The sequence below is a fragment of the Hemitrygon akajei genome, chromosome 3 (genome assembly GCF_048418815.1).
Source record: "Hemitrygon akajei chromosome 3, sHemAka1.3, whole genome shotgun sequence".
In the NCBI taxonomy this organism is placed as follows: Eukaryota; Metazoa; Chordata; class Chondrichthyes; order Myliobatiformes; family Dasyatidae; genus Hemitrygon; species Hemitrygon akajei.
The window spans coordinates 139,031,856-139,176,034 of NC_133126.1; the positions used below are offsets into that span (position 1 = coordinate 139,031,856).

General features: G+C 40.1%; 1 protein-coding gene across 1 annotated transcript; it reads right to left on the bottom strand.

The window, feature by feature from the left end:
• Positions 1–21,453: 21,453 nt before the first annotated feature.
• slc25a36a (solute carrier family 25 member 36a) lies at positions 21,454–91,826 on the bottom strand. The gene is made up of 7 exons (XM_073040929.1): positions 91,610–91,826; positions 62,899–63,069; positions 48,903–48,980; positions 41,298–41,398; positions 28,924–28,990; positions 27,480–27,769; positions 21,454–25,903 (listed from the first exon to the last, which is right to left on the bottom strand). Exons 1-7 carry the CDS (start codon positions 91,648–91,650, stop codon positions 25,710–25,712), a joined length of 942 nt encoding a protein of 313 aa, XP_072897030.1. The 5' UTR covers positions 91,651–91,826; the 3' UTR covers positions 21,454–25,709.
• Between the last annotated feature and the right edge of the window lie 52,353 nt (positions 91,827–144,179).

The window sequence follows — 144,179 nt, forward strand, 5'->3', positions numbered from 1 at the left end:
CAATCAGACAAAAGCAAAATATTGCAGTTGTTGGAAATCTGAAACAGAAGTATATGATGCTGAAAATACTCAACACGAGTAACAGCATCTGAGAAGCAAAGTAAATGGGCTGGACTGAGCTGAGAGCTAACTAGAATTGTTGAATGCTGATTGTCAAGTAACTCTGGATTTTCAGACCTAAATGCTGCCCCAAGCAATTACAAAAGTCATCACATTCTGTTCCAGACTTATCACTGAGTCCAGGAGGATATCTGGATGATGAGAGGAAAGAGTTACGCTGTATATTTGTATTTTCAAATTTCTAAATACTGTTACACATATTTTACTACTTACAAAGTTTTAAAAATGTTTTTCTATAGTTTCATGTTGTCTTGGATCATCAGAATGATTACATGATGGAACAACTGAGCTGACAAGGACATGAGATCAATAGGGCCCGGGAGGCAAAAGTCAGATCCATCAAGACATGGCTGGATATTTCAGGTCAACTGTCCCTCATCAACATAACTGATCTGAATCATCCTTACCTCTGCTAAACAGAAAATGTCAACCATGTTTTCTTTACGTCAGGCTGTCGCTGACTTCATGTCTATGCATTGAAACACAGAAGTCAGAAATGGTAGCCTTGGTGATGACCTTAGTCAGGGGCAAGATTTGCGCTCAGCTTTACAGCACCATATTAAGTTTAGTTCTATTCATTCAGATGAAGTCATCAATCTACATTAATAAGGCAAGTTTAGAACAGCATTTCCTGGATTTACACATAATAATTTTTTTAATTAATTTACAGCTGTCTGGTCATGGAGTGTTGAAATGCACTTCATGTCTTGCTCTCAGCTTTAAGCTAAGCATTGTTGAAGTGAGTAGTCTAACCCTGTCTCTGCGTGTGTTGCTGATCCAGGGTGGAGGGGAGTGCAAGTACAGATATCGTGCATTTCTCTTACTTGTATTGTTTTCAATTAGTTTCTGCTACTCCAAGTCTTATTATTTAAATCTGCTTGACTATTTTGAGCATCTTTGATTATCAGGCACCAGCGAATAGCCCAAGGGTCATTGTGCATTGCTGTGATTGTTCCTCAAGATTCAGAACCTGGTCAACCTCCAGGGAAGGACTCTCAGGTGTGAAGGGTCAACTCATCAGTCCTTATATGGATAGTACCAGTGGGGCAGGCAGGTAGTACAGACAATGAGGACAGATGCTTTTGCCTCTTCACAGAGGACAGTGTTCTAAGTCTATACTTCCTAACAGACTGGATGCTTTTTCAGTTTGAAGCTTTAAGTTTATCCACATTAAAGATTCAGAGCTCGGGTGAAGGATCCATTCACCAGGCACTTCAAACGGAGCTTGTACAGCTTGCAGCATTTTGCTCGGTGTATCTTCCACTTTCAGTTCACCTTTCTATCAGAATCGACGCTCATATATTAAAGTTGTAACATGCAAGAGGTTACAGCTGTGTCCCCAGATGAATGACAGAACTGGGACTGATTTAAAAAGACACAACTCAAGGAGTGGAAGACATTTTATTTTTAAGTCCTCATAAGGGTCATTTATATGTTTTATGTAATTCTGGTTTTATATGCTCTATGTTTTAATGCAAAGGATATTAAAGACATTTTTGGGAGATTGCAGTATTTCCACCTTGGTAACTAACAAAACCTTGATATGTTGTAGTGTCTTTCCTGACCTTGGGATGTATCAGAGCCAATGAATTAATTTCAAAGTTTGGTTACGGTTGCAGCGCAGGAAAATTGGCTGCCATTTTATGCAGGGAATGGTCTCTCAGGCTGCCATGTTAATAAAGCCAGGTGATCTGTTTTTAGGTTTTGATTAAGGGTTAGATATTTGTAGCCAGAGCTCTGGAGACAAGCTCCCTCTTCTTTGAAGTAGTGATGTTGAATGTTTATGTCCACTTGACGGCAGATTATTTTTGCTGTTCAAAAGATGCATCTCCAACAAGACAACACTACACAGTACTACGCTAGATATTTTGTTGCTTAGGATCTGGGAATATAACCCGAACTTCATGATTCAAGTGAGAGTCTCCAAGGAAGCCATAGTATTCTCTCATGCCATGCGCAACAATTAAATCCTTCATTAAAAGTGGAACAAAATGGTAAAGTTTCCTTTTCTTTATTTTTCTGCAAAGTAAAATTTTATTTTAGACCTCACCTCCATTTGTTCCCAAAAACAATTTAATAAAAGGTCTCTCTTTACTCAACTAATCCATAATAACATCATTCATATAAACTGTTTTCAGTCTTAATCATCAAAAAGATTTTACAACTCAAGTAGAGTTCTCTGGATTTCAAAATATATTTCCTTTAAGGCTATTTCCTCTAATCATAGCTAGCTACTGTGCTATATCAATCACTGTGGTGTAGGAGAGTGCATGCACTACTCCATGACGACTAATACAGCACAGTAGATAACTATGATCATTACATTATGACAGCAGTTTATTGAATACAGTCCATGAAGAAATAAAAATACTGGATGTCAGTCCTATCTCTAAAGCAGTGCATTATTGGAATTTGTTCTGTCACTGAATTAGTACTTTCTGAGGCTAGTAAATTATTTAAAAGATTTCTTCTGTGCATCTGCACTTGGCTTATTGAAGAACTAGAAGACTTCACCATTGAATTCCGTGGCATATCAGTATGCGTGTGTGAATGCTAGAGCATACATTTCTGTATGTTTTTAGGGAAGTTATTAGTCATGCTTTCAGTGTGTTTATGAAACTGGAACACAATTAAAGTCATATAAATACTGACAAATAAGAAATGGTTCTACTTTCCCTTGAGCCCTGCTCACTCTAAAAAATGGCTTTTGGTGCATGCTGACTTTCCTAATATTGGGGAGGTGAGACAGAGGAACAGAATGATTAGCCTCAGTGCTTGAGTTAGGCAGAGCTTCTTCCTATCTAATGGCATCTGCTTGAATAGGAAGAATCCTGAGATGTGCTTATTTGGAGCAATATGCAGGTATTCAAGAGTACAAGCTTGAAGCTGATGGTCCTCTATTGCTAATTAGGCTGGCAATACCCATGGTTTTTCTTCCTGAGGGAGAAGGGTGCTCCTTATCCCTGCCTACACCCCAACACACACCCACAATCTGGATAACACTTAATGTGCTGCTTCCTTCCAAAACTGGGAGCTCTAGGACTTCCCGTCTGCCTCTCACTAACACAACCCAGTGATACTCATGCTTAGCTCTAGCATTAGGAGTTGGAAGTTTAAGTGAACTTGTGTGCAATTAGTGATGAGAGAATTGGGCTTTCTATATCAGTTTTCTTTGGATGATAACAGTATTCTGAAAGGCTCAATCATCTTCAGTGATTGTAGTCAGATGGTGTGTAGTTGATGATAGGATGGGGAATGTGCTGATATGAGCGGAAGGTGTTATAATAATTACCATTTCCAATACTTCTTTATTCACCCCTCCAGTGGCCTTTCAGTTTGCTAAGGACCAGATCCATAGAAAGAGGTGTCACAGGATCAGAAGGTGTAGAATCCTTGTGGGTTGAGTTAAACTGCAAGGTTAAGAATACCTTGATGGGAGTTATATACAAACCTCTGACCAGTAGTCAGGATGAAGGGTTCAAATTATAACAGGAGGATAGAAAATGCTTGTCAAACGTGCAATGTTATGAGAGTCATTGGGGATTACTAAATGCAGGTACATTGAGAAAATCAGGTTGGCTCCTGGATCCCCAGAGATCGAATTTATAGAAGGCCTGCAAATGGCCTTTTTACAAACCTGTAAGAGTGAATTAAATTAATGGAAAATGCTATGGAAAAATTTAGCTCATTACCTTTCTGTTCTTTATTCACATACTGTCTGACTGCTAGCACCCTCTTGTGTCTGGTCAATGAATGACTTTTCCCAGCCAGTTCATATAACCATATAACCATATAACAATCACAGCACGGAAACGGGCCATTCCGGCCCTCCTAGTCCGTGCCGAACTCTTAATCTCACCTAGTCCCACCTACCCGCACTCAGCCCATAACGCTCCACTCCTTTCCTGTCCATATACCTATCCAATTTTACCTTAAATGACACAACTGAACTGGCCTCTACTACTTCTACAGGAAGCTCATTCCACACAGCTATCACTCTCTGAGTAAAGAAATACCCCCTCATGTTTCCCTTAAACTTTTGCCCCCTAACTCTCAAATCATGTCCTCTCATTTGAATCTCCCCTACTCTCAATGGAAACAGCCTATCCACGTCAACTCTATCTATCCCTCTCAAAATTTTAAATACCTTGATCAAATCCCCCCTCAACCTTCTGTGCTCCAATGAATAGAGACCTAACTTGTTCAACCTTTCTCTGTAACTTAAGTGCTGAAACCCAGGTAACATCCTAGTAAATCGTCTCTGCACTCTCTCTAATTTATTGATATCTTTCCTATAATTCGGTGACCAGATAATTCATCACGTGGTAATTTGTAGATGGTATTGATCATTTACTGTTCGGTGCCTATCTTTATCTATATTTATTTATTGAGATACAGTATAGAATACGCACCTCTGGCTCTTTGAGCGCAGACCAGCAATCCCCCAATTTAATCTTCATCTAATCATAGGACAATTTAGAATGACCAATTAACCTATCAACCTGTCCGTCTTCGGACTGTGGGAGGAAACCTGAGCACCTGGAGGAAACCCACATGGTGAAGGGGGTACCTGTGTGAATGTGCTTCTTCTGCATAGATGTTGCACGTACCAACCTGCTGCAGTGCCAGATTTTAAAGAGCAAACATGAGGAAATCTGCAGATGCTGGAAATTCAAACAACACACACAAAATGCTGGTGGAATGCAGCAGGCCAGGCAGCATCTATAGGGAGCAGTCCTGACGCAGGGTCTCGGCCCGAAACGTCGACAGTGCTTCTCCTTAGAGATGCTGCCTGGCCTGCTGTGTTCCACCAGCATTTTGTGTGTGCAATGCCAGATTTAGTTCAATTACATCTCTCTGCCATGTGTGGAGATATTTTATCACGTTAATGGTGCCAAACAAGTGTAAGCTGTTGCTGCATTAATGATCATTTTGAGAGATGGATGATGATGCCTTTTTGCAATCTGCTTCCAGTGGGTTTGAGCCACTGGGGTAAGACTTAAAACCCTAGTCTCAAAGGTGAATAAAATAAGCACAGTATTTGTCAATTGGACTGCTTCCTTTGCTGGCATGCCGATGGCTCACACCAGTCTACTGTGTAACAATGTGTTCAAGTGATGGATCACTTCCTTGGTGTTGAATTAGTTCATCACCTTTTCTATTGGTGCCAATGAACAATAAAGGATATAACAGCTTTTATTGACTTGTAAAAATGGGATGATTTCAGGACATAATTTCTGGGATTTGCCAAGGCTTATTGTATTTTTATTAGGATCTGGTCATTGATGGCAAGGTTATCAAATATTACCTACCCTATACCTAACTGTCCTTGATCAGGTGAAGAACTACCTTCTTGAACCGCGGCAGTCTTTCTGGTGTTGATGGGGATAGTATTTCAGGATTTAGAGAAGTGATGATGATGGAATGGGAATGCATTTCCAGTACAGGTTTCTGTGCAGGAGGATCTGTACATCTGCTCAGGACTATTGGTGGGAGATAATCTCAAGAGATTCTGGAAATCCACAGTAACACACACAAAATAGGTCAGGTAGCATCTATGGAAAGGAATAGAGAGTTGATGTTTCGGGCTGAGAACCTTCATCAGGGCTTGAAAGAAAGGAGGAACAACCAGAATAGGAAGGTGAGGGGAGGGGAAGGAGCACAAGCTGGAAGGCAAGAGGTGAAGCCAGGTGAGAGGGACGGTAGGTAGGTTGAAGTGAGAAGTTGGGAGGTGATAGATGGAAAAGGCAAAGGGCTGAAGAAGAAGGAATCCAATAAGAGAGGAGAGTTGACCATGGGAGAAAAGGAAGGAAGAGCGGCACCAGAGGGAAGTGATTTGCAGGTAAGGTGAAGAGAAGAGGTGAGATGGGAGCCAGAATGGTGAATGGAAGAAGAGAGATGGGTGGGGGGGGGGGGGGGGGGAGAAATGGCCGTAAGTTAGCGAAATCGATGTTCCTGGCTACCCAGGTGGAATATGAGGTGTTGCTGATAAATCATTATTGGACACTCAACTATATCCTGATGTATTTTGCCTTTAGTGAATAGTTAACAGGAAATTAGGTGCAATGGGAAAATTAATATATGATAATGAAGACAGTGATTTGCTGCTTTCTGTGAAAAACTGAGAGAAACAGGGAACTCTATCCCCAAAACACTGTTGAATATCTTAAAATACACTGTAATAAATTGCATCTTCACTTATTCTGTTACCTTGCATCAGTAATTCTGAGAGTGTTACATTGTGCATCACGTGGTATAATCTTCCTGCTGTTTCATTCTTTATGGTGAATTCTTGAGAGAAGGGTCATTTCAGATGTCAGATCCTTTTATTTTTTGATTTTTAATCAAGCAGCAAGAAATAACAGGCATTTAAAACTGTTTGGCCTTTCAAAATCCATATAAAATCCTACAGAATTAAAATAAAATTAAGAACACAAATCCTGATAAAATATCACTCTTCAGAAAAGCAGAGCGCTCTTCAAAATCCATTTTTGTGGATTGGTGATGCATATTATGAATGGATAATAATGGCATTATACTCTATGTATAAATGAATGCAATAAATTTCAGAATCAGAGTCAGGCTTAATATTGCTGACATTAGTATATCATGTAAGTTGTTGTTACAATGCAATTCATAAGAAAATTACTATAAATTACAACAAGAAATATATATTAAAATTGCATTAAATAAGTACTGCAAAAAGAGAGCAAAAATAATGAGTTAGTGCTCATGGGTTGGTGGATTGTTGGTTCAAAAATCTGATGGCGGAGGTGTAGAAGCTGTTCCCGAAACTTTGGCTGTGTGTCTTCAGGCCCTTGCACTTTCTCCCCAATGGTAGTAATAAGAAGAGAGCATGTTCTGGGGTTCCTGAGGACCTCCTCAAAAAGGCAATGTCTCAAGAGGGAGATGCTTACAGATTTATTTGTAAGACTAGATCTGAGAGATGCTCTTCTCTGATTTTGGAGAAATGTTGTTGGAGAGAATGCTAGAGTTATTGAATTATTTGACAATAGCAGGCACTAATCAAAATGAGAACCAGTCTTCAGAAATAAAGATTGTTCACAATTCAACTTCCATTGATACTTTAAGGTGACGGAAACCAATCACTGGGTGTGGGATATTCTGATTCTGTATCACAGTAACTAAGCAGGTGAAAGACAATAAATGAATGTTCATGTTCATTGGTGCTCTTTGTAACCTTTATGATGTGATCAGAGAAGCAACTGAATGGTCATCTTGTGTATCAATACATTGTTAAAGGCGTATCCCTGCTATTTAATCCACAGTTCAGGATACATCAGTTTGTCACTTAATATTTAGGCTGTTTGTATATTCAGGGAGCCATCCCTCAACAGTGTAACAAAAGTATATTTTGCATGTATAGAGCTTCTCAGACCAGAAGCTACACCACCATCAAGAATGCCTGCCGTGCTATTCCACACCCTCACTTTTTGAAATCTGATCACCTGACTGTACTTCTACTCCCTGAGTATAGGCAGAGACTGAAGACTGCATCATCAGCAGTGAGGACCAAGAAGGTATGGACAAGGGAAGCACAAGAGTGCCTACAGGACTGCTTTGAATCAGTGGACTGGATTGTATTCAGGGATTCGTCTTTGAATCTGGATGAGTATGCTGCAGTTGTTACCGACTTCATTAAAACCTGTGTGGATGAGTGTGTGCCCACAAAGACTTACTGCACATTTCCAAACCAAAAGCCATGGATGAACCAGCAGGTACGTCATCTGCTGAAGGCCAGATCTGTGGTGTTCAAGTCTGGCAACCCAGGCCTGTACCAGAAAACCAGGTGTGATTTGGACACTACCTCACTTTTTTACTAATATATAGTATTTCTGTTTTTACATGTTTTAAAAAATATATTCAATATACACAATTGATTAACTTGTTAATTTATTATTATTATGTATTATTTTGTTAATTATTATTATAATTTTATTTTTCTCTGCTTGATTATATATTGCATTGAACTGCTGCTGCTAAGTTAACAAATTTCATGTCACATGCCGGTGATAATAAACCTGATTCTGATTCTGATTCTGAAAGGAGTCCTGCCAGTTGAAATGTGCTCCCATTGTAAATATGTTATTCTGCAAAAGTTACCTGTCTACATTTAAAATGTTAAATATGATAAATTATAGGCAGTAAAATGAGAGTTAATCATTTATTGTTATTTTTGTCTTTAAGGAGTATTAAATCATCACTGATATACTAAGCTGTACTGATGAGATTCATCAGCAAGTTACCAGAAGATCTGCCAGCAAGTCTCTATGTGCCTCATTTCTGCAGCCACAATTGCCACCCTACTTTTCATAAATAGCAATTATTATAAAAAGCAACCATTTCTATGCTTTAAACCCATTTCTATGAAAGGCATAGAAAAAAATCAATCTAGCCATTATTCTGTTCATTCCTTACATAGAACGGCAATGATGTAAACATACCTCCATCAAAAGACCATTCAATCTGCCTTTTGCCTTCATAGTATCACTATGTGCTTATCTATTTTTGTGTATCCAGGAAATTTTATCTAGGTGTTAGATACACATCAGGTGAGTGGTAAGAAATCTGGAACACAGTTGAGAGGACCTTTTGGATTCTCTTGAGCATGGTTAACCATGATGGCACAGTTATTGTTTGAACAGTAAACTCCAATATTGGAGGACCAAAGAAGGAGAAGGATCATTGAGGAGAGTAGGTTGCTGTCCCATGTAGTTGGTCAGCCAGCATTGTGATTCAATGGACAACTGGCTGTAGGATAGTTAAAGCACTGCAATGTCATCCTCCTGAGCTTCCACTGTACTACATTTTCATTCCATGATAGGTGGACACATTGCAGCAGGAGTTTTTGGACTTCTACTACAGCAGTTCAGAATCAGAATTGAATTTATTGGCACTGAGATATATGTGAAATTTATTGTTTTACTGCTGCAATAAGGCGTGAAGATTTAAAATGACTATTAGAAAATAAAAAAAATAGTGCAAAAGAGAATAATGTGGAAGTTCTTGTAGGGTCATGGACCATTCAGAAATCTGATGGAGGTGGGGAAGAGCTGTTTCTGAAGAGAGAAGGGATGTGCTCAGACCGAAGGATTGAGATGTGTCTATTTGAAAGAAAGGAGTGTTGTGAACAAAGCGGATGAGCTTAGAGCGTGGATCAGTATTTGGAGATATGATGTGGTGGTCATTACAGAGACTTGGATGGCTCAGGGCTGGGTTTTAGATGTTTCAGAAAGGACAGGGAGGGAGGCAAAAGAGGTGGGGGCGTGGCACTGTTGATCAGAGATAGTGTCACAGCTGCGGAAAAGGCGGACATCATGGACGGATTGTCTACAGAGTCTCTGTGGGTGTAGGTTAGGAACAGGAAGGGGTCAATAACTTTACTGGGTGTTTTTTATAGGCCGCCCAATAGTAACAGGGATCTCGAGGAGCAGATAGGGATACAGATCCGGGAAAGGTGTAATAATAACAGAGTTGTCATGCTGGGAGATATTAATTTCCCAAATATTGACTGGCAGCTCTCTAGAGAAAGGGGATTAGATGGGGTGGAATTTGTTAGGTGTGTTCAGGAAGGCTTCTTGACACAGTATGTAGGTAAGCCTACAAGAGGAGAGGCGGTACTTCATTTGGTATTGGGAAATGAACCTGGTCAGATGTCATATCTCTCAGTGGGAGAGCATTTTGGAGATAGTGATCATAATTCTATCTCCTTTACAATTGCATTGGACAGAGATAGGAACAGACAAGTTAGAAAAGCGTTTAATTGGAGTAAGGGGAATTATGAGGCTATCAGGCAGGAAATTGGAAGCTTAAATTGGAAACAGATGTTCTCAGCGAAAAGTATGGAAAAAATGTGGCAAATATTCAAGGGATATTTGTGTAGAGTTCTGCATAGGTATGTTCCAATGAGATAGGGAAGTTATAGTAGGATACAGGAACTGTAGTGTACAAAGGCTGTAATAAATCTAGTCAAGAAGAAAAGAAAAGCTTACAAAAGGTTCAGAGAGCTAGGTAATGTTAGAGATCTAGAAGATTATAAGGCTACTAGGAAGGAGCTTAAGAAGGAAATTAGGAGAGCCAGAAGGGGCCTTGAGAAGGCCTTGGTGGACAGGATTAAGGAAAACCCCAAGGCATTCTACAATTATGTGAAGAGCAAGTGAATAAGACATGAAAGAATAGGACCTATCAAGTGTGACAGTGGGGAAGTGTGTACGGAACCTGAGGAAATAGCAGTGATACTTAATGAATACTTTATTTCAGTATTCACTATGGAAAAGGATCTTAGTGATTGTAGTGATGACTTGCAGCAGACTGAAAAGCTTCAGCATGTAGATATTAAGAAAGAGTATGTCGAAGGTGAATTTTTTTCCTACTAAGATGGCGGTTTCTTCTCTAAAATATTTTTGGCTTTTTTTTTGATTTCGCCTTTTTTTTTCTCTCGTCTTCTTCCTATAATGCATTTCTTATCACAGTTTAAATTTTTTTTTGGTTTGTTTGGGATTTAACCCGATTTATAAGTTACTAGTGATTATATTCTTTTTGTTTTTTTTACTACCAATTATATTAAGAAGTTTGGTTTTAGTATAGTGATTATTATTTCTTTAGAGTTTGGGTGGATCTGTTTTTATCCTTTATATATGGAGTTGTCTTCTGCTGATATGGGGGTAGATTTAGTTTCATCTTTCCTTTTTCCCAGCCTATCCCTGGCTGGGGTGGTCTTTTTTTTCCTCTTGGGTGGGGGGTGGGAGGTCTTTTTCTAATTCTTATGTTTCTTATATCAGTTTTTTTTAGTTTTTTCATTTGGGCTGATTTTAAACTACAAAAATGTCCGCAATGTCGTAACTTCCGGGTCGACCCCTTATTTTTGTTCCTCTTCCGGGTGCATGAGTTCATAATTTGGTTAACCCTTTATATACCAAAGGGTTGATTTCAGAAATATGGCTCAGACCATTAATTTTGTCTCTTGGAATACTAATGGCTTAAACCATCCGATTAAATGGAAAAAGATTTTCAAAGTATTCCAAAGACTTAATGCTCATATTATTTTTGTACAAGAAACTCATGTGAGGAAAGAGGACAATTATCGCTTCTTTAGGTTTTGGAGGGGTCAACAGTATCATTCGAATTCGAATGCCGAAGTAAAGGGAGTTTCAATTTTTATTGACTCCTCTATTGCATTTGTTCAACATGATATCCTTTCGGATCCGAATGGTAGATTTTTGTTAATTACGGGTTTACTTTGTAATAAAAAGGTTGCTATGGTTAATGTTTATGCTCCAAATGTGGATTGTCCCGATATTTAAGTCCTTATTTACTTCTCTACCTAATCTAAATGAATATAAGTTAATAATGGGTGGTGACTTTAATTGTTGTTTAAATCCTTTGATGGACAAATCTATATCTACTCAGACTTTACCTAATAAGTCGGCCACTTGTATTAACTCTTTTTTGACTGATAATGGAATTTTTGATATTTGGAGATTTCGGCATTCTAAGGACAAAGAGTTTTCATTTTTCTCACATGTTTATCATTCCTACTCGAGAATTGATTATTTTTTTATTGACTCTTGTTTTATTCCATCGGTAATTGGTTGTAATTATGATATTATAGCCATCTCTGACCATGCTCCATTAAAACTTTCTATTAAGTTTATGGATACAGCTTCTAGTGCTAGACAATGGTGATTTGATTCTACCTTACTGCAAGATCCGGATTTTATTAAATTTATGAAGGAACAGATCAATTTCTTCTTTTCAACTAATTCCACGGATGAAATTTCTTGCGGAACATTTTGGGACACTTTTAAAGCATATATACGTGGACAGATTATCTCCTACTCTGTTGGTCTGAGAAAACGCATTAAGAAGGAAACTCTTTTATTGGTTGATAAAATTAAAGAGATTGACAAGAAATATTCGATTACTCCTAGTAAGGAGCTTTACAAAGAAAGGGTTGAACTTCAAACGGAACATAGTTTATTACTTACATCTTTGATTGAAAATCAATTAATGAAAACCAGATCTGATTTTTATATACATAGTGATAAATCAGGTAAACTGTTAGCTAGTCAATTGAAGAATGCTTTGGTTAAATGTCAAATTACTAAGATCTGTCAGCAGAATGGGGATCTGACAGTTAACCATGATGAGATAAATAAATCATTTCAAGACTTTTATACCTCCCTGTATCATTCCGAATTCCCTCATGATCGTAATACCATGTGTGATTTTCTTGGGAAATTGAATTTTCCAAAATTATCATCAGATGAACTTTCAATATTAGAAACTCCTATTACGGATGCAGAAATTAAAGGGGTTATTTCCTCTATGAATTCTGGGAAAGCACCAGGTCCAGATGGGTATACAGTAGAATTTTTAAAATGTTTTTCTGCTACTCTTTCTCCTTGGTTATGCAGGGTTTTTGAAGAAGCAATTAGATTGGGCAATTTGCCACAATCTTTTTATAGAGCTTCCATTTCTTTAATATTGAAGAAAGATAAAGACCCTACTGACTGTGCATCCTATAGACCAATATCTTTATTGAATGTAGATTCCAAGATCTTTTCCAAGTTACTGGCATCCAGGCTGGAGAAGATATTACCCCAAATTATTTCGGAAGATCAAACCGGTTTTATTAAAAACCGCTATTCTTTTTTCAATGATAGGACATTATTGAATATTGTTTATACTCCTTCACATAGCACTTCAGAATGTGTTATTTCATTAGATGCGGAGAAAGCATTTGATAGAGTTGAATGGCCATACTTATTTAATGTGCTTGAGAAGTTTAATTTTAGTCCGACATTCATTTCCTGAATTAAACTGACATATCATACTCCAGTAGCCTTGGTGCTTACTAACAATCAAAGATCTCCCTTTTTTCGTTTATTTCGGGGTACTAGACAAGGCTGTCCTCTTAGTCCATTATTATTTGATATTGCTTTAGAACCCTTGGCAATTGCTATTAGAGAATCACAGAACATTTTTGGCATTAATCGTGGGACAGATATACATAAGTTATCATTATATGCAGATGATTTATTATTATTTATTTCTGATCCTGAGAAATCCATTCCTGCAGTTTTATCATTGTTGGCTCAATTTAGTGATTTTTCCGGGTATAAATTAAATCTTAATAAGAGTGAATTGTTTCCTTTAAATAGACAGGTTCCAATTTATGGAAATTTACCTTTTAAATTAGTTAATGACTCTTTTATTTACTTAGGGATTAAAATCACAAAAAACTATAAAGACTTATTTAAGGTTAATTTTTTACCCTTAATCGACCAGATTAAACCACTATCTTTATCTCTGATAGGTTGGATTAATGCTATTAAGATGGTTATTTTACCCAAGTTTTTATATATATTTCAAGCGGTACCAATTTTTATTCCCAAATCTTTTTTTGCTAATGTTGATTCAAAAATTTCCTCATATATATGGCAGAATAAAAATCCTAGGTAAGGTAAAATATATTTACAGAAGGCAAGGAAGGAAGATGGATTGGCATTGTCTAATTTTAGATTTTATTATTGGGCAGTTAATATCCGTTATTTGATATGTTGGTTAAAGGATTGGGATATATCTTTTAGCCCTCATTGGGTGAACCTGGAAATTAAATCTGTACAAGGATTTGCATTGGGTTCAATTTTAGGGACTTCTCTTCCCTTTGCTCTTTCTAAATTGCCGAAACGAATTGACAACCCGATAGTTAAACATACTTTACGTATATGGTTTCAATTTCGGAAATTTTTTGGGTTGACTCAGTTTGTTTTAAATATTCCTATTGTATCCAATTGCTTTTTTTTATCCTTCTATTATAGACCAAGCTTATTCAGCTTGGAAGACTAAAGGATTACTACGATTTTCCGATTTATTTTTGGATAATTGTTTTATGTCTTTTGAGCAATTATCTAATAAATATAATTTGCCTAGATTTTATTTTTTTAGATATTTACAGATTAGGAATTTCTTAAATACTGTACTTCCTACTTTCTCAAATTTTGTGTCTTCAGGTATTTTGGAGAATTTGTTTGAACTAAATCCTTTTCAGAAAGGGCTAATATCAAAACTTTACAATATAATTATGGAGATACGTTCAGACCCCTTTTATAAGACTAAAAATGATTGGGAAAGAGAACTTAACCTTACTATCCCTATTGAGAATTGGGATAAAATTCTTCAATTAGTTAATACATCATCTATATGTGCTAAACATTCATTAATACAGTTTAAAGTTGTGCACAGGGCTCATATGTCCAAGGATAAATTGGCTCGTTTTTATTCCTATATAAATCCTATTTGTGACAGATGTCATTCTGAGATAGCGTGTTTAACTCATATGGTTGTGGTTGTGTCCGCTTTTGAAAAATTATTGGAAAGATATTTTTGATACTATTTCTGCGGTATTGAACATTGATTTACAACCTCATCCTATTACTGCAATTTTTGGTTTACCAATAATGGACTCACTCCATTTATCCTCTTCTGCTTGTCGAATGATTGCATTTCTTACATTAATGGCTAGAAGATCTATTTTGTTGAATTGGAAAGAAATTAATCCTCCTACTGTATTTCATTGGTTTTCTCAAACTATGTTATGTCTAAACTTAGAAAAAATTAGAAGTGATGTATTTGATACTTCTATTAAATTTGAAAAGATATGGAGACCATTTATTCAATATTTTCATATGATGTAATATGACCCTGTTCCAAGCCTATTTGATTCTCCAGTTTCGATTTTATATATGTTGAGAGGATCGGAGTTGACGGCACTGATGATTTTGTATTTTTGTGAGATATTATAAACAGCCCTTTTTTTCCCCATTTTTTCTTTTTTTGTTTTTTTTTCTTATTAGTTATTAGATTATTAGATTAGTTTTTTTGCATAATTTTTTTTCTTTTTCTTTTTTCTGTTTTTTTATTATATATTATGATATACCTAGGTTTGCCTTGTTTATTTGTATATTGTATTGTCCATGATTTGGGAATACTCATTTATACTGTAATCATTGCTTTTGTATTCTTTCATGTTCAGTTGAAATGTGTATGTTTGTAATCCCATTATCTATGTATCAATTTTATTTTGTTGATATTAATAATAATAATAAAAAGATTGAAAAAGAAAAAAGAAAGAAAGAAAGAGTATGTGCTGGAGCCTTTGGAAAGCATCAAGTTGGATAAGTCACCGGGATGGGACAAAATATGCCCCAGGCTACTGTGGGAGGCAAGGGAGGAGATTGCTGAGCCTCTGGTGATGATCTTTGCATCATCAATAGGGACGGGAGAGGTTCCGGAGGATTGGAGGGTTGCGGATGTTGTTCCATTATTCAAGAAAGGGGGTAGAGATAGCCCAAGAAATTATAGACCAGTGAGTCTTACCTCAGTGGATGGTAAGTTGATGGAGAGGATCCTGAGAGGCAGGATTTATGTGCACTTGGAGAGATATAATATGATTAGGAGTAGTCCGCATGGCTTTGTCAAGGGCAGGTCATGCCTTAAGAGCCTGATTGAATATTTTGAGGATGTGACTAAACACGTTGATGAAGGTAGAGCAGTAAATGTAGAGTATATGGATTTCAGCAAGGCATTTTGATAAGGTACCCCATGCAAGGCTTATTGAGAAAGTAAGGAGGCATGGGATCCAGGGGGACATTGCTTTGTGGATCCAGAACTGGCTTGCCGACAGAAAGCAAAGAGTGGTTGTAGACAGGTCATATTCTGCATGGAGGTCAGTCACCAGTGGAGTGCCTCAGGGATCTGTTCTGGGTCCCTTACTCTTCATGATTTTTATAAATGACCTGGATGAGGAGGTGGAGGGATGGGTTAGTACGTTTGCTGATGACACAAAGGTTGGAGGTGTTGTGGATAGTGTGGAGGGCTGTCAGAGGTTACAGTGGGACATTGATAGGATGCAAAACTGGGCTGAGAAGTGGCAAATGGAGTTCAATGCAGATAAGTGTGAAGTAGTTCATTTTGGTAGGTCAAATATTGATGCACCGTCAATAACTCTCTCTGAGACGTGAAGTCGAGATATCGGCTTTTATTGACTGGAAGAAAGAACAAGCAGTAGTTGACCACCATACTACATCCTGGAGAATGAGGCCGGGCTCAGGCCTCAATCACCTTTATACCGGGGTCTGTGGGAGGAGCCACAGGAGCAGTCAGCAGGGGGCGTGTCCAGACAGGTATATGTAGTTCACCACAAATATGATGGCAGAATGTGGTATTAATGGTAAGACTCTTGGCAGTGTGGAGGATCAGAGGGATCTTGGGGTCCGACTCCATAGGACACTCAAAGCTGCTGTGCAGGTTGTCTCTGTAGTGAGGAAGGTGTACGGTGTATTGGCCTTCATCAATCGTGGAATTGAATTTAGGAGCCGAGAGGTAATGTTGCAGCTATATAGGACCCTAGTCAGACCCCACTTGGACTACTGTGCTCAGTTCTGGTTGCCTCACTACAGGAAGGATGTGGAAGCCATAGAAAGGGTGTAGAGGAGATTTACAAGGATGTTGCCTGGACTGGGGAGCATGCCTTATGAGAATAGGTTGAGTGAACTCGGCCTTTTCTCCTTGGAGCGAAGGAGGATGAGAGGTGACCTGATAGAGGTGTACAAGATGATGAGAGGCATTGATCATGTGGATATTCAGAGGCTTTTTCCCAGGGCTGAAATGGTTGCCACAAGAGGACACAGGTTTAATGTGCTGGGGAGTAGGTACAGAGGAGATGTTAGGGGTAAGTTTTTTACTCAGAGAGTGGTGAGTACATGGAATTGGCTGCTAGCAATGGTGGTGGAGGCGGACACGATAGGGTCTTTTAAGAGGCTTTTAGATAGGTACATGGAGCTTAGTAAAATAGAGGGCTATAGTAAGCCTGGTAACTTCTGAGGTAGGGACATTATCAGCACATCTTTGTGGGCTGAAGGGCCTGTATTGTGCTGTAGGTTTTCTATGTTTCTATGAATTGTTGAGTGTGGTTCTTCAGGCTTCTGTACCTCCTCTCTGATGATAGTAATGAGAAGGGGACATGCCTTTGATGGTAAGGGTACTTAGTATAGACCATAAGACCATAAGACACAGGAGCAGAATTAGGCCATTTGTCGCATCAAGTCTGCTCCACCATTCAATCCTGGCTGATTAGTGACGGATGCCACCTCCTTCAGACACTGCCTCTTAAAGATGTCCACAACGGTTGTGCCTGTGATGGAGCTAGGTGAGTCTACAAACCTCTGCAGCAACTTGCATTTCTGTGCATTGGAGCCTCCATAGCGGAGTGTGATGCAAGCATTCAGAATGCCCTCCACCATACACCTGTAGAAATTCGTAAGAGTCTTTTTTGACAGACAGAACTTAGGGTGAAGTCGAACCACTGGGATGCTTTCATTGTGATTACATGAATGAGCTGGGCTGGGATAGGTTCTCTGACATGTAGACACCCAGAGCTTAAAGGTGCTCATCCTTTCCACCGCTGAGCCCTCAATGATGACTTGAGTGTGTTTTCCTGATTTCCTCTTCCTGAAGTCCACAATCAGTTCCTTTGACTTGCTGACACTGAATTCAAAGTTGTTGTGATAACACTCAATCTCCTGTATGCATCCTTTTTGCTCTCTGAGATACTAATAACAGTGGCATTATCAGTTACATTATAAAAGGTATTTTCACTGTGCCTAGCCACACAGTCATGAGCGCAGAAAGAATGGGGTAAGCACTGATCCTTGATGTGCACCTTTGTCAATTGTCAGGGAAGAGGAGATGCTATTACCAATTTGCACTGATTGTGGCAAATAGTTGTCAGTTTATAGATACAGTCAAGCTGCAAGCTTGTTCATCTGACAGTGAGTAATTAGGCTCCCCAGGTCCCTCACTGGAATTGATCTCTGTTCCAAGCAGAGATTGGTTCTAAGATCTGCTTCAATTCACAAACTGGAGACTGAATCTCCATCATTTATAGTAATTCTCATTGTAATTCACATTAACTTTTATGTCTTTACACTCTAGGGCTGTTGGCAAAATAATAAATTTCACAACATACAAATGTCAATGAAAATAAACTTGTTTCTGATTCTAATCCACAGCTATAAACTTCCAGGCTATCCAGTGTACTAGGCCTTCTTCTAAAGTTTTGTCTTTGTATTATCTTCATCCAGCTTTCTCTATTGTAGAATTAATGTGTGGTCTTGCCTTGGTAAGATAGCCCCTATGATCCCATTTCACCTGATGTCCCAACTGCCCAGCAACATTGCTTCTTTATCAGCCATTGATAGCATTACATCTGTTCTTTGCTACCATTAGTGTGGGTTCAAGTATGCACAAGTCTGAATGAGCAGATAGAGGAGAAAATGCGACTGCAAAAAGGAGAGGTTAAAAAGGAGTACACTGTTCCCATACACCCAGTATCTTTGCCCTTCCAGCCTGAGTTGTTCAGGAGCTGTTGCTGGAGAAAACTTGGTGCTTCCTTTTGTGCTTCTTGTCAATGCAGCACCATGGTGGAATTTGAAGGAAGTATTACTTAACTTAGTGGAGAGGATGCAAGCAAGCTTATTCAGTCTCGAGTAAGTTCGAGTGCTGACTTACAAAGACAACTATTGTTTTACTTTATACAAGTTCCCCCTATCATTGATGGTAACAAGAAGGCCTATCAATATGGAATAACTTTGCTATTATGTTATTCCTCCGACACTCCAAAGACGTATGCTTAGGTTAATGGGTTGTGGGCATGCTATATTTGCACTGGAAGTATGGTGACACACTTGCGGTTGCCCGTATTGGATTTGATGCAAATGATGCATTTCATGGTAGGGTTTCAATATACACATGACAAATAAAGCTAATCTCTTTTTTTTCTTCTTTAAAATGGTTAAATTTGGTATGGTCCTATTCTTTTACTGACCACAATGGAAAGGACTATGAGAATTTCTAACAATTTAAGTTTCTGCTCCTCCTTTAAACTACTTCCAATGCATACATGCAGTATAGCTTCATGTTGAACACTGCGTCCTTTCCCTGCAGCACCACCCTGTGGCTAGAGTACTATATGTAACAATTTTTATAAAGTGTTTTTTGTCCTTTTTGGTCTATGATTTAGATGCAGTAAGGTGTAAGAGCAATGATATATTTTCTAGTTAGGTGTTGTGACTTGAAGGGGATTATACAGATTGTAATGGTCTTGTGCACCTGGTGCTTTTTCCTTTTTGTTGAAATGGATTATTAGTTTGCAATATGCTGTTGGAATGGCTCGTGTGAGTAGAGTAGGGGAGTGCATTTTGTAGTTGGTACACCATCTAATCACTGTGTTGAGTTTCTTGAATGTTGTTGTATCTGCCCTAATTCAGGTGTAGAGGGTTCCATAATGTTTCTGATTTGTAGATGATGAGAAGGTCTTGGGGTGTTAGAGGGTGAGTTACTCAACGGTGAAGTTGATGTTGGGGAACCTGACAAGGGTAATACATTGAATGCCAAGAATGATGTTAGTTATTTTCTTGCTGAAGGCAACCATTTGTGCCACGAGCCTGTGTCTGAATGCTGCCTAGGTCTTTTTGCATTCTGTTGTAGACTGCTTCACTTACTGAAGAGTTTAGAATGGAACTGAACTTTGCACCATTAGCAAGGGTATCAAAGATGTAAAGACATCCATTAATGGAAATACCTTAAGATTGAGAACATGCCCTGAGAAACACTTTATAAGCATGATTAAGCTCCAACAACCATCTTCCTCTGTGAGAGCCATCATTCCAATCATTAGAATTTTTTTCACCCTCAGTGCCAAGTGACTTTGATTTTTGCAGGGCTCCTTGACATTATACTCAGTGAAATGTGTCCTTGACACTCACAGGTTATTAGGTTAGAAGTGCTGCTTGATAAAATTGTTAATGATGGATTGTTAATTTGCAGATGACTAGTCCTAATTAAGATAATTAAATTTGTTTCATATTTTGTGAAAATAGACTAATCAGGGCAAATTTTTCATTAGATTAGTTGTGCCTGTGCGGCTATTCCACTTGGTCCCACTAACTTTGCTAATGTAGATGTTTCAGATATTTTCTGATTATAATGTGGAGTGAATTGAATTGGGTGAAGACTGCCCACCAGTATGGTGGGAAATCTCTGAAGGAGACTAGATTGGAACATCCCACATTTCTCACTAAACTGGTTTGCAAGTTTGTCTTACTTTTAGCACATCTATTTTGGGCCCTGCTGAGGGTATAGCAAGAGCTTTGTTACCATTTGCAAATAAGTATGGCAAGACTACAAAACTTTGATTTGATCCAAAGTTGAATAAGGATTGTGATATATTATATGTTAACATCTACATAGTCTTGATTTGCAACTTCACCAGATCAGTGCTCCTTTAGTAGGAATGCACTTCTTATTGAACTAGGATCAGTCACCTGTATTGATAGCAACAATAGAATGAGAGCTCTGTCTGATCTAGTAGTTATACTCTATATGATCTTGTATAAACTGCTGCACCACAGAAACATGTTGAGATTTGTTCTGAGGTTGTCTCATTAAGGCATTATCTGGTTGAACGTTTGTTTTAATAAAAATCCTAACTATGCATGAACCTTAAATAGGAATTACACTAGCAGGTGTTAAAATTCAATTTCACCTCAGTATTTTATGTGAAACATTGAATGTTAAATGCAGTCAGTATAATAAAGCTATATAGTTTTTAAATTGTGTATTACATTTTTCCTTTAGATTATTTACCCACATAAAATTCAAGTGCTTTTTACAATTGCTAAAAATAAGTATACTGCAGAAGAACAAACAATGCTTTAAAAGTGAGACTATTTTCTCTCATATCACTGGAGACTGCAAAGATTCTACAAATGACTAACACTATGGTCCCTCACCCAGGAAACTTACTATGGCTTTACAACCAAGCATCAGTATCTGGCAATGACCCAATGTTTTCTGTTAAATGTTGTTGGGATGTCCTAAAAGAGCAGCACATTTCATTGGAAGTTCTTGGTCAAATTTGAGCTCCGACTGAGATAAATAATGTGGAATCAGTAGTCTCATTCTTGAATCCCTTTCCCAGTATCACAAAAGTCTGCAAGACAAGAGATCTTGAAAATATATAACTGACAATCTATCATGTCTTTTTAAAGGAAATTTTAAGATCTCACAAACAACTCCAGTCATCTTAATAATCCAGGTAGAATGTGCACCCATAGTTTGCATTTCAAAATCATGCAACATTTAAATAAGGTTTGCATGTAATTTATTGTAAATGTTGTATCATATGGTATTAAGGAGAATTACAGAAGCTGTTACCTTGGACAAGGAAATCGCACAATAGCTGCAGTATTCATTTTCAATTTTATTGACATTTCACAACATTCACAAATATACACAAAAATAGTTAATTGCTAAAACTATAGTCAAAGTGAAAATTAGTTGCAAATCATTTCAGTAGTGTACCAAATCCTGGCATCAAATTAGTAAATTTCTTCCATTACATCTCATTCAGCTGTTTCTTAGTTTTCAAAGATATGCGCAAGGAGTAATTATCTGAAACGTAAACGTCTGCAAAACTTGCACACAGGGACTTGCAAGTATATATTTGCTCATTCCAAAATAAAGTACAATTCATAAATGGGGAGGGGGGGGGTGTATAATCAAACAAGCATGAAATGCTACACTTTGAAACATGGACCATTCACAGTTTGTAGGATTCAATTTGAAAAATAGATAAATATTAGGGCAAAAACAGATCTCTAAAGTCTTAAGTGCACAGCTCAAGCATTGACAAATTTCATGTAGCATATTTTGCTTGGATTTAGAACAGCTTAGAGTTTGTGTTAACATGTTAGAATTCTGTGCAAATTCACACAGTATGAAAACTCATGAAAAAATCCATCCATTGAATGTAAAATTTGAAACCACTTCCAATCTTGCAAATATAAAGAGAGGGTGAGGGCAACAAGGGTATTGAAATGGCATGGATTCATTTAACTTAACCAACCTTTCTGAATAAGAATTATGCATGCTCATGTGCAAACAAACATGAAAACAAAAGGTACATCTTAAGAGAAGTTTCCCTTTAACTGCAGTAGTACCAGATGTTTTTACTGTAGCAATTGGATGTTTATATTGCATTATGCAAAAAAACCTATTTGTACCCCAGTTTCTATCCCCAAATTTAACAAGCCAAACAGAAGCTCTTCTCCAACTCCCAGTAAGATTTGCTAATATGCAACATATAGTAGTTTCCTTATACATTAATCACTGAATATTTGTCAGAAATATGAATGTCTACATCACACTTTATTAAATAGAATAAACCAGATTCCAAATTAAAACAGCTGCCTTCGCTTCACAAAATATCAAAAGTCACATTTTTTTGCAATACAGAAAATTGACATTCAATATTGCACTGAAAGAGTTCATAGCTGACAATCACATGATCAGGCATCTGGTGTGTTTGCTTTTAAAAACATTTTTAAATGTACTAGAATCACCCAGAAATGCATTTAGCAAAGGACTACCAAGAAAATTAACTGTAAACACAACTGTAAAATTTTTGCTAAAGAATTCATGGAGTTATGATGCATTTTTGTGCATTTTTATGTTGAAAATCATGGCCAAAGCCTGTTGCATAAAGTGGGGAAAAATATCCAAAAAAAAAAAATCAAACCGTATAGGAACTAACTTGTGCCTAAGATAATCCTGGTGTAAAATAGAGCTAGAGCCTCCAATCATCATCACCCTGTTAAATATGCACACTGCCCTCACCTTCATTTGTTCCAAAGCTATCATACCCTCTCTTTTCCCTGTCCCTTGCCCCCTTCGATTGGAATCCTTCAAATGCACAGGCACTCTTTCATGACTTCTGTTTGCCTACTGTGCTGAGCTGACTGGAAATAAACAGAATTAACTTTGCTCCCCTAATGATGAAACTTTTAATGATAGTTCAGGCTCAATGCAGTTGCCTGGCCAAAAGAATTCATAAGATTTATTAGAGTTGGAATTCAAATAATGGCTGTGCAACTGGAAAATCCATTTCCTCCTCCAAAGCAACCACAGCTTTATAACAAAAAAGCTTGTTCCACCCTGCTGAATAATTTGGAATAACCTGATGGTTCAAATAAAATGTATATGGATTCAGATGCTCAAAAATATAGCATTGAAGAAACACAGCATCCTTTTACTATCAAGATCATTATACAGAAATTTATGAAAATTCAATTCAATGTATGCACAGGGAGAAGTCTTTGTACTATATGATGATCAAAAAAGAACTACGATATCCAAATCATAAAACCAAAGTTTTTCCTTACATTATACAAACTCTGGTGGATCTAAAAAAATTATTGCATGAGGCATGTGTGAACTTGTGAACGCATTTTTGTCTAGCAGTTAATTTCTTTTGCAACAAGATATTATATTCTAATTAAAAGGCATCCAGGAATACCACATACAATGTATACTAATGAAACCATTGTAGCATTTTCTAATTCATTTTTAATCCTTTGCAATATAGAAGCATTCAAAACACATGAAGACTTAAGAATTAAAGATTCTGTACAGAATATGTACATACATTACTTGCACCCAAGGATGCACTATGCACAGAAGATCAAATACACTTTAGATCTGGAATTGAACAGCAGAGTTTTTGAAAAACATCTGTCTAAGGCAGCATATTTAGATATACTGTAGCTTTATGATCATGATTACAAGCATTGCCAAAGTATGAAAACAAAATAAAAAATTAAGCTGTACAATACCAGCCCAAGTGTAGACCGGACTATTTCACATTATGACACGCTTAGGGATGAGAAAGGACTTGTTTAAAAAAAGATGTAGTAATACAAGTCATTACAGCTCAACAGGACATTGTGTAGTTGAGATTCTGAATGGTGATTCCGCACCCCCACCCCCAATTATAAATATGTGCAGATGACTAAATTGTAAAATCACATTAATACTGCTTTGCCAGTTTTATTTTTGAGGTTATTCTGCACTAGTATACAAGTTGCCAATTGTACTCACACTTTCATCAGCTGCAACGGAAAATGTTTTAAATGTAAATAAACTGTGTTCACATCCTTGTTTCTTAAACTGACCAAATGACAGGTTTGTATTTGTCCACTAACTTAAAATCTGCTTTTTGCATAACAGTTTTGGATAAACAAGTTTGAAACGTATGGAAATAAGGGAAGATCAAAGCACTCTTTCCAAGTATAATTTGAGAAAAGACAAGGCAAACATAGAATTTGTATATAATGATTTGTTCATCAGGATTCAACAAATGAAGGATGCAAATATTTAAGAATACACAGTGATAGTAACAAAACTTAAAAAGGTACACAAAGTTATTATACAATGTAATTATGGATTGAGAAGTGACTGCAAAATGCACAACTTTAATAACAGAAACCATCTACATTATATCAAACAAACTTTTGTGAAAGATTTATTAGCTATTTTGACAATTTAAGAACGGAAATCATCAGGGGAAAAGAGTAAAACCCACAAGGTAGAAAGGCCACAAAGTGCTTGAGGAAATATTCAAGACAAAGTCACTTATGATAACGTAAAATTTAGATTTTGAACACAGTGGAGTATTGCATATTTTTGTTTCCTCTTCCAACATTAGCATCCCTTTTTGTAAGCATCTACAGACTGAATAGACAAACATAAGCATAACATAATCACACTTATAGCTGTTTCTTTGAAGCAATTCTTAACAGTCTATAGATATGCTACAATAAGTGTATGCAAATACTTCAGGGGAACAGTAAACAAATCAACCTTATTTATCTTGCTTTACATTCATTAGTCATATCTTAGATGTTAAGTGAATAAATCTTTAAATTTAGAATTTAAGAGGTGCATTTCAAGTTTAGTTAAATTTCAGCATTATTGGAGTTTAAGCAATTACATTACTGTGCAAAATATAATGAGTTTAGGAAAAAAAATCTAAGAACACCATCCCAGCCTACCCCTCCCCACCCGCCAAGATTTAACTCTTTGCATGAGGATTCTAGATCGTAATTGATGCACTCCTGGGCTTATTCAAAATACTGTAATATACGACTTTTATTTAATATGGGCTTCAATGATGAATGAACTTAAACACCTTTGTAAGCTTCTTTTCTACAGGTTGATCTGTGGAGGAGATAATTGGTACAAGGATTTCAACTCAGTGGAATGCTTCTCAGATTAATTGGAGAATGCCTATGACTCTTGCATCATTTGAGTCAAGTGGTTTAGAGTAATACATTTATTACAAAGATTGCCTGACACTTCATTAAAATTGAAAGATTATCACGATGAAAAAAACCTGATGTTATAATGAAAGATAACAGGATAATATAACATATAGATTTGTTAAATGTTCCCCATTAAGTGGTGATTCTCTAATTTTGTGTCATTGCCATGACTACCGGTAGCTCCTTGATCAGAGCAAGTTCTTTTCACGAACTGGACATTCTTTGTCTTAACAGCAGCTTAAATCTTCACAATTGATTCATTTTTCTCAGCATTAAAATTTATCTGGGGTTTCTGGTCCAGTCAAATCCTTTGGTCTTCCAGGTTTGCACAACATATCACTTTCGTTACCCATCAAGAAGATAAACCACCAGCTCATAAGTGGCCATCATGATTGCAGTGTTTGGAATCTGTCTGACCAGATGGGTGATAAGACCACGATAAAGTGATCTGTAACCTTCTTCAGATATTACTAAGGAAAATGTCTGAAAAAATGATCTGTATTTTGTTCCTTCTTCACGTAGCCTAGTTCTTATGACTTCTGTAAAAAAAAGTTGATCAAATTATGATTAAAATCTGCACGTTTACAATTATATTATCCAATATTTCTGAATATTGAATTTTTGCAGCCATTGAAATCTTCATTCAAGCAGGATTTGCTTTATATTACAGAAGTTCATAAACTCTACATAATCCAACATTGCAAAGGAGATTTAGAAAAATCAGTAAAAATCTGTGGTGATATACTCTACTCAAATGAAGGGTAATAACTTAAAATCCGAGTTATTAGGAGATTTGGACAACATCAAATAATCATTGACACAAAGCCACAAAATGAGCTGAGATATAATCAAATGGTTGTTCAAAAGAACAAATTTTAAGATACATTGCAGAGGAGAGATCAGTCAATTTAGGAGGTGAATTTCAAAGTTTAGGATCTAGGCAACTTAAAATGCAGTAAAATGTGAACCAATGGGGAGAAAAAATTATTAGTGAACCATCATCAGACAGAATTAAAGGAGCACAAGGACCTTGAATGGTTATAGAATTGAAGCAGGTTTACAGAAAGAGAGGGATCTGATAAATTGGGATGAAAATTAAAATCAAAGAATAGTTTTTTTAAATTGGAAACAAAGATGGGCATATTTACATTTAGATAAATATAGATGGAACATAGGCTGCCAAGAAACAAAGCCAGAATAAAGCAGATCTTATTGTGGTTGTGGAAATTGAACTGTAGCAGATTTATGTTGGGGTCTCTATATTTTGATATAAATGAAATTGATATACTGAAGTCACAGATGAAGAAGTAATTTTTATTTCTGGGTTCTGAGTTCTGAGTTTTTAAAATACTTTTTAAGCCAGAGAAAAGCAAATTCACGCTAAGTGGGGGTGGGGGGGGGGTAAAAAGTTATGAGTAGATTGTGCAGTTCAAATCACAACCTATCTAATCAGCCAGCATCATATTAAATGTTAGTAAAGGTTTGGAGGGCTAAGTGGGCTTCTACTTCCAAACCTTGCTCATGTGTATGTTTGTATGTACATTTAATTGCAAACAAGGACCTTTTAAGTTAAGAACTATGGAGTATATTACATATTTTAAGAAAATATAGTAAGGAATGGGCTTTAGAAAATTCTAATGTAAGACATTCTTAAGAGCATAACATAAGAAATAGGAGCAGGGGTAGACCATCTGGCCTGTTGAGTCTGATCCTCCATTCAATAAGATCATGGCTGACCTGGTCATGGACTGATCTCCACCTACCTGCCTTTTCCCCATACCCTTAATTCCCCTACTATGCAAAAAAATCTTCTAGGGTTAACTCAGTTTCTTGTTCCAAAGGTGCACCATGTCTACAGCATTTTCATTTAATTTCAGATTCCATCCTTTATTTAGGTTTTGGCAAACAGGCTTTGTACAATGAATAATCTATAGCTCCAAAGTGTTACGATAAGGATCAGGATCAAGTAAAAGGGAACCTAAGTGCAGAGAGGATAGCAAGCTCAATGAACAAAGTTCACAGAATTACATTATATCTAACCTAGGCTTAATTACAGAAGGAACTAGAACAGTCATGGAAAAGTATGTCATTTATAAGTGCATAGAAGCTACCTACCATGTGGATATGCTATACTGGTGGCACAAGTTTTAGATGTTGCAGCAGCTAACATCAAGGCTATAAAGTCTGAAGCATATTTAACAGAATCTTCTTCGGGATCCATGTTCGAAGATGTTTTGGATTGCATCAGTCTCTGCTTTATGCTTTCATAAATTACAAAATGAATGACAGTCTCAGATATGCCTGCATAGGAAGCCGACATTCCTCTGTAGAAGCCTCTAATACCATCAAAACGATATACTCTTCTCACACATTCAAAAGCACTCATCCGTGTTTCGCCTCGGCTCCTACAAAATAGGCAATTCCAATGAAAAACTTACATATGACTTTCCAATACATAGTTTCAACTTCTCAATATTCTATGCATAAAAAAACATGAATTGCAGCAACAGATAGATGCTGATAGAGCAAGTTGCGCGACCTTTCCAAACAAAAGCACATCTTCAATACTCTTTAGAATACACAGCACAGTAAATTGCAAGATAATAAGTTCTTTCAATTTTAAAGAAAATGTTAGAAGTCCTGTATGTATGGCCAGCAGTTTGTAACGGTTTCTCTTGAAGTAAAGCTGTGGGGATAGCTTTTTCCAACAGAGATTAGCCTACAATGTTGTGCCAACCCTTTAACCTACTCCAAGATCAATCTAACTCTTTTCTTTTATCTATTTGCCTTTCAAAAGTCTATTAAAAATCCCTAATGTATCTGCCTATACCATCTTGCCTAGGAGTGCATTCCACACACCTATCACTCTCTGTGTAAAAACAAACTGCCTCTGACATCCCCCCATACTTTCTTCCCAATACCTCAAACTATGCCACCCATTTTCAACCTGTGAAAAAGTCTCTGGGGGTCCAGTCGATCCAAACTTCTTATCATCTTGTACATCTCTGTCAAGTCAGCTCTCATCCCCCTTCTCTCCAAGGGGAAAATCTCTAGCTCGCTCAAACTGTCCTCATAAGACGAGCTTTGTAATCCAGGCAGCAGCCTGGTAAATCTCCTCTGCATTTTCACAAGAGCTTCCACAACCTTCCTAATATGATGCTAAGAGAACCGAACACAGTATTCCAAATTTGGTCTCACCAGTTTTACAGAGATTTTTCTATCATCAACTTCGATGGAGGGGGAAAATTGCTGCGATGGACTTTTGTAATACATTGAACACTCAATTACAGAAGACCTTCAAGTGCATGGGATTTTGAAATTAGAAATTTAAGTAATTTAAAACAAAATGTTTCTAAATTATTGTTTTACTGTACATGTTAAGTGGATGTGGTGAGAATAGATATATACAAACACAAAGCTATTCATATTTTTGAAAAAAAATCTGATCACTGTGGAATGTCCTACATTTATTTAAAAATAAACAATTTGTTCATTTGTAAATGTCTATTTTCCTTCCTTAAAAATACCATAATTAACAGGTTAAATGAGATCCATTTACCTTGCTTCTAGTTGCAAGCGTGTCTTTATTAGCCAGATGGGATTGGTGGCTGTAATAGCAGTAAAGCCTGGGAAAAAAATAACAATACTGATAACATAGCCTTTGAACTCTGAATATGAGACGATTCTAATAATGTTAATCTCAAATCTTAAGAAATCCACATTGTACTATCTACTACAAATAAATTATGCATGGCAATTTGAATTAGTAATTGTTTACTTCTTGATCTGGCAAATGTTTTCATTTTGCTGAAATAACAAATTGAGTATAACACAATTGACCAGGTCCACTGTTTAATCAAAATGTATCTGTCCTGACACCAGTCTCTCATTATTCTCATAACATACAAAACTTCAAAAGAAAATTAAATGGCTATGGCAGAGGAAGAATTGCTTGTATATTCGAACTAAAAAAAAAATCATGATTCCACTATCAATAGTGATTAAGACAACTCTCCTAGAGATTTAAGATTCTAACAACTGAGTAATATATTTCTTCAGTTTAAAAGTGCCTGTGCCACAGACTGCAATATTAAATAGAAAAAAATGCAGTTGATGAATACACCTAATGGAACAGTTGTTCTTTTAGAATCTTGGAAACATTAAGACGGAAACTAAATTGGTCATCCAAGGTAATTTTCATTTACATGATTTTTGAATGTTCTAATTTCACATCTAACTAAAAAAAATACAGTTGGCAAGCTCCTCTGATACCTGAATAGATAAAAGGCCACCAACCTGTGTGCAACTGAACTACTGGGAACAAGGCGCCTCCAGGTTTGATCCTTGGATTTTGTCATGCTAGTTGTTCCCTGCCAGAATGGCAGTCAACGGACTTAAGTTTCCCAGGTTAATATAAGTTAGGCAATGCTCCTGCCACTGATCCTGTTAGAAAGCGAGAGTTGTATGTATGTTGGGCGAGGATTAAATAAAAGGCTCAACTACAATGTCAGCCATGGTACAAATAACCTAATGACACTCACTGTGTAGGCTCACACTTGTGAACAGCCAGTTGGGCGAGTTGCCAGGAGTGTTGACATCTGTGGAACCAGCATGAGACAACACCCTGTGGAATGGAGAGAAGTGCGAGCGTGAGTGTGTACGAGTGTGTGTGTATGAGAGTGCAAAGGGGGTTGTTTGCTGGTGCCCAACAAACTTCAACTGCACTAATCACTCATGTCTAATGAGTGGAATACAAAAAAAACCTTAATGAGGATTATGTGGAGATGATCTATTCTAAATGTCTGCAATTATCCAATGTCAAAAAGAAGAATATTCACTTACCATTAGATTTTTATAGTGTTTATTCTATAAAGAGGGGCAATAAACAATGGCCCCTCTGGGGCCGTTGATTTATTCTAGGGTCAGTCTGTACTTCAGACTGCCAACCAATTGCGAGGTTTGAGCTTCCAACTTAGAATAGCCTTAGCATTTACCCATTTCATTCCCTGAATCATGTTATTGGTATTAATTTTAAGGGCCCTGACAAAAGTGCTCAAGGTACATTCATGATGAGGGGAAATAAAATAAGATAAAATGCCTTCACACCAAGAACACAGGGCCTGATGCATTTGTTAAATATGAAGAACATATCAGTTTAAGCGTATGATCAAGAAAATTAGGCTCACAGGACTATAAAGTCAATCCAAACTCACTAATATACACCTCACACATTCTACCTAAATATCACACAACCTAACCAATTAAAATGATTTATAATATGGACAACTATTTCTTTCTAAAATTCATTCTTGGCCACATAAGAGCAGAAATTTTCAGTAATTTCCAAATGCTTTCATAATGGCCCTTTCCCTTATTGCACGATAGTGACAATACCATTTCCTATAATTATCTGATATCCAAATTTACCATGCCACTTCAGATGACAGCTAAGAGAGCTAATCAAATCAGGTGGAATCTTTGATAGTTAATGAGGAATCAGGTTTATTATGAGACAACTGTAGCAGATTTCTTTTGAATGTAATTTGAAAATGATGCAGCCAAAGAGAGGCTAGCTCCATCCCACCCGTTTCTGGACTGAGAATTGAACACAGAGAGAAGTAGCTTTTGCAATGTCCATTAAAAAAGTAGACACAGACATACAGAGGATATTAACTGAAAATATGTGGTGCATTCTGAATGACATATGTTTTAAAAAAAATCTGTATTGCAGCATATAGTGACAGTGTATAGACTGCAATCAGTACCTGGTCCTGCACTCGCTGAATTAAAACTAGTTATTTCTTTTCAGTAATGATGAAAGAAAAATATCTGGTAAGGTGGAACATGGGATGAGAAGGTTTACTCTTTTCTTGAGAGAAATATACAGTATATATACCTAAATTAGACACAGGCTGTCTGCATCACAATGACAAGTGACCTTATCAGATGAACTTGCAATACTGTACCTTAAGGTAGAACTCAAATAATTAAATGCAAGTCTCATTCAAGTTCAGTTTTTTCCCCCTTTGAACAACTGTAAATTAAAGGGCCAAGAGGAGATAATGAAAAAAGGCTTATACTTAAACATTGTAGTACCGAGTTTTTGCTATTTGCAGCAGAGCATGGAAGTTTAAACTGCAAAGTAATCATACAAAATCATAACCATTAGTACAACAAAGTAAAATGCATTACACTAATAAAAAGATTGTTTTGTTTCTTTTTTAGAAATACGTAAAAATGCTAACCTTGTCCATCCGAATACAGCAAATATGCATTGATAAATGTTTAAACATTAAGAGACTTAATAAAGCACATTTTATTTTCTGGGTTTCTACAAATGAACATAGAAAGACAGCCAAATCTTTTACTATCTTTGGTATTTTCTTCCTCACTTGAGTTACAAGGGATTGTATTAAGCAGCAATGAAAAACAAAGCTATATTGTTACATTATTTTGCACCCAAACCAGTTTTACTGCCAGGATGAACTTGGCATCAAAATACATCAGAGAATGCAGAATACCGAATATCATAGTCTACAATTACAATTAATACAGATGAAATAAAAACTTTTGCAGAACTCCTCCCACCCCAATGGATTTCATTTTGCTTTTAGGCTTTTTTTCTAAAAAGGGAAAAATCGAGGCCTATTACAAATTCCATGTATTAACCTTACTTTCTAATAGTTTAAACTTGCTTTAATGAAACAAATTACACAGAACAAATATATTTATACTTAAGTCCTAAAGGACCTTGGCTAATGCTCATAAAAATCTCTAAAGGACACAATGGCTAGAGGTTGAAATCACGTTATTGCAGAGTGCACTGAGCACATCATTACACTGGATATTTTTTTTTATTCCAAAACGGATAAATTTCCTTTTCTACAATACAGAAAATTATTTTGCAATTGTATCCAAGAGGTCAGTAATTATCAGCATAGATTTTTCACTCCGTTGATGATTAAGATGATGTAGCTTATCATGGTAATCCCACAATGATTCTGAACTTTCATGTAAATAATGGTAAAAAACAGTGGCCAAGATAGCACAACAATATCTCATTGTCTTTTGTTTTAAGAGGTAACATACTCTTTCACCCTAGAGGCATAATTTCAACAGGACCATTGCAGTGACATTAAAATATTTAAAATCATTACAGAAATGCTTACAATAGTCTGCCCTTTCCTTTATGACTATCATCAGTTACATGCCTTCAATATCTTCTTTATATTGCCCTGCATTTATGTTCTATTTTCAATGGCAGAAGAATCAAAAATTATTTGCTACAAACTCCTTTCACAAATCTGTTTTGTGGTTTCACTCTCATAACTTTATATTCCTATTTAGTTAATTCACAAAATTGTGTGCATCTTATCATTTTATCATCTCATGGAACCGTCACCAAGCACCTTTCAGAGGAAAACAAATAAAACAACATGGGACAAAAGAACACAAGGTGGGGATGGTAGGTTCATGATGGTGGAGGGAATCACGTGAAAATAAAACATCTTGGATAGTTCATAGCCAAAAGCTAGTAAAGGTTCCTTAAGGATGTCTTAGCTGGGAGTGGTAATCGGAACAAGCTCCCACTGCCTATTAAATATTCTCAATGGCGTGGATCTTAAATTGCCTCTGACAACCAAGTTCAGCTCCTGGCCTTCATGTGTGGCTTAGCTACTAAGCTCAGCGGAACCATTTCTACTGACAGAAGAAAGGGCAAAGCCAAGTTACTGGCGCCTTAAAACCAGTTGATTCGGGCAGATGGGGCTCATCAGCTATGGTTGGCAGCTCATCTAGGAGAAGGAAAACTCTGATCCCAAAACTCTGCTGCTTTGCAGCTATAACCACTCACAGAGAAGGCTTCAGGAGTAAATCCCCCCGAGACAAATCCAAAAGAGTTCAATGCAGACTGCAACTCCTGCAATGCCACTGGCACCAAACTGTATCAGTCTCTGCCATTCCTTTGGATTTAGCAGCTGCATGGAGAAGGAGACCCTGCTACATGGGCAACGGCTTGCTCTTGATGTTGTACTGTCCTGGCTTGTCTATCACATAGACAACTGAGAGGTGATATCCACGGTCTACCTGACCAACAGGGGGCAACAAATGAAATATTTTGTTTGCTAGTGAGTGCAACTAGCCAAGATATTTGACATAATCTTCAGAATACAACCTAATCCAAGATAGGAAATATCTCAGTACTGCCATTACTTTTCCCACTAGAGTAAAAGGCAAGAAGTGTTTCATGGCTGAAGCAACTTCTGAATATACAGAAATTATTCAGTATCAAATCTAGATGTTAACAAAACAAAGTTGTGATCAATAGGGATATTTTTATACAGTACAATATTTCATTATGAAAATTATAGCAATAATAAAATTAAATAATTCAACAGATTTGAAAGCCCAAAGATAATAAGAAACATTGGAGTCTGGTTAGCCAACTCACGAGAAAGGGGCATAGTAACAGGTGCCTCTGCCTGAATGCTGACGAAAATCCCTGCATATGGGCAATGAACAGAATTGGCGTTTTTAGTGATCACCAAATTTAGCCTCTCACTGAAGGTTCTTCTGAAGATAACTGCTTGGACACAGTATCAGAGGGTTGTACTCCTGAGCGAGCATGATATTCATGACAAGAAGATAAAAAAATCCGTTAATAAATTAAAGTGCAATAAAATATTAATGTGCATGCGTCAAAACTGATGGAAATAAAGCTTTTCTCTGAATTACAATAATTCTATATTACAAGTCAACCTAGAATTGAAAATAGATCACAAGTACCTGCAACAACCTGACCACACAATTCTACATTCATTTTAAAATTGAAATTTTCTCAAAGAGCTGGTGTCATCATAAACCAATAACAGCAGGAATACCTGCTGACCAACATCGTCTACAACTAAAATGCTGAGCAGATTCAATCAGAATTTAAACATTTTAACCCTGGCAGTGTATAAACTTTGCAGATTTACTTTCACAAATGAGAATGGGCAGTATCAGTTTGAAGTCTCTTCATTTCTCCCTTTGATTTGTACTTCATTGCTGTACAAATAAAGATAACTACTTGGTCTGATGAAGACAGATAAAAAATAAGCGTGTTTTTCTAGCAAAGTAAACAAACAAATGTCTGGCATGATGACATTTTAATTTATAATCAGAGTACAACTTCAGTTTGATCCTGTAAAAAAAACCTTAAAAACAATTGAAAATATATTTTGACAAATATTGATTTGCTAGAAGGGAGAAATTAGTCTCTATTATAGCACTGTTCATTTTATAATTGGAACCTGAAATTAATCTGGATTAGATTAAGTCTCCGCTTTTAAAAATACAATAAATTTCTGAGATGTACATGGCGCTACTGAAGTCAGCTTTTGATAATAAAGTTAGGCAACACAGAACTGCTTACCTGAGCTAGTCCTAGCCACTTAAATTTGGCCCTTATTCCTCTAACCATATACCTGCCTAAATGTCTTTATAAAAGTTGTAATTGTACCCTCAGTTCAAACAGAGAAAGCAATTGTTAGATGCTTTCTTGGACCACAGCCAATATGTGAAGCTACTTCTATTAGGTTTTGGATAAGAACTCAAATTTTGATTTATTGCTGATAAAGGAAGTGTAATAGATTTCAAAATCAGGATGGTATACAATTGGAGGAAATGGGTAGTATTATCACATGTCTATTGCTTTGAAAGTCAGTTTGGGAAGTTATTGCCAAAAATAAGAACATTGGCTTGTAGCTACAGGGAACTTTGTACCTTTATACAAACTACAACACCAGTGCCCTGAGAGTTAATATTCCAGACTGTTAGTAAATTCCAACAAAACACTGTCATCCTGCTGTTGAGTTACTTCAGTGCTGATGGAGCCCTCTTCCTTCAGGCAATTAGTATTTCACAGAACTCACAATTTGCGCCTTGTAAATGCTGAAAAGGCTGTGGAGAGTCTAGAAGTGAGTACTTGCAAGCTACCTGCTTATCATCTGCTCTTTTAAATACATCATTTAAATGGAAATCTAGTTAAGTTTCTAATCAACAGAGATTTTTAGGAAGCTGACATGAGATGGGTATGGGGCTGGCAGTTCAGCAATAGAAATAATTTTGATTGTTGAGGGCATTGATTAAAGACATCTTTTAAAAGACTGCTGCTGACACTTAAGTGGCAAGTAACATTCTTATCGCCTATCAGTCGATGTAAGTACTGGTTGTGTTATATGTTGGCGCACTTTGATAATCTTAAGGGTTGAGCACAGAATTATGATGTTGCGTAATTAGCTAACTTCCTTACTTAGAACACATTGTTGTGCAAGACATTAATGAAGCACAGTTAAGGATGGCTGTGCTGAGGATACTGTTGAGGAATTCCTACAGCGGTGTTCTAGAGTTGATAATGATAGATCTCCAGTGCCTATAAATAAAAAAAACCTTGCAACAAATTTAATTATTCTTAAAATGTAATTGTCAGCTGCCAGTTTAAGAGGAACCTGAGGGACAATTTTTTCACTTAGTGGATGGTCCTTTAGAATGAGCTATCTGAGCATGTGGTTGATGCAGGTAAATCAAGGCCTGGACATACACATGGATAGGAAGGGTTTAGAAGAATGCAGACTACCTTAGATGGACATCATTGTTCCACTGACCATTTGGGACAAAGCACCCAATTCTGTGCTGTACGACTCTTGCTTGAACACAATAACTGAAACAAGTTATTGCATAAATGTTCTTAATTTCTAGCCATTTTATGTAAACTAATATATTTATTAGAATCCAACTGGTATTCACACAGTTTCATTCTAATAAAAGATATTCTGACCAATACAGCAATTTGAGATTTTAGGCAACAGGTGCATAAGATGATAGCAATTTGCTGGAGTAACATGGAAAGGAAGATTTTTATGCTCCCAACAAATGACAAGGTTAGCATTTTTAAAAAGTTATTTTTAAATGTGAAAACTTATTATTACTTTTTAAAGATTTCCCAAATCAAACGAACCCTTCCATGACAATTTTCACAAGTGATCGGAGACTCCTGGCTACTATTCCATAGAAGAACTGATTAAAATATTTCCATATGCATTACTTTTGAGCTCCCACCCCCAATAATAGCATAGAATATGAAAAGCTGAGTTGCAATGCAAATCACATATGAAATTATCAACTAACCAGCAAGTTAAAGAGAACAACTGCAATCCAACCTGAAGGCGGATCCTCGTACAAGGAATCCTCTGTGACTGATCTCCAACATGAAAGTCTGAACCCAATTTTTGATTTCAAGATATTCCTCCAAAGTATTAACAAACAATTTTCAGCTAACAGAACAGAAAATGACACAATTTCCATGCACTTTTACAAACACTTGTATTTCAATGAAGTGTGTTTAACATTTACTATAAAATTCTCGTCAAACAATACAAATAATCAGAATATTCAAAATTGTGCTAAATGTTTGCAGTGTATTGGTTGCATAAAAATTGATAAACACCATGGCACAAATGGAATATGCTACAATATGTTAAGTGGGTGATAGGAGAAAGAGATTTTTTCCATACTGATTCTGTTATTCTTTGCCTATTTTGTCATGTTCTGAAGAAACTGACACATGAAGGAAAGTTCAGAAGACACGAGATATCATCTAGTAATTTGCTCAAGTGATAATCATATTTTCTACAAAATAAGTTTTGTTATTTTGTCCTGCAATGGTCAGGATACCAGCGGTGCAGCACACAAGAAATATGTTCTCCTCACTGTATAGATAACCCTGATTCATTGGATAGGAATTAAAAGTGAATTGTTTGTTTGTTCAACTCAGTTTAGGCACACAAAATACAAAAAGGAAAATACCGACAATGCTGGCAATCTAAAACATCGTGAAACCACTCAGCTGACAAGGCAGCTTCTGCTGCCGAAGAAATCAAGTTGATGCTTCAGTTCAGAAAAATGGGCAAGTGTTGTCAGGGAGAAAGGGATCAAAAAGAAAGTTAAATCTGTGAAAGGCAAGATGAAGTTAAACAGGTGTTGGAAGGAAATTGTGAATAGTAACGACGCAGGAAACAAGGCAGGCAGGTCAGATTGAAATTATTGACTAAAATTCTTCAACTCAGAACTATTCAAATGATGATCTGTTGTCCCTTGATCATTTTGTCAGTTTTCCTGGAACAGGTTTAGCTGGTCAGAGAAATGGAGGATGGAGAAAGGACTGGGGTAACAGAGAATTATGACAACAGTAAGCTGAAGGTTACACTTGCAAACTGAACAAAGGTGTTCCTTCAAAATGGTTTCCTGAATGGTATTTGGTCACCCCACAGGACAGGAAATTGAGTAACAAATGCAGAAACAAAATCTGGTACATCAGAGCTATTACTGCAGCTGGAAATGTACAGGTTGGTGAATATAAGAAATATAGTAAAAGGTTGGATATTGCATCTGCCATGATTGCAAGGAAGAAGGGAATAGGAAAAAAAAATTGCTTGGCCTTTGTAGGTAGTCCTTCAGCGTGATTAAGAGATGGTGTAGTAATTTTGTTTTTCTCATTGGCCTTCTGCATGTATCTCAAGAGATTTCAGGTTGTCAGTGACTGTCTAGATGCGGTTCCACATTGGTCAGCAATAAATTGAACACTTTCGTGAACCAGCTGAGGATATTACACTTACAGGTGGTTTTGTGAAAATCCGCAGAGGATTCCCTCTGTCCTCCAGGAAAATTATATTCTGAACTCTATTCAATGCAGTCTGTTTTGGGACTCTAATGTCAGGCATGTGAATGATAACGAAGCTAACTACGTGTAATTATAGCCTCAATGACAAGAAGTTGGGTTGGAAGAAGACAATGACAGTTTACTCTGCCAATGGATTTCGAGACACTCTAGATAGAGACAATATTGGTGACTGCTCGTCAGTGCTTGGTAACATTATCATGTGAGATATCAGAAATAATAGTGACTTATAGTTGGTAGTCCAGAATATGAATTATAGACATCCTCTCATGTTTATAGAAAAGAGGAAAATGGGCAAAGAAAGAGGTTCAGGAAGTGCAACAGACTAGGTTTAGACCACCATTAAGTTTTGATGGAACGGTGCTTTGAGGAAAATAAGAAAAGTAATGAATAGAGAATGAATACTATTTTACATTTCCCTTTGTCCCAACTAACAAACATTAGGCAAAGTTATTATGCAGTTTCTTGACTCAGGTAAATCAAAATAGAAATTGGTAAACACTAAGAAACATCTGTGTCAGTCTGGAAGTACAACTGAACTTTTGCCTTTTTGCTACTTTAACTCTCTATTCTACTCTTGTTTCAATGATGTTTAGTAGAAGATTGATCAACAGCTTGGTCTTCTGAATAGACAGATTTAAACTATGTAGCCCAGGTTTAATACTGTGATCACTATTTAAAATAATGGTCTGCTATGCCAATTTACATCTACTTACAACCCTTCTTTTGTTTCTTCACTAGTCCGATTATCACCCTCTGCCTTGTCCAATGATCCTCTGTAGCTTCTAATTCCTCCTGTGCTTTGTCACAGACTACCTCCTAACTACCACACTCATTTTCTCCATCTTTAAACTTCTGCCAATTTGAAATAAGTGACTTTTCACTCCTAATGAAAGTCATCAATTTGGAACAGTAATTGCTTCCTCTCTCTCGGGGGTTCCTAGCCTGGGGTCAACAGATCCCTTACCTAACAGTATTGGCCTATGGCATAAGAGAGGTTGGGATGCTAGTTGATTTTTAGAACCTTCGATATTTTACTCAGAATGCCAAAAACAGTTGTTTGGTTTCCATGCCTGTTAATTTAACAAGGGCCAGTGACCACATTTCCAATTACAGTGATATAATCCTACTAAAAAACAAAGCTCTATATTCACTATTCATATAAAATGGTTATGGGAACAACTAGTTGCTTATTTTGATTTCATTCTGTTCTTTAGTACCAACATTTCTGTGCTGATGAAAAGATTTTGCACAACAGTGTTTCCAAGACGACTTTCTTTTCCTTTAACGAAGCCGTATTTACCATTATTTGGCAGGCCTTTCTAAAGCATCCACTCCACTTCCCATTCTCTCTCCCCTTCCACCTACGGCAATTCCTCATGTCTCATCTTCCACCATTTTGCAATGCCTTCCTTTTTAACCTTCACCACCTCTCTCCCCCATTCAGGAACCCACTGTGTTTTTTTAAACAGATAAAGCAGTGATTCACATGCAGTTTTTTCAATTTAATGTACTGGATACAAGTGTTCATAGTGACCTCCTCTACATTGCAGAGACCAAAAAAGCATATTACAGAATTACATTGATAGGCTATCTATCACATCAATGCTCCATCACACTTCCACTCTGACTTCTTACTTTTGCTTCCCATTCTATTCAGATGAAGCCCAACAAAAGCTCAAGGAAAACTATGATATTTTCTGAGAGAACATATTGTAGCTCTCAGGATTCAAAATTAAATTCAACAATTTCAGATGAAGCCTTTTTTGCTTACATCGAGAATGGTCAGTTTTGATGTGCAACTATCAACGTGGATTATTAACTATGTTTTTTTGTCTCTCCACTGATTCTGCCTAACTTGCTGAGTACTTCAGGCATCATTGATTTCTGCATCTCAGTTCCAGCTCTCGCTTTTGTCCTTTTCACATTCCATTTACACACCCTCCAGATCGATCAGCTATTAACAAGTCTTCAGGGTTCACAAATGGCACCAGCAGCATAAGGTTAGCTCTGTCTTGACATGGACATCCCCTCTGTTCTCTTCAAAACCTCCTTCCATGCAACTTAAAGAAAACACTTCTCTCACTTTTTTTCAGATCCAACGAAAGGTCATCAATCTGAAATGTTGCTACCTGACCTTCAGACCATCTCCAATATTTTGATTTTATTTCAAGTTTTTAAAATCTGGTTATTTTGTTGCTTTTAGAATGAAGTTCATAAGATCCAGTTTAACATCTAAGGGAACATCAAGTCTGCATCTAATGTTAGAATTTTTTTAAAATACAAAATCACTTCTTCCTTTTTGAACACTGTGACTAAAGTGTAGGGACTACTGTAACTATCATAGTAACAGCCTGTTATACAAATACTTACATTTATCCAACCTTTCAGCAATTACCCTTTTTCTTGGGTGTGTCATGTTTTTAAATTTGCTGTCATGACCTTGTGATACTAATGTTAACAATTACACAGAAGCAAGAGAAAATAAACATTGCCCATTTATGTCTTTTTTAAAAAAGTTTAATGAATAGAAAAAAGACATTTCCTATGAAGCTGGTAAAATTTAATAATTGTGAAACTGGTTTGAAATACTATAGATTGCCTTAAAGAAACTGAAATTCTTTATTTGATTATTTGCTCACTAACAAGATTAATGTAGCTTAAATCTTTGAAAACTGTGGGAATGAGATAAAGGAAAAGACTAACAATTATTTAAAAAATATGGGATATTAATTAAGTTAGACAAGACACCTCAACCATGTCAATTAAGAGTCAACTGCCCTATCCTCAACTTGCCAAAAATATTCAAATGATTGTGTGTCTGAAATACATAAAACAAATCCAAATAATAATGGTTTCTGACAATTAAATGTTTTAAATAGCAAGTAATCAATTCTCAGATACAAAAGATACGATTTTCAGATGACTTAAACTTCTTGGAAATTGTGATTTCTGTGTTGTGTATGGGCACTTTAAAGTTAAATAACACACACCCAAATAAAATTTGGTTTTCAATTTGATATTGGAACAGAATTGCAATCTACAGTGAAATTATAATGGCAATTCTTTATAAATGTCGCATAGGTAAAGTTGTCTGGTGTTTAATTGTAGAGTTTTGAAAATGTACAAATATTGTGGAGATTTAAGACCAGTTCCTATAAATACTGTTAAGCATGCTACAAAAACTTGCAGATAATAATAGCACTTCTCACTCATACCTGCCACTCCAGCAGAGAGCATGTGCACCACACTTGAATCAGGTTCCAGGATGGCATTCAATTTTTCCTTCGAACTGGAGTAAGCAGCAAAGTATATAGCTCTACAAGAAAAAGCAAGATCACATAACCAGTGAAAAATTAGTTTTAGGTGTAATCCATTAACTTAAGGATTTAATGCAACTAATGTAACTCTGCTCTTTTCCAATTCAGAAGGCAGAAATTTTGTCTGCTACTTTGTTCCTCATCTATTTAATATTACCTTGCAGAAAATAGGTTTTTTTTTTAAATTAATGAAATGCTTTTTGATATTACTGCTTAGGAATTATTTTTCATTAAACAAACATCAGAGAAACAGATACATAAAACATCAACCCATTGTTGATTTCCGCATAGAAATTATTTGGAGGATATTGTCTGCATCTGTAATACCCCAACTCACCATGCTATGGATGTAGATAATAGTACCTTTAGCTGTTACGGCAAATTAGGTTAAAGAACCAGCACCAGTTTTCCTTCGCAAGAACATACCAATTTTCTTAACATCCTCTTCCCTACCAACTTTTTCACCAGTTTTTGTACTCTTCCTGTACATCAAAATCAGTTCCATTAATTCAAAGTGCATGGAACTAGATCTCCAGCCCTAATAGATATGTGCTACCTTACCAAGCTGGTCATACTAATGCCATAGGTTCAGATGAGAGCTACTCAATAAGGGTTTTCATAACTACTAAAACAGAGATTGCTGGAAATATTCACATCAATCAGCAGCTGTGGAAAGAACAGACAATTAATGTTTGGCATGCAGATATCTCAGCCAAGTCAATGCAGAATGTTGTCCTTACTTTAAATTATTAGTAGGACAGGCATTAAATCTATGCTGCCTGGGACATTTCCAGTTTTTCAACTTTCTACAAAAAACTCAACAATTTTAGGGCATCTTCTTCTTGGACATTTACCAATTTAAGGATGAAACATCAGATATTGACTCAGGTAACAAGATACATGTAGTCTTACTACACAACCATCCTGACTCGTAAGCTGACCTAGTCCAAAAGCATTATCAGAGTAGTCTTGACCCAAAACTACCACATCATGGCAGCTGGTCGCATCAAGCCAAGGTCAAATGGCCAAAGTTCTACTTCCTCTTATCCAAGGTAGAAAGAGCAAAGCAAAAGATTTGATCATCTTAACCAACACCAGCTGACTGCAAAGGTTTCAAACAAAGCCCACTCTTATTATTCCAGGGTAATGTTCAACATTTATCATTATTTTGTTTTGCAGTCAGACATGAACATAGTGTTAAGTGAAAAACAAAATAACTTATCCATCAAAATAAAAGTATCCACCAAGAAGCAGTTTTTTACATAAATAGCTACAAAACTTTCCTAATCTATGTTGTACTAATTTTCCGCCTATATTCAACTTTACTAAAACATTACTTCATTAGAATTCCCATAACAGCAGGTTGATTACATATACTGAACAAAGCCTTAGAAGTGTACTTTGGATATTGACAGATGTCTTGTATTCATGTTCGTTAATGAATTACTTCTAAAGTGAGGTATCCAGGACATTTTAGTCCATGGTAACCAATGTTCTTGTCAATGAATAGGACCCAATTGCTGCTACTTAACTCACCCACCCATTACAGCTATTAGTCACAAAAAGAAAAGTTCAACTATATCACGTACAGCTTGTTAAGCTTTATGATAATTTTGAACATACATCATTAATCATATTTATATTACTCTGCAACAGGTTACTTCAGTGCTGAGTAGATTATGGGCAAATAGCACTGAAGATAAGCAAATCACCTATGTTGTAGTTAGCGGAAAAAGAAATGAGATAACCCTAATTCTACTAAATGGATGGAAGCCATTTTCTCTCTCAAATTACAAATTTCACTTCCAACACGCTAATAGATGCTCTAATTATATCAGCCTGTTTTGATACATTTATATATAGAAGATAAACAAATAACTTGCTAGTTGTGAGCACAAACTAGCCAAGTCAGCACACAAAACACAAATTTGGCACATTTTAATGGTTTAAAAGTCTTTTTGCTTACAGTACTTTTCTGAGAACTGGCCTCACAAAAAGAATGAAATACTAAGGATACAAAGTTTTCACTCACTGTATACCAGTTCAATGGCGGATTCAGCCAAGATGTACTTTGAAATTGATGTTATATATAAAAACTGTATACAAATGAAGTGTGGTAAATGGTCTTGAATGTATTTTTTTATTAATTGATTCAAAATTAGGTATTCACAGGTAGAAGATAGGAGTAAAAGTGGTTACTTTTGAAAAATAATTTTAACTGTATTAATGAAACTTCAGATTGCAAAAAGCAAAAAGGGCCACTTTTCAACATAATTGTATAAGGGCTAAGAGTGTTGTACAAACAAGCCTGAAGGCTTTGTGTGTCAATGCGAGGAGCATTCGTAACAAGGTGGATGAATTGAATGTGCAGATAGTTATTAATGAATATGATATAGTTGGGATCACAGAGACATGGCTCCAGGGTGACCAAGGATGGGAGCTCAACATCCAGGAATATTCAATATTCAGGAGGGATAGACAGGAAAGAAAAGGAGGTGGGGTAGCATTGCTGGTTAGAGAGGAGATTAACGCAATAGAAAGGAAGGACATTAGCCTGGAGGGTGTGGAATTGATATGGGGAGAGCTGCATAACACTAAGGGGCATAAAACGCTGGTGGGAGTTGTGTACAGGCTACCTAACAGTAGTAGAGGTTGGGGATGGCATTAAACAGGAAATTAAAAATGCGTGCAATAAAGGAACAGTAGTTATAATGGGTGACTTCAATCTACATATAGATTGGGTGAACAAAATTGGTAAGGGTGCTGAGGAAGAGGATTTCTTGGAATGTATGCGGGATGGTTTTCTGAACCAACATGTCGAGGAACCAACTAGAGAGCAGGCGATTCTAGATTGGGTATTGAGCAATGAGGAAGGGTTAGTTAGCAATCTTGTCGTGCGAGGCCCCTTGGGATGAAGAGTGACATAGTTAATTCAGAAACAAAGGTTCTGAACTTAAAGAAGGGTAACTTTGAAGGTATGAGACGTGAATTAGCTAAGATAGACTGGCAAATGATACTTTAAGGGTTGACGGTGGATATGCAATGGCAAGCATTTAAAAATCGTATGGATGAATTACAACAATTGTTCATCCCAGTTTGGCAAAAGAATAAACCAGGGAAGGTAGTGCACCCGTGGCTGACAAGGCAAATTAGGGATAGTATCAAGTCCAAAGAAGAAACATATAAATTAGCAAAAAAAAAGCGGCACACCTGAGGACTGGGAGAAATTCAGAGACCAGCAGAGGAGGACAAAGGGCTTAATTAGGAAAGGGAAAAAAGATTATGAGAGAAAGCTGGCAGGGAACATAAAAACTGACTGTAAAAGCTTTTATAGATACGTGAAAGGAAAAAGATTGGTCAAGACAAATGTAGGTCCTTTACAGTCAGAAACAGGTGAATTGATCATAGGGAACAAAGACATGGCAGACCAATTAAATAACTACTTTGGTTCTGTCTTCACTAAGGAGGACAGAAGTAATCTTCCGGAAATAGTAAGGGACCGAGGGTCTAGTGAGATGGAGGAACTGAGGGAAATACATGTCAGTAGGGAAGTGGTGTTAGGTAAATTGAAGGGATTAAAGGCAGATAAATCCCCAGGGCCAGATGGTCTGCATCCCAGAGTGCTTAAGGAAGTAGCCCAAGAAATAGTGGATGCATTAGTGATAATTTTTCAAAACTCCTTAGATTCTGGATTAGTTCCTGAGGATTGGAGGGGGGAATTATAGACCGGTGAGTCTGACATCAGTGGTGGGGAAAATGCTAGAGTCGGTTATCAAAGATATGATAACAGCACATTTGGAAAGAGGTGAAATCATCGGACAAAGTCAGCATGGATTTGTGAAAGGAAAATCATGTCTGACGAATCTTATAGAATTTTTTGAAAATGTAACTAGTAGAGTGGATAGGGGAGAGCCAGTGGATGTGGTATATTTAGATTTTCAAAAGGCTTTTGACAAGGTCCCACACAGGAGATTAGTGTGCAAACTTAAAGCACACTGTATTGGGGGTATGGTATTGATGTGGATAGAGAATTGGTTGGCAGACAGGAAGCAAAGAGTGGGAGTAAACGGGACCTTTTCAGAATGGCAGGCAGTGACTAGTGGGGTACTGCCAGGCTCAGTGCTGGGACTCCAGTTGTTTACAATACATATTAATGATTTAGATGAGGAAATTAAATGCAGCATCTCCAAGTTTGCAGATGACACAAAGCTGGGCGGCGGTGTTAGCTGTGAGGAGGAATCTAAGAGGATGCAGGGTGACTTGGATAGGTTAGGTGAGTGGGCAAATTCATGACAGATGCAATTTAATGTGGATAAATGTGAGGTTATCCACTTTGGTTGCAAGAACAGGAAAACAGATTATTATCTGAATGGTGGCCGATTAGGAAAAGGAGAGGTGCAACGAGACCTGGGTGTCATTGTACACCAGTCATTGAAGGTGGGCATGCAGGTACAGCAGGCAGTGAAAAAGGCAAATGGTATGTTGGCATTCATAGCAAAAGGATTTGAGTACAGGAGCAGGGAGGTTCTACTGCAGTTGTACAAGGCCTTGGTGAGACCGCACCTAGAGTATTGTGTGCAGTTTTTGTCCCCTAATCTGAGGAAAGACATTCTTGCCATAGAGGGAGTACAAAGAAGGTTCACCAGATTGATTCCTGGGATGGCAGGACTTTCATATGAAGAAAGACTGGATCGACTAGGCTTATACTCACTAGAATTTAGAAGATTGAGGGGGGATCTTATTGAAACATATAAAATTCTAAAGGGATTGGACAGGCTAGATGCAGGAAGATTGTTTCCAATGTTGGGGAAGTCCAGAATGAGGGGTCACAGATTAAGGATAAAGGGGAAGCCTTTTAGGATGAGGAAAAACTTTTTCACACAGAGAGTGGTGAATCTGGAATTCTCTGCCACAGGAAACAGTTGAGTCCGGTTCATTGGCTAGATTTAAGAGGGAGTTAGATATGGCCCTTGTGGCTAAAGGGATCAGGGGGTATGGAGAGAAAGCAGGTACAGGGTTCTGAGTTGGATGATCAGCCATGATCATACTGAATGGCGGTGCAGGCTCTAAGGGCCGAATAGCCTACTCCTGCACCTATTTTCTATGTTTCTATGTTTCTATCCATTAGTTAGTGCCAGTTGAAAAAAAAAATGCCTTGTTACCAAAATCAGAGTGGCAACGTCTTTTTAAAACTTAAAGCTGATATACCGAATTTCCTCAATTTCCCTGCTTAATCCCTACTCCAAAGCTTTCTGAAAGTATTAGTATTACAACCCCTATTATTTACTTATAATAAAGCACAATGAACTTAAGCCTTCAAATATTCCACACCCCCAATATTTGTTATTGGTTTGTTCTTCAAAACCCTTTCCATATCTAACTTCATTTGTCTGATACTAGGTTTGCTCTGCTTGGTCTTCATCTAAGAGCAACATGCAAACACATAGTGCAGTCAGTATCTATGGAAATGAATAAACAATTGAAGTTTTGGGGAGAGACCCTTCTACAAGACTAGAAAGGAAGGGGGAAGATACCAGAATAAATAGGTGAGGGGAAGGCAAGGAGGTAAAGCCAGGTGGGTGAGAAAGGTAAAGTGCTGGAGAAGAAAGATCTGATAGGAGAGCAGAGAGGACCACAGGACAGAAAGAAGAAAGACGGGCATCAGGGGGAGGTGATAGGCAGCTGAAGAAAAGAGATAAGAGGCTAGAGTGGGGAATAGAAGAGGAGGGGAGGGGAGGAGGGGAAAATTGATGCTCATGCCATCAGACTGGAGGCTACCTAGACGGAATATAAAGTGTTAGTTCTTCGCCCTAAGAATGGCCTCCTGATAACAGAAGACAAGGCAATGGACCAACATGTCGGAACAGGAATGGGGGCAGGAAGCAGGGATTAAAATTGTTGGCCTCACAGAATTTCTTCTTCCGCAGATGGAGTAGATGTGGTTGACAAAGCTGCTTCTCAATTTATGTCGGGTCTCTCCAATGTAGAAGAGGTTGATTTGGGAGCAGCAGATAAAATAAGTGATCAACACACAGACTTGCAGCTGAAATGTTGCCTCACCTGGAAGAACTGTCTGGGAGCTGAATGGATGTAAGGGACGAGGTGAATGTGCAGGTGTAGCATTTCTGTTGCTTGCAGGTATACGTGCCAGGAGGGAGGGATGAATGGGCCGGGTGGAAGTTGGGGCGAAGTAGATGAAATTGATTAACCTCATGCTCCCCAACTCTTCCTGTGTTACAGTGACAAATGACAAAGTGCTGCTTCATGCACCCATGCTGAGCTTGTCAATTTCATTAACTTTGTGTCCAGCTTCCACCCTGCATTTAAGTTCACTTGGTCCTTTTCTGACACCTCCCCCCCCCCCCCCCCCCCTTTCAGAATCTCAGTCTCCATCTCTGGAGACAAAATGTCTACTGACGTCTTTTATAAACCTTCCGATTCCCATGGCTATCTTGACTGTAACTCCTCCCATCCTGCCTCCAGTAAAAATGCTATTCCCTTTTCTCCTTTCCTTCATTTCTGTCACATCTGTTCCCAGGGCGAGGCTTTCCTTACCAGGACATCAAAGAATGGGGTTTCCTTTGCTCAACCATTGATGCTGCCCTCACCTGGATGTCCTCTATTTCCCATACATCTGCACTCACCACATCTTCCTGCTGCCTTAACAGAGATAGAGTTCTTCTTTGTCCTCACCTACCAGCCCAAGAGCCTCAGCAACCAACACATTATTCTACACAACTCCCACCATCTTTAATGGGATCCTATGGCCAAGCACATCTTTACCTCCACTCCACTCTCTGCTTTACACTGCGATCACACTTGGTGATTTCCTTGTTCCTCCCCACCAATCTCCCTCTTGGCACATATCCCTGTAAGCAACACAAAATGCTACACTTGCCCATTCACCTCTCCCTCATCTCCATTCAGGGCCTCAAACAATCCTTCCAGCTGAGGCAACGCTTCATCTGTGAATCCATTAGGTTGTCAATTGTATCTGGTGCTCCTGAGGCAGTCTACTCTACATTTTTGAGACCCAGCATAAATTCTACTTCTGTTCCATCTACCAAATGCGGAATTCCACAAAGGAATTTTAATTCCCATCTCAATTCCCATTCTGACATGTTAGTCCATGGCCCCCTCTTTTATCATCCTCTCAGGCTGGAGGAGCAACTCTTTATATTTATATTATATTTATATTTTTCCCTCGTCTTCAATTCCCTACTCTAGCCTCCTAGCTCTTCTCCTCACTTGCCTATCATCTCTCTGTGGAGCCCCTCCTCCTTCCTTTTCTCCCATTGTCCATTTTCTTCTATCAGATTCCTTCTTCTCTAGCCCCTTACCTTTTCCACTGTCCTGGCTTATAGTTGAGACCACAATTTTTCAAAGCCTGTTAAATAACAAAAGTATCAAAACAAGTACTACAAAAACTCTCCATGAATGCATTAGCAGAGGATTTCACGATAAAAGTCTTCCTAAATAACAATATCTAATTTTACTGCTTACCTGGATGGTGCGACACCTATCAGATTTGGACCAAGCCCTCTGAAGAGAGACCGGGGACCTTCTTTTTCTAGAATCATCCTACAAGAAGTTAAGTTGCACAGTTCAGAAACTGATTATTCATCTGAAAAGGTACATTTGTGGATAATACAAAATATGTTCCATCAGAACAGAAACCAACTTATCACAGAGGATGGCTATTTGCTATAATTAATTCATTAAGTTTTGCAAGCTTTAAGAGTCTGAGAAAACCTATGCTAATTATGATTACTGCACTGCCTTTATCTGAGGTCAACGTAGATGGGGAAAGTTTAGCGGATGAAGTGTATCACGGAAACGGATATGGGCATTTAATCAGTGTGCAAAACAGAACAAATTGTGCAAATACAAAATAAATAATAAATCAATAAATAAATATCGAGAACATGAGATGAAGAGTCCTTGAAATGGAGTCCATATGTTGTGGGAACATTTCAATGATGGACAAGTGAAGTTGAGTGAAGTCAACTTCACTCAACTTTGGTTCAGAAGCCAAATGATTGAGGGTTAATAACTGTTCCTAGACCTGGTGGTGTGTCATCAGGCTCCTGTACCTTCTTGACGGCAGCAGCGAAGAGAGGACATGACCTGGGTGGTGAGGTTCCTGATGATGGATGCTGCTCTCCTGCGATAACACTCCATGTAGATGTGCTCAATGTGGGGAGGGCTTTACCTGTGATGAATTGGCTACATCTGCTACTTTTTATAGGATTTTCAGTTCAAGGCCATTGGTGTTTCCATATCAAACTGTGATGCAACCTTTCAATATACTCTCCACTACCCATCCACAACAGTCAAAGTTTTAGATGTCATGCTGAATCTTTGCAGACTCCTAAGTAGAGGCACTGTCATGCTTTCTTCGTAAATGCAATTATATGCTGGGCCCAGGTCAGGACCTCTGAAATGAAAACAATGAGTAATTTAAAGTTTCTGTCCTGCTGCTCAGCAGACAGCATCTGCTGTGGACCTACTGCTCTGGTAGACCTATGTCACTTTTCAGGCAGGAATTGATATGTTTCATCACCAACCTCTCAAAACACTTCATCACTGTGGATGCAAGTGGTACTGGCTGAGGCAGGTTACCAAGTTCTTCTTGGGTACTGGTATAACTGAAGCCTGCTTAAAGCAGGTGGGTATCTCAGACTGCTGAAGTGCGAAGTTAAAGATCTCAGTGAACACTTCAGCTAGTTGATCACCATAGGTCTTGGCCAGGTACTCCATCCGGGCTGGCTGCTTTCATGGATTCATCCTCCTGACGGCTGTTCATACATCAGCTTCAGAAACTGAAATCATAGGACCATCAAGGGCTGTGGGAGTTCCTGCTGGTTCCTCCCTAGTTTGATAGTGAAAGTGAACACAGAAGGCATTTGGCTCATATGAAAACAAAGCCCTGTTGCACCTACGTCATTTGATTTTACTTTATAAAAGGTGGTAGCATTCAAGCCCTGCCACAACTGTTGAGCATCCTTCAATTTTAATCCACAACTGCCATTTCACCCATGAGATGACTTTCTGTAGATCATACCTGGACCTCATGCAATTTACTTGGTCAGTAGACTTAAATGCCTTTAATCTGGTCCTCAGCATATTACAGATTTCATGGTTCATCTAGGGCTTCTGGTTAGGGAAGACTCCGAATTATTTTGTGGGGATACACTCATCTAGAAGTGTTTTTAATAAAGCCTGCGATGACCATGGAGTTATCATTCAGATCCACTGGTAAGTCCACCAACTCCAAGCAATCCCATAACTGTTCTTCTGACAGCAGTGGGCCAGGAATTTCTTCAAACAAGCTAGTTGAAGTCCCAGACTCTGATTTGAAATGTGCCAAGATGAATGGTTTCTTTTCTGGACATGGCATCATGCAGTATCTCAAGTGCTTGATTATAGTCAGCAGCTGGTGGTATGTAAACTATCAGGATTGTGGAGAATTCCCTAGGTAAATGGAACTTACGTGATTTGATCGTTAGATGTTCGTGGTCAGGGGACCACGAGTTTGACAAAACTACCACATTGGAGCACCACTGAGAATTTATCATGAAACACACACCTCCAATTAACTGTAGATTTTAAACTTTTATTTAAAAAGTTGTTGATCGACTATTCTGGAAAAAAAAACACAGGCATGCATAATTTAACCAGAAAAAAAATCAAATCAGATTTTGGCAGATTCCATCTCACTTTGTTTACAGACATTTTTAATCTCTCCCTCTCCCAGTGTAGAGTGCCCTCCTGCTTCAAATTATCCACCATTGTCCCTGTACCAAAAAAGACCAAGGTAATATGCCTGAATGACTGGTGTCCTGTCGCACTCACCTCAATAATAAGCAAATGCTTTGAGAGGGCTGGTCAAGGATTACATCTGCAGTTTGCTACCACCTGCAGTGGACCCCCTACAATTCACCTACTGACACAACTGATCGACAGATGACGCAATAGCCACTGCTCTACATACCGTCCTTACACATCTGGAGAAGGATGCTTATGTGAGAATGCTGTTCTTGGACTACAGTTAGCATTTAACACCATAGTTTCATCCAGGCTCGACAAGAAGCTCAGAGACCTCGGCCTTGACCCTGCCTTGTGCAGCTGGATCCTGGACTTCTTGTCAGATCACCAGCAGGTTGTAAGAGTGGGCTCCCTCACCTCCAGCCCTCTGACTCTCAACACCGGAGCCCCTCACGGCTGCGTGCTGAGTTCCCCCCCTTACCTCTTGTATACCCATGACTGTGACGCCACCCACAGCTCCAATTTGCTAATTAAATTTGACAATGACACTACATTGATAGGGCTTCTCAAACAATAACAAGGTGGCCTACAGGGAAGAAGTCATTTCTCTGACACAGTGGTGTCAAGAAAACAACCTCTCCCTCAATGTTGCAAAAACAAAGGAGCTGGTTGTGGGTTACTGAGGAATGGAGACGGGCTGGCCCCTATTGACATTAGTGGATCAGGGGTTAAGAGGGTAAACAGCTTCAATTTCCTCAGCATCCACATCATCGAGGACTTCACGTGGTCTGTGCACACCAGCTGTGTGGTGAAAAAGGCACAACAGCACCTCTTTCATCTCAGACGGTTGAGGAAGTTTGGTATGGGCCCCCAAATCCTAAGAACTTTCTACAGGGGCACAATTGAGAGCACTCTGACTGGCTGCATCACTGCCTGGTATGGGAACTGTACCTCCCTTATTCACAGGACTTTGCAGAGTGTGGTGCAGACAGCCCAGCACATCTGTAGTTGTGAACTTACCATGATTTAGAACATTTACAAGGACAGGTGTGTTAAAAGGGCCTGTAGGATCACTGGGAACCCAAGCCATCCCAACCACAATCTATTCCAGTTGCTGCCACCCGGGAAGCGGTACCACAGTATAAAAGCCAGGACCAACAGGCTCCAGGACAGCTTCTTCCACCAGGCCATCAGACTGATGAACTCACGTTGATTTGAGTGTACGCTATATTACATTTACTGTTCTATTTATGAGAAATTATTATAAATTACTATGATTGTGCATTTAGATGGCGATGTAAAGAAAAGATTTTTACTCATGTATATGAAGGATGTAAGAAATAAAGTCAACTCAATTCAATTCAACTTAATTGCATACTAATCTTTGGTTTGCTTTGATTAAATACATGTTGTTCTGATCCTATTTTATCTCTAGGTGAAGATAATTCTCAGATGCAGTGTCAAATACTACCCATCTGAGCTTTTGTACCAGGAGTACCTCAGAAAGCACTGACCTGGGTCTGCTTGGGTTGTTGTTAGGCTATGTTCCCTCTAAGGGGGGGGGGGGGGTGTGTGTGTGTGTGTGTGCGCGCATGCGCGCGCACACACATACACAAGCAAACGAAATTAATGTGCGCACAAAAGGTTAGTTACCTAAAATAATGTAGTAATTAATAATTATACTTATTGAAAGTAATGTTATACTAAATGTTTCTGTTAACTAGTTAGTCGGTTTTTCAAATACCACAATGCACATCACTAACTTAGGTCACCTCACCTTTCCAGTTTTGGTTTGTACAGCTGCATCACGGCAGCAGCCATCTTTGGCGGACAGTGTTCATATCGTAAACTTCGCATTTGGCGATGATTGTTAATGCCTTATGTCTAAAATATAATGATTTTCCAGCTGGAAATACTGTAATAGTTAGACAGTTTAATGATTTCAAATTTTCAGTGCAAGAAAAAATTAAATCCAAACTGATTTCAAACTTTGCTCAAATGGTGGCATTTGTACTTCAAAATGAACAGTTTTGCAACCTTGCACAGTTGATGGACATTGAGGGAACCTTTCTTGGCGTCTAGTGCAGACTGTGAGCGAGGTTTTAGCCTAATGAATCAACCCAAAAACAAGCTGAGAAACCGTTTAGGTGAATGTCATTTGGATATCTTAATGAGAATCAAAAGCTATCCATTGGATGGAAGTTCTATTAATCTAGATAAGAGTTTACAAAGAATGGGTAAATGCCAAAGACAGGAGAGAGAAAAAATAACTGAGTGACTTAAATATGTATGTTATTTTGTTGTTATTCTGTGCAGTTTTATGTCAAAATATTTTGTAAACCTACATAAACTGTGCCATGTGTGTATTCAGTGCGCACATACTTTTGTCACAGGAAACAAATTTGCACAACATAAGATTTTTGTGCACACTGACTACTAAAAATTAGAGGGAACATTGTGCCCAATAGTACTACAGGAGACTCTACCCACAAGAATTCTACATCTTCCGATCCTATGTCACCTCTTTCTAAGGATTTGATTTCATTTTTTACCAACAGAGCCACACAACCCCCTCTACCTAACCTTTTGATACAACATGTATCAACGGATGTTAAGCTCCAAACTATATTCTTCTTTCAGCCATGACTCAGTGATGCTCACAACTTCATACCTGCCAATTTCTAACTGCACTACAAGACCTACATTATTCCGTAAAATGCATGTAAAACACTCAATCCTGTAACCAAAAGCCTTAACAATTTTGTCGTCCTCCTACACTGCAACTGATCCCACTGACTGCAATTTTGCTATCATCAGCCTGTCCTTCCTGATAGTCTCACTACACATTACCTCTGCTTGTAAACCAACAGCCCTATCCACTGCCAAATTATTTTAAATCCTCCCTAATATCTCTAGCAAACTTACCCACAAGAATACTGGTTTCCCTTGGGTTACTCGTCCCTTTTGTACAGGCATACCTTCCACAGAAAAGATCCCAATGATGCAGAAATCTGAGCCCCTGTCCCATGCACCAGTTCCTCAGCCACACATTCATCTGCCAAATGCTCCCATTATTATCCTCACTTGTACATGGCACAGGCAGCAATCTAGAGATTGCTACTTATATGGTCCTTCCTTTCAACTTTCTACCTAGCTTCTAAACTCTCTCTTCAGGACCTCCTTTGCTACCCATGTCAAAGATGCCAATATGTACCAAGACTTCTGTCTGCTCACCCTCCCCCGTGGACTGATCCAAGATGCCGTCACACCTGTGAGGCAACATACTGTCTTGGTGTCTCTTTCATTCACAGAATTTCATGTCCACTCCTCTAACTCTGGAATCCCTACCACTACTATAGCCCTCTTTCCTCTTGTCCCTACAGCACCAACTCAGTGCTAGAGCCCCAGCTGCTCTGATGGGGGTCTCTGGCAGTGACATTTTCGTTAATCATTACCACAGTAACTTCTGTTTAAAATTTCACTGTAAACTTTGGTTTTAACATGTGGCTCATATGACCTACTTGTGACTGGTAAGTTTTGTTTTGAACAGCATAGACATATTTGAATTGAATTGACTTTATTACTTACATCCTTTGTATACATGAGTAAAAATCTTTGTTACGTCTCCATCTAAATGTGCAATATGCAATTTATAATAAACAGGACAGTCAATTAGCATAGAAATACAATTGTATCAATGTGAATTAATCAGTCTGATGGCCTGGTGGAAGATGATTTCCCAGAGCCTATTGGTTTTGGCTTTTATGTTGCAGTACCGTTTCCCAGATGGTAGCAGCTACAACAGTTTGTGGTTGGGGTGACTTGAGTCCCCAATGATCCTTTGGGCCCTTTTCACACACCTTTCACTGTAAATGTCCTGAACAGTGGGAGTACACATCTACAGATGCACCGGACTGTCCGCATTACTCTCTGCAGAGTCCAGCAACTGAGCTATTCTACATGTATAATTTTATAGTTCTTTGATTCAGGTCAACAAAAAACGGAAAGGTGATGGTGATCACGATAGGGGTAAGACATGGGAATGTCCTAAGGGGTATGTTTTTGTTTGCAGACAGCCTGGCCACTGGGCCAAAGCAACTTTGATAAGTTTCTGCTTCCACCAACACCAGCACCATAGACTATGTAGTTTACTTTAAGTAACCCATTTCTCAATGGTACTTAAGATCCTGTACTATTTTGATTGCCTGTTGTAAAATGTTACCTGGTGGAAGTCTGTATGTTATTTTCTTCGGTTTTTCCAAAGCTACCTTCCCTCCTGTTCTGCTCAACCTGAACAAAAGTCTGCACCCTTGCAGCTGGTGCTGCTGTAAGCACTTACACTGAATTTTGTTATGCAGATGACAATGGACAATTGTGGGCTATGACCAACTACATCAGTTTTTCACCTCTTCGGAAATCTGATAAAACACTGAATTAACGACCAACATTTTCCTACTTTTCAGTTACTTACAACAATTATTGTAAAAAAAATTCTGCAGCTCAAACTAATGGGAATCATGAAATAGCAAGAGGGAACAAAAGAGCTGACACCTTATGTAAGGCAACGCAGAGCATATATTTATGGCCATGTAGTACTCCAGTGTGATCAAGTTGCCAATACTTCCTAAATTCTTTAATGAACTAGTACAATTACAGCATGATGCATCAGTAGCTGAACAGATAGCCTAAAGCACACTATGTGCAAGACTACAACGATGATGGGTATAATTGAAAATGAGAGATTTTCAACCTTAGCAAGCAAAATATCAGTAACTGTATGATTTGCCAGAGACAACCCTGAAAGACATTCCCCGTATTTGCGCTGTTGGGCCCTCCCCTAGGAGGTTATTTGTGCATCTCCAATGGACTTTATGCAGTTACCTAAATGTATGGGTTGTGATTATGTTCTTGCTATTGTGTATGTTATCTCCATGGGTCGAAGCTTATCAAACTCATAGAAATGATGTTGTAACTTAGTAAATCCCTGATTACCAGATCTTATTGCCAGGTTTGAGATCCTTGAGAAAATCTCAAGTGATAACCGATAAAAGAACTGCCTGGAAGGATAGTCTGTGCATCTGTTTTGTGGTGAACTACCTCATGACACTAACACTCCTGTTGGAATCAACTTTTTTTTTTAAAAAAAGATACTGTTAATAAGATATAATTTTAAAGAAACTCATGTATTTTTCACACTCACTGGTAGAAAGCAGCATAGTAGCTAAACTAACAGTTTATCACCTTTCTCATTTTTCATTAGTTAAGTATTAGCACATTACCCACCTGACGTAATTGTTTTATTTTATGTAGCCTATTAACTAATTTATTTTGAAGGAATTTTCTTTAACTTATCTACAGATGGTGACAAGAGGGAGTACAGGAGAACAGAGTAGTGTCGCAGCAACAACCTGGCACTCAACATCAGTAAGATGAAAGAGCTGATTGTGGACTTCAGGAAGGGTAAGATGAAGGAACACATACCAATCCTCAGAGGAATCAGAAGTGGACAGAGTGAGCAGCTTCAAGTTCCTGGGTGTCAAGATCTCTGAGGACCTAACTTGGTCCCAACATATCGATGCAGTTATAAAGAAAGCAAGACAACTACTATACTTCATTAGGACTTTGAAGAGATTTGGTATGTCTACAAATACATTAAAAAACTTCTAAGATGTACCATGGAGAGCATTCTGACAGGCTGCATCACTGTCTGGTATGGGGGGGTGGGGGGGGGCTTCTAAACAGGACTGAAAAAAGTTGCAGAGGGTTGTAAATTTAGTTGGCTCCATCTTGGGTACTAGCCTACAAAGTACCCAGGACATCTTCAAGGAGTGGTGTCTCAGAAAGGCAGCGTCCATTATTAAGGACCTACAGCACCCACGGCATGCCCTTTTCTCACTTACACCCGTTAGCATTAATTCCCTTCTTAGCATTGTTTCTCAGCTCTTTAGTTTGCTTAGCATTTGTATGTTTGTACTCTAAAACAAACTTAAATCTTGAATTAAAAGTGCTTGTCATTTTTGACTCCCAAAAGAACCCTAAGGATCAAAAACTAAACAGAGATCGAACACTCCTAACACTATCTTAGTTATGAATATGCGCTGTATACTAAACAGTCAAGTTGTTGGGTGTGCTCCAGGCGTTTTATACATTCAGAAGGTGGCTGCCAGTATGTTTATGCCCTGAATCATAGTGAGTTAAATTCTGTTTTACTTTAATAACTAAACTAGAACTGTAAAGAGGGCACAGGTCTGTACTGCCCATAGGAATAAATCTTGCTAATGCAACTGTCGGTATCAACCAACATACCGCGATTGCATAACTCTGCCCCCCCCACACTGAAGCTCCTTCATGAGATTATGGGTGAATTATGCTACTGTAACCATCAAGGGACTGAACCAGACTTAGTAACACTACGAGCAATTTCTAAACTACTGGTGACCCTCCAAATCCTGTAAGTAATGATCTTTCAAGAATCACCAGATCCTGCAGTGGCTCCAGAGGTCTGGAAAATTACAAACGTCCTCTACTCTTTAAGAATGGAGGGAGGTAGAGGAAAGGAAATTATAGGCCATTTGGCTTGACATCAGTGGTTAAGATGTCCATCATTACGGAACAAGTTTTGGGATACTTGGGAGCACATGATAAAACAAGCCAAAGTCAGCATAGTTTCCTGAAGGGGAAATCTTGCCTTACAGATCTGTTGGAATTATTTGAGGAAATAACATGCAAGATAGCCAAAGGTGAGTCAAGAGATTTTGTTTATGTGAATTTTCAGGCGGCTTTTAACAAGGTGCCACTCAAGATAAGAGCCCACGGAACCACAAGAAAGATCCTAGAATGGATAGAAGATAGACTGACTGGCAAGAGGCAAAGAATGGGTATAAAGGGGGCCTTTTCTGGTTGGCTGCCAGTGAGTAGCAGTATTCCACAGGGTTTGGTGTTGGGGAGATTTCTTTTTAGGTTATATGTCAATGCTTTGGATGACGGAATTGATGGTTTTGAGGCCAAGTTTGCGGACAATACGAAGATAGGTGGAAGGGCAAGTAATGTTGAGGAAGCACGGAGTCTCCAGGACTTGGATAGATTGGGAGAATGGGCAAAGTGGTGGCAGATGGAATATAGTTTAGGGAAGTATATGGTCATGCACATTGGCAGACATAATAAAAGTGTAAGCTATTTTCTAAACCAGTAGAAAATATATTTAAAAAATCAAATGTGCAAAAGGACCTGGGAGTCCTCGTGTAGGATTCCCCAAAAGTTAACTTGCAGATGAGCCAGTGGTAAGGAAGGTAAATGCAATGTTAACAGTCATTTCAACAGGACTAGAATATAAGAGCAAGGATGTAATGCTAAGACTTCATAAGGCATTGGTCATACCACACTTTTAAGTATTGCAAGCAGTTTTTGGCCTCTTATCTAAGAAATGATGTGCTGGCATTGGAGAGGGTCCAGAGAAGGTTCACAACAATGATTCTGGAAATGAAAGGATTAACGTGTGTGGAGTGTTTGATAGCTCGGGCCTGTAATCACTGGAGTTTAGAAGAGTGAGGCGTGTGGCCAAGTGGTTAAGGCATCAGTCTAGTGACCTGAAGGTCGCTAGTTCAAGCCTTAGCTGAGGCTGCGTGTGTCCTTGAGCAAGGCACTTAACCACACATTGCTGTAAACCACATGACCAAGATGATGGCGCGACGCAGTTTGCATCGGCCACTCCGGAGCTGATATCTGTTATTTGTTAAGCAGGGTGCCGTGCACAATCCTAACTGGGTAGACGTGGGAGCACGGAGGAACATCTGGAAATCTCCAGGAGGGCCTTCTTCATTGCTGCTGCTGTTGTGAGGTCTGGGTCTCTGCTGAGTAGAACAGACCCCCAGTCCTCAGGGTCGCGTTGCTGGTGGCGAGGGCGTCGTAGTGCGCTCAGCAGAGGATGGTGCTCAGAGAGGCTGTGCCGGAGGGGATGGTTAGAGGCTCGGAGGTTCGACAGACCCGGAGTCCGCTGCGATCGCGGCGCTTTGACCGTGTGCTGCGTCTGCGAGGCCGAGTCCGGCCATGGAAGTCCATAGCGGGGGTATTCCCTTCTGCCACCTGCGTGGGATGACGAGTCTATCGGGACCTTGAGGACTTGTGGAAACCGTGTGGTGGTTTCTTTCGAACTTATAGTCTTTTATCATCTTTGGACTATTTTCACTGTGCCCGTGGTCTGTTTTTTTTAAATCAATTATGGCATATATGTCAAACTCAAGGCCCGCGGGCCAAATCCGGCCCGCGGTGGAATTATCTTTGGCCCGCGAGATAATATCTAATTACTATTAAAGCTGGCCCCAGTAATCGAAGCGCGTATGATATGGCTAATGCTGAGTTTATTCAGGTACCAGGTTTTCAGGGTTTTTAGTGTTTATTTGGCAGTCTTCTTCATAAGAAACGGAATTTGTAAAGTGAAACACTTTGTAGTTATAGCAGAGACTGAGACACATGAGAGCAGGCTGAAAAAACGGAGGCAACGAAAGCTGCGTTCGCACGCGTCCGACTGATCCGGCCCGCATGAATCTGCATTTTGCTCAATCCGGCCCATGACCTAAAATGAGTTTGACACCCCTGAATTACGGTATTGTCTGTGCTGTTGTAACTATATGTTAACTATATGTAACTATGTGGTTTTGGTAGGTCTTGTAGCTTTAGTTTTTGGTTTGTTGGGTGGTAGAGTTGGTTTCTTGACTTGGTGTGTCTGGGTAGTCTTGTTTTGTCTGGTGGATTTGGAGCTCCTTTCCGGGGACACGCTAAGATGGTAGTGCAATATTAATACGCAGCAGCCTCTCCGGACTCTGGATTTGGGGATTACCAAACGTTACGTGGATTTTCTGGTGTAGTCTGTTTTGTTGTGTGCTTTTGTGATATCATTCTGGAGAACGTTGTCTCATTTTTTTTAAAACTGCATTGCATTTGTGGTTTCTAAATGATAATAAACTGAAACTGAACTGAACTTTGCAACGACACCGGTGCCAAGCTCTACGAGTCCTAATGCCCTTCCCTTGGACAACATCGGTGGCGTGGAGAGGGGAGACTTGCAGCATGGCCAACTGCAAGTTTTCCATACAACCTTTCCCAGGCCTCAGTCATCATTGAAAATCAATGGACAGCCGAAGAAGAATGACCTCACTGAAAGATCCTTCTTAGAATGATTTGTTAGTTTTTGGTCCATTTGGATAGCTGCCTGGTATACATATCCTGGGTATACAGAGTACTTGTGGATGGTTCTTTCTCCCTCCTTTATTTAAGGCAAGTGGTGCATGAAATGTATGCTCCGCTCACTCATTTAACAAAGCAATGTTTGTAATTTCCGTAACATGGGGAACATGAATATTTGGTCAAATGTTTGCAAATAAATGATTAATATACTTATTCACAGTCAGTGCTTTATGTCACACTTGCTGGACCTGCAAACCTGATTCGACATTACAAATGGCAGCATGGCTCTTTGCTTCTTTGAATAGAGTTTCAACAGGTTTCTCGCCACAGACGCACACCTGGGCAAACAACGTCACAATTAACAATTCCTCTTTGACTCACTCACTTCCACCAATCCAAAGGTGTAGTGAGAGGATCCTGCATGCCATCTTCCAGGTGAGAGACATGAAAACAGTTATTTTCCAGCCCTAATCAGAACCATTCTATTCCTCTTTTTCTGGTTCACTACTGACTCAAATGATCTGGGTACTACATTTCTATATAGTTGACTTGTACATAGAAGTCAAATCATTTATCATCTTTACACCCAATTTCAACCCTGCTCTCACATTCACATAGTCCAAAGTCAAGATTCTTCCCTTTCTTGACGGGCAATGGATTAGTGCCCAATGTTGATTTTAAGCCCACATAGTTCCTCAATTGACATGATAACATAGCAATGTATTGTTCCATCTCCACCAACCATATTCTTCTCACGGCATCTTTCCATAAAAAAGACACATAGTGCAACATCCGCTTTTTCACCTTTTCTCTGCCCACTAAAGAGCCAGACACTACTATCGGATGAAAGAAAGGTGACAACTTTGCAGAACAGAGTTTACAAATTCCATTTACCTATCCCTTAAATTCTCCATCCCACTGGGACCTGTCTAAACTTTTATACTATCCTAATATATAATTATAGGAAACACCTATAATTCACTTTTATGTCACGGAAACTGCAATCCAAAATCTTGTACGGCCATTTCTTTCCAACGTGGCCAGCTCTAATGGAAGTCTATTGGCCTAAACCTTTAACTTTTACATTTGAGGCACAATGAACAGCCACTGATTCAAAAAAGGGAACATCAATTCACTTTCCATAGAAGCACCTTAACCTGCAAGTAATTCCTGCATTTTCTGTTTTTATGTCTCCTCTCTTTATTCAGTTTTGAATTCTAATTCCCTTACCAACTTTTACAAGATCGTATGTCATTAATAACACAAATATGGGATTGATATTTTCAGATGGAAGTCATATAATTGATGCTCAAATTATAAAAAGATACAGTCTTGCCTGGAACTTGTAATCTTACAAGAAGACATTGAAACTCCCAAGCTTGAGTAGGGTTGTGCTTTCCATACGACTTTTTCCCACAAATTAAATGCTCACTGCATCTAGAAGTCCTCCTATCTACAGTTATAGGCACTTTGTCTGGATGATCATTAGGCTTTTCCTCTTATAATTATCATTAAAGAGAAAATTAGAAAATTTATTGGGTGCTCCATTGTTTTTCCAACTGATTTCCAACAATTCTTCTGCTCTGCAACCCTCTCTTCTACTCACTGCATCTTTTACTTCCATCAGAGAAGCATGCAGAGAAGAGGCCTTTGTGCAAACAGCACCTTCAGTAAAAGAATCTATTTGCTGGGATGTCACTGGATTGAGGATCATGCTGAAAGAAATAGTGTCTCCCAGTGGAGTGAAAAATCTGCCCAAAATTTTAAGGCATAAATGGTAGGTATATGAGGAACTATAGGTGTAAGAAATTTTCGTTAATGATTTATTTTGATTACCACTGATTCCAAATAGAAAATGGAATAATGATCAGATTGGATCCCAAAACTGAAAGTCTGCCAGCTGGTGGGTTTATATGCACAGCAATCCGGTATGAATAACAGACTTTTTAAGAATGATGTTAGTTGGTGAAGGTCAGATAGGAAGATGTCTTTGAGAGACTTAACATACCTTAAACTCATCTCATAGATGCAAACAGTATTCACAAATGCTAGACAAGAAATGAGGCACCATTATCACCTGCTTCAGCTAAACTATGGATTCTTGTGAAATCAATTTTGCTGGGAGATACAATAAAATGCATTTCTTTGCTGAACACATCAGTGCATAAAAATGCAAAGGTAAGGCTTGTAACATATTATTCATTAGTGAAATAAAAATAGAAGCGAACCAGATTTGAAAAAGGGTCTCATGAATTCCCGGCATATACAACGAATAAACTCTTCTTAGGCTTTCCAGCTGGAAACCAGATTTGTTAACTCCTGACTGCCAAGACTCTCACTGGAAGATGAATTTGGTTAGGGGATTATACTCGGGTAAAATGCTGGCTGAGATTATTTAGGTTTGTAACTGGAACATGCCCACTTTGATTAAAGTATCAGAAAGCATCCATTATAGTTGTAACTGATTATTTAATTTAAACTTCAAATCAGTACAAGCTAAAAGGTGCCCTGAAGCTGGATTCCCATCTTGGAAACGTCCAATACTTACTTTAAACAATGCAGAGGACCAGGTGAAACACGAGCCACCCGACCCACACGGGCTCCATTTATTGCGCTGAGATGAACTTCTGGGATATAGAATGTAACAGATGATGATTGCAGTCTAGTTTTCACCACTTCCAGAGGACACGTTAAAATGGCTCCAACTGTACCCCCGCAGCTGCCAAAAGAGAGAGAAAAAAAAAAGTTACAGTACTGTGAAGGCTTAGGCATGCTAGATTTATCATATGAATTTTGTTTCAAACGTTCATTTTTGTTTTCTGCATTAGTGTTCCAGTAAAAGAGAGCAAACTTTAGAATTCCAAATATTAATTCCCCCCCCCAAAAAATGTTATAGAATAATTTTTGTATTTTGTTAAAGGAAGTAACAAATTGAGTAATGGACCACTTTTCAAATAAAAAACACTTAATTACTTTGTAGGTATACAGCACAGTGCATAATTAAACAAAGATAACAAATAGGATGCCAATGATCAATAACTTAAAGAGCTGAACGACTAAACCGATCAACTGAAACAGAAATGTGTGTAGAAGGAATCAAAATGGGTGAAGGACAATCAAACTAAAAGGTGAGGGTGTAGCAGATGTGACAGTTTAACCTTCATATCAATTTTTACACCACGACTAGAGTGCTATTTCAGTTTATTTTTAAAAGTTTTTGTTTTTTCATGCTTTACAATTTTCCCTGTTTCTTGGACTCTTCTGTGAAATAAGGAGTATGTGATTCACAAATAAAAATTCTCAATTAAGTTGACTGAAATCTATGCTTGTAATGCTCATTTGTGTGAGGGCTGAATACTTTTTCAAGGCACTATATCAGTGCCTTTATGATGCTGACGTAAAACAGGGAAATCCTACTGTCAACTCTTGGATTTTAATAGTTTTCCACTGTAAACTTTGCAGAGATATGCAGCAACACCCAGATTAATCAAACAGCCTACTCCTGGACTCTGGCTGGACATGTACCAGAAAGATTAAATCAAAGAGTTGTCTAAATAAAAAAGTTCATATGCTGAATTTAGCATAATCAGTTTCATGAAAGATTCTTACTTATAAGATTATTTGGAATCACCTTTGTTTTCAGCAGTTGCCTAAGGTAAAAGGCAAAACTTGCTTGCATTCCAGTTTTGTAGCTTCTGGAGGTGATTAATGAGAGGAATATCAGAACTCAACTCTTCTACAGATGGGGATGGAAGTAGGTGACAGGGTAATGCAGTGATATGAGATGCGTTTTTGCGTGCTCCCAATGCATGGCAAAAGTTATCCATCCCATTCCAAATATTCTTCTGATAAAGGCCCAATGGATCCAAGAAGCAGTAGAATGCTACATTTTTTCAAGGATACTTTGCGCAGATCCCTGAATCATTTTCAAGGAATAGAAAGGAGTCTGGAATGTTTTGGAATATAAAATAGGAATGACTGATGTTAGATTTTAGGCAGACCACGCCATTTACAACTAAGTATAACTAGGTTCTGAATACTGTCAATGTTGGCAAAGGAGAGGAACATCTAATGTCATCTGCAGAACAAAATGTCTCATGCAAATGTTAAAAAAAGTTTGCCTATGCATCATCCACATAAAAGTCGAAGGGCATAATGTTATCTGCCCCGTTATTTTTAGCAGAAACAGCAGTGTTTTCTCCTGCAGAGGCACTGATTCCTAAGATTATGCAGCACAAAAACAGGCCTAGCTCATTTGTGCCAGCCAAGTTGTCTACTTGAGCTTGTTGCATTTTCCTGTGTTTGGTCAACATCACTCTATCTATATACGTATCTGTCTAAATGTCATCTTAATGTTGTATTGGATGCCAACCTCCTACTTCTCTGGCAGCTCATTTCATATATCAACCTCCTGTGTGAAAAAGTTGCCCCATGGACATCTCTAAAATATTTTCCCTCTCAAGTTAAACCTACAGCCTCTACATAAGGTTTAGAAAATTTGGCGTTGATTTCAATTTGTTTTTTTAAAAACTATTTAAAACATGATTAATGGTTTAGTATTGAATATCACTCAAATTTGACACATTTCCAAAACACATTATTTCACTAAAACTGTTTCATTTAGGCCAGATCAATTGAATTTCCCTTCCCTTTTCTTTAAAATTTTTTATTTTCCCAATATCCTCCCCTTAAAAAGGTTTTGACTTGAAACGTCCACTGTCCATTTCACTCCAAAAATGCTGCCTTTTGTGAACTTCAGCATTTTATGAGCATGTTATTCAAGGTTTCCAGCATCTGCCGGTGATTGTGATCCCTTTCATGCCTCCTCCCATGAAACACAGATAGCTAGAATGCACAGAAAAAAGCGCTACAGCTTACTCTGATAATATCACTAGGGTAGGATTGCTCGAGGATAGAAGAGGAAATGTGCCTAGAGTCAGAGGTGGTAGGGGAAATCCTTAATGAATACTTTGCTTCAATAATCACCAGTGAGAGAGACCTTCACATTTGTGAGGTCAGTGTATAAAACAGGTTGATTGGTATGTTAGAACACATTGATGTCAAGAAAGGACGTGCTAGAACTTTTGAAAAATATCTGGATAGGTTATACCCCAGACCACCATGGGGAGCAAGGGAAGAGGATTTCTGCATCTTTGGCAATGATCTTTGCATCCCCCCCAGGCCATAGGAGTATAGCAGATGATCGGAGGGTGGCAAATGTTATTCCTTTGTTCAAGAAAGGGAGTAGATATAACTCTGGGAATTACCAACCAGCATGTCTTATTTCAATGGTGGGCAAATCATTCCAGTGGAAAGGCAGGTTTGTAAGTTTGCATATGACACCTTGGCTGGTGGAGCTGTGGACAGTGTAGAGGTTATTTGAAATTATAACAGAACATTGACAGGATGCAGTGATAGGCTGAGAAGTGGCACTTGGAGTTCAATCCTGAGAAATGCGAAGTGATTCAAGGTTATTGGTAGGAATTTTAGCAGTGTGATGGAAGAGGGATCTTGGCATTCAGGTCCACAAATCCCTCAAAGTTGCCACTCAAGCTGATAGGCTTGTTAAGAAGGCATACATTGTACTGGCCTTCATTAGTCAGGGGATCAGAGTTCAAGAGCTGCAAAGTAAATGTTGCAGTCCATAAAATCCTGGTTAGACCACACTTAGAATATTGTGTACAGTTCTGGTCTCATTTTAAGAAAGATATGGAAGCTTTAGAAAGAGGGTGCAGAGGAAATTTACCAGGATGCTATTTGATTTAGAGAGCATGTCTTATGAGGACAGGTTGAGCAAGCTAGGGGTTTCCCCTTTGCAGCAAAGTAGGATGAGAGGTGACTTGATAGAGGTGTACAAGACAGTTGAGTAGATAGCTTGAGACATTTTCCCAAGGTGAAAATGGCTAAAAAGAAAGGGCATAACATTGAGATGATTGGAAGAAAGTATGGGGAGGGATGTCAGAAACAAGTTTTCTTTTTTTTTTAAAAAAAGTGCTGGGTGTGTGGAATGTGCTGCCAGGAGCAGTGGTAGAGGCAGATACAGTAGGGACATTTAAGAAACTCTTAGATAGGGTCATGAATAAAAGAAAATTGGAAGGAGAGAAGGATTCGATTGATCTTAGAATAGGCTGAACATCATGGGCCGAAGGGCCTGTACTGCACTGTTATCTTCTATGGTTACTAGTATAGTATATACCCCAATGTCTAGAGCAGTCTTTCTCAACTTTCATGCCCTGGAGGAAACCTTGAAATAATTTTCAGGTCTCAGGGGACCTCTGTATAAAAATTATTATGTCTACAGATCACAGTACGTTAGCGTGATCGGTAAGTTGAAGATATAGCAATCCAAAAGTAATTGCCAATGCTGTTTTGAGTAGAGAATGAATTTTTAAGCCAACCTTTCTTTCTTGAAAACAGGTAGCTCAGCTTACCTTTCTTGAAATAAATCTTTTCCTTTCACAAATTTGGAAAAACTCATAAGGCAAACATAATAAATTTCTGTTAAATAACTGGCTTAAGCGAAAATGGGAATTAATCTTTCTAAAGGTAGGCTTGGTAGATTTAATTGAAATAAAGATTGCAAAATAATTTTAATTAATGCTATTTACAGCATGAAAATTTATTGACAATGTTAAATAGTAAAGTTACTAAAAATCATAAGCCAAAGCAATACAAATGAAAATACAGCCCAAGACACAATTTTATACAAAACTTTGAAAAAAACATTTCCTTACAAAATGTAATGGTCAGGCTGAAATATAGGCCTAGCATTTGAAACCTGTGTTTGTTTTTTTTACTGCACAAATACTCATTTTTGGATCAAACTTGAGATAAGCACACACAGATTTCACTTTCAACTGAAATGAGATGATCTTTATCCTTGCTCTTGATGCTTGTTAAACAAGAAAAAGCTTGCTCACATACGCAAGAAGTTGAAAACTACGGCAAAATGTTACTTGCTTTCCTATGAATGACAGGATACTCTTCATTCACAGAAATTTAGAACCTGTCTCCTCAGTAAATCTCATCTTGAAGGCATTATCAGACTACAGCTCACAAAGTTCTTCTTCTCCTCCTCTCAAAGTCAAGTTCTCAGGCAGAGCAGAAGATTCAGAGAAAGGGTCCCACGCCCACACAGATACGAATTGAAAGGGAGGAACAACTACTGTTCAATGCTGTTCTGCAGTTCTTCCAGGTAGCTTTCAGTAAGACTCAAGACTTTCTGGTCCTTCTTCACTCTCAAGCCCAAACAACAGTGGAAACATTTCAAGATTTCCTTTTGCAACATGATTTTTTCAAAGATTCAGTTTACTTTTAAATCCAAGGATTTTGTCACTTGAAGTCAAAACATTTTGTCCAGGGCCTTACAGAGACTAGTTCAACTGGTTCACATGATGAAAAATGTCTGCTAAGTAGGTTAGTTTCTGCAGCTATTCTTCATCTTCAATGAAGAGGGGACTCTATAGTTAGGGGGTCAGACAGGTGATTCAGTGGACGCAGGAAAGAAACGCGGATGGTAGTTTACCCACTAACATGCGAAGGTGAACAGCCAGAGGTCTTGGTACATATTGGTACTAATGACATAGGTAGGAAAAGGGAGGAGGTCCTGAAAACAGACTACAGGAAGTTAGGAAGGAAGTTGAGAAGCAGGACCTCAAAAGGTAGTAATCTCGGGATTACTGCCTGTGCCACGCATGCAGTGCCATGAGAATAAATGCATGGCTGAGGGATTGGAGCAGGGGGCAAGGGATTCAGATTTCAGGATCATTGGGACCTCTTTTGGGACAGGCGTGACCTGTAGAAAAAGGATGGGTTGCACTTGAATCCAAAGGGGACCAATATCTTGGCAGGGAGGTTTGCTAAGGCTATTGGAGAGAGTTTAAACTAGAATTGCTGGACTGAAACCAAACTGAAGAAACTGCAGAATTGGCTCACAAATAGAGAAAGTTTGGAGACAGTGCAGGACGAAGATAGGCAGGTAATAGAGAAGGGATACACTCAGATTGATGGTTGGAGATGTGTCTATTTTAAACGCAAGAAACATCATGAACAACGCAGTTGAGTTTAGAGCGTAAATCAGCACTTGGAGCTATGGTGTTGTTGCCATTACGAAGACTTGGATGGCTCAGGGGCAGGAACGGTCACTTAGAGTGCCAGGCTTTAGATGTTTCAGAAAGGATAGGGAGGAAGGCAAAAGAAGTGGGGGCAAGGCACTGCTGATCAGCTTTAGTGTCATGGCTGCAGAAAAGGAGGAAGTCATGGAGGGATTGTCTACTGAGTCTCTGTGGGTGGAAGTTAGAAACAGGAAGGGTCAATAACTCTACTGGGTGCTTTTAAAAAAAAAATAGACCACCCAATAGTATCAGGGATGTCGAGGAGCAGAGAGGGAGACAGATTCTGGAAAGGTGTGACAATAGCAGGGTTGTCATGGTGGGAGATTTTAATTTCCTAAATATTGATTGGCATCTCCCTAAAGCAAGGGGTTAAGATGGAGTGGAGTTTGTTAGGCGTGTTCAGGAAGGTTTCCTGAAACAACATGTAGATAAGCCTACAAGAGAAGAGGCTATACTTGATCTGATATTGGGAAATAAACCTAGTCAGGTGTCGGGTCTCTCAGTGGGAGAGCATTTTGGGGATAGTGATCCATATTCTATCTCCTTTATCACAGCATTGGAGAGGGATAGGAACAGACAAATTAGGAAAGCATTTAATTGAAGGGGAAATGTGAAGTCATCAGGCAGGAACTTGGAAGCATAAGTTGAGAACAGGGAAATGTACAGCAGAAATGTGACCAATGTTCAGGGGATATTTACATGGCATTCTGCAGAGATATGTTCCAATGATACAGGAAAAGGACAGTAAAGTACAGGAACTGTGGTGTACAAAGGCTGTTGAAAATCTAGTCAAGAAGAAAAGCTTACAAAAGGTTCCAAAAACTAGGTAATGATAGATCTAAAAGGTTATAAAGGTAGCAGGATGGAGCTTAAGAAAAATATGTATTTAAACGAAATACATAACAAATTAGAGCACAAATTATCAATACCACTATACAGTATAGATGAATTCCGTTTACACTGCTGGGTTGTTTTGATTGACTGTAATTCAACAAAATTAGTGTAAACAATGGACTGCCTTCATACAATGCTATCAATGATTGCTTCCTCCAAATCTTCATTTTCATTGTAACATTCAAGATGATTGTCATACCTCCATATTCTTTGTGGTTCTTAACTTGTAGTCAAACCATTTCATAGTGTCTCTCCTGGCTGTTTCTGGCATCTCTAAGGCTGAAAGGTTGAAACTAAAGCGAGCAAAATAGTTCTGAATTGTCTTACTGTTTATTTCTCACCATCAGTGACAAAAATCACTGCATTATGAACATAATCACTTGCAAATGACAGTATTTAAAAGCTGTTTGCTCTAAGCATGGTGCAGTGTCACCCAAGTCCACGCATCTGAAGCTAGTTAAAAACTGTCTGGCAACAGGTTCCTACCCAAATTAACTAGCACAGTGCCCCCCAAATAAACGGAGGGAATCCCAGCTATCTTCTCAATTTGTTTTGTTCTTTAAGAGTTGTCCCGAATAAATGACTGCCCTGATTAACCAATGACCCAATTAACCAGAGTCCATCGTACTTCCAAGCTGGGATTGTGCGTAAGCTGCATGTGCTGTTCTCTTTTCTGTTCTGTTTGCTCACCTTGACTTCCATGGTAATGGACAAAGGAAGTATTGTCAGTGCAACTTAGGCAAATAATTGCAATGGATTTCATAGAGGAGCTGCAATACATTCATGATATGCTGGTGGAGGAGGGAATAAATACTTTGGGTTATAAATGGAGGCTGCTTAATGTGGTTTCTGCGGGATAACATGCTCATCATGCCCAACATCTTCTTGCATCTGCTACAAATAGATTGGGGATAATAGACACACAACCTATAAAAGATCCAGACAGACTGCCAGCTGTCTCGTCAGGACTGGACCAGCTTTGTGGTGGACACAGAAGACCAGACCAAGAGTCCTTTTATTCCTCGTGTTACTTTCTATACTTTGTCCAGGTTTAGTACAACACTGAGCATAAATTCATCAGCGAAGCAACGACAGTCGATTTCACTGCCATATATGAATTGATGTCATGTGACTTCAAGGGGTATGCAAACATTGAGAATTTCAAGAGCTGCTGCATCCTGTCTATATAATGCCATACTACCACCTCTGTTGGGACTGACCTGTAAGTGGAACAAACAGAACCAAGGACTGTGCTGGAACAGACTGGCACATTATATGCAAGGTTTGTGTTTGTGTGTACAGTACATGTCAAGCTCTTGCTTGAATAGTCAGTAGGATGAATGTCCTATCACCAGATGTTTGTAAAAAGGACATTTGCAAGATTAACTGCACTACCACTGGCTTTGCCTTGTCCAAATTTGTTGCTTTCGTCAACGCCAGGTGATCAGTTCCATTTTATCCTTTCTAGTGATTAAAGCTTTGCCTCCATGAATAAAATCTATTGCAATTGCACTGGGTGACTTTGGCTCTTTAGAAAGTTATTTAAAACTCTAAGTTATTTAAATTCCATTTAAAACTATGGAATTTTACTTTTTGACAATTAACAGTTTTGCATATTTTGCTGTATACTGTACATTCTTGACCACTTGAAAATAAAGACAAAAAACACAGCATCAAAATCTATGTGTGCTGCGAATCAGTCTGCATCCTGTCACCGTGCTACTGGTGGACTCAGCGTGGATTTCTGAAATGGAGTATAACCTTTGCACACAAGGTTCATGCAACAAAAACAAGCTATTGTGTGCACATGGAAATATAAATGGATTTTTAAATTTTCTACTTATGCTGTTAAAAGCTACAGTGCTAACTGAACTAAAAGCTGAACAGATTATGTGCAAACAACTCGGAACTTCTTTCAGCATGCTCAGTCTAAGCTATTGGAAACATTATTCCTGCCATTACAGCTCTATACAGTCAGGTTTCAAGAATGAAAACTATAATGTAACAACTATGATTTAATAGTGAACACCTGACACATCAGCTCTGGAAACACATTAGAGGTTACCGGACCAAATCAAAGAATTAAAACAGGACATTTTACAAGTTTAAAATAGCAACATTACGATTACTTTATTGGTGAAGGTAGAGGCTTTGGAAATCTACCTCAAATTGAATACTGAATAATAAGCTACATTAATAAAGATGAGTCAGAAAATGCAACTGTTCAAAAAGATAAAGGAAATAAAATGCAGCAGGATTTGTTTACGTGCAAACAAATGTATGGATACATGTGAAGAGGGAAGTTCAACATTGTTTTTAAAACTATCAACATCAGGTGGCAGACAGGCAAAGCACATATTCAAGATTGTTTAATGTCATTCCAGTACACACATGTAAAGGAAAATGAAATAATTGTAACTCCGGATCCAATGCAGTTCAATAAACCCCAGCACACAATTAGATTTTTAAAAAATGCAATAATTTTTTTAAAACACAATAAATATAAATACATTAGATACTTATATACATTGATTGATTGTATGTCCATGAAGTGATGCTAGGCACAGGAGTATCTGTACATAAGGTGACTGACAAGAAATTATAAAGTAGTGGTGATTGGGGCTGTGGAGAGGCAGTTAGTGGTGGGAGGTGTTGATTAGCCTTATTGCTTGGGGAGTGCAACTGTTTTGAGTCTGGTGGTCCTGGCATGAATGGACCATGATGGGAGTGGAACAACCAGTCCATGAGCATGATGGGTGGGATTCCTCATGATGTTACAGGCCCTCTTCTGTACACACGTCCTTGACAGCGGGTAGGCTGGTGCGAGTGATGCATTGGAGAGCTTTGACTACCTGTTGTAGAGCCTTCCTGTCCACCACATTGTAGTTTCCATACCATGAGGTGATGCAGGTTGTTAGGATGTGAGTATTGGTGTGCATTGTCGAGCTCCCTTCAGCCTCATCAGAAAGTAGAATTGGCGAGCTTTCCTGATGTGCAGGTGGTGTTCTGGGACCATGTGAGGTTGTGCAAAATGTACACTCCCAGGAGTTGAAATTGTTTGCAGTTTCCATTGCTGTGCTACCAAGGTGAAGAGGAGAGCAAGTAGTGAAAGCTCTCCTGAAGTCGATAACTATCTCCTTTGTCTTATTGACACAGAGACAGGCAAGGCACCAGACCTCGAGCTCTTCTACCTCCTCTCTCTGTGGGCCATCTCATTGTTGTGGATGATGAGCCCCACCATTGGACAACGTGATTGCTCATGTGTGAATAGTGTGTACGCAATGGGCTTAGCACGCAGCCCTGGGAAGCTCCTGTGTTGAAGATAATGGGGATGGAGGAGCGCTTGTGCATCGTGATTATCTGAGATCTGTTGGTTAGGAAATCCAATACACAGTTGCACAGTGATGTATTTAGACTGAGTTATAGGAGTAACAAGGCAACAGCAACTCAAATAACCACAACAGTGGTGTGCAGAAGAGCACCTCTGAATGAACTTGAGGATGGGCTGCAGCAGCATTAGAAACAGATTACTTGTAACTGTAAACCAAAGTTAACTACAAAAAGCACATTGAAAGATCACAAAGGCTTCTATAAACATACGATTGAAATAAACAATACAATTAGAGATACTCTGTAAAGTTAATAAATGTTGCATAGCATCAAGACATTCAATATTTTGTTAAAATTGAAAAAAATCCATTTCATTACAACTTTTGTTTGCCTAAGTGGTGCTCTCCAGCTTTAAATTAAAAATAAACCAAAAAAATGACCAAAGTCCAAATGCACAAAGTCAACCAGATAAAGCTGAAGCAAAATGTTTGATGTCACTTTACTCAATTTCAGAAAGGGACTGAAAGTTACAAATGGATTTGATGCAACAAGGCCAGTTAATGTTTGAAAGTTAAAGAATAACAGAAACGGAGTGCATGAAGGGACGTAGCTCAAATTAGAGACTATTGTAGTGGCTACAGCAGAGCAACAAAATACAAGACAAAACAAGTCGCAGTTTTAGCAAACTGATTAAGGCATCAGATTCCTTAAAGATCCATAATGACCAATTTTACTGTCAATTTCTTCATTGATATAGCATCAAGTTGCCAATTTTGAGATCGATATTAAACGAACAGAATAAAACATTGTTAGCAATCGAAACAAGCTTGTAGCACTAATAATCATTCATGCTAATCCACTTTTGAACAGAAAATTAACTGCCCTTTTTTCAGCTACTAATTATTGGAGAAATGAAGACAATTTTAATAATTTGTTGAAAAATACTATTTTTCTTTTCCCCTCAATATCTTGGAAGTCACCTACTAAGTCGTACATCTTGATCCTTCTACTGCTTATTTCCCTATTCTTCAATCTGATTGGTTTATAAGATACCCCATATCAGTTGCACTAAGATCCTGTATGCCAGTTCTTTTGCTGTACCATCTTCTGCTCTTCCAGCAATTTCACTGTTTGCCTGGACTTATTATTTTGGAAATTCAGAATATACCTTCAATATTTAAACATATTTTGAAACTACTATAATCCTTGTTAACCTTGCAACAAAAACCCAAAATGAGCTAGAAGCACAAATCCATCTTAAACCACTACAACCAGAACATGACTGGGAGCTAAACAGAAGAAATTCAGAAAGAAGTGCTAGAACACACATTCAATGGCTTAAAATTGGATGAAAATCCTATTGAATAGTAGTAATGTTGTTACTGATGGTAGGGAAGAGAAAGGGTTTGCGGCATTTATAATATGAGCAGGATAATATTTTCAAATGACATAAAACAGAACAGTTCAAATCATAATTTTTCTGAACAGTGCACACTGTACACTTGTAACTGTACACTGCACAGTGTAACCAAATGATGAAGGAACACTTTAAAGTATGGGTTCCCAACCTTCTTTTATGCCACGGTGCCTTACCATTAATCAAGAGGTCCCATGGAAACAATACATGTCATATTGTCAAGCTAAAATAGATCCTAAAACAAATGACTTAAATAACTACCGTAGATGTCGGATTATAAGCCACTACTTTTTTCCCACATTTTGAACAGCTTTGAACACTGCGGCCTTTACTACGGTGCGGCTAATGCATGATTTTTTTCATGCCGCCAAAAACATTTTGCCTCGTAACAGTAGACCAATAAAATTGATGAGTAGTTCACAGAAGTCCAATGAAATTGTACGATAAATCAAGCGCACTTTCACAATTAAATTATTGTAAATCAGTCATTTGTACTCACCCTCATCAACATGGAAAACACTCGAAGAAAAGCATTGTGCTGCCTTTATGGCAGTTATTTAGTTTATAATATTTTCGCTTAGTAATTCATTTTCTAGTTAAAGTTAGAAGTGTTTTAACTATATTTGTTTTCTGTACTACATCGCGGGATGCTATGACGTCACACCCGGTTTCGCCGCGTCTTGTGGGAAAAATACCAGTTTGCGATAAACGGGAAGGAGGGGGCGAGCACATTACGCGAGCGGCATTAGATCTGAGCGAACGCTACTTTTAAGTTAAAGGCGATCAATAACTTTTCCTGGTAGGCTGCAGTATATATATTTTTTACCAGTCGTTAGGAGATATTGGAATGTTGTTCAGTAAAAAAGTATACGCAACGTATATTTAAAAGTAGCCGCGTTACAGGCACAGTTCGAAAAAAAGCATTTGCAATATGTATTTGTTTATGTTACCATATGGATTTAATTAAAAGTTAAAAAATCCTCACGTGTAATATCTTTCTGTGTAAATATCTCATATTACAACGTGGGACACCTGCGGCCGAAAATCCGGTGCGGCCTAAAATCCGGTGAGGCCTGTACAAGTACAAAATTGATTTTCTTTCTAAAATTAGAGCCAGCGGCTTTTAATCAGGTGCTCTCTGTAGTCCGGAATCTACGGTATTCAAAATTTTTTTTTAAATGCAGTGGATTCCAGTTAATTGGGCCATTGGTTAATCGTGGCAGCCTCTTGCATGGGACAACTCTTAAGAACAAAAACTAATTGAGAAAATAGCCTGGATTTATTTTGTTTATTTTGGACACCACAATTGGCACAAGAGAATGCTGGTGAACAGTTTCCAACTAGCTTCAGTCACGTGCACTTTTGTGGCTGTTAGACACTACACCATTTCTAGAGCAAAGTTTTTATATAGCTTCAGTTACGTGCACTTGTGTTCAAAAAGCAGTAAGACAATTTAGAACCGTTTTGCTCACTGCAATTTCAAGCATTCAGGCTTGGAGATGCCAGAAATAGTCAGGACTGAAAATGAAATGACTTAACGACTTCAGCAAGTTAGGAACTATGAAGAATTTGAAGGAATTGACCATCATCTTGAATGCTAGAACGAAAATGAATATTTGGTGGTTGCAACAGTTTCTAACTAGCCTCAAACACGTGCTTTTATGTGGCTGATAGACACTACACAGTGCTTAGAGTGAACAGTTTTTAAATAGCATCAGTTGCATATGCTTGTGTTATTTTATTCATTTGGGTCGACTGATGCTGAATTAAAAAGGAGTGATTTTTGACACAATTTCATTCTGGAAGGCAGTCCATTATCTGCACTAATTTTGTTCATTTACAATATAAAAAACTTGGCAGCATACACTGGATGAATTCCTCTCGTGTAACTATTAGGAACTAATACAGTTTTATAGTACTATAGTAATATTGGTAGTGTTCTCATTTATTCTGTATTTCAATTACATACCCAATTTGTTACTTAGTTAAACATAGTTTGTCTTTATTATACTAGCTCCATGAAACTTTGGCTAATTAGGGCAGCCATTTAATTGAGCCAAAATGTACTGGCGTCCCAATGTGTCTGTTACCCAGAATCCACTATAACTCTATCGCTTAGGACAGAAGAAATTCGTAAGAGGTCTGTTGGATAGTAAGTCAACGGAAATTTAGGGAAAACCCAGGGAACCAAGAAATATATCAAAAACATGTAAATAACAACTTGGCCTCTGTTTAATTAATCCAACAGAATATTTGAAGCTGATCAAAAAACTATCAGCTTTCTCATTTGTATTTTCCTGAAGCTTATCTACAAATCCAACCAAAGTAGTTAATAACGTTTTTTCCTCAATCCTCATCCTTCACATCGTTATTCACAAGGCACTGACTCACACATTAAACCGTACAAATCTTACAGGCATTAGCAACTATTCCAAGAACCCAAAAGTAAGCCCGTGAACATGACACTGCAGAAAAAGATATGCCTGTAACTAATTTGATCTTTACACATGGTTCAAAACAAACCAAGTGATATCTTGGTTCCTTAAATATGTGCCATTCAATATAGTATTATGTATTGAATTGAATTAACTTCATTATTTATATTCCTCATATACATGAGTAAAAATCTTTACGTCTAAAATCTCTGTCTAAATGTGCAATTTATAGTAATTTGTAAATATAGTATGTACAATAGGATAGTCAATATAACACAGAAATACAACTGTTATTGGCATGAATTAATGAGTCTGATGGCCTGCTGGAAGAAGCTGTCCCGGAGTCTGTTGGTCCTGGCTTTTATGCTGCTGTACCATTTCCTGATGGTAGCAGCGGAACAGTTTGTGCTTGGGGTACAACACGCTGGAGGAAGTCAGCAGGTCGGGCAGCATCTGTGGAAACGAGCAGTCAAATTTTCGGGCAGAGACCATTCATCAGAATTGAAGAGGGAGGGGGCAGGGGCCCTATAAAGAAGGTGGGGAGAGGGTGGGAAGGAGAAGGCTGGTAGGTGCCAGGTGAAAAACCAATCAGAGGAAAGATCAAGGAGTGGTGGAGGGAAAGCAGGGAGGGGATAGGCAGGGAAGGTGAAGAAGGAATGCAAGGGGAAAGCACTATGGGTAGTAGAAGGCAGCAGAATCATCAGAGAGGTGATAGGCAGCTGGAGGAAGAGGCAGAGTGAAACTGGGATGGGGGAAGGGAGGGGGAGGGAATTACCGGAATTTGGAGAATTCAATGTTCATGCCAAGGGGCTGGAGACTACCCAGATGGTATATGAGGTGTTGCTCCTCCAACCTGAGTTTGGCCTCATGAACACTGAATTCTCCAACTTCCGGTAATTCCGCTAATTGGGTCACCAATGATCCTACGGGCCCTTTACATACCTGTCTTTATAAATGTCCTGAATAGGGGGAAATACACATCTGATCTCTTGGGATTTTCACAGTCTTTCCAGTTTACAAATGTTGGTGCAAAAAATAAAAACAACATCCAGTGAGTAGCAGTTCTATGGGAGTAAGGCCTTGTTAATGAGGGAGATCAAAGAATGGCTAGACTAGATCAAGCTGACAGATACTTAAATTATCATACATCTTTGAATGCACAACACATCAAACCTTGAAGTGAATGGGTTAAAACAGCAAGAGTCTGAAGACACACACTCAACATTGTAGCAACAGCTTTTTCCTGTACATCTCAGATTTCTGATCAGATAATGAACTCATTATACCACCTCACTATTTTTTCCTCTCTTTTTGGACTACTACTGTGGCGACCCACTTCCTAGCGCACTCGAACCAGCTCACAAAGCGGCGCACGGCAGCACTGAGGCAGGTCCCAAAGAGGGCACCAAGCCTGCTTCACCAGCAAGGGGAAAAGCCCACACGTGAGACGGGACTGTGAATATGTGCCCCCTATAGCATTCCCGCCCGGGGAGGGCGGGATCAGGAAGGCTTTAAAGTGAGGCCGCGAAGTTTGAATAAACCTCTTTTGTAACTGCAGCTCACCAACTCCGTGTCGTTATTGCAGTGCTGCGTGTAGCACACCGCTACAATTGGTGACCCAGATGGCCCAAACGATATTTGGACCGGAGATGAATGACGCCGCATCTGTTCATGCAGTTTCGTTGAAACTGCCAAGCTTCTGGACGCTGCAACCTCACCTATGGTTCCAGCAAGCAGAAGCCCAATTCCACATTCGGCAGATAACCTCAGATGCCACACGTTACTACTACATGGTGAGCTCCCTCGACCAGGAGACAGCCGCCCAGGTTGAGGAGTTCATACAGTCGCCCCCAGCGGACGGCAAATACACAGATTTCAAAGCCTCGCTCATAAGGACTTTCAGACTCTCACGGCACGAGCGAGCTGCCCGCTTACTGCACCAGGATGGTTTGGGGGACAGGCCACCGTCAGCTTTGATGAACGAGATGCTGTCCCTGGCCGGAGGTCATAAGCCCTGCCTCATGTTTGAGCAGGCATTCCTGGAGCAGCTGCCCGAGGACATACACCTGCTGCCGTCCGACGCGGATTTCAGCGACCCTCGGAAGGTGGTGGCCCGGGCAGACGTGCTGTGGAAAGCCAAGGAGAGTGGGGCATCCGTCGCACAGATCACCAGGCCGTGCTCCCAGCAGCAAACCAGACTAGGCCCGGCCACAGAGCCTGCTAACCCCAAAGGCAGGGGTGGGGAGACCAACGAACAATGGTGCTTCTACCACCAGCGGTGGGGCGCAGAAGCCCGCCGCTGTAGCCCGCCCTGCAAGTTCCCGGGAAACGTCAGGGCCAGCCGCCGCTGATGGCTACGGTGGCTGGCCATCGGGATAGCCTCCTGTATGTCTTGGACAAACAGTCGGGACGCCGCTTTTTGGTCGACACCGGTGCCGAGATCAGCGTCTTACCTCCGACAAGTTACGACACCCACAACAGAGAACTGGATCCCACCCTGAGGGCCGTGAACGGCAGCACAGTAAGGACCTACGGCACCCGTAAGGTGCGGCTACAGTTCAGGTCCAGCCGGTTCACGTAGGACTTCACACTGGCCGCCGTAGCCCAACCGCTCCTGGGAGCGGATTTTTTGCCAGCTCACAGCCTACTGGTCGACCTGCCCAGGAAGAGACTGGTCCACGCCAGTTGCTGGCCCCACACCTAGACTCCATCACGCTGTCCGACAACGACTTCACCAGAGTCCTGGCAGATTTCCCATCAGTTCTGGCACCGCAGTTCACGGCAGCCATGCCCAAACACGGCATACAGCACCATATCCCAACACAAGGACCACACCTCCACGCCCGTGCTCGAAGGCTTCCCCCGGACAAGCTCCGACTGGCGAAGGAGGAGTTCAAGAGGATAGAGAAATTGGGGATCATACAGCGGTCTGACAGCCCATGGGCCTCCCCCCTGCACATGGTGCCCAAAGCAACAGGGGGCTGGAGACCATGCGGCGATTACCGCAGGCTAAACGAGGCTACAACAGGGACCGCTACCCTGTGCCACACATTCAGGACTTTGCAGCAAACCTGCACAGCGCACGGATCTTCTCCAAGGTAGACCTCGTCCAGGGATACTATCAAATCCCGATGCATCCGGACGACGTCCCCAAAACAGCACTCATCACCCCTTTCGGCCTTTTCGAGTTCCTCCGCATGCCGTTTGGCCTGAAGAATGCCGCACAGACACTTCAGCGGATAATGGACACGGTGGGATGCGACCTGGACTTCGCTTTCATCTATTTGGTTAACATCCTCATAGCCAGCAGCAGTCATCAGGAGCATCTGTCCCACCTCCGTCAACTCTACGCCCGACTGAGTGAATACGGCCTGACAATCAACCCGGCCAAATTCCAGTTCGGGCTCGACACCATCGACTTCCTGGGCCACAGGATTACTAAAGACGGGGCAACCCCTCTGCCCGCCAAGGTAGACGCGGTCCGCCACTTCCCCCGACCCAACACAATCAAAGGCCTTCAGGAATTCGTGGGTATGGTGAATTTCTACCACCCACTTCCTCCCTTTAGCTGCCCGAATCATGCGCCCCCTGTTCGCCCTGCTGTCCAGTCCGGGCAAGGACATTACCTGAGAAGAGGAGTCCGCCGCCGCTTTCATTAAAAGCGAAGAAGCCTTGGCAAACACCACAATGCTAGTGCACCCCAGAACGGACGTCCCTACCGCCCTCACAGTGGACGCATCCAACACGGCAGTCGGTGGAGTGCTGGAACAACTCATCGAGGGTCGCTGGCAACCCCTGGCGTTTTTCAGCAAACTCCTACGACCACTCGAGCTCAAATACAGTGCTTTCAACTGGGAACTGCTGGCGCTATACCTGGCAATCCGGCATTTCAGGTACTTCTTAGAAGGTAGGCCCTTCACCGCATTCACGGACCACAAACCGCTTACCTTTGCGTTCACGAAAGCATCCGACACCTGGTCGTCCCGCCAGCAGCGACATCTGTCTGACATCTCCGAATACACGACGGATGTCCGGCATGTCTCGGGAAAGGACAATGTCATGGCTGACGCCCTCTCCCGCCCTAACGTCCAAGCCCTGTTCCGGGGTTAGACTATGAAGCACTGGCGGAGGTGCAGCAGGCAGATTAGGAGATCCCTAGTTACAGGACTGCAGTCTCCGGTTTGCAGCTTCAGGACCTCCCCGTAGGCCCAGGTGAGAGGACCCTACTCTGTGACGTCACCACTGGCCAACCCCGCCCCGTCGTTCCAACAGCCTGGCGGTGGCGCGTTTTCAACTCCATTCACAATTTAGCGCACCCCTCCATCAGGACAACCGTCCGGATGGTAGCCAACAGATTCGTTTGGCACGGACTCTGCAAGCAGGTCAGTGAATGGGCTAGAACGTGCATGCACTGCCGAACAGCCAAGGTGCAGCGGCACACCAAAGCTTTGCCGCAGCAGTTCCACCCCACCCGCCAGCATTTCGACCACATTCATGTGGATATCGTGGGCCCCCTGCCAGTGTCGCGAGGAGTGCGGCACCTCCTGACTATCGTGGACCGGTTCACAAGATTGCCAGAGGCGGTCCCGCTCACCGACACCACCTCCGAATCTTGCGCCCGAGCACTGATTGCCACCTGGGTATCTCGCTTTGGTGTACTGGCCCACATTACCTCCGACAGAGGCGCCCAGATCACCTCCAGCCTGTGGTCAACTATGGCCAGCCTTTTGGGGACAAAGCTGCACCACACAACTGCCTACCACCCACAGTCGAACGGACTAGTGGAGCGTTTCCACCGTCACCTGAAGTCGGGCTCTCATGGCCCGCCTCAAAGGGCCTAACTGGGTGGACGAGCTGCCGGGTCCTGCTCGGCTTCCGCACGGCGCCCAAAGAGGATCTGCACACCTCGTCAGCCGAGTTGGTGTACGGCGCACCCCTGGTCGTCCCATGAGAGTTCATACCAGCCCCAAGGGGGCAAGAGGAAGAACCCGCAGCAGTCTTGGGCAGACTACACGAGAGGCTCGGTAACCTGACCCCCATACCCACTTCACAGCATGGGCAGAACCCGACCTGCGTACCCAAAGACCTGCAAAACTAAGTTCGTTTTTGTACGACGGGGCGGACATCGGGCACCGCTACAGTGGCCCTACGAGGGGCCGTTTACGGTGATCAGAAACAACGGGTCCACATTCGTGCTGGACATTGGGGGGGAAAGAGGAGGTTTTCACGGTGGACCGACTCAAACCGGCCCATGTAGACTTGGCGCAGCCGGTCGAGATTCAGGCACCGCGGCGGAGAGGCAGACCTCCCAAACAGAGTCCGACCCAGACTGTGGACATTGGGGGTGTATCGCTAGTTCTGGGGGGGGAGGGTTATGTGGTGACACACTTCCCAGAGCACTCGAACCGGCTCACAAAGTGGCGCACGCCGGCATTGAGGCAGGTCCCAAAGAGGGCGCCAAGCCTGCTTCACCAGCAAGGGGAAAAGCCCGCGCGCGGAACGGGACTGTGAATACCCCCTACAGCATTCCCGCCCGGGGAGGACGGGATCAGGAAGGCTTTAAAGCGAGGCCGCGAAGTTCGAATAAATCTCTTTTGTAACTGCAGCTCACCGACTCTGTGTCGTTATTGCAGCGCTGCGCGTAGCACTAATTTAATTTAATTTATTATATACAGTACATTCTGGTAAATTGGGCTATCAGTTAATTGGACAACTGTGGAACAACTCAAAGAAGAAAAACTAATCAAGAAAATAGACAGGATTCCCTTTGTTTATTTGGACACTATGCTGCTTAATTGGGACAGGAGTCTGTTGCAGAAAATCTTCGAACTAGTGTCAGTCACATGCACTTGCATGGCCATTAGACTCTACACTGTGCTGCGAACAGATTTGAAATAGTATCAGATGTGCATGTTATGTTCAAAAACAAATGATTTTTGTCACTGAGAGATGGTGAGAAACAAGCAGTAAGGCAATTCAGAACTGCTTTGCTCGCTGCTGTTTCAAGCTTTCAGGCTTGGAGATGCAGAAATGGCTGAGTGAAAATGAAATGATTTCACTACCTCAACAAGTTAGGAACTACCAAAGGATTTATGCATCGACAATCATCTTTAATGTTACAATGAAAATGAAAATTTGGAGGATGCAATTATCGAAATCAATGTGAGAAGGTAGCCTGTTATCTTCATTAGGTGTTTGTGTGTAAATTAACAAAATCAGTAAAATCAAAATAAAATGGCAGCATACACAGGATGAATTCCTCCATATTAGAAACTAATATACAATTTTATAGTACTGAAGCAGTATTTGTACTGTTCTAATTTGTCCTGTATTTCAGCTAAATACATAATTTGTTACTTACGTTACATGGCAGCTTGTCTTTTTTTTTAATACCTTTTAAAATATTTCCATGAAACTTTGACTAATTGGAGAAGCCACTTCATTAGGTACAGAAGGTACCTAACAAGTGTCCACTGAATATAGAGCTCCTTTGTTTTAATGTTTCACTGAAGGAGTTACAGCATGTTTTCAAATCCAATTACTATTTTCCCCTCTGTATCAGCTACAATACTTATTATTCTAACTTCTGCACATAATAATATTCCCTGTGCAGATAATAATATTCAAACTTCAGCATAATTGATGATGATGATACCTAGCAGCTTGCTAGGTATCTGGTACGTCAGGTGCCAGATTTTCTATTCAGTGTACTGCATCACTTTAATTTGTAAATTAAGAGCAACTTTCCTCAAAAATCCATGGAAATACAACAGGGTAAAAGCAAAGGTGTAACAAAACCGTGCCCATAGTGGCTATCACCTTTTCACTGGCTGCTGGAGAACCTCCATTTTTGGAAAAAAATAAGGTATTTGATGTCTCAGTGTAACATATTTGTAACCTGAGGAACTAAGTACAAGAGTTGAAAATTACAAGATCCGTTATTAATCAAAGCTAAACTTCATGTCCCCACTGGAGATTGGAAGAAGAACAAAAATAAATCAGCAGGCCCTAACGGCTTAAGTTCATCTAGAAACGCACTTGGAATAATAGAGATGGTCTCAGAAACAAAGAATCCTGAAATCCTCAAGCAGATCAGCCAACATCTGAGAGAGAGATGAAGAAGGAATATTTAAAGTCAATGGCCTTGCGTCAGAAATGTTCTGACGAAAGCTGATTGACCAGAAACATCTTCTGCTTCTTTCCAATTCTGCTTAACTGCTGCATTTCTCGAACATACCATATACTCACAGCCATCTGACATTCATGGGGAATGGAAGATTCCAACTATCTTAAGTTCAAGATCAATTTAGATGAATAAGCTGGTTGAATAATTGCTCACAACTGTACATATTATGCACAAAATCTATATATAAATTGTCAAATTACATGCCATCTCTTTACCCTTCTAAATAATGTGTGAATCTGCAAACCTAAGTTTTGAGGTGAAACATTACACTGGACAACAAATTTTTTGACAGTGTTACTTTCCAAGAACTTTTTTTTTGTTTATGATAGATCGCTTGAAGTTGAACACAAATATAATTTCAGACTACTTGTGCTGCTTAAGAATTTGGAGAAATGCTGATGCTTTGCAATAGTTCAACTAAGCTTGCATGTTTTATTGATGATTTTTTAAACTCAGTGTCTGAAGCTTCTCCCTCAAGTGTTCAGTAATATTCAGCTAGCAATGATGGATTCCAGTTGCCCTAATACCATTTTTCCATGACCACTTTTGCTGTCTGAGAATTACAGATGGATTAATAGCAAATTTGATGGTTTATTTTGTTTTCATACTTCCAGGATTTTAAAGTCTTTACTTTTCAATTACAAGTTTTAATTATGAGTAAACAACATTTAGTAACTACCAATATCATGCCAATATGCCAAAAGGGAAAGGTTTTTTTATTACGGTAATATCCTTCAAAGTTTACAATTAATTCCCCGCAACCCTGAATGAACCTTGTAAATTCAATAGTAAAGAACAACATTTGCAACTACCAGCAACTTAAACCCAATTTCAACAAGCATGTGAGTCTTCCAGATAAGTAAATTCTCAAGCTGGGAAGATGGTATGGGTTAGACAAAATTATCTCACTTCAGGCCAATAGGGTGCAGTAGAATTGTTTGCAATGTCACTTGCTCAGGCAGGAGGAAAAATAGTTCCTAAAAATATTTTCTGTTATTTAATATTAGCCAGTGGCCCTCCCAAATATACAAAATCAGGCTGCACTGAAACACCCTGTGATCAACTGATCTCTGACAATTGTAACCCAAGCTAAAAATAACCGCGGGACATTGCACAAGGAATAATTGTTCTGGCAGCAGTCATTCATTCTTTCCAAAATACCAGAGGAGGGGGAAAACACAACCTAGTTAACGCAACAGAAAATATATCCAATAAGATGACAGCGTGCTCAGACTCAGTGGCCTCCCCAGGTCCAACCAAAGGTGCAATTGTTCATCCTTTACGTCTTTTTTCTCAACTGCAAGATACTGCTGGATATTACATTAAAGAAGTTACAACAAAGCACAAGTGTGCTAATGTACTAGTATTGTTGGGTTTGCCACTTCTGAGGAAGTTGCTTCACTTTTGAGCATGTATGGAGGAAAATTCAGCTTGTACAGGTCAACAAACTTCACCAATTCTGACTCCATGTTCTAACACATTAAACTTTACTTTCAGATAGAATTAGCTAGGTACCCACCTACTACCGTAGATTCCGGACTACAGAGCGCACCTGATTAAAAGCCGCTGGCTCTAATTTTAGAAATAAAATCAATTTTTTAATTGTAAAGGCCGCACCGGATTTTCGGCCGCACCGGATTTTCGGCCGCAGGTGTCCCACGTTGTAATATGAGATATTTACACAGAAAGATATTACACGTGAGGATTTTTTAACTTTTAATTAAATCCATATGGTAACAAAAACAAATACATATTGCAAATGCTTTTTTTCGAACCGTGCCCGTAACGCGGCTACTTTTAAATATACGTTGCGTATACTTCTTTACTGAACAACATTCCAATATCTCCTAACGACTGGTAAAAAATATATATACTGCAGCCTACCAGGAAAAGTTATTGATCACCTTTAACTTAAAAGCAGCGTTCGCTCAGATCCAAAGCCGCTCGCGTAATGCGCTCCCTCCCTCCGTCCCGTTTCATCGCAAACCGGCATTTTCCCACAAGACACCGCGAAACCGGGTGTGACGTCATAGCATCCCGCGATGTAGTACAGAAAACAAATATAGTTAAAACTCTTCTAACTTTAACTAGAAAATGAATTACTAAGCGAAAATATTATAAACTAAGTAACTGCCATAAGGCAGCACAATGCTTCGAGTGTTTTCCATGTTGATGAGGGTGAGTACAAATGACTGATTTACAATAATTTAATTGTGAAAGTGCGCTTGATTTATCGTACAATTTCATTGGACCTCTGTGAACTACTCATCAATTTTATTGGTCTACTGTTATGAGGCAAAATGTTTACGAGGCGGCATGAAAAAAATCATGTATTAGCCGCTCCGGATTAAAGGCCGCAAAGTTCAAAGCTGTTCAAAATGTGGGAAAAAAGTAGCGGCTTAAAATCCGGAATCTACGGTATATATTCATCACAAATATCAGTAGAACTCCCAACCAGCTGATATTCTGCCAACACAAGGGTTAGGATGATTATTTTTACTAGTTTTGCCAAAAAGACTATATATGCTACTGTAAAGCAGTGACAACACTCATTCACACCTAGTTTTTTTTGCTAATTAGTGGAATTTCAACCAACACCTTGTAACTATAAACTAATGCTGTATTAACAATGTAAAATAATACGTTTTACTGCAGAGTGACCTTACAATTGGTGCCAAATGACGAGGAGAAAGTTTTAAATAGAAACAATCTAGAAGAGTGTCAATGAGCACAAATTAAAAACAAAAAAATCTATTGAGGTTTTACATATACAGAGGCCAAACAAGTTTATATTTCTAATGTAGGCATCGAGTAGTCTAGGAAAATTCATAAACCTTCTTGATGCACAAAGAAATATATACGTAACAGTTTACATAGAAAGTTGCCACAAGTGAAAGACAATATATTCAAATTGGCTGCCTGCATTACTGCAAATCATATTCACAGTCCATTAGTACCCAACATCTTTACTCCTCCACTTCTATGCAAGATAAAACTACGTGATGCCGACAGACAACAATAGAATATTTGTAAGATAAAAAATATTTGTAGAATGCAAGCATCCTTGGCACACTCACTGGCCACTTTATTAGGTACAACTGCTCGTTAATGCAACTATCTAATCAGCCAATTTTGTGACAGCAACTCAAAAGCATGCAGACATGGTCAAGAGTTTCATGTTGTTGTTCAGACCGCAGATCAAAATGGGGGAACAATGTGATTTCAGTAACTTTCAAAATGAAATGATTGTTTGGTGCCAGAGAGTGTGGTTTGAGCATCTCAGAAACTGCTGATCTGGAATTTTTACGTGCAAGTCAACATGATTTGAGAAGAACATGGATATTTCAAAAACAAAGGATAAGAAAAAGTGCAAAAAATCATTGTATTTCAGTCAGAGGGGTGAACCTATGGAACAGTTGTAGTAAAAATTTAAAAACATTCACTAAAGTTTAATTATTTAATGAAAAATATAAAATACATGATTTAAAATGAATGGGAGTAATGTAAATAAATGATATTTGGAATTGGATTTTGTGTTAAAAGATTATGAAATTTTTTTGTTTTTGATGTGATGATTGACTCCAAGTACTTTGGCCTGTTTGAAAGAACATCTATGTTTTTTTGTTGTAATTCTGTCCTATGAAATCGTCATTATGAAATCATCAATGAAAATGATGCTTTTTGTTACGTTTGTACTGACTGAAATAAATTAATTTCATTCATTCAAAAAAGTCTCGAGGGCTTACAGAGGAAGGTGCAAAAAACAAAACAAAAATCAGTGAGCGGCAGTGCTGTGGGTGTAAACATTCTGTTAATGAGAGGTCAGAGGAGAAAGGCCAGACTGGTCCAAGCTAACAGGAAGGCGACAGTAAAATATATAATCATGTGTTACAACAGTGGTGTGCAGAAGAACATCTCTGAACACAAAACACATTAAACCTTGAAGTGGATGGACCACAGCAGATCACACCAGGTTCCACTTCTGTACCTAATACAGTGGTCACTGATTATATATCCCCTCCCTCTAAATATATCTGAAACATGGTGCTGACCCTTTTTTTCAGCCACTGCATTCCTTTTGTAGAAGGTAGATCTGCAACATTGTAGGATTTATATCTAGGGATGAAGAAGGAATAGCAAAATATTGCCGTAAGATTATTGCCACACTTAAGCTCCATTTCCCCCTCAAATTTAACTGGCAGAGAAGCAAATTTGTTTGTTATTCTATATTGACTTTTGAAAGTTGTCAAATTTAGAAACATAGTAAAACTTTAGATTGCTTATTATACCACTGTAGCTTATTCAACCAATGGGTCCATGCCAGCACCAAAAAGGGCAATCCCATCAGTCTCATCCCCCTTTCCTTCTTTCCCTATACCCCTGCAATCCATTATCTCGTATCTGCCTATCAACTTTCGCCAGGCACCTATACTAAAGGGTAATGTAAGGAGTGAAGTAACCCCCATCAGCATATCTTTTGGGATTTGGTATGAAAATGGCAGAAGCCCACTTGTTACGTGCAACACCACACAAGTTATACTGAAGTGATGATCAAACCTGGGTTCTTGAAGCTACAGGGGCATCAGCAACAACTGCTTTGCCACCAAGCCATCAACACTGGCATCCATCCAACATTGTGGAAAATTACCCAGCTAAATATTGTTGAGAAAAGGCAGGACAAATCCAACGGAGCTAATTCATCATCCACAAAGTGATGGGAGAATGTCACTGTCAAGTTACACTTATGAGTACAGTCCTCCCCTAATTACAGAAGCCTGACTTATGGACACACAAGCAAGCATTTGGGAAACCAGCAGGATGATTTTATTTCCAATTCAACAAAAAAAAAACAGGTTCTGAACAGTTCCCAGGAAGGAACCTGAAGGACTGCCAGTAACCTGTTCAACAATGCACAGACTGGGTTTCACTAGAGCTCCAGAGACCAAAATAGCCTTGGCCCAAACACAGGCAAAGAACTGAATTCAAAGAAAGTTCGAAGTGACTGGTCTGCACATCAGTGCAGCATTTGACCAAAGCGAATCCCCAAGTGATTGTGGCTCTATCTGCCTGCTGCTTGGGTCCTCCTTATTGGTAGCAATGATGGGACTTAGTAAATATTTTTGGAGAAGCTTCGGCAAGAAACTACAATGCGCTTTGTAGATGGCATTCATGACAGGTGGAGGAAATGAATATTTAGTGTTGGATGAAGCTCACTGAGCTGGGCATGCACTCATTCAGTGAGCAGCATTTCACCTCTTCCAAATTGCAACACTGGAACAGTTTTGGAGTGCCCCGGAGAATTGCTCGCCACTGGATACCCAACTCTCAAATTGCCCTTATAGATTTTGTATTTATCTATTGAATTTAGCAGAATGTGAGTTCAATGTTGACCCCAAAACATTTCTGATAGGGAACTCAGTAATGGCGATGTCAATGTTACTCAATATAAAGAAAAACTGTTGAAGATGGATGTTGTCTGCTACTTGTGTGGCATAATCGTTATTTATCACTCATCAAATCATACCAAAATGTTACTTTAATCTTCCTACATGCAGACATAGGCTGTTTGGATTGCTGAAGATTGTAAATGTAAAAAGAATAATGTGCAACCATCAGGAAATATTCCTATTTTTGCTATTATGATGGAACATCACTGGGTGAAGCAGCTAAAGTTGGCTTTAGGACATACTGAGGGCATCATTCAGGAATACACACAGTGATTACTTCAGGCTAGGTGATTGATCTCCAACAATTATCATTTTGTATCTAAAGTATGACTCAGTCATTTTACCATTTCCCCATGTTGCTAGCTGTTTCCACTTAACCACCACAATGAAACGATGTCTTGATGTATAGGCCAGTCACTCTCACCTTTCCTCAAAATAAGTTTGTTGATACTTGTTTGAATCAAAGCTGTTATGTATGCCTGGAGATGAGTGAAGCTCAAACTATTGGCATGGTTATTTATAAATACTATTTGACATATTGTGAATGACAGCTTCCACCGTTTGGTGACGAAGAGACCAGTTGGACAGTAATTGGATTGGATTTGTCCTGGTTTTATAGACAGCTCATACCCATGCAATATTCCCCTCTGTTGGGTAGTTATCATTGGTATAATTGCACAAAAAGCTGGACTAGTTCTATGGTACAATACTTCAATACCACAGCTGAGACATTATCTTCGCCGGTATGCAAAATTTGGGTTGGAGTATCTGCTTTTTCCATAAACAGAGATTAAACACTACCCATCACACTTACTGTCAAAACTGCAAAGAGAAAACATGGCAACTCAATAGCAAATTACAATCACAAAATGCTGGAGGAACTCAGCAGGCCAGGCAGCATCTATGGAAAAAAGTACAGTCGACATTTCAGGCCAACTGTACCTTTCTCCACCCATAGATGCTGCCTGGCCTGCTGAATTCCTCCAGCATTTTGTGGGTGTTGCTCGGATTTCCAGCATCTGCAGTTTCCCTTGTTAACAAATTACAATGAATGATCAGAATCACCAATATTATTAGCATACAAAACAAACATGATAAATGACAAGCAATTTCAGGTAATATTTAAGGTGTTCAAAATTTTACGAAAAGAATTTAATGTTATTCCTCAGTCATAACTATTGTGATGTGGTGAGTGTTGCTTGTTACATAAAGTAAAACTATTATAGCAGTTACAAAACTTTTCTCCACATACTCTTGCCCCACTGTCAAATAACGTCCTTCATTGTAGAAGTTATTACTAACTAGCTCTAACCCATAAGCTTTTACCTCAATCAAATCTTAATGATGGGATGGATATTCAGTATCAATGTTTTTCCACTGTATATAGGTTTCATTGTATGAGGTCAAAACAGACCTCTTCACTCCTCCACTAACATGAAAAAAAATCAGAGAAATAAGGAACTGTAGATGCTGGAATCTAAAGCAAAAGAGTGCAGGAGATACTTAGCAGAGTCCAGCAGCATCTGAGGAGGAAAGTGGATAGTGGACATTTCAGATCATGACTCTTCATATGGACTTAGTAGTTTCAACCTGAAACATTGTCCATTTCCCTCTACAGATGTTGCCTGACCCGAAGTTCTTCCAGTTTCTTGTGTTTTTTTTAAAAAAACACTAAAATTAATGCTCTGGATGTGGGAACTTAAATTTAGCTTGATCTACTATGAATGAAACTGCAACACAGCTGAGAATGAACTGTGCGTATCATTTTCTGGGTCAAGCAAACTATCCCAACCATTTGCGTTAAATATTGATGGAAAAAATTAGGATAAATGAAGGAATGTCAATTAGACATACAGAGTAACTTGTAGTTTATGGATTTCATGCTGTTAGGTTTTCTTCCCTTCAATATTTTGTTTAGCATTAGTTATATTTCAAATTAAAAGCATACATACTATCGTTTACGTAAAATGAGAAACAATTCTTGAAATCTTGAACTTTTACACCGAATGGATCATGGAGCTACAACATAAGAGAATGACTGCAATGATCACCACAGACAAGTCTTTTTTTAAAAACTGTATAAATAATTAATTTGCTTTTACTGGCGCTGGAGTACTGCCGCTGTCAGTCAGGCTGCAGTTCACAGCCCTGCCGTGTCGTATTCCTGGAGACCGCGGCTGAGAGTCAGCAGGTCGGCAAGGGCGCCAGGCAAGCCCGCGGATGGAACGGGGCCTGCACAAACAACCACAACACACACACACACTTCGTATCGGACACGAACAATGCATAAATAGGTAAAGAGATGACCCCGGATCGCCTGCCTCAGTGAGGTCCGAAGCACAACCTTCTTGACAAAATAAAAATATCCAAGCCCCTCCCCCCTCAAACGCAGACATGTATCTTGAGGCGAGAGGCCAACCTCCCGGCCCAACCTACCCGCCAGCAAACAGATGTATCAAGGGCTCCCTCTGATTCATGGTGAATCATTATTGTCCTGAGCCAGCGGGACCGCCGCCTTCTCTCTGCTCGCTGCCGCTCCCGCTGCACACTGTCGCCCTGCTCCTCCGCTGCGACCAATTATTATTAATCTCCAGCACAAGGGCCGCCTGTCTCCTTTCAATAATTTTTTTCCGCTGGCGGCTTCGTCCAATCACGCTGGGAGCACTCACCGTGCGCGATGCGGTCACGGTGCCGGCGCAGGGCAATGTTGAAGTTTCGCAACTGCTCATGCTTGCGAGGCGCGGAGATCACAGTATCGCGAGGGACGGATCTTCAGCAAACGACGTATTTTATAAAGGTCACATCGTAGGGTTTGAAAACTGCAAGAGTCCGTGTAGATGCCCAGGAGTGAATTAAGCTATCAAACACCTCAAGTCTGCTGATAATACCTGAAATGCATATCAATTCTATTTAACTGGCTTAGAATCATAAAGCTAAATAAAACTTGCCTATTAAAACAGCACCTTAAGGACGTAAAATCAAATTGGGAAAGACTGAAAATTTTGGCAATGAGAAAAGGATTACTCATTAAACACCTAATATTATCAAAATGACCAAAGACGATTTGAAGAGGTTTGCTATCTCTGGTAGCAAATGCGTGAACAAAAGCGCCAGGCCAAGTATTAACCGGTCAGCTGACCATCTGGCTAAAGATACTCGCAATTTGGAAACGAAAACCAAGGAGGATTTTGACTGACCTTGGGAAAAGAAACACTGGTCACCTTTCTAGGGGGGGGGGGGGGGGGGCTGTTCAGTATGAGGTGAACACCAGCGTATGAAAAGTCACACTCCTTGGCAAGGTATCATTTGAAAGGGTGAGGGTGTGTAGGGAAGCTGCTGCAACCGGGAATAAAGTACAGGAGTTTTAAAACCCACAGCCCCAGGTTTAGGAACTGTGACCCTTCAACCATCTGGCTCATGGTGGATAACTGCACTTATCTCAAATCTGACCTGATTTCATAACCTGTGGAATAACTTTCAAGGACTCTACAGCTCATGTTCTCAGCCTTATTGATTGATTGATTTATAATACCATAAGACATAGGAGCAGAATTAGTCCATTCAGCCCATTGAGTCCACCCCACCATTCCATCACGGCTGATTGAAATTTCATTCTCATTCCTTTTCCCCGTAGCCTTTGATGCCCTGCCTTAAATATACCTAATGCCTTGACCTATGCAGCCATTCGTGGCCGTGAATTCCTTAAATGCACCAGCTTCTGGCTGAAAACAAAATTATTCATCTTCTGTTCTAAATGGACATCCCTCAATTCTGAGGCTGTGCCTTCTGATCCCAGACTCTCGCCACTATAGGAAACATTTCCACATGCACTCTATCTAGGCATTTCTGTATTCAATAGGTTTCGATGAGATCTCCCCTTATTCTTCTGAACTCCATCAAGTACAGGCCCAGAGCCATCTAACACTCCTCATATGTTAACCCTTTCTTTTTAGGGATCATTTATGTGAACCTCCTCTGGACCCTCTCCAATGCCAGCAATCTTTTCTTAGATTAGGGGGCCAAAACTGCTCACCGCACTCTAAGTGCAGTTTGGCCAATGCCTTATGAAGTCTCATCCTTAGACCTCTCGAAATGAATGCTAGCATTGCATTTCCCTTCCTTACCACCATTTCAACCTGCAAGTTAACTGTTAGGGAATCTTGCATGACTTGGGAGTCCCCAAGTCCTTAACACCTCTGGTTTTTGAATTTTCTCCCAGTTTGGAAAACAGTCCACACCTTTATTCTTTCCACAAAGTGCATGACTATGCACTTCCCTGCACTATATTCCATCTGCCACTTCTTTGCCCATTTTTCCAATCAGTTTTAAGTTCTTCTGCAGACATCTATCTTTGTATCATATTCAAATTTGGCCTCAAAGCCATCAATTCCTTCACCAACCAGAACAGGCCCCATTTATTCCCACTCTTTGCCTCCTGCCAGTCAGCCAATCTTCTGTCCATGCTAGTATCTTGGGCTTTCGTTATGCAGCCTCAAATGTGGCACCTTGTCAAAGGCCTTCAGAAAATCCGAATAAGCAACATCCACGACTCTCCTTTGTCCATTCTACCAGCTACTTTCTCAAAAAATTCCAACAGATTAGTCAGACAAGATTTAAAAAACTATGCTGACTTTGGCCTATTTTATCATGTGCTTCCAAACCTCAACCTTAATTATAGACTCCAATATTTTTACAACCACTGATGTCAGGCTAACTGGCCTATAACTTCCTTTCTTTTTCCTCCCTCCCTTCTTAAAGAGTGGAGTGATATTTGCAGTTTTGCCATCCTCCAGAACAATTCCAGAATATAGTGATTCATGCAAGATCATTACTAATGCCTGCACAATCTCCTCAGCTACCACTTTCAGAATCCTGGGGTGTAGTCCATTTGGTCCAGGTGTCTGATCTACCTTCAGACCTTTCAGCTTCCCAAGCATGGTTATAGCAACTACTTTCGCTTCTGCCTCCAGATACTCTCCAATTTCTGGCATACTGTAGTGTCTTACACAGTGAAGACTGAAACAAAATACTTAAGTTCATCTGCCAATTCTTTATACCCCATTACTACCTTTCCGGCATCATTTTCCAGTGGTGCAATATCCACTCTTGCCTCTCTTTTACTCTATCTGAAAAATCTTTTGATATCCTCTTTTATATTATTGGCTAGCATGCCTTCATCTTTCAACTTTTCTCTCTTTACAGCTTTTTTAGTTGCTTCTGTTGTTTTTTTAAAGCCACCCAATCCTTTAACTTAGCAGTATTTTTTTCTATATTATATGCCTTCTCTTTTCCTTTTATGCTGTCTTTGATTTCTGTTCACAGCCACGGTTGTATCATTATCCCTTTAGACTACTTCTAAAGGGATGTTGGGATGTATCCATGGTATCTTGCACCTTCTGAACTGCTCCCAGAAACTTCACCCATTGCCATTCTGCCATCATCCCTGCTAGCATCCCTTTCCAATCAACTACGGCCAGCTCCTCTCTTAGGCTTCTGTAATTCCCTTTACTTCACTGTAAGACTGATACATTGACTTTATCTTCTCCCTATTGAACTCAGGAGGCAGTGATCATAAGATCACAAAGTATACTGCAGATGCTGTGGTCAAATCAACACATACGTCCCAGATGCTGCCCGACCAGCTGAGTTCATCCAGCTTGTTTGTAAGTGATCATAAGATGGTTGTCCTGAAGAAGGGTCTTGGCCTTTTTTCATAGATGTGGGTTGCTGTCTGACTTGCTGAGTTCCTCCAGTATTTAGTGTGTGTTGCATAAGATGATAGAATTCTAACACCTGGTCCAGAATTGACATTCCCCTAGTGGGCTCAACCATAAACTGCTCAAAATAAGCCACGTCATGGGAATTCTACAAGTTCCATCTCTTGGGATCCAACGCCAATTTGATTTTCCTAATCTACCTGTAGATTGAAATTCTCCATGACTATCATAACATTGCCCCATTAACACGTCTTTTCTCTCTCCTATTGTAATTTGTAGCTCACATCCTGGCTACTGATCTGGGACGTGTACATAACTCCCATATGGGTTTTCTACCCTTGTAGTTCCCTAACTCAACCCACAACAATTCTACATCTTCTGATCCTACTGTATGTCACCTCTTACTAAGGATTTAATTTTTTACCAACAGGGCCATCCTGCTCCCTCTGTCTACCTGCCTGTCCTTTCGATACAGTGTGTATCCTTGGATGTCAAGCTCCCAACTATGATCTTCTTTCAGCCATGACTCAGAGATGCCCACAACTTCATGCCTGTCAACCTCTAACTGCATTACAAGATCATCTGCTTTATTCCATTTATTGCATGCTTAGTCCTGTATTCATCACCTATTTCAATTTTGTTATACATTAACTCATCCCACTGACTGCAATTTTGCCCTTTCATCTGCATGCCCTTCTTCACAATCTCACTACACACAGCATCTAGTTGTATAACAATTGGCCCATACTCAGGCCTATCACTCTGGTTCCCATACCCCTGCCAAATTAGTTTAATCCCTCCTCAATGGCTCTAGCAAACAGGCATGCAATGATACTGGTCCTGCGTAAGCTGTCCTTTTCATACAGGTCATACATTCCCCGGTAGAGAACCCAATGAACCTGAAATCTGAAGCCCTGTTCCCTGTACCAATTCTTCAGTCACACATTTGTCTGCCAAACCATCCTATTCTTACCCTCACTGGTATGTGACACAGGCAGCAATCCAGCGATTACTACCCTGGATGTCTTGTTTTCCAGCTTTTTGCCTAACTCCCTATATTCTTTCTTTAGGACCTCCTCCCATTTCTTACCTTTGCCGTTTGTCTCAATACGCACTACAACTTCTGGCGGTTCACCCTCCCCTTTATAATGTCATGGACTCAATCCAAGACGTTCCTGAACTTGGTACCTGGGACGCAACATACCAATTCCACATACTATTTGAACTTTCATCTCCATGCAATCTGCTTTCTGCTCCTCTAATTCTGGAATCCCCTGTTACTACTGCACTGTAGTAAGGCACTAAAGTGCATGAAAAAGCATCTGTGAGAATTATGTTAGGCAAATTATTCAGCAAAGCAAACCCCATTTTTAAATCTTATCCACCATCCCTCAAATCATGTTACTTGATTTTGGGAGTACAGATAAATAAACCCCTGAGGGTGTACAATTTAAGCCTACACATTTGGCACTGAACTCAGTGGAACAGTGCGGTGTAGCATTAGTAGTGTTTAAGGGTATAATTATTAGTCGACATGAGTAAATTGCATAGGATAATAAAAAAACTTTATGATATGAAATTTTGATACAACAGCAGCACTGGTGCAAAATTTTTAGCATATTACTTGTTGATCTCTGGAGTTATTAATTATTTTACAATTAATTTTAATTTCCGTCAGTTATGCAACATGTGGGCTGCTAGATCATTTGATTATTATACATTTCACTTTGAATACGCCCTTTGGTAAATGTGCTTGTTCATGGTGGAGTATTAGGATGCTGATCCTGGCTGCGTTAAATAGTCTTGAGCTTGCTCAGTTGTTATTGTGCTTTACAGTCATAGGGAAGTACAGCACAGAAGTTGGCCCTTCTGCCCATCCCATCTAGTCCCTGCCAAAACCACTTAAACTGTCTACTTCCACTGACCTGCACTGGGACCGTAGCCCTCCATATTCGTACTATCCATGTACCTATCCAACCTTCCTTTAGACATTGAAATTGAGCTCACATGCACCACTTGTGCTGGCAGCTCATTTCCACACAGTTCACGATCCTCTGAGTGAAGAAGTTCCCCTCAAGTTCCCCTTAAACTTTTCACCTTTCATCCCTAACACATGATCTCTGGTTGTAGTCCCACTCAACCTCAGTGGAAAAAGCCTGCTTGCATTAACCCTATTATACCCTCGTAATTTTGTATACCATCTATCAAATTTCCTCTCAGTCTTCAACTTTCTAAGGAATACAGTCCTAAAATATTAAATCTTCCCTTATAACTCAAGTTGTCCTAACCCGGCAACATCCTTTTAAATTTTCTCTGTAATTCTTTCAACCTTGTTGACATCTTTCCTGTGGATAGGTGACCAAAACTGCACACAATAGTCCAAGTTAGGCCTCACTAACATCTTATACAACTTCAACATAACATTCCATCTCCTGGAATCAATACATTGATTTATGAAGGCCAATGTGCCAACAGCTTTGTTTATGACCCTATCTAGCTGTGATGCCACTTTCAATGAATTATGGACCTGTATTCCCAGATCCCTTTGTTCTGCCACACTCCTTGGCCCTACTGTTCACGGTGTAAGACCTATCCTGGCTGGTCCTACCGAAGTGCAAAACATCACACTTGTCTGCATTAAGTTCTGTCTGCCATTTTTCAGGCCATTTTTCCACCTGAAGCAGATCCTTCTGTAAGCCATGACAGCACTCCTCATTCTCCACTACAACTCCCAATCTTCACATCATCTGCAAATTTGCTGATCTATTTAATCATGTTATCATCCAGATCATTGATATGGATGACAAACAAAAAGGACCCAGTACTGATCCCCGCGGCACACCACTAGTCGCAGTCTTCCAGTCAGAAGGGCAACCATCTACTATCAGTCCCTGGCTTCTCCTACAAAGCCAACGTCTGATCCAATTTACTACCTCATTTTTAATGCCGAGCCTCTGAACCTTCTTGACAAAAACTCCCATGTGGGACCTTGTCAAATGCATTGTTAAAGTCCATGTAGACAATATCCACTGCCTTGCCTTCATCCACTTTCCTGGCAACTTCCTCGAAAAACTGTAAGATAGGTAGACACGCTCTACTATACCATGCACAAAGCCATCTTGACTATCCTTAATCAGTCCATTTCTATCCAAGTACTCATATACTGTATCTATTTCTTTAGAATACTGTCCAATCACTTCCCACAACTGATGTCAGACTCACCGGACTACAATTACCTGGTATATGTTTAGAGCCTTTTTAAACACCCGAACAACATTGGTTATTCTCTAATCCTCTGGTACCTCTTCTGTCAGTAAGGATGATTTAAGTATCCCCGCTAGGGCCCTGGCAATTTCTGCACTTGCCTCTCATAGGGTCCAAGGGAACACCTTGTCAGGCCCTGGGGATTTATCCACCCTGATTTGCCGCAGGGTGGCAAACACCTCCTCCTGTATAATCTATATAGGGTCCATGAGGTTGATGTCGCTTTGCCTCATTCCTGTAGACTCTGTGTCCATCTCCTGAGTAAATACAGATGCAATGAATGCCTTTAAGATCTTCCCCATCAGTTTTGGCTCCACACCTGGATTACCATTCTTGTCTTTCAGAGCACCTATTTTGTCCCTAGCAATCCTTTTGCTCTTAACATACCAATAGAATTCCCTAGGATTCTCCTTCACCTTGTCTGCTAGAGCAACTTCATGCCTTCTTTTAGCCCTATTGATTAATTTCTTAAGAGTTCTCTTGCATTTTTTATACTCCATAAGCACCTCATTTGTTCCTAATTGCCCATACCTGCTATGTACCTCCTTTTCCCACTTAACCAGGGCCTCAATATCTCCTGAAAACCAAGATTCCCTACATTTTTCATCTTTTATTCTGACGGGCACATATAAGCGTTGTACTCTAAAAATTTCTCTTTTGAAGGCCTCCCACTTACCAAGTACACCTTTGCCAGAAAACAATCTGTCTCAATCCACACTTGCCAGATCATTACTGATACCATCAAAAATTAACCTTTTCTCAATTTAGAATCTTAACCAGCGGACCAGATCTGCCTTTTTGCATATTTACTTTGAAACTAATGAATTGTAGTCACTAGATGCAAGGTGTTCCCCTACACAAACTTCTTTCACCTGCCCTCTCTCTTTCTCTAACAGCAGATACAGCATCACACACTCTCTTGTTGGGATTTCTATATGCTGATGAAGGATGCTTCCCTGAACAGATATGACAAACTCTATCCCATCTGATCCTTTTGCAGTATAGGATTCCAAATCAATATGTGGAAAGTTATAATCATTTGCTATCACAACCTTGTGTTTCCTGCAACAGTCTAGAATCTTTTACAAATTTGTTCCTCTAATCCCTAGGACTGTTGGGTGGTCTGTAATATAGTCCCATTAATGTGGTCATACCTTTCTTATTTCTCATTTCCATCCATAACACCTCACTAGACAAGTTCTTCATTCTGTCCTGACAGTGTACTGCATGATACTTTCCCTGACTAGTAACACCACCCCTCCTCCATTGTTCCCTCCCACTCTGTCACAACTAAAACAAAGGAGCCCTGGAATATTGAGATTGTGTTAAAGGCTGTTCAATACAAGCTAACAATACATTATCTTTATATAACTATTTTAAAAGTAAATTCTCCCAAGCAACTTCAGTGCAGAGTTACTGAAGAACATTGACCAGCCTTGGGAAGCAGGAATGGCATATCGAAAATGGTATCAAGTTATCAAGGGTAATTTAGAAGCAACAAAATGTATTGATTGCTCTGAAGGGGATTTCAACAAAAATACTTGGAATAGTTTAGGTGATAGGGATAAGACCTTGATGAGCATTTCAAAAGTGGAATAGTTGTGATGTTAGCGAGAGACAGGTTACAGAGATGGAAGAAGGCAAGTACATGCTCATTGGAGAGGAGAACAAGTGCTGATGTTGTAATAACAACATCAAACGTTGGAAAAACCTACAAGGTCAGGAGAGAAAAATAGTGCTAACATTTTTGCTCAGTGACCTTTCATCAGAACTGGCTCAATAAAATATTAACTCTGTTATCAGCATCTTCAGTTTTTATTTTTAATTTCCAGCATTGGTTGCTAAATTTGAAAGCTGTCTGATTCATTCTGAAGCATTGACCACGAAGAAGAGTGGTAAGGGTAGAAAAGAATTAGCGCTTCTGTTGTTGATGATGGCTTCTTAGCATTTAGCTGCTAAGACTCTTCCAAAACAGATAAATGGAACAAAAGTAGTGAAAAGGCTAAGGGAGATGGCTGCCAAGGGACAAGGCTGTATTTAGGCAATGAGAAGGGGCTAAAGGTGGCTTTTTGGAGCCGACCAATGATCATAATGTGGACATGAAAATGGAAGCTGTTGGAATTACAATTACAATTGGACAGTGAAGAAAAAAATCCATATAACTGGCCCGTGGGGAAACAGTGCTGGAGAAGGAGATTGCAGTTGACCAGCTAAGACAGAAAGGATGAAAGTGAATGAGGAAATTAAGGAATGGTCAATAAAGCAGCATGATGATGATTGTTTAAAATTTAATAACATAATGAAGTTAACATTCTGTAGAGGATTTGCTATATATTTGAGTTAATTAAATAAGTAGTTTTCGAATTAATTACATTTCCGAGACTGAGACTGCAGGAATTCACTTAACTACCACTGCCATGACAAAGTTCCTAAAATTAATATATCATTGTTGCTACCTCATTTATCTTGCATTCAAAGATCATATGTCCTCCAAGTTTGAAAATCAGTATTGCACTTAAAAATGTCTTCATCTAATATTTTTAGAAACCCTTGTAAAACTTTCTGATGGCTTATTAATACTAGTTTCTACCATCTAGGAAAGCTCTGCTTGCTGTTCCAGTTAGGTGCACAGTTACCAATCTTAATTGGCAAAGGTGATATGACTGTATTTGTGCCACAGAGCAATTAAAATCAATTGTAAGGTCAGGAGTCCATTTCGAAAGTTTACTATGCAGATTTTTTTCAGACTGAAATTAGTTTACCCTTAAGAGTGTTTTATTTATTAATAACATCTCTCGGGCAACACTACATTGTAAAATAACCACCCACTGATTTTCTCAGGCAGTAATTAACATGGAAAGTTGTATGTGAGAAAACTGGTCAGAAATGTTGATTCCTATTGTGAGTAAGTTGCTGTGTTTCATGAATGAACATATCAAAATCCTTCCTTACAACATTTTGACAACTTCGCTCCATGTGTAAGAAATGCTAAAAAAAAGATGGCTATACTTAGAAAGGCAAGATTGATTTGATAAATTCTTCTGATATCTTGCTGTTTTATCATGAACATAGATTTCATCTTCCAGAGAGTTACTTTCATTTAAACTTAGCATTAGTTTTAAAATAGATTGTGCAGAGTATTGCTGGAAACAGCAAAATGGATTTAGGTGGGATGCAAAAGATTGCTACATCTAGTTTAGGATTCTCAAACTTCTTTTAACAAATGAGAATGTTTTCCTTGGATGAGAAAGATAGGCAGAAATGTGATGGAAAATGACAAAAAGTTATTAAGGATTTTGATTAAATTGAATTTCAGGAATAATGCTAATTTAGAGAATTTACTAAGAAATTTCAGCAATTTTGACATGCATGTTCGCAGTGGCCACTTTAATTGGTATTCCTGTACACCTGTTTGTTAATGCAAATATCTAACCAGCCAATCGTGTGGCAGCAACTAAATGAATAAAAACTTGTAGACATGGTCAAGAGCTTCAGTTGTTGTTCAGAATAAACATCACGGTGAGGAAGAAATGCAGTCTAAGTGACTTTGACTGTGGAATGATTGTTAGTATCAGATGGGGTTGTTTAAGTGTCTTAGAAACTGCTGATCTTCTGGGATTTTCACACACAACAGTCTCTGGAGTTTACAGAGAATGGTGTGAAAAACAAAAAAACATTCCATGAGTTGCAGATCTGTGGGCAGAAATGTCTTGTTAATGAGAGATGTCACATGACTGATTCAAGCTGACAGGAAGGCAACAGTAACTCAAATAACCATGCATTACAGCGGTGGTGTGCGGAAGAGCATCTCTGAATGTACAACACGTTGAACCTTGAAGTGGATGGGCTACAGCAGCCGAAGACCAGAAACATACACTCATTGGCCACTTCATTAGGTACAGGAGCTAGGTTCCACTCCTGAGCCTAATAAGTGGCCACTGACTATCATTCAAACTCTTGCAGGAAAGGTGGGGTTGTGCATTTCACTTAAAATAGGAAATCAGAGGCCATATTTTTTTTTGCCTTAATTCCTCTTTCCTCTTCCCCCTACCCAAAGCTTTTTTGCTTTCTGAGCGGATAAAAATGTCAAATTAGCAAAAACAGTAAGTAAAAAAGCAGCACGTGCTAGGAATCTGAAATAAAAAACAGGTAATCAACCTGAAAGTTAACTGTTTCTCTCTAAGTATAAACTGTATGATATGCTGACAATTTCTAATGTTATTATTTTTTCAAATTTCTAGTTGAGAAAACCTATTCTCAAATATGGTGACAGAAGAAACTGCAGAAACTATTCTTAGTCCTTCATTCAGTGTTGGCAGGATGGTAGTAGAACGCTCCTCCTGCAAGGTGGGGAACCTTGCAGAGTCCCCGATGACTACATCTCTGGAAAGTGCACCCAACTGCAGCTCGTGACAGAACAGGTATAGTAGAATTTATTATTAAACAATCTATATGTTACCATAATACCTGCTAGAGATTTATTTTCTTATTAACAGGAAAATAAGTAAATAAATTACCGGCTGGTGGCGTAGTGGCATCAGTGCTGGACTACGGGGCGAGAGGTCTCGAGTTTGAATCCAGCCGGCCCCCTTGCACGCTCTCCATCCGTGCCTGGGTTGAGTGTCGAGCTAGCGGCTCGACCTCATAAAAAAAAACCTGGAGAGGGATGGGCTCCACCAGGTTTCAGATGCCCAAGACACACCGTATGATGAGCAATCACCAAAAAGATCGGTGCAAAAAGCTTGTCATGACAGCGCCCTGACGACTCCACCAGGAGTTAAGGGCACACACACACACACACACACACACACACACACACACACACACACACACACACACACACACACACACACACACACACACACACACACACACACACACACACACAAATACAAAAGAATTTATGAAGAATTATACATAAACAGAGATGGACAAACACCAACATTCAAAGACAAATAAAACATAGAAACATAGAAAATAGGTGCAGGAGTAGGCCATTCAGCCCTTCGAGCCTGCACTGCCATTCAGTATGATCATGGATGATCATCCAACTCAGAACCCTCTACCTGTTTTCCCTCCATACCCCCTGATCCCTTTAGCCACAAGGGTCATAACTAACTTCCTCTTAAATATAGCCAATGAACTGGCCTCAACTGTTTCCTGTGACAGAGAATTCCACAGATTCACCACTCTCTGTGTGAAGAAGTTTTTCCTCATCTCGGTCTTAAAAGGCTTCCCCTTTATCCTTAAACTGTGACCCCTCGTTCTGGACTTCCCTAACATCGGAAACAATCTTCCTGCATCTAGCCTGTCCAATCCCTTTAGAATTTTATACGTTTCAATAAGATTCCCCCTCAATCTTCTAAATTCCAGTGAGTATAAGCCTAGTCGATCCAGTCTTTCTTCATATGAAAGTCCTGCCATCCCAGGAATCAATCTGGTGAACCTTCTCTGTACTCCCTCTATGGCAAGAATGTCTTTCCTCAGATTAGGGGACCAAAACTGCACACAATATTCTAGGTGCGGTCTCACCAAGGCCTTGTACAACTGCAGTAGAACCTCCCTGCTCCTGTACTCAAATCCTTTTGCTATGAATGCCAACATACCATTTACCTTTTTTACGACCTGCTGTACCTGCATGCCCACCTTCAATGACTGGTGTACAATGACACCCAGGTCTCGTAGCATCTCCCCTTTTCCTAATCGGCCACCGTTCAGATAATAATCTGTTTTCCTGTTCTTGCAACCAAAGTGGATAACCTCACATTTATCCACATTAAATTGCATCTGCCATGAATTTGCCCACTCACCTAACCTATCCAAGTCACCCTGCATCCTCTTAGCATCCTCCTCACAGCTAACACCGCCGCCCAGCTTCGTGTCATCCGCAAACTTGGAGATGCTGCATTTAATTCCCTCGTCTAAATCATTAATACATATTGTAAACAACTGGGGTCCCAGCACTGAGCCTTGCGGTACCCCACTAGTCACTGCCTGCCATTCTGAAAAGGTCCCGTTTACTCCCACTCTTTGTTTTCTGTCTGCCATCCAATTCTCTATCCACATCAATACCATACCCCCAATACCGTGTGTTTTAAGTTTGCACACTAATCTCCTGTGTGGGACCTTGTCAAAAGCCTTTTGAAAATCTAAATATACCACATCCACTGGCTCTCCCCTATCCACTCTACTAGTTACATCTTCAAAAAATTCTACAAGATTTGTCAGACATGATTTTCCTTTCACAAATCCATGCTGACTTTGTCCAATGATTTCACCTCTTTCCAAATGTGCTGTTATCACATCTTTGATAACCGACTCTAGCATTTTCCCCACCACCGATGTCAGACTAACCAGTCTATAATTCCCCGGTTTCTCTTTCCCTCCTTTTTTAAAAAGTGGGGTTACATTAGCCACCCTTCAATCCTCAGGAACTAATCCAGAACCTAAGGAGTTTTGAAAAATTATCACTAATGCATCCACTATTTCTTGGGCTACTTCCTTAAGCACTCTGGGATGCAGACCATCTGGCCCTGGGGGTTTATCTGCCTTTAATCCCTTCAATTTACCTAACAACACTTCCCTACTAACATGTATTTCCCTCAGTTCCTCCATCTCACTAGACCCTTGGTCCCTTACTATTTCCAGAAGATTATTTATGTCCTCCTTAGTGAAGAGAGAACCAAAGTAGTTATTCAATTGGTCTGCCATGTCTTTGTTCCCTATGATCAATTCACCTGTTTCTGACTGTAAAGGACCTACATTTGTCTTGACCAATCTTTTTCCTTTCACGTATCTATAAAAGCTTTTACAGTCAGTTTTTATGTTCCCTGCCAGCTTTCTCTCATAATCTTTTTTCCCTTTCCTAATTAAGCCCTTTGTCCTCCTCTGCTGGTCTCTGAATTTCTCCCAGTCCTCAGGTGTGCTGCTTTTTTTTGCTAATTTATATGTTTCTTCTTTGGACTTGATACTATCCCTAATTTGCCTTGTCAGCCACGGGTGCACAACCTTCCCTGGTTTATTCTTTTGCCAAAATGGGATGAACAATTGTTGTAGTTCATCCATGCAATCTTTAAATGCTTGCCATTGCATATCCACCGTCAACCCTTTAAGTATCATTTGCCAGTCCATCTTAACTAATTCACATCTCATACCTTCAAAGTTACCCTTCTTTAAGTTCAGAACCTTTGTTTCTGAATTAACTATGTCACTCTCCATCTTAATGAAGAATTCCACCATATTATGGTCACTCTTACCCAAATAAAAAATATAATACTGAGAGCATGAGTTGTGAAGAGTCCTTGAAAATGAGTCCATAGGTTGTAGAATCAGTTCAGAGCAGTGGTGAATGAAGCCTGTGGATAGTGGTCAATTGTGATCGGTGGTATGAGACCGAAAGCTTCCATGCCTCCTTCCCAGTGGTAGTAGTGAGAAGAGAGCACGGCCTGGTTGGTGGGGGTCCTTGATTATGGATGCTGCTTACTTGTGGCAGCACTCCTTGTAAATGTGCTCTATGACAGGGAAGGCTTTGATTGTGTACTGGGCTGTACCTACCACTTTCTGTATATTTTTCCATTCCTGGCAAACTTCTAAGATTGTAGAGGCTCTGTTGTCCTTTTTGTGATAGCATTTATGCGCTGGTATCAGGACAGATTCTCTGAAAAGGTAACACCAAGGAATTTAAAGACTTGTTCCACCTTTGATTCCCTAATGATATGGTGGACATCTGGCTTCTTCTTCCTGTAGTCAATAATCAGTTTTGGTTTTGCTGATGTTGAATAAGGGGTTGCTGAAATGGCACCCTCAAACAGCTTTTCAATCTCCCTCCTATATGCCTTTGATTTGGCCAACAACAGTGGTGTCATCAGCTATGGCATTGGAGCTGAACTCAAGTAGGGCTAACTTTGAGGGGATTAAGTGTGGACTGGGTGATGAAAAGGAATGGAACAGTTGGAAAGTGGGCAGCTTTTAAAATGGTGATATCAAAGGTTCAAGAGCAGCATGTTCCTGTTAGATAAAGTGTAGACATAATAAAGTTCAAGTAACCATAGCTAATGAGCTATCAAGGTTCTGGTATGAATTAATCCCTCAATGAATATAAAAAGTTTAAGACCAGTATTACAAGGGAAATCAGGAGGCATAAAGAGGGGATGATATGGTTTTGGCGGGCAAAGTTAAAGATAATCCCAAGAGGTTCTTCATTTATATAAGCAGTAAAACGGTGACCAGAGAAAAACTAGGTAATCTTAAAGACCATCAGGGCCACTTATTTATGGAGCTGCAGGGGATGGTTGAAATTTTAATGTCTGTTTCTCCTCAGTGGTCATTAAGGAGAAGATCATGGATGCCAAAGAAATGAGGACAAAAGGAGTTGAGGTCTTTGATTAAATGCATATTACATGGAAGGAAGTATTTGCAGCCGAGAAGTGGGTTAAAGTTCAAAGTAGATGTATTATCAAAGTACAGATGTTAGCATAACCTACCTTGAGATTCATTTTCTTGCAGTCATTTATAAATAAAAAGAAATACTATAGAATTCTACGAAAAACTATACCTAAAGAGACAAAGACTGACAACCAATGTGCACAAGACAAACAGGGCAAATAGAAATAATACTGAGAACGTGAGTTGTAAAGAGTCCTTGAAAGTGAGACTGTAGGTTGTAGAAAAGTTCAGGTATGGTGAATGAAGTTCAAGAGCCAGATGGTTGCAGGCTAGTAACTGTTTCTGAATCTGGTGGTGTGGGACCCAGCGGTAGAAGTGAGAAGATGGTATGGGCTGGATATTAATGGTCGCTGATGGATGCTACTTTCTTGTGGCAGCGCTCCATGTAAACGTATTCAATGGTGAAGAGGGCTTTGCCTGTGATGGACTGGACTGTACTGTATCTAACAATTTCTGTACCCTTTTCCATTCCTGAGCATTGCTATTTCCGTACCAGTTCCATACCATATAATAGAAGTAGTTGTGCAATCACTCAAGATGGGTATGGTGTTCCCCTGAGGGTTTATGGAAAATGCCTGTGCATGACTTTGTTTAATGTGGGAAGCTGATGCACAGGCAGTCACTACACTGCCCTTGACAGATTGTGGTCCAAGTACAGTGGCATGGGTTACAGGATAACTGGAGATCCTTCACTGATGCTGCCTTCCTTCAATGATGTGACAAGCCATCATCTTCACCCAGCTCCACAGCTGATGTCTTGGTTGGATCACTCTTTGTCTGTATCCTCCCCCTTCACCTTACCACTATTGGTGACCGTACCAGGAGATAAGCTCCAGGTGGCATTACTCTCACAAACTCACAACAGGTGTACTGAAGAGATAATGGTGTTGGACACTGAGCTGTAATTGATAAGCAGCAGCTTAAATAGGTATTGTAGTTGTCCACATGGTCCGAGGCTGAGAGGAGAACCAGTGAGATTATGTCCTTGGTGGTAGGCAAACTTCAGCTAGTCCAAGTCCAATCCTTGCAGAGTTAGGATACTCTCCAGTGCATATCTGTTGAAGTTTGTCAAAGATTTTGGTGACATGCCAAATCTATGAAAATTTCTAAGAAACTAGAGGCTGGGAAAATCCCTAAGGGCAGAATAGCTGCGTTCCTGGATTTTATGGGAGGACAGGAAAGAAATCACAGAGACCCTAGTAGAAATATTTGCTTCAGTTTTAGCCATTGGCAAAGTTTCAGAAGACTGGAGGGTGGCTAATGTTGCTCCATTGTTCAAAAAGAGTAACAACAATAGACGAGGAGACTACAGGCCAGTGAGCCTAAATTCATTTATAGGGAAATTACTGGAGGATATTCCGAGGGACAAGATCTGTTATCACTTGGATAGTCATGGCATGATCAGAAATGATCAGCATGGTTCTGTACATGGAAGATCATGTCTGATGAATCCTTTTGCAGGGTTTCGGCCCACAACATCAACTATACTTTGGTTGACATGGGCTAGTTGGGGTAAAGGGCCTGTTGCTATGCTGTGACTTTCTAAGGAATGTGATGGATTACACTGCAGGATGGCAGCTCTGGGCAAGGAACATAGTTATTGCTTCTTTGCCTGGGGTGATTCCATACAGCTGTTCTGTGGGTGCTGCATGAAGCAAAGATACAGGACATGAATTTAAAACAGACAACACATGTCCAGGGGTTCCTCAAGAGAAGAGCAAGAAATGCTCCTATAACCTGACCTTTGATGGTGTAAATGAGGCCCACTCGATCTCCAGTTCGCTAAGATGACATTTAACCAGAGAGTATTTAACCAGAGGTTAAATATTGCTGTGATACTGTATGTCTCCAGTTGTGTGTGAACATCTTGCGTATAGATTGCATTTTTGAACTTCTTACCCTTCTAGCCCCTAGAGCTTCTGATCTGTGCCATGTTTCTCAACCCACAAGCCACTAAAAAATCAGGAAGGTCATTGATATTCTGTTCATGAACGAATGACATAATTTTTTTTCTCTTGGGTAGAAATTTGGGGCTAGAATTCGGGAGAATTGCAAGTCTTGTGATACTTTGGAAAGTAATAGACTAAACTTAGATGTTGAGTTAGACTTCCTAAACCCCCCCCCCCCATCTCAATATGAATTGCAGGGGCTATCATCTAAAATTTCACACGGTGTGGGACTTGGCGAAGTCGGTCTTCATGGTCAGTGTATTGTTACTGGGAGATTATATGAATCAGCCATTTTAGGATGGTCCACAATTCCATCCATATTTTTGGTTGCTGTTTCTCAGGAAAATGAGCCATCCAATCCTTTGGTTCCTGTTCTGAGGCCTGACTTGTGCAGCTGAGCGCTGGTCTAACGACAGTCAAGACAGCAATGGGAGCTGAATGGATCATGTCATTGGGATCCTCAAAGTGAGGTTCCAATGTCCCAACTCTCCAAGAGTGCACTGTAAGACTCTCCAGGAGCACCAGACGCTACATCATCATTTACTGCATGTTTCAGATGCTGGACATAATGCGAGGTCAGCCTTAAGGCTGATTTATACTTGTGCGTCACATCTACACCATAGATACTGTGTACCCTATGCTGTAGGGTGACGCGCACCTCCCCAAAAAAGTAACCCATGTGTCGTGGCAATGCAGACCACAACAACTGTGATTGGTCCGCCTGGTAGCATCGCATTTCCTCCTACGCATTTCTGGTTGCTTCTTCTCCACCATGTCTGTACACTGATGTGAAATAGATGAATCAAATCATCAAATCTAGCTGCTGACATGCGAAAATGTTTGAAATGCATTTCCTTGTCCATGTCTCTCACGAAGAAACTCAACACAGTGGCTTAGAAACCCCACCGCCAACTAGCGTTTTGGTGCACACTTACGCACACTCTCTGCGGCATAGAGCTATGTAGAAGTGAAAATCAGGGCTACGGCATAGCCCGTACGCACAAGTATAAATCAGCCTTTAGCGTGCAGAATGGCAGCAGGGAAAAAATAAGGAGGAACAGATGTTGATGATATAGATATGGCATAATAGCATATGTCATAGTCTGGAGATTCTCCTGAGGATCCCATTTCAATGATTCCAGCCCCCCAAGAATTGGGATACTAATTGGGCCAATGTTCACACTTCTTGAAATAGCCTTGGTGTTTAATAATCATAGTATTCAATTAACAATGCCTTATCTTACTTTGAGTATCAGTCTGTACTGAAGTAGATTTCCCTTTCATTTGCTTCTCAAGCCATGTGTAATGTTGCAGAAAGTGCCACAGTTAGCTTTCAAGAGTCTCTCTCATATAGCTTGTAATTGTATGGTTTATTGATCATTACCATAGGTTGCCAATAGCAGAACACTCAAGGGGAGGATCCATCATCTGTGCTTAACCAATGGAGTGAAAATTAGTAACAAAATTTAAAGTATGTGATTGTGCAAAGATGGATGACAGATCAGAAGGCTGAATAGAATACAGAAAACAGCAAAGGAAAGATTAACAAAAATCTCAATCAAGTTAGTAATTGGGTTTAAAATTGGTAAATGGCTTTCAATCTAGGTAAGTATGTAATGATGCATTTTGGGAAGTCAAACCAGGGTAGGACTTATTTGGCGAATGATTGATCCCTGGGGAGTGATGTGAGACAGAGAGACCCAGGAGTGCAAATATGTAGATTTCTGAAAGTGGTGGCTCAGGTTGACAGGATGGTGAAGACAGGCACACTGCCAGGACACTGAATTTAGGAGCTGGAATGTCTTGCTGCAGGCGTACAAGGTATCACTGTTGGGAAGTGCCGTGTAGAGTTTTGATCGCCCTGTTATAGGGAGGACATCATTAAACTGAAAAGAGTGCAGAGGAGACCTACAACCTGACTGGAGTCTGAGTTATGGCAAGAAACTGGGCCGACTAGAACTTCATTCCTTCGAACGCAGGAGCTTGAGGTGACCTTGCAGAGGTGTGTAAAATCATGAAGGAGTATGGACAGGGTCAATGAGTATATTCTTTAGCCCAGGGAAAGGGAAATAAAAACTAGAGGGCATTGGTTTAAGTTGGGGTGTGAAAAGGAACCTGAGGGTCTATTTCTTCATACAGAGGCTGCTGTGTATATGCAATGAGCTGCCAGACAAAGGTGCAATTACAACATTTAAAAGATATTTGAATGTGTGCATAGATAAGAAAGGCTTAGAACAGGGTTTCCCAACCTATTTTATGCCAAAAACCCCCACCATTAACTGAGGGGTCCATGGACCCCAGTTTGGGTGCCCTAGGCTTAGAGGGATATGGGCCAAATGCATGCAAAGGGGACTACTTTGGTGGGCACCATAGTTGGCATTTCCAGGATGGGCCAAACAGCCTGTTTCCATGCTGTAATACTCTATGGCTCTAATAAATAAAAATCTAACAGTGAAGGAAACCCCTGAGTAAAGAAAGCTTTCCAGAAATCTATAAAAACTAATGAGCTTGTATAGGTAATTATTTTAAAAAAATGCAAAACGAAGTTATAATTGTGAGCATTGGGTAGCATACATAAATAGTGAGTATCAAGAACTAATAATAGAAAGCAAGGAGATGGCAGACAGTAAATGACCTTGAAATCAGGAAAACATTTTGCCAACAGTGTTTGTTTTTTTTACATTAGCTGTGAAAGTTTGTTTAATATTCTGTAAAATGATTTGATTGGTGGCATCCGTCGGTCTCGAGAAACCATGGATCTGCGCCTGGAGTTTCCAGGGCGCAGGCCTGGGCAGGGTTGTATGGGAGACCGGCAGTTGCCCAAGCTGCAGGCCTTCCCCTCTCCACGCCACCGATGTTGTCCAAGGGAAGGGCACTAGGTTGGAGTTTCAGATTTGCACCTCTTTCTGATTTTAATCAGTGACTTGTCAGTAAAAATTATATTTGAGATTGTTCATTTCTCCCATAAGATGAGGCGAGGGCACCGGTGATGTCACAGAGCAATGTGTTGTTAAGTGCCTTGCTCAAGGACACAAACACACTGCCTCAGCTGAGGCTCGAACCAGTGACCTTCAGGTTACTAGTCTGATGCCTTGCCCACTAGGCCACACGCCAACACTGATTTACAGGTTGACTAAAAATGATCCTTCTGTCTTTCCGGTGGGCTGTTGTGAAAATTCTTTAAGGTGACTGATTGAGCCAGGTTGACGTGATCGCAATTTCCTGGTCATCTAAGAATCACCCTGAACTGATGTTCGGCAGCTATGATGCCCAGAAAGGGCAATGTTCTTGCCTTAAAATATCACTGTCAGCAAGGCAAATGTCAAGGCTTCACCACTGCTCATGATTGAATTCAATAGTGGCTCCATCCAAAATCCCTCGCCTCATCTTGTGGGAGAAATGAACAATCTCAAATATAATTTTTACTGACAACTCACCGATTAAATCAGAAAGAGGTGCAAATCTGAAACTCCATCCAAATGACTCTCATTAAGCTACAACCTGGAAGTCTCTCCCTCAGGTATATTTAATAAAAAATGGTAAATTTGCAAGAACATCCAGTTCAAATATCCCAGCTAAATTGGGCAATTTTGTCTATATGCTGGTTAACACCGTACAGTTCACTGTACAGTCTCATGTACCTCATATCTACTTGTGCAGGTAAACCATTAGTAGCTTCATATGTCTTTGCATGATCAATGCTATACAACTACTACAGGAGCTCAGCAGGTCAGGTAGCATCTGTGGGGGTAGAGGGATAATGTTTATAGTAGAAACTCATCCTGATGCAGGATCTTGACCTGAAACACTGACTATCCCTCTGCCTCCATGGAAGCTGTCTGACCCATGGAGTTCCTCCTAAACTGAACTAAAATGGTCTTTTGTGCTTGCCACTAGTTCTTTAGTTATATTCATGAAAAACTCATCATGTCCATATGTTTTATTACAGGACTAATTGATGTAAATTGACTCATGATTCAACTCATGGGGTGTTGCCTATTTGTAGAATTAAATTTTAGCCTTGGGGAGAAAAGATAAGGAAGAAAATGGGGTATGTGACATTTAGCTGAAAAGATAGCAAATTGTAGCAATTTGAGTAAAACAAAAATTCCGCACTGCTATAGAGAAACTGGAATACAAAAATAGAAACTAAAGTAAGTGTATTAATGATAAAAGTTAAATGTTCAAAGCATATTTTACAATAAACTAAAATTAGATGTAAATATAATCCTTTGTGGCAGTTTTCTGGCATAATTAGCGTTGTGCTTCCAATAAGATGTCCATATGACTTGGTAGCATTCACAAATCCTTACTTAAATTAACTGTACTAAATACAAATAAAGTGCTTCAAATTTACTATTAAGATATAAGTCACATTCTGTGAATCAAATGTTGTCAGAGCTTTATAATTATTTCCATGTTTGAACTAATTTAATTCAGAAAATTAAATTTTCCGTACTAATTAGTAACTGGATTGCAAAAGTTAAGGAAGGCTTTTTTCCATTTTGACTGAAATAGGCGCATCACTAACCAAGTTCATTTTAGTACCAAAGCAATTACGATCTGGATTGGTTGGCAGCATTTTATGTTACTATGTTGCTGTTTAAATCTGTGGGTATGAACTGGAATTAAAGGCTTCTCTATTCTATGTGAATAAAACAAAGGCATCATTTATGGTTTTGCATTACCTCAGATACTTCAGTGGTTTTTGAGTTCTGAATTTAAATCTTTTTTGTGTGTAAGCACCCAATTCATTCATTTCACAAAAATACAACTGCAGATGCTGTGGATCTAAGAATACGTACACAATGCTGGAAGAACTCAGCAGGTCAGGCAGCATCCATGAGAAAAGAGTAGCCAATGTTTCGGGCCAAGACCCTTCATCAGGAATGGGGGGGGAAGAGAGGGCTGAAGCCCAGTAATAGAGATAGGGGAGGGGGTAGCGCCTACAGGCGCCAGGTGGAAAACCAATCAGAGGAAAGATAAAGGGGGGAGGGGAGGGGAGGGGATAAGCATGAAAGAACTGTAGAGATAAAGAAGCAGAAAGTTGAAAGGAGAGAGAGGCAGAGAGGGACCTGGGGGAGGGGGAGGGAATTACCAAAAATTGGAGAATTCAATCTTCATACCACCAGGCTGGAGGCTACCCAGGCGGTAGATGAGGTGTTGTTCCTCCAACCTGAGTTTGGCCTCATCATGGCAGTAGAGGAGGCCATGTATGGACATATCTAGATGGGAATGAGAGGCAGAGTTGAAGTGGGTGGCAACTGGGAGGTCCTGTCTATTGTGACGGACGGAGCGTAGGTGCTCGACCAAATCAATTCATTCATTTGTTCTCTGTTGGCCATGATTTAAATAGTAATAACTAGTTCTGAATGGTCCATGAACACTACCTCACTATTTTTTTTACTCTGATTTTGCACTACTTTTACAACATATTTTTAATTATAACCTACAATCATTTTTAATGTATTGCACTGTACTGCTAGAGTTGAACATTGGGCTAACAATCCCATCCTGTAAAAACCCAGAGCTACAGAAATAACAACAGAAGCTGCAAAGACCTCAGTCCTGGGAGAGGAAGGATCTTCGCCTGGAAGATTAATGGAGTTGTGTGCTGAAAGTGGAATCCGCGAGGCCAATCTGACATCTGTCAGACCAAGACAGAGGACGTAGGCAAGCAGTGATAATAAATCTGATTCTGATTCATCTGAACAGATGAAATAGTTGTTTCAAAAATAGTATGAAATAGACTACTGCAGTCAAATTCTGTGACTATTCTGCAGAATTTTTATACTCAGTCTGCAATAGCCATACCAAACTCCCAGTTCCAGACCATTTTAGTACTTTTTCTCATCCTCATACTGACTTGTCCATCTCTACAGCCAAGATGAAGCTTAGCACAAACTGTAGGAGCAACACCTTGTATACTGCTTGCATAGTCTACAATCCAATTTCGTGACATTGTTTTCCAATTTTAAATAATTACAATTTCCCTTTTATCGCTCCTTCACATCGTTAGGTCCTCCCATTTTCTTTGTCCCCCTTCCCATGCACCCCAATATACCCCCCCTTTGTCTGTCTTCATCCCTTTCTCTTCCTTGTCCATCCATCTGTCATTCATCTTTCCTCTGACTCCAATTCTCACATCCTTTATATCTGAATCCAGCTCTGGTAGCATTTTTTGTTCTTGCTTATCTGCTACCATCAGCTGTCTCTCATCTTTGCACTCACATTCTTCTATCTGTTTTGTTTTCTTACCACACTTTTAAAATAAAGGAACAATTTAGACACTCTCCAGTCTTCTAGAACTTTGACTGGCTAAAATTGAAGCAAGTATCTCTGCAAAGCCCTCCCACAAAATCAGAGGATGTAGTCAATCTGGCCCTGGGGATTTATTTACCATAGTGTGCTGTAAAGCTGCAAATATCTCACATCTCTTCAGCAACCATGCCTTTCTCCTCAGTGATCACAGGGTACTTTCCTGCTAGATCCATGTCATATCCTCTCTTTGCATTCCCAATTTCCCTCTCAATACCTATGAAAAGAGGAGGAATATTCCTGCAGGGTTTTGACCCAAAATATTGACAATTTCTTTCCTCCCATAGATGCTGCATGACCAGCTGAGTTCCTCCAACACATTGTTTCATCTTACAAACAGAGGGTTTACTGTTGGAAGAAGTCCTTTGACAATTTAGTGGAGCTCACCCAGATAAAGAGAATATGCACAGACAAGGAAAGGTACGAGGATCAGAAACTAAACTCTGATTTAGGAGCATCTTAACAGAGGTAGAGTGAACATGAATTGTTAGAATGGAAACTGTAAGAGTATAAGATGTAGCATCTGTATTCCATCGATGACAGAATGAAGATGCTGTCTAGGAGGCAAATGTTGTTGAAAACTTCAGATCAAGAGAATATTTAGGCAATTGTAAAGAGCAAATCCAAGGAGGGGATTTCATCATGAGAAAGATAATTTATAAACTGATATATTAGTCAAGCAGGAACCATGGTAACTCTGTGAGGACATACATCTTTAGTATATAGTGCATATGACGAGGTGTACAGGAGTGAAATGCTTTGCAACAACAATTTGTACTCAACATCTGCAAGACCAAAGAATTGATTGTGGATTTCAATAAGGGGAAGATGGGTGAACAACTTCAAGTTTTTTTGGATATCAACATCTCAGAGGATCTATCCTGGCCCAACACATTGACATGATCATGAAGGAGCCATGCCAGCAGCTCTCCCTTGTGAGGAATTTGAGGAGATTCAGTTTGTCACCAAAGTGTCTCACAGATTTCTGTAGATGAAGAGTATTCTGACTGATTGCTCCACAGCCTGGTATGGAGATTCCGATGCACAGGAATGTAAGAGACTATAGAGGACTGTGAACTTAGCCAGCTTCATCATGGGCAGAGCCTTTCCCACATTGAGGATATTGTCAAGAAGTGGTGCTTTGTGAGTTCAGCATTCATCACTAAGTATTCTCAGCATCCGGGATTTGCCTCTTCTTGCCACTACCATCAGGGAGACTGAAGACCCACATTTAACAATTTAGAAACAACTTCTCCTCCACTATCAGATATTTGAGTGGGCCATGAACCCATTAACACAACTTAATTATTCATTTGTGCTGTTTAGAAGATAGAACATAGAAGAGTACAGCACAGGAGCAGGCCAATCAGCCCACAATATTGTTCCAAATCAGCTAAAAAGCAAATCAAAATCACCTAAATACTAATCACTGCCATGTCCATATCTCTCCATTTTCCGTATATCCATGAGCCTATCCAAATGTCTCTCAAAAGCCTCAAAGATAATTGCCTCTACCACAGTACCAGGCAGCACATTCCAAGCACCCACCGCTCTCTGAGTAAAAAAAACTTCCCCCTCACATCCCCTTTGAATTTATTTGTAATTTTATATCTTTGCACTGTGTTACTACTGCTGCAGAACAGCAAATTGCACAATCTACAAAATCAGTGATAATAAACCTGATTTAAAAATTATATGGAATTGATATTGGTCTTTTAATTCATATACTTATCTTGCACTACGTACTCTGTGTGTGTGTGTTGAACTCTTGTTTCTCATCCCAGTACCAAGCACATCTTTCCCTCCCCCCCTTTCTGCTTTCCGTAGGGATCGCTCCCTACGCGACTCCCTTGTCCGCTCGCCCCCGCCCCCCATCCCTTCCCACCGATCTCCCTCCTGGCACTTATCCTTGTAAGCAGAACAAGTGCTACACCTGCCCTTACACTTCCTCCCTCACCACCATTCAGGGCCCCAGACAGTCCTTCAGGGTGAGGCGACACTTCACCTGTGAGTCGGCTGGTGTGGTATACTGCGTCCGGTGGTCCCAGTGTGGCCTTTTATATATTGGTGAGACCCGACGCAGACTGGGAGACCTACGTTCACTGAACACCTACGCTCGGTCTGCCAGAGAAAGCAGGATCTCCCAGTGGCCACACATTTTAATTCCACGTCCCATTCCCATTCTGATATGTCTGTCCATGGCCTCCTCTACTGTCAAAATGAATCCAAGCTCAGGTTGGAGGAACAACACCTTATATATCGGCTGGGTAGCCTCCAACCTGATGGCATGAACATTGACTTCTCTAACTTCCGTTAATGCCCCTCCTCCCCTTCTTACCCCAACCCTGACATATTTAGTTGTTTGTATATTTTTCTCTCTTTCTGCCCATCACTCTGCCTGTTCTCCATCTCCCTCTGGGTGTTTCCCCCCCCCCCCCTTTCTTTCTCCCGAGACCTCCCGTCCCATGATCCTTTCCTTTCTCCAACTCTGTATCACTTTCGCCAATCACCTTTCTGGCTCTTTGCTTCATCCCACCCCCTCCGGTCTTCTCCTATCAGTTCACATTTCTCCCTCCCCCAACTACTTTCATCTCTCCTTTCCGTTCGTCCTGATGAAGGGTCTCGGTCCGAAACGTCGACAGTGCTTCTCCTTAAAGATGCTGCCTGGCCTGCTGTGTTCCACCAGCATTTTGTGTGTGTTGTTTAAATTTCCAGCATCTGCAGATTTCCTCGTGTTTGCTCTTGCTTCTCATATTCAGTTCCATTTAAAACAAAGGAATTAAATTTCAGAAATGGGGTTCACTACCTGTGTGTTATTACATTGAGTATTTAGAGGTATTTTTTACTGCCACATACTTCATTACCCGTAGTTGCTCAACAAGCTTCTGTCTCCTTGCTTTAAATAAATCAAACAGTACAAGATGATCAACAAAACATATGTAGACTTTAAATTAAATAAAGCACAAATGTATTTTACCTGAGAATGAACTAGAATATATTGAATCTGTAGTTGATTCCATTTGTTAACCTACATACAAAAATCTGCTCACCAAAGCTGGCTTCATTCTGGGTGACCTAAAATGCTCAGGAATTTCCAGTATCCACCACCAAAGAGGTTTGAAGCTGTATCACCTGGCTGAACTGCCAAAAATTATTAAAACGGCTGTAATGTTAATCAAAAATATTACATAAAATTAAAATTAAAACCTTGTCAAAAATATTTAAATACATTTAAATTAACTCTAGTATATAAAAACATAAATTGCATGAAATGTACTGTTTTCCCTGATAGCCATTCTCCTCCATAGAACTCCAATAGAGTTGCTTAGCCTGCACAAGGTCGAATCTTGCACATTTTAGACACCTCTAATGCAACTGACTGATGTTGAGTGCAAGGTTGTTGCTGCAGTACCACTCCACTAGTTGGCCTATCTCACTCCTATATGCCCTCTTGTCTCCATCTGAGATTCTACCAAAAATGGTTGTATAATGAGCAAATTTGTAGATGGTATTTGAGCTATGCCTAGCTGTACACTCATGAGTAAAGAGAGAGTAGAGCAGTGAGCTAAGCACACACCCCTGAGGTGCACTAGGGTTGATCGTTAGCAAGGAGAAGATATTATCACCAGTCTGCACAAATTGTGATCTTCCGGTGAGGAAGTCGAGGATCCAATTACAAAGAGAGTTACAGAGACTCAGGTTCTATAACTTAACAATCAGGATTGTGGGAACGATGGTGTTAAATGCTGAGCTATAGTCGATGAACAGCATCCTGACATAGGTGTTTGTAATGTCCAGGTGGTCTAAGGATGAGCGAAGAGCCATTGAGATTGCATCTGCCATTGACCTATTGTGGCGACAGGCAAATTGCAATGGGTCCAGGTCCTTGCTGAGACAGGAATTCAGTCTAGTCATGACCAACCTCTCAAAGCATTTCATCACCATAGATATGAGTGCTACTGGGTGATAGTCATTAAGGCAGCTCACTTTATTCTTCTAAGGCACTGGTATAATTGTTGCCTTTTTGAAGCAAGTGGGAACTTCTGCCCGTAGCAGTGACAGGTTGAAAATGTCCTTGAATACTCCTGCTAGTTGGTTGGCACAAGTTTTCAGAGCCTTGCCAGGTTCCCTGTTGGGACCTTCTGTCTTGCTAGGGTTCACCCTCTTTAAAGACAGCCTAACATCGGCCTCCAAGACGGAGATCACAGGGTCACTGTGTGCAGCAGGGATCTTCACAGCTATATTCTCCCTTTCAAAGTGGGCATAGAAGGCGCTGAGTTCATCTGCTAGTGAAACATCACTGCCATTCATGCTATTGGGTTTTGCTTTGTAAGGAAGTAATGCCTTGCAAACCTTGCCAGAGCTGACAAAGTAGTTTTAATATCATGGCCAAATAGCTTATATTCTACGTATATTTTTTATTCTGTACTCTCCAACCAGAAGAATTATATTCCCACAATCTACTACCTTTATCATATTTTTTGCCCAAATTTAGTAACTTTTTCAAGAGGTCGGAGTGTCGTGAGCATTTTATGTTTCATGCAGATGGAATTTAACTCAGACAAGTGGGAGATGTTACATTTTGATCAGCTAAACTTGGGCAGGGCTTACACAGTAAGTGCTAGGGCCCTGGTGAGTGTTGTAAAGATGTAGCAATACAGGTACTGTACATAGTTCCATGAAAGTTTCAGCGCAGATTGACAAGATGATGAAGCAGGCATTTTGCATCCTTTCCTCTGGTCAGGTCACTGAGTGCAGGAATTGAGAAGTCATGTCGCAACTGTGTAAGACATTGGTGAGGCCACGCTTGGAGTAGGGTGTTCAGTTCTGGTCATCGCTCTATAGGAAGGATGCCATTAAGCTGGAAAGTGTGCAGAAATGATTCATGGGGATGTTACTGAGCTTGGAGGGTTTGGTTCATAAGGGGAGGTGAAATAGGCTGGACCACTTTTCCCTGGAGCACTGGAAGCTGAGGTTTATGATGAGGGATGTAGAATAAGATGGATGGCCACAGACCTTTTCTAAGAGTAGGGAAGTCTGAAACTAGAGGACTTAGTTATATGGTGAGAGGAGAAAGATTTAAGTGGAACCTGTAGGGAAATATTTTCACACAAAGGGTAATGGGTCTTTGGAAGGAGTTTCCAGAGGAAGCTGCAGAACTGGGTACAATTAGGCACAAGGATAACAGGGCATTTGGCAAATATAGGCAGGTGGGGCCAGTTGGGCTGGAAGACCGATTTCAGTGTTGTGTAACTTTGACCTTAAAAAGGGATAGATTACAATTTATAGGCAATAGGCAATTTAATGTAACTTCGATCTCTGTGTGTTTCTGCTCTACAGAGAGAAGACCAACATTTTATTAGCTTTCTAATTGGTAATGATGGCTGTAATAGATGCCTCCTTAACCCAGGAACACTGAATTCTAGTATTTCATGCCCATTACCTCCTTTTGCTCAGATTGCTTCTGTAGTTCAAAGTTGAAAGTAAGTTTATTATCAAAGTACATACAACCCTGAGATTCATTTTCTTGCGGGCATACTCAATAACTCCCTAATAGAATAATAACCATTATGGAATCAATTAAACACTGCATGAACTTGCATTCAACCAGTGTGCAAAGAACAAGTTGTGCAAATCCAAAAAGATTAAATAATAATCATAAATAGACAAGCAATAAAGAGTCCTTGAAGGTGAGACTGTAGGTTGTGGGAACATTTCAATCATGGGGCAAGTGAAGCTGAGTGAAATTATCTCCTTTGGTTTAAGAGCCTGATGTCGAGGGGTAATAACTGTACCTGAACCTGGCGGTGTGACTCCTGAGGCTCCTGTATCTTCTTTCTGATGGCAGCAGTGAGAAGAGAGCATGTCCTGGGTGATGGGGTTGTTTTATGATCAATGCTGTTTTCCAGTGGTAACACTTCATGTAGATGTGCTCAATAGTGGCGAGAACTTTATCCATGATGGACTGGGCCTTATCTGCTACTTTTTCAAGTCAAGTCAAGTCAACTTTTATTGTAATTTCAACCATAACTGCTGGTACAGTGCATAGTAAAAATGAGACCACGTTTTTCAGGACCATGGTTCACATGACACAGTACAAAATACTAGACTGAACTACGTAATAAAAAAAAAACACAGAGAAAGCTATACTACAGACCTACATTGGACTCCATAAAGTGCACAAAAACAGTGCAGACATTACAATAAATAATAAACAGGACAGGAGGGCAGTAAGGTGTCAGTCCAGGCTGTCCTGGAAGACTTTGAGGAGTCTGATAGCTTGGGAGAAGAAACTGTTATATAGTCTGGTTGTAAGAGCCCGAATGCTTTGGAGCCTTTTCCCAGATGGCAGGAGGGAGAAGAGATTATATGAGGGGTGCATGGGGTCCTTCATAATGCTGTTTCCTTTGCGGATGCAGCGTGTAGTGTAAACGTCCGTGATGGCTGAAAGAGAGACGCCGATGATCTTCTCAGCTGACCTCACTATCCTCTACAGGGTCTTGCGATCCGAGATGGTGCAATTTCCAAACCAGGCAGTGATGCAGTTGCTCAGGATGCTCTCAACACAACCCCTGTAGAATGTGATGAGGATGGGGGGTAGGAGATGGACTTTCCTCAGCCTTCTCAAAAAGTAGAGACACTGCTGGGCTTTCTTTGATATGGAGCTGCTGTTGAGGGACCAGGTGAGATTCTCCATCAGGTGAACACCAAGAAATTTGGTGCTCTTTACGATCTCTACCGAGGAGCCATCGATGTTCAGCGGGGAGTGGTCGCTCCGTGCCCTCCTGAAGTCAACAACCATCTCTTTTGTTTTGTTCATATTAAGAGACAGGTTGTTGGCTCTGCACCAGTCCGTTAGCCGATGCACCTCCTCTCTGTAAGCCAACTCGTCGTTCTTGCTGATGAGACCCACCATGGTGGTGTCATCAGCAAACTTGATGATGTGGTTCAAGCTGTGTGTTGCAGCACAGTCGTGGGTCAGCAGAGTGAACAGCAGTGGACTGAGCACACAGCCCTGGGGGGTCCCCGTGCTCAGTGTGATGGTGTTGGAGATGCTACTCCCGATCCGGACTGACTGAGGTCTCCCAGTCAGGAAGTCTAGGATCCAGTTGCAGAGGGAGGTGTTCAGGCCCAATAGGCTCAGCTTTCCAATCAGTTTCTGAGGGATGATTATGTTGAATGCTGGAAAGTCTATGAACAGCATCCGAACGTATGTGTCTTTTTTGTCCAGGTGGGTTAGGGCCAGGTGGAGGGTGGTGGCAATCGCATCATCTGTTGAGCGGTTGGGATGGTACGCAAACTGCAGGGGGTCCAGTGAGGGGGGCAGCAGGGTCTTGATATGCCTCATGACGAGCCTCTCGAAACACTTCATGATGATGGATGTAAGTGCAACGGGACGGTAGTCATTTAGGCAGGACACTGAAGACTTCTTCGGCACGGGGACGATGGTGGCGGCCTTGAAGCATGTTGGAATGGTGGCGCTGCTCAGGGAGATGTTGAAGATGTCAGTGAAAACTTCTGCTAGCTGGTCTGCACATCCTCTGAGCACTCTACCAGGGATGTTGTCTGGTCCAGCAGCCTTCCGTGGGTTGACCCTGCACAGGGTTCTTCTCACGTCGGCCACGGAGAGACACAGCACCTGGTCATTTGTAGGAGGGGTGGACTTCCTTACCGCCACGTCATTTTCCGCCTCAAACCGGGCGTAGAAGTTATTCAGCGCATCTGGGAGGGAGGCATCACCTGCACAGTCAGGTGATGTTGTCCTGTAATTGGTGATGTCCTGGATGCCCTTCCACATGCGCCGCGTGTCGCCGCTGTCCTGGAAGTGGCTGTGGATTAGCTGGGCATGTGCACGCTTTACCCCTCTGATGGCTCGGGACAGTTTGGCCCTCGCTGTTGTTAAAGCTGCCTTGTCGCCTGCTCTGAAGGCGGAGTTGCGGGACCTCAGCAGCACACGCACCTCTGCGGTCATCCATGGCTTCTGGTTGGCACGTATAGTGATGGTCTTGGACAGACTAACATCATCAATGCACTTGCTGATGTAGCTGGTCACTGATGCTGTGTACTCCTCTCAGTTGGTAGAGTTGCCATCGGTTGCAGCCTCCCTGAACATGTGCCAGACAGTGTGCTCAAAGCAGTCTTGAAGAGCAGAGATGGCTCCTGCTGGCCAGGTTTTCACCTGCTTCTGAACTGGTCTGGAGCACCTGACGAGCGGTCTGTATGCTGGGATTAGCATAACAGAAATGTGGTCTGAGTACCCGAGGTGGGGGCGGGGCTCTGCCCGGTACGTGTCGGGGATGTTTGTGTAAACCAGGTCCAATGGGTTCTCCCCCCTCGTTGCAAAGTCCACATACTGATGGAATTTGGGGAGCACTGACTTAAGGTTCGCGTGGTTAAAATCACCGCTGACAATAAACAGACCATCAGGATGTGCGTTCTGCAGTTCGCTATTAGCCCCGTACAGTTCACAGAGCGCCTCCTTAGCATTAGCGCTGGGGGAAATGTACACACCGAGTGTAAGGACAGAGGTGAATTCCCGCGGCAAATAAAATGGTCTGCATCGAACTGCCACAAACTCCACTAACGATGAGCAGTGTCTGGAAACCAGCACAGAGTTCTTACACCATTCCGTGTCGATGTAAACACAGACACCGCCACCGCGGACCTTACCCGAGACAGCTGCATCTCTGTCTGAACGAAACAAAGCTAGCCCGTCTAGCTGGATGGCAGCGTCCGAAATCCCATCAGTGAGCCATGTCTCTGCGAAGACAAACGCGGAGCAAACTCTGTACTCCCGCCGAGTATTATGTTGGAGTCGGATGTAGTCCATTTTATTGTCCAGGGAGCGGACATTGGAGAGCAGAATGGACGGGAGAGCCGGCCGGCTAGAGTTTGCTTTTAGCCTGGCACGGACCCCTGCCCATTTGCCTCACTTCTGCTTCCTCGTACATTGCTTTCGACGTCTCCATCTCTGGCTCCCAGCATCAGGCAAGTCCGAGGATTGTAGGCCCATTCCCCTCAGCAAGCCGACGTCGCGTAATTCAACCAGCAGATCTTTGTGGAGGTTTGTTTTTGGGCGATCTCTGTATTGTAGTAGTATCTGGAGATGGTAGATAGCCGCTCTGTTATCCATGTGCCCTAATCGAAAATTGTGTATCAAACTTAAAATAGAAAATTAAATTAAAGTAACACCAGGTCTGAAAGGCCGCTGCTGCCGTGCCACGCTGCCTCATGGGATTTTTGTAGGAGTTTCCATTAAAGGGCATTGTTGTTTCCATAGCAGGCAGTGAACATACTCTCCACTGCACATATATAGAAGTTAGTCTAAGTTTTAGATGTCATTCCAAATCTCTGCAAACTCCTAAGGAAGTAGAGGTGCTGTTGTGATTTCTTCTTAATTGCACTTACATACTGGGCCCAGGACTGGTCCTCCAAAATAATAACACTGAGAAATTTAAAGCTACTGACCCTCTCCACCTCTGATCCTCTGATGAGGACTGGCTCTGGTTTCCTCCTCCTAAAGTAAGATGAGTAAGATGTTGTTGTTATGGCAAGACTCAGCCAGATTTTCCATCTCCATCTATATACTGATTCATCACCATCTTTGATTCGGCCTACGACTTTAGTGTTGTCCGCAAACGTGAAAATGGCATTGACTAAATTACACTTATGACTTAGCCAATATTCATAAGTGTAAAGTGTGATAGAGTCATAAATGTACCAACAATATAATTCTGGCATCTTCCCCCTTCCTTTCCAGTCCTGAAGAACAGTCTTGGTCCGAAACTTTGAGTGTTTATTCATTTCCACAGATGCTGCCAGACCTGCTGAGTTCCTCCAGCATTTTGTGTGTGTTGCCAACAATATGAAGCTGCCTTACTTAGCGGAAAACATGTTTTTAGTTGAACATGCCAAATTAATTACATCATGAACCATTACATTATTGACTTCAGAAATGTTAGCATCCCTTTTCAAAGCCACACAATTTATGTTACAACCTCCACTTGCTGTATAAAGAGTACTTAGGTGCCAGAAATATTGAACAAATAATGGTAAAGTAAATTTAACTGATTTGATATTGATTGGGTGTTACTTGGTCCCATTTATTACATGATTATCCCAAGCACTGTGATTATTAATTAGTCACTCTTCCTAGAATTGTGTATAATATTGCGAAGCGTAGGAGGGTTAATGGTGCCTAACGACAACTCCTTTGCTTGTATCTTTGGAAACAGCTCTACTTCCATCTTTAAAATCCATATTTTTCCCTTTCAGGGTTCTTTTGGAGACCTTGACCTGGAGTTACACGGTGCTCTCGGGGTTTCACAACTGGCCGTTGCTCAGCATGCCAAGGGCTTGGCCTAAAAGTTCAGCTCACTTTCGGAGGGCCAAGATCTCGTGGTTCTGGAGACGGGCAGGTCGAAGGTCGGTGTCATGGCAGGAGATCGCTGTGACGTCGGGGGAGTCAGAAAATCTACAACTGTGTGCCCAGGGACCCGAGATCTTTGGGCACAGAGCTTGGAAAAAGCAACGCAATGGACTTTTAACTTTGTAAACCAGCTGTTTGTTATGTCTTTGCTCTCGCTGTGAAACGGAGACACCACTTTCTCCATTATTAGGGAGAGAGAGAGTCTGTGGTATGTTGAATGCCGGGTGAACAATGTAGTCTTTGGGGTAACTGCAAGTCTGTGTCTCTTCTGTTGCATTGCTCACGCTTGAGTGATGGGTGACAGGTGCCGATGCTTTTTTTAGCCGGTGGGGGAAGGGGGGGATTGTTGATTGCTGCTGCTTATGCACAGGAGGGAGGGGAGCTGGAGGGGACATATGGGTTCTAACTTGTCGTTCATTCTTTGAGGCACCCCTGTTTTTGTGGATGGTTGCAAAGACAAAGCATTTCAGGATGTACAAAGTATATTGTAAACATTTCTCTGACATTAAATGTACCTTTGAAACCTTTGAACCTTTGGTATTTAGCAATATAGTCTATCTACTACCTCCTAAGCAGCATTTACCCTTCTACTTCCAGGGTTACACCTGGGGAAGAAGGCATCAGAGGTGGTGCCCAGTCCAACAGATGATGCAGGTGATTTTTATTGTCATCACAAGACCCTGCTGGACATTGGTAATGTAGAATACTGCCAGTCTGATTCACTGGTTCTTTGGTAAGACAGGGGAGCTGTGTTGCCTTGGATGTGGCACAAACTTGGCCCTCATATCTTGGGGTTACTTGTTGCAACTGCCGGGAAAGGAGACACAGGAGCTGTCTTTGTGTTGCTGGATTCTGTTCTGGTTTGGGAGCTGGTCTCTCCCATCAGTGTTGTTATCCAGTGTTTGCTCAGTGGAAGACAAGCTAGATTGTGTTCATCTGTGGCTGTACTTGCGTGATCTGAGGAACTGCGGCAAGCTTGTTCTTGCAGAAACGTGCCACCAGGACAACATCTATGCACTGTCAGTTTACAGACCATGACCCTCAGGGACTTAGGCTGTATCATTATTTATTTACTTTTATATTGCTATATTATTTTTTGTAGTGATCTATATTTTGCTTTCATAATTATATATGCTATATGTGTTCCAGCAATTCTTTTCCCTTCCTTATTTGCCTCATTCTGCCTTTTTGTGCACTGCATTATGGATAGGCATCATGCTTTGAAATATTCTAACCTAACAAATCTCCCACTTCTTTTATGCCTCTCCTTGAAATTTATCTTTCTCCTTAGGATTTTAATGCTGCCCTAATGCTTCCTGTTTTGTTTGACCCATCCTCATTTTTTATTCAAATGTCGTTCCTATTTTACTTATTAATTACAAAGCAGAAGGAAGCCATTTTGCCTATCAGCTCCCAGGAGAGTAATCCCATCAGTCCCACTTACCCTCTTATTTCAGCATAATACTGCACCTTATGCTCCCTCAATGTCCCTCAACATTTCATTGATCATGTTGCCACTTGGTTACACCAGGGGTATCTTTGAGTTATGGAATGAAACCAGAATGTGAGGGTGGGGTGGGATGTGGAGGGTGAAGCCCCACGAAGTCACAGGGAGAACTCACAAATTCCACAAGGACAGCTGCCAAGTTCAGGAGCAAACATGGAAGGGTCTCGGCCTGAAACGTCGACATCGCTTCTCCCTATAGATGCTGCCTGACCTGCTGTGTTCCACCAGCATTTTGTGTGTGTTGTTGTTTGAATTTCCAGCATCTGCAGGTTTCCTCGTGATTAACCTCAGGAACCATGATGTAGCAGCACTAACTGCTGCACCATTTTGTAGTTACCAGAGGTTTCACTACACTGAAGGAACAACAATTTTTTTGCATGCTACTGAGTGGGAAATTCCTCCCGTTGATGTATGTAATGACAGCCATTTGTTAGAGGATCACATCCATGTAACCACCTACAGCTCCCTCCACGGCTGAGCCACTTTGAACTGCTTTTACTCCCCTCCAGTAAGCAAGTTCAAGATGAACAATGACAAGAACATTTCTGTTGGGGGAAACAGTGTCATGTAATGAAGAAAAGTTAACTAATTAAGCAAGTAAACTCATTAAAGCAATGATATTGCATAGTCTGATATGAAAATGTGATTAGTAGTTGCTCCAGTACAGAATGTGTTATACTTCATTGACAGTGACAAAGTGTGTAATAAATCACTGTCAGCATATCATTTAAAATAATAAACACATAGGAAGTTGAAATATGATTATTTCCTAACAGTCTGTTTGGAAATTAACTACATTTTGCCACTTGGCTGTCCTCTGACTTTCAACAGCTTGGCTCCAGGTTAGCTTATTTAATTATGCATTCATTGACAATTCAGAATGTCAAAAGAGTTCTGCTTTTATAAATTAAGGTTAATTACAAAGAAAAAACACCAGAGGGCATTTTTGTTTTACTTCATGCGAGCAAGGTCATGGACTTGGCAGCTGATGAAGTACAGGAAAGCCTGGTGGAACTTCCATCACCAAACAATTAATATGCAAGCAGATCCTACTATTTTGATCAACCAATAACAATCAGCAAAACCTTGGCTAAAGTGCTGATGAAACAGACGGTACATAACCCAGTGCTCTAAATGAACTGAAGATACCAGTCAGAGCTACAGGACACAGCAGCTGAAAATGTGCCCTCAGGTTCCAGTGGAATCAAAGTCCCACTCTGTCAGTGCACGCTCTACTCTCCCAATGCACATGGTGCTTCTTTTGGCCAGGGGTCCAAATCAGGAGAAGGCTTAGAGTTGGCATGGTGGGAGTCATTGTATCTTTTCTCCAAATGTCTGGCTATTTGGTGGTAAGACTTGGAACAGTAACACCTTGCACATTAATTCAAAAAGAGCGAACCCAGAAATGAATGATAGAGAAGCACCAAATGGTGCAAATTTCCCTTCTGGAATCATCGGGAATTTTTGTGGATGCACGTGTAGATCTAGGTTTGGCTTTCTGAGTTACGTCAAGATCTGTTAATGAACCACAGGGGAGATTATCGCATGATAAGGGATAACAGTGATAAAATTCGTACCAAGCTTAGCTTTTGGAATTAACTATTTTTGGTGAAAGATGGCCAGAGCTGGTTGAAAGGAAAAGTCCACTTATGGAAGTGGGATTCCCTGGAATTGAACAGGGTTTACTTTCTCAATCCTGACCTCTGGATTATTAAAAGGATTGAAGGAGGGTTGGCAGTTCCTAGTCCACATACCCTTTGCCATTGAACGCTTTTCAGTAACTTGGAGAAAATTTTTCACTGATGTTTAACGGTCTGAACTTGCAGTCTTCTGCAGCAGAATAATTCACAAATACAGCCTGGGAATGTATACACAGGTGTTTTTCTATATGATTCTAGATTTTAAACATTAATTTTGGATGTGGTTTTAAGCAATAATTGAATTATGTAATTCAAAATATACATAAATAATAAATCATTATGTACATGTGGTGAGTTAGCATAGTGGTTAGCACTGCGCTTTATAGTACAGGGGACCTGCGTTCAATTCCTGCCTCTGCTTGTCAGGAGTTTGTACTTTCTCCTCATGACCACATGGGTTTCCTCCGGGTGCTCTGGTTTTCTCCCACAGTCCAAAGACAAACCAGTTGATGCTAATTGGTCATTGTAAATTGTTCTGTGATTAGGCTAGGTTTAAATTGGATGATTGCAGAGCAGTGTGGCTCAAAGGGCTGGAAGGACCTATTCCACGAGGTAGCTCAATAAATAAATATATTTGGACATGAGATTGCATAAGGAGAGCTAATTGAGAAGTTAAGTTTGTTTAGAGTTTTGCCTCACCTGCCAAAAAAACTCACTAGCTCACCACCAAAATCTTCACTGGGAAAGTGAACGGCTGAAGTGTCCTTGATGCAGCCTGCTGTCCAAGATCACTAGCCTGCAGTGACTGCCCAGCCACACTGACTCAAACCCAACGCAGAGCACTCGCCAAGCTGCCCCCCCATTATGAAAGTCATTCTACAGGGAACAACTATGCACGTGAAAACAAATGTAAGCGTATCAGAGTCAGAAAGAGTAGAATTTATAATTTATAATGGGGAAACATAAAAATGGCGAAAGATAACACAAATTGTTTTCCAGAAATGCTCGGAAACCAAAACCCTTATGAATAAAAAGGAATTAAAGGAAATTACCCGTAGGGAAAAATACTGGAGGAATAAATGGTACTGAGGGTGGATAAACGCGCAGGTCTTAATAATCAACAAACAGAAGTAGCCATGGAAATTATAAATGCATTATCTTTATTCAAAATTTAATGGATGACAGAATGGTTCTTACAAATTATGTTGTGTCAAATATAAGCTCACTATTCAAAAATCTAGGGAGAGAGACAGCAGGAGACTACAGAACAGTTAGCCCAACACTAGTAGTAGGGAAAAATAAAGCTACCATAAAGAATGTGATTACGGGGCAAAAATATCTAAATATCAATGGGATTAGAGAAAGCAGCATGGATTTATGAAAGGGAGATGGTGCTTGACAAATCAACTGGTTTTTTGAAGATCTAATTACTAAGAGAAGATAAGGGAGAGCTAGTGGTAGTGGAGTACTTAGATTTTCAGATGGCCTTTTAATAAAATCCCACATATGGAATTAATACAGAAAATGAAAGGATATGGGATAAGCAGTAAAATACTGGCAAAGAATAACCATTAGCTGACAGACAGGAAACAAGAGTATGAATAGGTAGTGAGTACCACAGCGATCAGTCCTTGGGCCCCAACAGATCACAAAATAAAGTCACAATTTCGATGAGGGAACTGAACATATTCTAGTTCGTTGATAGCATGAAATTTAGTGTGATTGTAAATTGTAAGGAGGTCACAGAGGCTTCAAGGTGACAAACAAGTATCTGTGCAAATACATGGAAGATTCCGTGTAATGTGAAGTTATCACAGAGTATTATGTAAATAGTGATAGATTCAGAAATGTTACTGCACATTTGGAAGGGTTTTGATTTGGAGGGGCTCTTATATACCAGTCACTGAATGCTGGCATGCAGGTGTAGCAGGCAGTCAAAATGGCAACTGGTGCACTTGTCTGATTGGGAGGAGTTGTGAGTACAGGAGCAAGGATGGAGGGCCTTGGTGTTTAATGTGAGATTTTGATCTCCTTACCTGAGAAAATATATATTCGAGTACGTCAAAGAATCACCAGAGCAATTTCTGCAATGATAGGACGATCATATAAGAAGAAATTGGATTGACTAGGCCTATATTTACTGGAGTTTCAAGGAGGGATATCCTTGAAACTTATATAACCTTAGCAAAGTTCAATTAGAACTTTTCTTCTGGTTGGAGGTCTAAGTCCAGGAATCAAAGTCTCAAGATATGGTTAAGATATTTAGGATTGAGGTAAGAAATGGCACAGGTTGTAGAGTCAATGGCTCACAGCATCAGAAAACTGGGGCTCAATCATGATCTCAGCTGCTGTCTTTGTGGAGTTTGCAGGTTCTACCTGTGACTATCTGGATGTCCTTTGAGTGCTCTGGTTTATTCCCACATCCCAAAGAAATGCAGGCTGTAAAGTTAATTGGCCAATGCTTCTAGTGTGTAGGTGAGTGGTTTAACTTGGTTGAGGAGAATGTAAGGAAAAAAATATGGGTATGATTAGCTTAAGTGGGTGGTTGATTACCGTAGATGTCGGATTATAAGCCGCTACTTTTTCCCCACATTTTGAACAGCTTTGAACACTGCGGCCTTTACTACGGTGCGGCTAATGCATGATTTTTTTCATGCCTCGTAACAGTAGACCAATAAAATTGATGAGTAGTTCACAGAGGTCCAATGAAATTGTACGATAAATCAAGCGCACTTTCACAATTAAATTATTGTAAATCAGTCATTTGTACTCACCCTCATCAACATGGAAAACACTCGAAGAAAAGCATTGTGCTGCCTTTATGGCAGTTACTTAGTTTATAATATTTTCGCTTAGTAATTCATTTTCTAGTTAAAGTTAGAAGTGTTTTAACTATATTTGTTTTCTGTACTACATCGCGGGATGCTATGACGTCACACCCGGTTTCGCCGCGTCTTGTGGGAAAAATACCAGTTTGCGATAAACAGGAAGGAGGGGGCGAGCACATTACGCGAGCGGCATTAGATCTGAGCGAACGCTACTTTTAAGTTAAAGGCGATCAATAACTTTTCCTGGTAGGCTGCAGTATATATATTTTTTACCAGTCGTTAGGAGATATTGGAATGTTGTTCAGTAAAAAAGTATACGCAACGTATATTTAAAAGTAGCCGCGTTACAGGCACGGTTCGAAAAAAAGCATTTGCAATATGTATTTGTTTATGTTACCATATGGATTTAATTAAAAGTTAAAAAATCCTCACGTGTAATATCTTTCTGTGTAAATATCTCATATTACAACGTGGGACACCTGCGGCCGAAAATCCGGTGCGGCCGAAAATCCAGTGCGGCCTAAAATCCGGTGCGGCCTGTACAAGTACAAAATTGATTTTCTTTCTAAAATTAGAGCCAGCGGCTTTTAATCAGGTGCGCTCTGTAGTCCGGAATCTACGGTAGTTGGTATGGACCATAGGGCCTCTTTCTGTCTTGTACCTTTATGTCTCTATTGTTCACTCAGAAGGTGGTGAACTCGTGAAGTTCTCTAGAACAAAAGATTGTGGAGGCCAAATCATCATTTTTTAAATACATATATTTCTGGATACAGCAGGCATCAATGGCATGGGGGAAGTGTGGGGATATACCATTGAATAATGGAGTATGCTTGATGGGTTGGGTGATCTTCTTCCCTATTTGTGACCACTCACTGCTGTAAAAGGCCTTTGAACATCTTTGAAAGTCAGGGGCATATCAAGATCATTCAAGTACCGTAGTTTAAAATAAATCCAAAATTTAAAATATCTTTAAAAACTTAAATTGATTAACAACTTGTAGATAATGTAAAATCCAGACATTCATCCGTCTACATTATGGATATTCCAGTATAGTGTGTTCCCATCAGCAGAATAATGTGGCAAAATTGCTTTGTAACTAACAGACAGGTTCTCCAGAAAACCAGTGCAATTACAGTGGAAACATCAGTAAATTGGGGCATTAGTATACTAATGCTAAAGATTTTACTCAGATTGGAGAGTCTTTTCATTGTCTAGGTCAGCATTCTCTAATGTAAGCTGGAGGACCAGGTGCCCTTTGCATTTTGCCCATTTTATCGGAGCATCTGCGGTCCATCTCTGGATTCAGTGACGGTCAGTGGAGGAGCAGGAGGGCAGATGGGTCAACATTTGCCATCTGTCTTGCCTTTCAATGTCCAGGCACAAACATCAATAACAAGTTGCAAGGAACAGTGGGCTAATGGTTAGAAAGATGTGGCACAAAGTAAACAAAATAAATCTCTAAACATAAAAAGATGGAGAACGAATGTAGTACATTGCCACCTTGTTTGGCACTCAGGATGTATCTCCAAGCATGAGTGGAATCAGTTCCTAAATGCATCATTTATAATATAAATAATTGATATATAGATGTATTATTGACAAACTGCTCTATTATGAGCCTGTTGGAAATTCTTGCCTTTCCCGCTGCTGCTCACTGCTGTCCCATGAACTTGGAGTGAATACAGCAATGGTGTAGTGAGGCCTGACAAATCATGTTGCTAGACCAAGGCCCTTGGCCAGCACTGTGAGGTGAGATCACTTCTAGGTGTTAATGTTCCAACCTGATCCTATGGCCCTCATATGATGAGAGCTGCTGTCTCTGCCTCACTTTCTTTGTTTGCACAACTCTCCCCATCCTGAGGATTTCTCTGTAGCAGAAATCTTTGGGTTGGTAAAAGCTGTACACCTGAACAGACAAGGAAAAGGTAGAGATGCAAGAGACTATAGGATTATCATGAAATATAAACACATGGAGCATTTACTGCCAGTCTCTGGCAATGGCCCTGCCAGCTAGGGTGGGCTGGGGTGAGCTATACTGGTCAAAGTTCAAACCTGGCTGCATGACTTGCCCCAGCCCATCCGACACTTGACCTCATAAGCAGCCACTCCACACATACCCGTGCAGTGATTCATTGTCGGGAGAGAAGAGGCAGGTTGACACTCAGTTCAAGATTCACAGGAGTAAAGGAGAATGAAATTGAGTGTTACTCCAGGTCTGATGCAGAATTTAAAAAAAAACACAATATGCATAAAGAACACAATAAATATAAATGCATATGACACATAGGATTAGCTTATACACATAGACTGATTGTATGTACATAAAGTGGCACTAGGTACAAGAGCATCTGTACATAAGGTGACTCTGACAAGAAATGGTAAATAGTAGTGGTGGGCGGGTTAAAGGGTGGAGGTGCTGATCAACCTGATGGACTGGAGAACTAACTTTTTTTGAGTCTGATAGTCCTGCCGTGAATGCTGCATAGCCTCCTCCCTGATGGGAGTGGGACAAGCAGTCCATGAACAGGATAGCTGTGATCCTTAATGATATTGTTGGTCTCTTCATGACATCTTTCTGTATATACAGTATGTCCTTGATGGCAGCTAGGCTGGTGCAGGTGATGCATTGGGCAGTTCCATTGTATGTGCCTCCTGTCCACCACAGTGCACTTTCTGTACCACTACAATCAGAATCAGTCTAATTACTGCACGTCATGGAATTTGTTGTTTTACAGCAGCAGTACATTACAATATATAATGTCTATTACAATAAGAAATATATTTTTTAAAAATTAATTAAGTAGTGCAAAAAGAGAACATAAAAATATATATATATTGAGGTGGTGTACATGGATTGATTGTCCATTCACAAATCTGATTCCTTACATGTTGAGTGTACCTCCTCCTTGATGGTAGCAATGAGAAGAGGGCATGTCCTGGGTGATGTGGGTCCTCAGTGATGGGCATCATCTTTTGAAGATGTCCTCAATGCTGGGGAGGCTAGTGCCCATGATGGAGTTGGTTAAGTTCACAAATTTCTGCAGCTTTTTTCGATCCTGTACAGTGGTCCCTTCATACCTGATGGTGACGCAACCATTTAGAATGTCTCCACAGTACACCTGTAGAAATTTGCGAGAGCCTTTTGTGTCGTACCAAGTCTCCTCAAACTGCTGGCGTGCCTTCTTTGAACTTGCATCAATATGTTGGGCCAGGATAAATCTTCAGAGACAGGAACTTCAAACAGCTCCCCCTTTCCACTGTTGATCCCTCGATGTGGAATGGTGCGTGTTCTCTAGACTTCCCCTTCCTGAAGTCCACAACCAATGCTTTAGTCTTACTGATGTTGAGTGCAAGGTTATTGTTGTGACATTACTCAACCAGCTGATCTATCTCACTCCTGTACACCTCCTCGACACCATGGAAAATTCTGCCAACAAGCATTGTATCTACACAATAGTACAAAGTCCGAGCTGCTGCCTGAGGGCATTCAGTTTGAAAGGCCAAGAACCCTATTATTAAACAACACGCTGTGGGGCAGAGTAATTGCAGCAGATCACTAAAGCTCACTGTAGTGAGAGCTTGAACTTGAGAGAAATGTGTAAAGCAACAGTGCCCTCTAGCAATGTCTGGTGCATTGGAATTTGTCAGTTTTAATGCCTGAGTTTATTACATGCCAGAAGCATGACAGAAGCTCACAGCATCATTACACAACTTGTTGTATGTTTGTTTTTTTAAAAATATATTTTATTATTTTATGTGAACAGACTTGGAAAAAACTAACAAAAAACCTAAGGAAAAAAAGTACAGCACATCCACAAAATCCACAACCATAGCAAAATCAAATTAAATATTGAGCAGCAAAAGAGAAAAAAATTATAAAGGCAAAAAGTAAACATACACAGCAGAGGTGCACCGCACCAAAAAACCTCAGTCCTCAGCCCGTAAGAAAGTCCAATACAGGGCCCCAACTTGTTTTTTGATTAGATCAGTAGAATGGCCAGCTTGAAGCCTAAGTGTATTGAACCCAACATTTTGTTATCAAAAGTGTGTTTGACTAACAGCAGCAGTCCTTTTATTTATGTTTGTTCAGCTAACAATATTAAAATGAACATGAAAAAGTATGTAATCACAGATGATTATAAACATCAATGTCTTTATTTTCACATTTCAGTGAGGTGAATCAGGTTTGTCACAGGCATGCATTTACTCATACTAAATAAATCCACGTAGTCAGCATTTATGTTTGATAAACCTGCAGAGTATGTCCAGCACTTTCTCTTTTACTCTGAAGTAACACCTATGCAATAAGGATGGCATGGAGTCCATGAGACAAATGTCTCCCTTAGGGCAACATCCCACAATGATACGTAGACTTCTGCAATAACTGTTTGGATATACTGTACACCATGGAACTCAGCTAGTGCCCAATAAAGTCATTTATTCTGTTCTTGACTTGTGATGGATATGCTCCTGTCATTTGCAATTGCATTCAGAGTGCCAGAAATGGCATACAATTCAGAGACTGTAATAGGGAAAGAGAAGCAAAAATAAGCAGAGTTTTATTTCTGAACACAATTTAATAACAGTGATTAGAAAGCTGGTATGAATAACTGTTTAAATAACCTGTTGCCAATCAATGTTTAAGCTACTAGAGGTAAGATGACAGAGTGCTACTGCAGAACTATAATTCTTGCTTTCTTGGCATTTCATTGACATCTTGGGAAGCAGCAAAGAAAGATGATGTGGATAAATGTATACTTTTTCTCTTCCTCCCTTTTGGGTCACGGCCCAATTTAGGAAAATTGGCAGACAACCTGTTTCCATTCTTCATTTTTCAGACCATTGTTTTTTGTCCTGGATTTTTTTTAATCGGAGTTTCTGTGATTTAAGAAGGCAGACTGAATTGTCCCAGTTCACTTCATTGTGAGATGAAAATCCCACAATTAGATGAATTTGAACCAGAAAATCATCACACTGAAATAAAGGGAAAGAACCTTAAATTTGCTGTTTTAATCAGATTAATGTACGTTCATGGAAATATAAAAGATGAATATGGTAATTGGTTTGGAGAAACACAGCAGCAATCAATGATTTGTCACAATTTTATTTGGAGTTTTGATTGGAATGGTTGGATATAGATAAAGTAAAAGGCAATACAGCTGATGTTTCTGAGGTTAGGATGAAAATGCATAGAGTCACAATAGACAGAGAGTTGAATGTTTGTAAAGGAACAGGAAAACGGTTGAAAGCTAATTTTTTTAGCCAATCTGTAAGTCTTCAAGTGATGTTCCATTGAAAAGAATTCCTATCACCCAATTTACCCAAAGCTGTTACCCAATGCTCTGCCTCAAGTGATAATTCTAATCTAGTGAAAAGAACTTTTTATCACTCCAGTGGTGTACTAACTCCGTATCTATTTCGGGAGCACTCTAAGTGACTGCATCACCGTCTGGCATGGTGGTGGGGTGGGATAGCTACTGCACAGGATCAAAATAAGCTGCAGAGAGTTATAAATTCAGTCAGCTCCATCATGGGCACTCGCCTCTGTAGTATCCAGGACATCTTCAAGGAGCAATGCCTCAAAAAGGTGGCATCTATCATATCCATCATTAAGGACTCTCATCAGCCAAGACATGCTCTGTTCTCATTGCTACCATCAGGAAGGAGGTACAGAAGCCTGAAGGCACACACTCAATGATTTAGGAACAGCTTCTTCACCTCTGCAATCTGATTTCTGAATGGACATTGAATCCGTGAACATTATCACACTACTTCTTTTATTGTTGTAGTACTTATTTAACTGTATTATATATAACTATTTATTGTAATTCACAGTTTTTTTCTCTATTATTATTTATTGCATTGTACTACCGTCACAAAGACAACAAATTTCACGACACAATGCATGCCGGTAATATTAAATTCCATTCTGATTCTGACTCTATTCCAGGCTTAGCCTTGTTATCATAATGAATTTGAATTGCAAATAATCTGAGAACTTGTTATCTGTGGAATATTCTGGAATATTTAATGTTTTGCAGAGATTTTTGTGGCTTTTTAAAGCAGCAGAATTCTGTGATTTTTCTTTACTTTATATCCAGCCATTGATGCCTGGGAAAAGCTCAGTAGTGTTGAGACTGTTCCCAGTTGATGATATAGAAAGGACAGTGGGGAATGAGTCAGAATTGTGGTGATCAGTGCACAGTTGGAATAACAAGTAGTGGTTATTGATGTCGATGTCACAAACTCCATACTAAGTATGTTGACTTCTAAACTGAAAGAATTTTTAACAGTTTTATCAGATTAGCAGGAAAACCACCCAACATCGGCCTCCATTATTTGAGAAGGCATCCCTTATATCTTGCTTCAAGCTGGTTCAGTGACACAGTGATTTTCACAAATCTCTGTATGCTGGAAGTACACACAGCACAACCAACCCTGCTTAAAAACTATCCTTTTGCCATATTCCTATATAGATATCATTCTATAGAATATACACTCCTCTATTAGGACTGCATTCAGACATCTGGTTATAATTATATACAGAGGACCAATTTTTTTCCGGCAGAAACACAGTTGTACTTACAATTTAGTGCACTGCATTCAAAGTGACCCTCACTAAAATGGAGAAATCAAGTGCAGATTTGGTGACTGCTTTGTAGTATGTCTCTTGTTTTGTTTCACAAGAGCAACTGTGCACTTCCACTTGACTATCACTTTAATTTTCCATCACAATCCCAATTTCAGATAAACAGCCATTTCAAATTTATCACCTTTCTAACATTGAGCTAACTTGCTTTCTTGCTCCTGGTAATTTCAGATACATTTGCTCTCTCTCTCGGTGTCACTCCCCTTGGATGTGCTTTCTGTTTCTGTTATTAACTAACTTTTACTGCCCTTTTTCAACCACCCTATGTCCTTTAACCTCTCCAGATGTCCAGCCTATCACAAATTATTCTCTTTGCTCTCACAGCCCATCCCCAGTTTCTCTGGAACTTAGAAGTATTATTTTCTAATATTTTATATTTCTGATGAAAGGCATCAATCTGCATGGAACTGCCTGATCTGCTGAGTACTTCCAGCATGTGTTGTTTTTATCACCGTGCTACAATAAATTGAAAGCTCTTGTACAGTTCATTCAATTGCTCATAGGTATCTTTTTAACAAGTATTGCCAAGGGATATTTTCCCATTCAACCACAAGCATTTGTGGTTCTTTTTCCTATCTTCGTGGTGTTGATGCGATATCAACGCTAGTTTACAGTGTGTGGCTTTCCATGTGGAATTCTCCCACCCGGATGAAAGCTCCATGGGCACACAGAGGTTCTCTGCTAGTCGTTTAAATTAAAAGCATGCAGAGAATATGAACAATAATACCTGACTACTTCAAAGGATCCTTTGAACTCATTTTAAACAAGAAGTTAAGTTCACATGGTATCAGGCCCAAGTAGAATGGGACTTCCGGGAAACTACTTTTGCCATAGTTCAAAAGTCATAGTAGAAATACACTTTATAAATAGCAACAGGATTTTTGAAATGAAATGCAAAACATCAAAAGAACTTAATGAAAGAAAACTTTTCTTGTCCTTGGCATGACTTTGTAATAAAAGAAAAAATCTATATCGGAGGTCATCTCCTTAATAAGCTAATCCTCCCAATAAAACAACCACCCCTATTTTGAATAGCCTCTACATTTTTGAGTTGACCGAGTAGATTTTTACAAATATGTATCAGTCATGGCAATGAATACCAGGAAAGTAATGCGAACAAACCTTTAACATTTTATATATTAATAAAGAACAGATGATTGTTTGCTTGCTTTTCTTGAACTATTGAAACCATACAGAAACTAGATCTAAATACCTGAACAAGAAACATGCGTTATTTCATTCCTGTACTTTCAAAGCAGCTCCAAATTCAATCAAGTCAGACTTGAGGTCACAGTCACCTTTGGGGCACCTTAGATGTTGCCACAGGCCTCTGCTGTCCCAACTGGGCTTAGCTGCTTTTATGCACCCTGAAAAGTGATGCCCTTTCCAGTCCTTGATGTTAGCTCCACTGCTATTCTTGGTTGTACTGATTTTATTAAGGCAAATGTTCAATCTTTGACGACTGCATTCTTAAGCAGCGTCACTTAAAATAAGAGTTAAATAAGGCAATCAGCCTGTAGGTGGTGTCTGTGTATCAGGGTTGTTAATATCTAGTGCCAACAAAATTGCCGAAACCTATTACAAATTGATGCTTCGTTTTACTGATTTGGCATCCTAACTCAAAGGTAATGGATGTGATGAAAATCAGACCAGAATATTTTTTGGGAAAACAACTTCGTCTTTCTGAAACATATTCTCAATTATTTTCTTTCAGGTTCACGTCAAACTACATGAGGACTGATATTACTCTCAGCAGCAAGCAGAAGGAGGAGAGAGTTAACTTCAAGAATCAGAAACCCACCTTCCTGTTGAATGTAGATTATAAGCTTCTGCCCAAGACCATCCCCAACAAGGTCAAAGCTGCATTTAGACAGGTGATCCAGCTGGATCAGAAGTGTGAGACATGGCAGGAAAAGCTTTGAGAGCCTTACGCTAATCAGGGAAACACAGGATGGAGGAGTGGACGTGTGCTTGGTTAGCTTCAACCATAAAAAAAGGCCTGCAACAGGATATCACACATATAAACCTGTTGGAATTTGCTCTCCAAAATACATTTTGGTTAAGAAAACAGAAATTGGATCTAATTGCTCTGTGTAGATTTGTGCAGAGCACTCTAAATCAAGGAGTGGGGAACAGGTAGCTTCCCCATCAAGTCTGCAGTCAGTCAGGGGAGTCCACAGTCCCCTTTCTTATTGTGTGAGGCATAGAACCCTTTGTTAAATCTGCCAGGAAGAACAAGAGCAGGAGAGGGAGGCACGCAAGTCAAAACCTCCCTGTACATGGACAACAATGCCATCCTGTGCTGTGATCCAAGGCCAGTTCACAGATTGATTGGCATCTGCAACCACTCTGCGTGGGCATCGGGGGTCAAAGTCAACTGCTGTGACAGTGAGACCATGCTCCTTAGCAACTGATCTGACTGATCCCATCACCATCCAGTCTGACTACCTGAAGCTGCTAGGGATTTGATTTGGTTTGTGACACGTAACAAAAAGTGGCTGGAGCGGATAGGAAAGATCAGACAAAAATAGGGACAATGGAAACAGCACTCCCTCCCAACAAGTTAGAAGTACTCGGTCATCAGGGATGACATGCTCTTGGGGCTGCTGTATTGGCAGAGATTTGGTCCATCCCCCACTCCTCCATCTTAGTAATCACCCAGGCCATCTTCCAGTTCACCTGGATTCAACAGGGCACAATGCACGTCCCCAGAGAATGGGGGAAAGATGTACCTAATGTTGCCCTCATCCTGAGGACCATTTTCGTGTGTGGCTACATCATGCTGTGTGTGGAACCAAAGTACTTGAGCATCACACACAAAATGCTGGAGGAACCCGAAGGGTCTCGGCCCAAAACTTCAACAGTGTTTCTCCCTATAGATGCTGCCTGGCCTGCTGTGTTCCACCAGCATTTTGTGTGTGTTGTTTGATTACAATGCATTAGGTAGTGATCAGCACAGAACATCCTGCAGACACCACAGGACAATGACTCTATGTCCAAATCATCTGGCAGAATGCCCTGTCACCAGAACTCACCAGCAAGCACCAAGGCTTTACTTGGCTGGCAGTGAGAGTCCTCGAAGTCAGATCCTTCCTGTACAGTCAAAATATCATTCCAATGCACCCTGCCCTCAAGACGGCTATGATGGGGAAGAGATAGTCACCTATCTCTTGGCAGACAGTGAATTTGCTAAGATGGCAAATCCTCTGTTGGAGAATATTGCTGACTGGCACATTTCAGACTGCTGGAGTATGTGTTGACAGGCAGATTGAATCTTGGTGCAACCAGATTGAAGCTTGGTGCAGGGAGAGACCATAGTCTGGATTCCTTCTGCTACTGGACATGGAAGGGGTGAGTCAGATAGGGAAGCCCATCAAACAATGAAAGGGTATATCACCCAAAGGGGGGGGGAGCACATGACTAGCAATAGTGATATGGTTTTAAGTAAAGTACTTCCGAATGTATTGGTCAAATGACAATAAGAATGTAAACAGTTTTTTTGCACACTTTTATTCTTGTGTATAAATTTTATCATGAGTGAAGCTTAGTTCTGAAAAAAAAAGGCACTTTGTTCTCTCTTAAAGCAGTGTGCACTCACCAGGGCAAAGGTTAAATTCTTTGAGCGTGATTTTTGATAGTTTACTCTGCTGGGCTATCCCTTCACATCCATGTTAAATCATAACATTTGCAAAACCTCTATCTGCATGCACTTCGTAATCGGCAACACTGATTAATCTTTACACTTCCCTTCCAAAATCCAGAGAGGCTGAGGTTAATTGTAGGAACTGAACTCATGCTTTATCTCAAATTAGCTAACACAGAACAAATGGGGAATTGAAACCTGGAACATCTTACTGAATGTCGGATCTGAATGAAATCAGCTTATTGACAATATTAATATGATTTCAAATACTTGATTTAAAAAAACATGGGAAAGAGTTCCAAGATCTATAGTCTGTTGTTGGTTGTCCAGCGGATATAATTTTCAATGTAATTTGAGCGAGGAGGGGTAGGCCCAGGGCCGTTGCTGAAACATGCTCAGGCTGACATTTTAAAATTAATTATGTTTCTCTCTTCAGAGATGCTGCTTAACCTGCTGAATAGCTCCAGCATTTTTCTGTTTTTAATGTTACACTGCCAGCATCTTAAGTTTTTTTTTGATTTTCAGTTAGCTTTGGATTTGAAACTTCCGCTGCCAAATATTTTAATGACACTTGATGTTGGCATTTGCACATCTTTATGTAATTTTTCATTGCCTCTACTTGTGGATCATAGCCTGCTTATCAGGGCCATGATGAGACTATGGCTACGTTCACACTAGACCGGATAATTTTGAAAACGCTGGTTTCGCGTAAAAACGATAGGCGTCCACACTATGCGTTTTTAAAAAATATCTCTATCCACATTGAAACGGAGATTTCGGTGAATCTCCTCCTCCTGTGCATGCGCAAGACATCTACTGAAAACAAGCGACACGTTTGGTGTCGAATCTCACTGTAAAAGTGCGTGTTTGTGTAGTTACAGACTAGAAAAACTTAAAACGATGGACAGCTGTTGGCTCTCGCACAGGAGAACTTAAAAGTAAAAAAAAACAGATATGGAGCATACGGAGGCAACCGACAGGGAGTTCACGGACAGATTGACCCGGCTGACGACGAACATTGAAAAACTGACTAACTCTGTTGTATTAATAAAGCACCTTGTTAAATGTATAAAACATGTCTGCATCAAATGTTATCTTGTATTTCCATACAATGTTGCATATCTATTGTCAGAGAAGTACTTGCATAAATAAGTAAACCACCTTCATACGAGCAAGGACAGAAAGCAGGGCAAAGTGAGTATACTTATTTATTCAGTAAGTTATGGGTCAAAGTATTTGGTGAGTACATTTCTAACTCTTCTGGCGTCAGTTTCGTTGCCGTCTGTTCTGAAATTGTTAGGCTGCGTTCAAGAAAACAATGAAATAGTGCGCTGCTGTCTGACAGCGTTTTCAGAAGTCTCCGGTTACCCTGTCCGCACTGATCCGGCCAATCCAGCATTTTTAAAAATACACACTTTGGAGAGTGTTTCTGAAAAGCTCTGATTTCGGGGGACGAAAACGCCGTTTTAGTGTGGACAAAGGGTAAAAATGAAGAGAAAAAGCTTCGGTTACAGATTCATCTGGTGTAGTGTGGACCTAGCCTATGAGAGAACTTGAACTGCGTCTCACTGATATGTGATTAGTGAGTGATGTAGAGACTTCAATAGGTATATTTAAATGCACAAAAACTTTGCTACAATTATTCAAACTGCAAGGCAATATAACATTGAAAATACAATTTACATGTAATTTTAAATGAAGTTATTAAACAATACGTATTTAACAAAGCTGTTTATATGTCAATTGTTACATTGTAGAAAATAAATAATACAGTGATAGGTCTCCAAGCCAAATATGGACCCTATCAATTAACTTCAGGTCACAGCTATTGAAGTGCACGTCCATGTGCTTTTTAACAATGCATTTGCTTCTGCTAGGGATCATTCTGAGGTTATGAATTTATGGATAGCATAATTATGGATTAACTTAAAATTAGAACCAGTCTTCAGGAAATAAAACCTGTATGCAATTTGACTTTAAATTCACGTCAGCGCTGAACAGGCTCCGCAGCTGTGGACTCACTTTCGGGGACTCTGCAGTTCATGTTCCATGTGTTTTTGTTTCCTCTTATTTTACTATTTGTGCAATTAGATCAAGGTGTCAAAACCGAAGGTGAAGCTTCAGAGATTACTCACTTCAGAGATGAACTCATCTGTGGCCTACAACCATCGACACTGGCCTCAGCACTGAACTGGCTCCACGGTTGTGGCCTACAGCTATCGGGCTCCTGGACCAGCTTCACTTGCCTCCATGGCTGTGGACTCACTTTCCGGGTCTCTGTGGTTAATGTCCTCTGTGTTATTTGTTTACTTTTTATTGTCTGCACAATTTGTTCTTTTTTCCTCACTCTGTGTATTTGATGGTCTTCGTTGTGAGGTTTTGTAATGAGTTCTAGGTTGTATATAGTATAGTTAGAGAATAAATATAGGTTAAATTTTGAGCTTCCAACTGATACTTAGTGACTGGTGAAACCACTCATTGGATGTGGGAGGTTCTGATTCCATCCCACTGAAACTACAAAAGTGAAGTTGGTAGATAAACGTTCCTGCACTAGCACGTTGTTAAAGTATATCCCTACCACTTCATGCATCGTTCAGGACAGATTTGTTATATCACT

Excerpts from the sequence above, each read along its gene's own strand:
- slc25a36a (XM_073040929.1), bottom strand. The coding sequence starts at position 91,650 with ATGAATCAGAGGGAGCCCTTGATACATCTGTTTGCTGGCGG. Across the intron at positions 48,981-62,898 it reads GGTCCTCTGCATTGTTTAAA|GATGATTCTAGAAAAAGAAG; the intron begins GTAAGTATTGGA and ends AACTTCTTGTAG. Across the intron at positions 28,991-41,297 it reads GCTCTCTGCTGGAGTGGCAG|GCTTTACTGCTATTACAGCC; the intron begins GTATGAGTGAGA and ends TTTTTTTCCCAG.